The sequence below is a fragment of the Triturus cristatus genome, chromosome 1_1 (assembly GCF_964204655.1).
Source record: "Triturus cristatus chromosome 1_1, aTriCri1.1, whole genome shotgun sequence".
Taxonomy (NCBI): Eukaryota; Metazoa; Chordata; class Amphibia; order Caudata; family Salamandridae; genus Triturus; species Triturus cristatus.
The window spans coordinates 1245060453-1245203373 of NC_140579.1; positions in this window are offsets into that span (position 1 = coordinate 1245060453).

Consider the following 142921-nt stretch of genomic DNA (forward strand, 5'->3'; position numbering starts at 1 on the left):
TCAGACTGATTTGCATATGGCCATGTCTGAACTGGGATGGCTGAGTGGGCTAAAGAACGGTGATGGATTAAACCCAGATCAGTTGACTGGGGTTGAGATCTTGCAATGTTCAACACTCTGTCCATCATTTCCTTTGGTTTTTGCTTTGTTCGCCATAAGTTGGCAGGGTATGCTCAGACGTGAGTCCCTTGCTCACTTTGCCACTGGATTCAAGCAAGCCTGGCTGAAGACGGCTGAAATGCCAGAAACCGGTCCTAGGAAGCTTGTTTCCGGTCCGGGGAAGACATGGCTTGGCAGTAAGGGCTGGACTCTTCCCATGAGGCACAGGGTCAGACTGATTTGCATATGGCCATGTCTGAACTGGGGTGGCTGAGTGGGCTAAAGAACGGTGATGGATTAAACCCAGATCAGTTGACTGGGGGTCAGTGCTTGCAATGTTCAACACTCAGTCCATCATTTCCTTTGGTTGTTGCTTTGTTCGCCATAAGTTGGCAGGGTATGCTCAGACGTGAGTCCCTTGCTCACTTTGCCACTGGATTCAAGCAAGCCTGACTGAAGACGCCTGAAATGCCAGAAACCGGTCCTAGGAAGCTTGTTTCCGGTCCAGGGAAGAAATGGCTTGGCAGTTCGGGCTGGACTGTTCCCATGAGGCACAGGGTCAGACTGATTTGCATATGGCCATGTCTGAACTGGGGTGGCTGAGTGGGCTAAAGAACGGTGATGGATTAAACCCAGATCAGTTGACTGGGGGTGAGTGCTTGCAATGTTCAACACTCCGTCCATCATTTCCTTTGGTTTTTGCCTTGTTCGCCATAAGTTGGCAGGGTATGCTCAGACGTGAGTCCCTTGCTCACTTTGCCACTGGATTCAAGCAAGCCTGGCTGAAGACGGCTGAAATGCCAGAAACCGGTCCTAGGAAGCTTGTTTCCGGTCCAGGGAAGACATGGCTTGGCAGTTCGGGCTGGACTGTTCCCATGAGGCACAGGGTCAGACTGATTTGCATATGGCCATGTCTGAACTGGGGTGGCTGAGTGGGCTAAAGAACGGTGATGGATTAAACCCAGATCAGTTGACTGGGGGTGAGTGCTTGCAAAGTTCAACACTCCGTCCATCATTTCCTTTGGTTTTTGCTTTGTTCGCCATAAGTTGGCAGGGTATGCTCAGACGTGTGTCCCTTGCTCACTTTGCCACTGGATTCAAGCAAGCCTGGCTGAAGACAGCTGAAATGCCAGAAACCGGTCTTAGGAAGCTTGTTTCCGGTCCAGGGAAGACATGGCTTGGCAGTTCGGGCTGGACTGTTCCCATGAGGCACAGGGTCAGACTGATTTGCATATGGCCATGTCTGAACTGGGGTGGCTGAGTGGGCTAAAGAACGGTGATGGATTAAACCCAGATCAGTTGACTGGGGGTGAGTGCTTGCAATGTTCAACACTCCGTCCATCATTTCCTTTGGTTTTTGCTTTGTTCGCCATAAGTTGGCAGGGTATGCTCAGACGTGAGTCCCTTGCTCACTTTGCCACTGGATTCAAGCAAGCCTGGCTGAAGATGGCTGAAATGCCAGAAACCGGTCCTAGGAAGCTTATTTCCGGTCCAGTGAAGACATGGCTTGGCTGTTCGGGCTAGACTGTTCCCATGAGGCACAGGGTCAGACAGATTTGCATATGGCCATGTCTGAACTGGGGTGTCTGAGTGGGCTAAAGAACGGTGATGGATTAAACCCAGATCAGTTGACTGGGGGTGAGTGCTTGCAATGTTCAACACTCCGTCCATCATTTTCTTTGGTTTTTGCTTTGTTCGCCATGAGTTGGCAGGGTATGCTCAGACGTGAGTCCCTTGCTCACTTTGCCACTGGATTCAAGCAAGCCTGGCTGAAGACGGCTGAAATGCCAGAAACCGGTCCTAGGAAGCTTGTTTCCGGTCCAGGAAAGACATGGCTTGGCAGTTCAGGCTGGACTGTTCCCATGAGGCACAGGGTCAGACTGATTTGCATATGGCCATGTCTGAACTGGGGTGGCTGAGTGGGCTAAAGAACGGTGGTGGATTAAACCCAGATCAGTTGACTGGGGGTGAGTGCTTGCAATGTTCAACACTCCGTCCATCATTTCCTTTGGTTTTTACTTTGTTCGCCATAAGTTGGCAGGGTATGCTCAGACGTGAGTCCCTTGCTCACTTTGCCACTGGATTCAAGCAAGCCTGGCTGAAGACGGCTGAAATGCCAGAAACCGGTCCTAGGAAGCTTGTTTCCGGTCCAGGGAAGACATGGCTTGGCAGTTCGGGCTGGACTGGTCCCATGAGGCACAGGGTCAGTCTGATTTGCATATGGCCATGTCTGAACTGGGGTGGCTGAGTGGGCTAAAGAACGGTGATGGATTAAACCCAGATCAGTTGACTGGGGGTGAGTGCTTGCAATGTTCAACACTCCGTCCATCATTTCCTTTGGTTTTTGCTTTGTTCGCCATAAGTTGGCAGGGTATGCTCAGACGTGAGTCCCTTGCTCACTTTGCCACTGGATTCAAGCAAGCCTGGCTGAAGATTGCTGAAATGCCAGAAACCGGTCCTAGGAAGCTTGTTTCCGGTCCAGTGAAGACATGGCTTGGCTGTTCGGGCTGGACTGTCCCCATGAGGCACAGGGTCAGACAGATTTGCATATGGCCATGTCTGAACTGGGGTGGCTGAGTGGGCTAAAGAACGGTGATGGATTAAACCCAGATCAGTTGACTGGGGGTGAGTGCTTGCAATGTTCAAAACTCCGTCCATCATTTCCTTTGGTTTTTGCTTTGTTCGCCATAAGTTGGCAGGGTATGCTCAGACATGAGTCCCTTGCTCACTTTGCCGCTGGATTCAAGCAAGCCTGGCTGAAGACGGCTGAAATGCCAGAAACCGGTCCTAGGAAGCTTGTTTCCGGTCCAGGGAAGACATGGCTTCGCAGTTCGGGCTGGACTGATCCCATGAGGCACAGGGTCAGACTGATTTGCATATGGCCATGTCTGAACTGGGGTGGCTGAGTGGGCTAAAGAACAGTGATGGATTAAACCCAGATCAGTTGACTGGGGGTGAGTGCTTGCAATGTTCAATACTCCGTCCATCATTTCCTTTGGTTTTGCTTTGTTCGCCATAAATTGGCAGGGTATGCTCAGACGTGAGTCCCTTGCTCACTTTGCCACTGGATTCAAGCAAGCCGGGCTGAAGACAGCTGAAATGCCAGAAACTGGTCCTAGGAAGCTTGTTTCCGGTCCAGGGAAGACATGGATTGGCAGTTCGGGCTGGACTGTTCCCATGAGGCACAGGGTCAGACTGATTTGCATATGGCCATGTGTGAATTGGGGTGGCTGAGTGGGCTAAAGAACAGTGATGTATTAAACCCAGATCAGTTGACTGGGGGTGAGTGCTTGCAATGTTCAACATTCCGTCCATCATTTCCTTTGGTTTTTGCTTTGTTCGCCATAAGTTGGCAGGGTATGCTCAGACGTGAGTCCCTTGCTCACTTTGCCACTGGTTTCAAGCAAGCCTGGCTGAAGACGGCTGAAATGCCAGAAACCGGTCCTAGGAAGCTTGTTTCCGGTCCAGGAAAGACATGGCTTGGCAGTTCGGGCTGGACTGTTCCCATGAGGCACAGGGTCAGACTGATTTGCATATGGCCATGTCTGTACCGGGGTGGCTGAGTGGGCTAAAGAACGGTGATGGATTAAACCCAGATCAGTTGACTGGGGGTGAGCGCTTGCAATGTTCAACACTCCGTCCATCATTTCCTTTGGTTTTTGCTTTGTTCGCCATAAGTTGGCAGGGTATGCTCAGAAGTGAGTCCCTCGCTCACTTTGCCACTGGTTTCAAGCAAGCCTGGCTGAAATGCCAGAAACCGGTCCTAGGAAGCTTATTTCCGGTCCAGGGAAGACATGGCTTGGCAGTTTGGGCTGGACTGTTCCCATGAGGCACAGGGTCAGACTGATTTGCATATGGCCATGTCTGAACTGGGGTGGCTGAGTGGGCTAAAGAACGGTGATGGATTAAACCCTGATCAGTTGACTGGGGTTGAGATCTTGCAATGTTCAACACTCCGTCCATCATTTCCTTTGGTTTTTGCTTTGTTCGCCATAAGTTGGCAGGGTATGCTCAGACGTGAGTCCCCCTCACTTTGCCACTGGATTCAAGCAAGCCTGGCTGAAGACGGTTGAAATGCCAGAAACCGGTCCTAGGAAGCTTGTTTCCGGTCCAGGGAAGAAATGGCTTGGCAGTTCGGGCTGGACTGTTCCCATGAGGCACAGGGTCAGACTGATTTGCATATGGCCATGTCTGAACTGGGGTGGCTGAGTGGGCTAAAGAACGGTGATGGATTAAACCCAGATCAGTTGACTGGGGGTGAGTGCTTGCAATGTTCAACACTCCGTCCATCATTTCCTTTGGTTTTTGCTTTGTTCGCCATAAGTTGGCAGGGTATGCTCAGACGTGAGTCCCTTGCTCACTTTGCCACTGGATTCAAGCAAGCCTGGCTGAAGACGGCTGAAATGCCAGAAACCGGTCCTAGGAAGCTTGTTTCCGGTCCAGGGAAGACATGGCTTGGCAGTTCGGGCTGGACTGTTCCCATGAGGCACAGGGTCAGACTGATTTGCATATGGCCATGTCTGAACCGGGGTGGCTGAGTGGGCTAAAGAACGGTGATGGATTAAACCCAGATCAGTTGACTGGGGGTGAGCGCTTGCAATGTTCAACACTCCGTCCATCATTTCCTTTGGTTTTTGCTTTGTTCGCCATAAGTTGGCAGGGTATGCTCAGACGTGAGTCCCTCGCTCACTTTGCCACTGGTTTCAAGCAAGCCTGGCTGAAATGCCAGAAACCGGTCCTAGGAAGCTTATTTCCGGTCCAGGGAAGACATGGCTTGGTAGTTTGGGCTGGACTGTTCCCATGAGGCACAGGGTCAGACTGATTTTCATATGGCCATGTCTGAACTGGGGTGGCTGAGTGGGCTAAAGAACGGTGATGGATTAAACCCACATCAGTTGACTGGGGTTGAGATCTTGCAATGTTCAACACTCCGTCCATCATTTCCTTTGGTTTTTGCTTTGTTCGCCATAAGTTGGCAGGGTATGCTCAGACGTGAGTCCCCCTCACTTTGCCACTGGATTCAAGCAAGCCTGGCTGAAGACGGCTGAAATGCCAGAAACCGGTCCTAGGAAGCTTGTTTCCGGTCCAGGGAAGACATGGCTTGGCAGTAAGGGATGGACTCTTCCCATGAGGCACAGGGTCAGACTGATTTGCATATGGCCATGTCTGAACTGAGGTGGATGAGTGGGCTAAAGAACGGTGATGGATTAAACCCAGATCAGTTGACTGGGGGTGAGCGCTTGCAATGTTCAACACTCCGTCCATCATTTCCTTTGGTTTTTGCTTTGTTCGCCATAAGTTGGCAGGGTATGCTCTGACGTGAGTCTTTTGCTCACTTTGCCACTGGATTCAAGCAAGCCTGGCTGAAGACGGCTGAAATGCCAGAAACCGGTCCTAGGAAGCTTGTTTCCGGTCCAGGGAAGACATGGCTTGGCAGTAAGGGCTGGACTGTTCCCATGAGGCAGAGGGTCAGACTGATTTGCATATGGCCATGTCTGAACTGGGGTGGCTGAGTGTGCTAAAGAACGGTGATGGATTAAACCCAGATCAATTGACTGGGGGTGAGTGCGTGCAATGTTCAACACTCCGTCCATCATTTCCTTTGTTTTTTGCTTTGTTTGCCATAAGTTGGCAGGGTATGCTCAGACGTGAGTCCCTTGCTCACTTTGCCACTGGATTCAAGCAAGCCTGGCTGAAGACGGCTGAAATGCCAGAAACCGGTCCTAGGAAGCTTGTTTCCGGTCCAGGGAAGACATGGCTTGGCAGTTCGGGCTGGACTGTTCCCATGAGGCACAGGGTCAGACTGATTTGCATATGGCCATGTCTGAACTGGGGTGGCTGAGTGGGCTAAAGAATGGTGATGGATTAAACCCAGATCAGTTGCCTGGGGGTGAGTGCTTGCAATGTTCAACACTCCGTTCATCAATTCCTTTTGTTTTTGCTTTGTTCGCCATAAGTTGGCAGGGTATGCTCAGACGTGAGTCCCTTGCTCACTTTGCCACTGGATTCAAGCAAGCCTGGCTGAAGACGGCTGAAATGCCAGAAACCGGTCCTAGGAAGCTTGTTTCCGGTCCAGGGAAGACATGGCTTGGCAGTTCGGGCTGGACTGTTCCCATGAGGCACAGGGTCAGACTGATTTGCATATGGCCATGTCTGAACTGGGGTGGCTGAGTGGGCTAAAGAATGGTGATGGATTAAACCCAGATCAGTTGACTGGGGTGAGTGCTTGCAATGTTCAACACTCCGTCCATCATTTCCTTTGGTTTTTACTTTGTTCGCGATAAGTTGGCAGGGTATGCTCAGACGTGAGTCCCTTGCTCACTTTGCCACTGGATTCAAGCAAGCCTGGCTGAAGACGGCTGAAATGCCAGAAACCGGTCCTTGGAAGCTTGTTTCCGGTCCAGGGAAGACATGGCTTGGCAGTTAGGGCTGGACTGTTCCCATGAGGCACAGGGTCAGACTGATTTGCATATGGCCATGTCTGAACTGGGGTGGCTGAGTGGGCTAAAGTACGGTGATGGATTAAACCCAGATCAGTTGACTGGGGGTGAGTGCTGGCAATGTTCAACACTCCGTCCATCATTTCCTTTGGTTTTTGCTTTGTTCGCCATAAGTTGGCAGGGTATGCTCAGACGTGAGTCCCTTGCTCACTTTGCCACTGGATTCAAGCAAGCCTGGCTGAAGATGGCTGAAATGCCAGAAACCGGTCCTAGGAAGCTTATTTCTGGTCCAGTGAAGACATGGCTTGGCTATTCGGGCTGGACTGTTCTCATGAGGCACAGGGTCAGACAGATTTGCATATGGCCATGTCTGAACTGGGGTGGCTGAGTGGGCTAAAGAACGGTGATGGATTAAACCCAGATCAGTTGACTGGGGGTGAGTGCTTGCAATGTTCAACACTCCTTCCATCATTTTCTTTGGTTTTTGCTTTTTTCGCCATGAGTTGGCAGGATATGCTCAGACGTGAGTCCCTTGCTCACTTTGCCACTGGATTCAAGCAAGCCTGGCTGAAGACGGCTGAAATGCCAGAAACCGGTCCTAGGAAGCTTGTTTCCGGTCCAGGGAAGACATGGCTTGGCAGTTAGGGCTGGACTGTTCCCATGAGGCACAGGGTCAGACTGATTTGCATATGGCCATGTCTGAACTGGGGTGGCTGAGTGGGCTAAAGTACGGTGATGGATTAAACCCAGATCAGTTGACTGGGGGTGAGTGCTGGCAATATTCAACACTCCGTCCATCATTTCCTTTGGTTTTTGCTTTGTTCGCCATAAGTTGGCAGGGTATGCTCAGACGTGAGTCCCTTGCTCACTTTGCCACTGGATTCAAGCAAGCCTGGCTGAAGATGGCTGAAATGCCAGAAACCGGTCCTAGGAAGCTCATTTCTGGTCCAGTGAAGACATGGCTTGGCTGTTCGGGCTGGACTGTTCCCATGAGGCACAGGGTCAGACAGATTTGCATATGGCCATGTCTGAACTGGGGTGGCTGAGTGGGCTAAAGAACAGTGATGGATTAAACCCACATCAGTTGACTGGGGTTGAGATCTTGCAATGTTCAACACTCCGTCCATCATTTCCTTTGGTTTTTGCTTTGTTCGCCATAAGTTGGCAGGGTATGCTCAGACGTGAGTCCCCCTCACTTTGCCACTGGATTCAAGCAAGCCTGGCTGAAGACGGCTGAAATGCCAGAAACCGGTCCTAGGAAGCTTGTTTCCGGTCCAGGGAAGACATGGCTTGGCAGTAAGGGATGGACTCTTCCCATGAGGCACAGGGTCAGACAGATTTGCATATGGCCATGTCTGAACTGGGGTGGCTGAGTGGGCTAAAGAACGGTGATGGATTAAACCCAGATCAGTTGACTGGGGGTGGGTGCTTGCAATGTTCAACACTCCTTCCATCATTTTCTTTGGTTTTTGCTTTTTTCGCCATGAGTTGGCAGGATATGCTCAGACGTGAGTCCCTTGCTCACTTTGCCACTGGATTCAAGCAAGCCTGGCTGAAGACGGCTGAAATGCCAGAAACCGGTCCTAGGAAGCTTGTTTCCGGTCCAGGGAAGACATGGCTTGGCAGTTAGGGCTGGACTGTTCCCATGAGGCACAGGGTCAGACTGATTTGCATATGGCCATGTCTGAACTGGGGTGGCTGAGTGGGCTAAAGTACGGTGATGGATTAAACCCAGATCAGTTGACTGGGGGTGAGTGCTGGCAATATTCAACACTCCGTCCATCATTTCTTTTGGTTTTTGCTTTGTTCGCCATAAGTTGGCAGGGTATGCTCAGACGTGAGTCCCTTGCTCACTTTGCCACTGGATTCAAGCAAGCCTGGCTGAAGATGGCTGAAATGCCAGAAACCGGTCCTAGGAAGCTCATTTCTGGTCCAGTGAAGACATGGCTTGGCTTCGGGCTGGACTGTTCCCATGAGGCACAGGGTCAGACAGATTTGCATATGGCCATGTCTGAACTAGGGTGGCTGAGTGGGCTAAAGAACGGTGATGGATTAAACCCAGATCAGTTGACTGGGGGTGAGTGCTTGCAATGTTCAACACTCCTTCCATCATTTTCTGTGGTTTTTGCTTTTTTCGCCATGAGTTGGCAGGGTATGCTCAGACGTGAGTCCCTTGCTCACTTTGCCACTGGATTCAAGCAAGCCTGGCTGAAGACGGCTGAAATGCCAGAAACCGGTCCTAGGAAGCTTGTTTCCGGTCCAGGAAAGATATGGCTTGGCAGTTCAGGCTGGACTGTTCCCATGAGGCACAGGGTCAGACTGATTTGCATATGGCCATGTCTGAACTGGGGTGGCTGAGTGGGCTAAAGAACGGTGATGGATTATACCCCGATCAGTTGACTGGGGGTGAGTGCTTGCAATGTTCAACACTCCGTCCATCATTTCCTTTGGTTTTTGCTTTGTTCGCCATACGTTGGCAGGGTATGCTCAGACGTGAGTCCCTTGCTCACTTTGCCACTGGATTCAAGCAAGCCTGGCTGAAGACGGCTGAAATGCCAGAAACCGGTCCTAGGAAGCTTGTTTCCGGTCCAGGGAAGACATGGCTTGGCAGTTCAGGCTGGACTGGTCCCATGAGTCACAGGGTCAGACTGATTTGCATATGGCCATGTCTGAACTGGGGTGGCTGAGTGGGCTAAAGAATGGTGATGGATTAAACCCAGATCAGTTGACTGGGGGTGAGTGCTTGCAATGTTCAACACTCCGTCCATCATTTCCTTTTGTTTTTGCTTTGCTCGCCATAAGTTGGCAGGGTATGCTCAGACATGAGTCCCTTGCTCACTTTGCCACTGGATTCAAGCAAGCCTGGCTGAAGATGGCTGAAATGCCAGAAACCGGTCCTAGGAAGCTTGTTTCCGGTCCAGTGAAGACATGGCTTGGCTGTTCGGGCTGGACTGTTCCCATGAGGCACAGGGTCAGACAGATTTGCATATGGCCATGTCTGAACTGGGGTGGCTGAGTGGGCTAAAGAATGGTGATGGATTAAACCCAGATCAGTTGACTGGGGGTGAGCGCTTGCAATGTTCAACACTCCGTCCATCATTTCCTTTGGTTTTTGCTTTGTTCGCCATAAGTTGGCAGGGTATGCTCAGACGTGAGTCCCTCGCTCACTTTGCCACTGGTTTCAAGCAAGCCTGGCTGAAATGCCAGAAACCGGTCCTAGGAAGCTTGTTGCCGGTCCAGTGAAGACATGGCTTGGCAGTAAGGGCTGGACTCTTCCCATGAGGCACAGGGTCAGACTGATTTGCATATGGCCATGTCTGAACTGGGGTGGCTGAGTGGGCTAAAGAACGGTGATTGATTAAACCCAGATCAGTTGACTGGGGGTCAGTGCTTGCAATGTTCAACACTCCGTCCATCATTTCCTTTGGTTGTTGCTTTGTTCGCCATAAGTTGGCAGGGTATGCTCAGACGAGAGTCCCTTGCTCACTTTGCCACTGGATTCAAGCAAGCCTGACTGAAGACGGCTGAAATGCCAGAAACCGGTCCTAGGAAGCTTGTTTCCGGTCCAGGGAAGAAATGGCTTGGCAGTTCGGGCTGGACTGTTCCCATGAGGCACAGGGTCAGACTGATTTGCATATGGCCATGTTTGAACTGGGGTGGCTGAGTGGGCTAAAGAACGGTGATGGATTAAACCCAGATCAGTTGACTGGGGGTGAGTGCTTGCAATGTTCAACACTCCGTCCATTATTTCCTTTGGTTTTTGCTTTGTTCGCCATAAGTTGGCAGGGTATGCTCAGACGTGAGTCCCTTGCTCACTTTGCCACTGGATTCAAGCAAGCCTGGCTGAAGACGGCTGAAATGCCAGAAACCGGTCCTAGGAAGCTTGTTTCCGGTCCAGGGAAGACATGGCTTGGCAGTTCGGGCTGGACTGTTCCCATGAGGCACAGGGTCAGACTGATTTGCATATGGCCATGTCTGAACTGAGGTGGCTGAGTGGGCTAAAGAACGGTGATGGATTAAACCCAGATCAGTTGACTGGGGGTGAGCGCTTGCAATGTTCAACACTCCGTCCATCATTTCCTTTGGTTTTTGCTTTGTTTGCCATAAGTTGGCAGGGTATGCTCAGACATGAGTCACTTGCTCTCTTTGCCACTGGATTCAAGCAAGCCTGGTTGAAGACGGCTGAAATGCCAGAAACAGGTCCTAGGAAGCTTGTTTCCCGTCCAGGGAAGACATGGCTTGGCAATTCGGGCTGGACTGTTCCCATGAGGCACACAGTCAGACTGATTTGCATATGGCCATGTCTGAACTGGGGTGGCTGAGTGGGCTAAAGAACGGTGATGGATTAAACCCAGATCAGTTGACTGGGGGTGAGTGCTTGCAATGTTCAACACTCCTTCCATCATTTTCTTTGGTTTTTGCTTTGTTCGCCATGAGTTGGCAGGGTATGCTCAGACGTGAGTCCCTTGCTCACTTTGCCACTGGAATCAAGCAAGCCTGGCTGAAGACGGCTAAAATGCCAGAAACCGGTCCTAGGAAGCTTGTTTCCGGTCCAGGAAAGACATGGCTTGGCAGTTCAGGCTGGACTGTTCCCATGAGGCACAGGGTCAGACTGATTTGCATATGGCCATGTCTGAACTGGGGTGGCTGAGTGGGGTAAAGAACGGTGATGGATTAAACCCCGATCAGTTGACTGGGGGTGAGTGCTTGCAATGTTCAACACTCCGTCCATCATTTCCTTTGGTTTTTGCTTTGTTCGCCATAAGTTGGCAGGGTATGCTCAGACGTGAGTCCCTCGCTCACTTTGCCACTGGTTTCAAGCAAGCCTGGCTGAAATGCCAGAAACCGGTCCTAGGAAGCTTGTTTCCGGTCCAGGGAAGACATGGCTTGGCAGTAAGGGCTGGACTCTTCCCATGAGGCACAGGGTCAGACTGATTTGCATATGGCCATGTCTGAACTGGGGTGGCTGATTGGGCTAAAGAACGGTGATGGATTAAACCCAGATCAGTTGACTGGGGGTGAGTGCTTGCAATGTTCAACACTCCGTCCATCATTTCCTTTGGTTTTTGCTTTGTTCGCCATAAGTTGGCAGGGTATGCTCAGACGTGAGTCCCTTGCTCACTTTGCCACTGGATTCAAGCAAGCCTGGCTGAAGATTGCTGAAATGCCAGAAACCGGTCCTAGGAAGCTTGTTTCCGGTCCAGTGAAGACATGGCTTGGCTGTTCGGGCTGGACTGTCCCCATGAGGCACAGGGTCAGACAGATTTGCATATGGCCATGTCTGAACTGGGGTGGCTGAGTGGGCTAAAGAACGGTGATGGATTAAACCCAGATCAGTTGACTGGGGGTGAGTGCTTGCAATGTTCAACACTCCGTCCATCATTTCCTTTGGTTTTTACTTTGTTCGCCATAAGTTGGCAGGGTATGCTCAGACGTGAGTCCCTTGCTCACTTTGCCACTGGATTCAAGCAAGCCTGGCTGAAGACGGCTGAAATGCCAGAAACCGGTCCTAGGAAGCTTGTTTCCGGTCCAGGGAAGACATGGCTTGGCAGTTCGGGCTGGACTGGTCCCATGAGGCACAGGGTCAGTCTGATTTGCATATGGCCATGTCTGAACTGGGGTGGCTGAGTGGGCTAAAGAACGGTGATGGATTAAACCCAGATCAGTTGACTGGGGGTGAGTGCTTGCAATGTTCAACACTCCGTCCATCATTTCCTTTGGTTTTTGCTTTGTTCGCCATAAGTTGGCAGGGTATGCTTAGACGTGAGTCCCTTGCTCACTTTGCCACTGGATTCAAGCAAGCCTGGCTGAAGATTGCTGAAATGCCAGAAACCGGTCCTAGGAAGCTTGTTTCCGGTCCAGTGAAGACATGGCTTGGCTGTTCGGGCTGGACTGTCCCCATGAGGCACAGGGTCAGACAGATTTGCATATGGCCATGTCTGAACTGGGGTGGCTGAGTGGGCTAAAGAACGGTGATGGATTAAACCCAGATCAGTTGACTGGGGGTGAGTGCTTGCAATGTTCAACACTCCGTCCATCATTTCCTTTGGTTTTTGCTTTGTTCGCCATAAGTTGGCAGGGTATGCTCAGACATGAGTCCCTTGCTCACTTTGCCGCTGGATTCAAGCAAGCCTGGCTGAAGACGGCTGAAATGCCAGAAACCGGTCCTAGGAAGCTTGTTTCCGGTCCAGGGAAGACATGGCTTCGCAGTTCGGGCTGGACTGATCCCATGAGGCACAGGGTCAGACTGATTTGCATATGGCCATGTCTGAACTGGGGTGGCTGAGTGGGCTAAAGAACAGTGATGGATTAAACCCAGATCAGTTGACTGGGGGTGAGTGCTTGCAATGTTCAATACTCCGTCCATCATTTCCTTTGGTTTTGCTTTGTTCGCCATAAATTGGCAGGGTATGCTCAGACGTGAGTCCCTTGCTCACTTTGCCACTGGATTCAAGCAAGCCGGGCTGAAGACAGCTGAAATGCCAGAAACTGGTCCTAGGAAGCTTGTTTCCGGTCCAGGGAAGACATGGATTGGCAGTTCGGGCTGGACTGTTCCCATGAGGCACAGGGTCAGACTGATTTGCATATGGCCATGTGTGAATTGGGGTGGCTGAGTGGGCTAAAGAACAGTGATGTATTAAACCCAGATCAGTTGACTGGGGGTGAGTGCTTGCAATGTTCAACATTCCGTCCATCATTTCCTTTGGTTTTTGCTTTGTTCGCCATAAGTTGGCAGGGTATGCTCAGACGTGAGTCCCTTGCTCACTTTGCCACTGGTTTCAAGCAAGCCTGGCTGAAGACGGCTGAAATGCCAGAAACCGGTCCTAGGAAGCTTGTTTCCGGTCCAGGAAAGACATGGCTTGGCAGTTCGGGCTGGACTGTTCCCATGAGGCACAGGGTCAGACTGATTTGCATATGGCCATGTCTGTACCGGGGTGGCTGAGTGGGCTAAAGAACGGTGATGGATTAAACCCAGATCAGTTGACTGGGGGTGAGCGCTTGCAATGTTCAACACTCCGTCCATCATTTCCTTTGGTTTTTGCTTTGTTCGCCATAAGTTGGCAGGGTATGCTCAGAAGTGAGTCCCTCGCTCACTTTGCCACTGGTTTCAAGCAAGCCTGGCTGAAATGCCAGAAACCGGTCCTAGGAAGCTTATTTCCGGTCCAGGGAAGACATGGCTTGGCAGTTTGGGCTGGACTGTTCCCATGAGGCACAGGGTCAGACTGATTTGCATATGGCCATGTCTGAACTGGGGTGGCTGAGTGGGCTAAAGAACGGTGATGGATTAAACCCTGATCAGTTGACTGGGGTTGAGATCTTGCAATGTTCAACACTCCGTCCATCATTTCCTTTGGTTTTTGCTTTGTTCGCCATAAGTTGGCAGGGTATGCTCAGACGTGAGTCCCCCTCACTTTGCCACTGGATTCAAGCAAGCCTGGCTGAAGACGGTTGAAATGCCAGAAACCGGTCCTAGGAAGCTTGTTTCCGGTCCAGGGAAGAAATGGCTTGGCAGTTCGGGCTGGACTGTTCCCATGAGGCACAGGGTCAGACTGATTTGCATATGGCCATGTCTGAACTGGGGTGGCTGAGTGGGCTAAAGAACGGTGATGGATTAAACCCAGATCAGTTGACTGGGGGTGAGTGCTTGCAATGTTCAACACTCCGTCCATCATTTCCTTTGGTTTTTGCTTTGTTCGCCATAAGTTGGCAGGGTATGCTCAGACGTGAGTCCCTTGCTCACTTTGCCACTGGATTCAAGCAAGCCTGGCTGAAGACGGCTGAAATGCCAGAAACCGGTCCTAGGAAGCTTGTTTCCGGTCCAGGGAAGACATGGCTTGGCAGTTCGGGCTGGACTGTTCCCATGAGGCACAGGGTCAGACTGATTTGCATATGGCCATGTCTGAACCGGGGTGGCTGAGTGGGCTAAAGAACGGTGATGGATTAAACCCAGATCAGTTGACTGGGGGTGAGCGCTTGCAATGTTCAACACTCCGTCCATCATTTCCTTTGGTTTTTGCTTTGTTCGCCATAAGTTGGCAGGGTATGCTCAGACGTGAGTCCCTCGCTCACTTTGCCACTGGTTTCAAGCAAGCCTGGCTGAAATGCCAGAAACCGGTCCTAGGAAGCTTATTTCCGGTCCAGGGAAGACATGGCTTGGTAGTTTGGGCTGGACTGTTCCCATGAGGCACAGGGTCAGACTGATTTTCATATGGCCATGTCTGAACTGGGGTGGCTGAGTGGGCTAAAGAACGGTGATGGATTAAACCCACATCAGTTGACTGGGGTTGAGATCTTGCAATGTTCAACACTCCGTCCATCATTTCCTTTGGTTTTTGCTTTGTTCGCCATAAGTTGGCAGGGTATGCTCAGACGTGAGTCCCCCTCACTTTGCCACTGGATTCAAGCAAGCCTGGCTGAAGACGGCTGAAATGCCAGAAACCGGTCCTAGGAAGCTTGTTTCCGGTCCAGGGAAGACATGGCTTGGCAGTAAGGGATGGACTCTTCCCATGAGGCACAGGGTCAGACTGATTTGCATATGGCCATGTCTGAACTGAGGTGGATGAGTGGGCTAAAGAACGGTGATGGATTAAACCCAGATCAGTTGACTGGGGGTGAGCGCTTGCAATGTTCAACACTCCGTCCATCATTTCCTTTGGTTTTTGCTTTGTTCGCCATAAGTTGGCAGGGTATGCTCTGACGTGAGTCTTTTGCTCACTTTGCCACTGGATTCAAGCAAGCCTGGCTGAAGACGGCTGAAATGCCAGAAACCGGTCCTAGGAAGCTTGTTTCCGGTCCAGGGAAGACATGGCTTGGCAGTAAGGGCTGGACTGTTCCCATGAGGCAGAGGGTCAGACTGATTTGCATATGGCCATGTCTGAACTGGGGTGGCTGAGTGTGCTAAAGAACGGTGATGGATTAAACCCAGATCAATTGACTGGGGGTGAGTGCGTGCAATGTTCAACACTCCGTCCATCATTTCCTTTGTTTTTTGCTTTGTTTGCCATAAGTTGGCAGGGTATGCTCAGACGTGAGTCCCTTGCTCACTTTGCCACTGGATTCAAGCAAGCCTGGCTGAAGACGGCTGAAATGCCAGAAACCGGTCCTAGGAAGCTTGTTTCCGGTCCAGGGAAGACATGGCTTGGCAGTTCGGGCTGGACTGTTCCCATGAGGCACAGGGTCAGACTGATTTGCATATGGCCATGTCTGAACTGGGGTGGCTGAGTGGGCTAAAGAATGGTGATGGATTAAACCCAGATCAGTTGCCTGGGGGTGAGTGCTTGCAATGTTCAACACTCCGTTCATCAATTCCTTTTGTTTTTGCTTTGTTCGCCATAAGTTGGCAGGGTATGCTCAGACGTGAGTCCCTTGCTCACTTTGCCACTGGATTCAAGCAAGCCTGGCTGAAGACGGCTGAAATGCCAGAAACCGGTCCTAGGAAGCTTGTTTCCGGTCCAGGGAAGACATGGCTTGGCAGTTCGGGCTGGACTGTTCCCATGAGGCACAGGGTCAGACTGATTTGCATATGGCCATGTCTGAACTGGGGTGGCTGAGTGGGCTAAAGAATGGTGATGGATTAAACCCAGATCAGTTGACTGGGGTGAGTGCTTGCAATGTTCAACACTCCGTCCATCATTTCCTTTGGTTTTTACTTTGTTCGCGATAAGTTGGCAGGGTATGCTCAGACGTGAGTCCCTTGCTCACTTTGCCACTGGATTCAAGCAAGCCTGGCTGAAGACGGCTGAAATGCCAGAAACCGGTCCTTGGAAGCTTGTTTCCGGTCCAGGGAAGACATGGCTTGGCAGTTAGGGCTGGACTGTTCCCATGAGGCACAGGGTCAGACTGATTTGCATATGGCCATGTCTGAACTGGGGTGGCTGAGTGGGCTAAAGTACGGTGATGGATTAAACCCAGATCAGTTGACTGGGGGTGAGTGCTGGCAATGTTCAACACTCCGTCCATCATTTCCTTTGGTTTTTGCTTTGTTCGCCATAAGTTGGCAGGGTATGCTCAGACGTGAGTCCCTTGCTCACTTTGCCACTGGATTCAAGCAAGCCTGGCTGAAGATGGCTGAAATGCCAGAAACCGGTCCTAGGAAGCTTATTTCTGGTCCAGTGAAGACATGGCTTGGCTATTCGGGCTGGACTGTTCTCATGAGGCACAGGGTCAGACAGATTTGCATATGGCCATGTCTGAACTGGGGTGGCTGAGTGGGCTAAAGAACGGTGATGGATTAAACCCAGATCAGTTGACTGGGGGTGAGTGCTTGCAATGTTCAACACTCCTTCCATCATTTTCTTTGGTTTTTGCTTTTTTCGCCATGAGTTGGCAGGATATGCTCAGACGTGAGTCCCTTGCTCACTTTGCCACTGGATTCAAGCAAGCCTGGCTGAAGACGGCTGAAATGCCAGAAACCGGTCCTAGGAAGCTTGTTTCCGGTCCAGGGAAGACATGGCTTGGCAGTTAGGGCTGGACTGTTCCCATGAGGCACAGGGTCAGACTGATTTGCATATGGCCATGTCTGAACTGGGGTGGCTGAGTGGGCTAAAGTACGGTGATGGATTAAACCCAGATCAGTTGACTGGGGGTGAGTGCTGGCAATATTCAACACTCCGTCCATCATTTCCTTTGGTTTTTGCTTTGTTCGCCATAAGTTGGCAGGGTATGCTCAGACGTGAGTCCCTTGCTCACTTTGCCACTGGATTCAAGCAAGCCTGGCTGAAGATGGCTGAAATGCCAGAAACCGGTCCTAGGAAGCTCATTTCTGGTCCAGTGAAGACATGGCTTGGCTGTTCGGGCTGGACTGTTCCCATGAGGCACAGGGTCAGACAGATTTGCATATGGCCATGTCTGAACTGGGGTGGCTGAGTGGGCTAAAGAACAGTGATGGATTAAACCCACATCAGTTGACTGGGGTTGAGATCTTGCAATGTTCAACACTCCGTCCATCATTTCCTTTGGTTTTTGCTTTGTTCGCCATAAGTTGGCAGGGTATGCTCAGACGTGAGTCCCCCTCACTTTGCCACTGGATTCAAGCAAGCCTGGCTGAAGACGGCTGAAATGCCAGAAACCGGTCCTAGGAAGCTTGTTTCCGGTCCAGGGAAGACATGGCTTGGCAGTAAGGGATGGACTCTTCCCATGAGGCACAGGGTCAGACAGATTTGCATATGGCCATGTCTGAACTGGGGTGGCTGAGTGGGCTAGAGAACGGTGATGGATTAAACCCAGATCAGTTGACTGGGGGTGGGTGCTTGCAATGTTCAACACTCCTTCCATCATTTTCTTTGGTTTTTGCTTTTTTCGCCATGAGTTGGCAGGATATGCTCAGACGTGAGTCCCTTGCTCACTTTGCCACTGGATTCAAGCAAGCCTGGCTGAAGACGGCTGAAATGCCAGAAACCGGTCCTAGGAAGCTTGTTTCCGGTCCAGGGAAGACATGGCTTGGCAGTTAGGGCTGGACTGTTCCCATGAGGCACAGGGTCAGACTGATTTGCATATGGCCATGTCTGAACTGGGGTGGCTGAGTGGGCTAAAGTACGGTGATGGATTAAACCCAGATCAGTTGACTGGGGGTGAGTGCTGGCAATATTCAACACTCCGTCCATCATTTCTTTTGGTTTTTGCTTTGTTCGCCATAAGTTGGCAGGGTATGCTCAGACGTGAGTCCCTTGCTCACTTTGCCACTGGATTCAAGCAAGCCTGGCTGAAGATGGCTGAAATGCCAGAAACCGGTCCTAGGAAGCTCATTTCTGGTCCAGTGAAGACATGGCTTGGCTTCGGGCTGGACTGTTCCCATGAGGCACAGGGTCAGACAGATTTGCATATGGCCATGTCTGAACTAGGGTGGCTGAGTGGGCTAAAGAACGGTGATGGATTAAACCCAGATCAGTTGACTGGGGGTGAGTGCTTGCAATGTTCAACACTCCTTCCATCATTTTCTGTGGTTTTTGCTTTTTTCGCCATGAGTTGGCAGGGTATGCTCAGACGTGAGTCCCTTGCTCACTTTGCCACTGGATTCAAGCAAGCCTGGCTGAAGACGGCTGAAATGCCAGAAACCGGTCCTAGGAAGCTTGTTTCCGGTCCAGGAAAGACATGGCTTGGCAGTTCAGGCTGGACTGTTCCCATGAGGCACAGGGTCAGACTGATTTGCATATGGCCATGTCTGAACTGGGGTGGCTGAGTGGGCTAAAGAACGGTGATGGATTATACCCCGATCAGTTGACTGGGGGTGAGTGCTTGCAATGTTCAACACTCCGTCCATCATTTCCTTTGGTTTTTGCTTTGTTCGCCATACGTTGGCAGGGTATGCTCAGACGTGAGTCCCTTGCTCACTTTGCCACTGGATTCAAGCAAGCCTGGCTGAAGACGGCTGAAATGCCAGAAACCGGTCCTAGGAAGCTTGTTTCCGGTCCAGGGAAGACATGGCTTGGCAGTTCAGGCTGGACTGGTCCCATGAGTCACAGGGTCAGACTGATTTGCATATGGCCATGTCTGAACTGGGGTGGCTGAGTGGGCTAAAGAATGGTGATGGATTAAACCCAGATCAGTTGACTGGGGGTGAGTGCTTGCAATGTTCAACACTCCGTCCATCATTTCCTTTTGTTTTTGCTTTGCTCGCCATAAGTTGGCAGGGTATGCTCAGACATGAGTCCCTTGCTCACTTTGCCACTGGATTCAAGCAAGCCTGGCTGAAGATGGCTGAAATGCCAGAAACCGGTCCTAGGAAGCTTGTTTCCGGTCCAGTGAAGACATGGCTTGGCTGTTCGGGCTGGACTGTTCCCATGAGGCACAGGGTCAGACAGATTTGCATATGGCCATGTCTGAACTGGGGTGGCTGAGTGGGCTAAAGAATGGTGATGGATTAAACCCAGATCAGTTGACTGGGGGTGAGCGCTTGCAATGTTCAACACTCCGTCCATCATTTCCTTTGGTTTTTGCTTTGTTCGCCATAAGTTGGCAGGGTATGCTCAGACGTGAGTCCCTCGCTCACTTTGCCACTGGTTTCAAGCAAGCCTGGCTGAAATGCCAGAAACCGGTCCTAGGAAGCTTGTTGCCGGTCCAGTGAAGACATGGCTTGGCAGTAAGGGCTGGACTCTTCCCATGAGGCACAGGGTCAGACTGATTTGCATATGGCCATGTCTGAACTGGGGTGGCTGAGTGGGCTAAAGAACGGTGATTGATTAAACCCAGATCAGTTGACTGGGGGTCAGTGCTTGCAATGTTCAACACTCCGTCCATCATTTCCTTTGGTTGTTGCTTTGTTCGCCATAAGTTGGCAGGGTATGCTCAGACGAGAGTCCCTTGCTCACTTTGCCACTGGATTCAAGCAAGCCTGACTGAAGACGGCTGAAATGCCAGAAACCGGTCCTAGGAAGCTTGTTTCCGGTCCAGGGAAGAAATGGCTTGGCAGTTCGGGCTGGACTGTTCCCATGAGGCACAGGGTCAGACTGATTTGCATATGGCCATGTTTGAACTGGGGTGGCTGAGTGGGCTAAAGAACGGTGATGGATTAAACCCAGATCAGTTGACTGGGGGTGAGTGCTTGCAATGTTCAACACTCCGTCCATTATTTCCTTTGGTTTTTGCTTTGTTCGCCATAAGTTGGCAGGGTATGCTCAGACGTGAGTCCCTTGCTCACTTTGCCACTGGATTCAAGCAAGCCTGGCTGAAGACGGCTGAAATGCCAGAAACCGGTCCTAGGAAGCTTGTTTCCGGTCCAGGGAAGACATGGCTTGGCAGTTCGGGCTGGACTGTTCCCATGAGGCACAGGGTCAGACTGATTTGCATATGGCCATGTCTGAACTGAGGTGGCTGAGTGGGCTAAAGAACGGTGATGGATTAAACCCAGATCAGTTGACTGGGGGTGAGCGCTTGCAATGTTCAACACTCCGTCCATCATTTCCTTTGGTTTTTGCTTTGTTTGCCATAAGTTGGCAGGGTATGCTCAGACATGAGTCACTTGCTCTCTTTGCCACTGGATTCAAGCAAGCCTGGTTGAAGACGGCTGAAATGCCAGAAACAGGTCCTAGGAAGCTTGTTTCCCGTCCAGGGAAGACATGGCTTGGCAATTCGGGCTGGACTGTTCCCATGAGGCACACAGTCAGACTGATTTGCATATGGCCATGTCTGAACTGGGGTGGCTGAGTGGGCTAAAGAACGGTGATGGATTAAACCCAGATCAGTTGACTGGGGGTGAGTGCTTGCAATGTTCAACACTCCTTCCATCATTTTCTTTGGTTTTTGCTTTGTTCGCCATGAGTTGGCAGGGTATGCTCAGACGTGAGTCCCTTGCTCACTTTGCCACTGGAATCAAGCAAGCCTGGCTGAAGACGGCTAAAATGCCAGAAACCGGTCCTAGGAAGCTTGTTTCCGGTCCAGGAAAGACATGGCTTGGCAGTTCAGGCTGGACTGTTCCCATGAGGCACAGGGTCAGACTGATTTGCATATGGCCATGTCTGAACTGGGGTGGCTGAGTGGGGTAAAGAACGGTGATGGATTAAACCCCGATCAGTTGACTGGGGGTGAGTGCTTGCAATGTTCAACACTCCGTCCATCATTTCCTTTGGTTTTTGCTTTGTTCGCCATAAGTTGGCAGGGTATGCTCAGACGTGAGTCCCTCGCTCACTTTGCCACTGGTTTCAAGCAAGCCTGGCTGAAATGCCAGAAACCGGTCCTAGGAAGCTTGTTTCCGGTCCAGGGAAGACATGGCTTGGCAGTAAGGGCTGGACTCTTCCCATGAGGCACAGGGTCAGACTGATTTGCATATGGCCATGTCTGAACTGGGGTGGCTGATTGGGCTAAAGAACGGTGATGGATTAAACCCAGATCAGTTGACTGGGGGTCAGTGCTTGCAATGTTCAACACTCCGTCCATAATTTCCTTTGGTTTTTGCTTTGTTCGCCATAAGTTGGCAGGGTATGCTCAGACGTGAGTCCCTTGCTCACTTTGCCACTGGATTCAAGCAAGCCTGGCTGAAGACGGCTGAAATGCCAGAAACCGGTCCTAGGAAGCTTGTTTCCGGTCCAGGGAAGACATGGCTTGGCAGTTCGGGCTGGACTGTTCCCATGAGGCACAGGGTCAGACTGATTTGCATATGGCCATGTCTGAACCGGGGTGGCTGAGTGGGCTAAAGAACGGTGATGGATTAAACCCAGATCAGTTGACTGGGGGTGAGCGCTTGCAATGTTCAACACTCCGTCCATCATTTCCTTTGGTTTTTGCTTTGTTCGCCATAAGTTGGCAGGGTATGCTCAGACGTGAGTCCCTCGCTCACTTTGCCACTGGTTTCAAGCAAGCCTGGCTGAAATGCCAGAAACCGGTCCTAGGAAGCTTATTTCCGGTCCAGGGAAGACATGGCTTGGTAGTTTGGGCTGGACTGTTCCCATGAGGCACAGGGTCAGACTGATTTTCATATGGCCATGTCTGAACTGGGGTGGCTGAGTGGGCTAAAGAACGGTGATGGATTAAACCCACATCAGTTGACTGGGGTTGAGATCTTGCAATGTTCAACACTCCGTCCATCATTTCCTTTGGTTTTTGCTTTGTTCGCCATAAGTTGGCAGGGTATGCTCAGACGTGAGTCCCCCTCACTTTGCCACTGGATTCAAGCAAGCCTGGCTGAAGACGGCTGAAATGCCAGAAACCGGTCCTAGGAAGCTTGTTTCCGGTCCAGGGAAGACATGGCTTGGCAGTAAGGGATGGACTCTTCCCATGAGGCACAGGGTCAGACTGATTTGCATATGGCCATGTCTGAACTGAGGTGGCTGAGTGGGCTAAAGAACGGTGATGGATTAAACCCAGATCAGTTGACTGGGGGTGAGCGCTTGCAATGTTCAACACTCCGTCCATCATTTCCTTTGGTTTTTGCTTTGTTCGCCATAAGTTGGCAGGGTATGCTCTGACGTGAGTCTTTTGCTCACTTTGCCACTGGATTCAAGCAAGCCTGGCTGAAGACGGCTGAAATGCCAGAAACCGGTCCTAGGAAGCTTGTTTCCGGTCCAGGGAAGACATGGCTTGGCAGTAAGGGCTGGACTGTTCCCATGAGGCAGAGGGTCAGACTGATTTGCATATGGCCATGTCTGAACTGGGGTGGCTGAGTGTGCTAAAGAACGGTGATGGATTAAACCCAGATCAATTGACTGGGGGTGAGTGCGTGCAATGTTCAACACTCCGTCCATCATTTCCTTTGGTTTTTGCTTTGTTTGCCATAAGTTGGCAGGGTATGCTCAGACGTGAGTCCCTTGCTCACTTTGCCACTGGATTCAAGCAAGCCTGGCTGAAGACGGCTGAAATGCCAGAAACCGGTCCTAGGAAGCTTGTTTCCGGTCCAGGGAAGACATGGCTTGGCAGTTCGGGCTGGACTGTTCCCATGAGGCACAGGGTCAGACTGATTTGCATATGGCCATGTCTGAACTGGGGTGGCTGAGTGGGCTAAAGAATGGTGATGGATTAAACCTAGATCAGTTGACTGGGGTGAGTGCTTGCAATGTTCAACACTCCGTCCATCATTTCCTTTGGTTTTTGCTTTGTTCGCGATAACTTGGCAGGGTATGCTCAGACGTGAGTCCCTTGCTCACTTTGCCACTGGATTCAAGCAAGCCTGGCTGAAGACGGCTGAAATGCCAGAAACCGGTCCTAGGAAGCTTGTTTCCGGTCCAGGGAAGACATGGCTTGGCAGTTAGGGCTGGACTGTTCCCATGAGGCACAGGGTCAGACTGATTTGCATATGGCCATGTCTGAACTGGGGTGGCTGAGTGGGCTAAAGTACGGTGATGGATTAAACCCAGATCAGTTGACTGGGGGTGAGTGCTGGCAATGTTCAACACTCCGTGCATCATTTCCTTTGGTTTTTGCTTTGTTTGCCATAAGTTGGCAGGGTATGCTCAGACGTGAGTCCCTTGCTCACTTTGCCACTGGATTCAAGCAAGCCTGGCTGAAGATGGCTGAAATGCCAGAAACCGGTCCTAGGAAGCTTATTTCTGGTCCAGTGAAGACATGGCTTGGCTGTTCGGGCTGGACTGTTCCCATGAGGCACAGGGTCAGACAGATTTGCATATGGCCATGTCTGAACTGGGGTGGCTGAGTGGGCTAAAGAACGGTGATGGATTAAACCCAGATCAGTTGACTGGGGGTGAGTGCTTGCAATGTTCAACACTCCTTCCATCATTTTCTTTGGTTTTTGCTTTTTTCGCCATGAGTTGGCAGGATATGCTCAGACGTGAGTCCCTTGCTCACTTTGCCACTGGATTCAAGCAAGCCTGGCTGAAGACGGCTGAAATGCCAGAAACCGGTCCTAGGAAGCTTGTTTCCGGTCCAGGGAAGACATGGCTTGGCAGTTAGGGCTGGACTGTTCCCATGAGGCACAGGGTCAGACTGATTTGCATATGGCCATGTCTGAACTGGGGTGGCTGAGTGGGCTAAAGTACGGTGATGGATTAAACCCAGATCAGTTGACTGGGGGTGAGTGCTGGCAATATTCAACACTCCGTCCATCATTTCCTTTGGTTTTTGCTTTGTTCGCCATAAGTTGGCAGGGTATGCTCAGACGTGAGTCCCTTGCTCACTTTGCCACTGGATTCAAGCAAGCCTGGCTGAAGATGGCTGAAATGCCAGAAACCGGTCCTAGGAAGCTCATTTCTGGTCCAGTGAAGACATGGCTTGGCTGTTCGGGCTGGACTGTTCCCATGAGGCACAGGGTCAGACAGATTTGCATATGGCCATGTCTGAACTGGGGTGGCTGAGTGGGCTAAAGAACGGTGATGGATTAAACCCAGATCAGTTGACTGGGGGTGAGTGCTTGCAATGTTCAACACTCCTTCCATCATTTTCTGTGGTTTTTGCTTTTTTCGCCATGAGTTGGCAGGGTATGCTCAGACGTGAGTCCCTTGCTTACTTTGCCACTGGATTCAAGCAAGCCTGGCTGAAGACGGCTGAAATGCCAGAAACCGGTCCTAGGAAGCTTGTTTCCGGTCCAGGAAAGACATGGCTTGGCAGTTCAGGCTGGACTGTTCCCATGAGGCACAGGGTCAGACTGATTTGCATATGGCCATGTCTGAACTGGGGTGGCTGAGTGGGCTAAAGAACGGTGATGGATTACACCCCGATCAGTTGACTGGGGGTGAGTGCTTGCAATGTTCAACACTCCGTCCATCATTTCCTTTGGTTTTTGCTTTGTTCGCCATAAGTTGGCAGGGTATGCTCAGACGTGAGTCCCTTGCTCACTTTGCCACTGGATTCAAGCAAGCCTGGCTGAAGACGGCTGAAATGCCAGAAACCGGTCCTAGGAAGCTTGTTTCCGGTCCAGGGAAGACATGGCTTGGTTGTTCGGGCTGGACTGTTCCCATGAGGCACAGGGTCAGACAGATTTGCATATGGCCATGTCTGAACTGGGGTGGCTGAGTGGGCTAAAGAACGGTGATGGATTAAACCCAGATCAGTTGACTGGGGGTGAGCGCTTGCAATGTTCAACACTCCGTCCATCATTTCCTTTGGTTTTTGCTTTGTTCGCCATAAGTTGGCAGGGTATGCTCAGACGTGAGTCCCTCGCTCACTTTGCCACTGGTTTCAAGCAAGCCTGGCTGAAATGCCAGAAACCGGTCCTAGGAAGCTTGTTTCCGGTCCAGTGAAGACATGGCTTGGCAGTAAGGGCTGGACTCTTCCCATGAGGCACAAGGTCAGACTGATTTGCATATGGCCATGTCTGAACTGGGGTGGCTGAGTGGGCTAAAGAACGGTGATTGATTAAACCCAGATCAGTTGACTGGGGGTCAGTGCTTGCAATGTTCAACACTCCGTCCATCATTTCCTTTGGTTGTTGCTTTGTTCGCCATAAGTTGGCAGGGTATGCTCAGACGTGAGTCCCTTGCTCACTTTGCCACTGGATTCAAGCAAGCCTGACTGAAGACGGCTGAAATGCCAGAAACCGGTCCTAGGAAGCTTGTTTCCGGTCCAGGGAAGAAATGGCTTGGCAGTTCGGGCTGGACTGTTTCCATGAGGCACAGGGTCAGACTGATTTGCATATGGCCATGTTTGAACTGGGGTGGCTGAGTGGGCTAAAGAACGGTGATGGATTAAACCCAGATCAGTTGACTGGGAGTGAGTGCTTGCAATGTTCAACACTCCGTCCATTATTTCCTTTGGTTTTTGCTTTGTTCGCCATAAGTTGGCAGGGTATGCTCAGACGTGAGTCCCTTGCTCACTTTGCCACTGGATTCAAGCAAGCCTGGCTGAAGACGGCTGAAATGCCAGAAACCGGTCCTAGGAAGCTTGTTTCCGGTCCAGGGAAGACATGGCTTGGCAGTTCGGGCTGGACTGTTCCTATGAGGCACAGGGTCAGACTGATTTGCATATGGCCATGTCTGAACTGAGGTGGCTGAGTGGGCTAAAGAACGGTGATGGATTAAACCCAGATCAGTTGACTGGGGGTGAGCGCTTGCAATGTTCAACACTCCGTCCATCATTTCCTTTGGTTTTTGCTTTGTTTGCCATAAGTTGGCAGGGTATGCTCAGACATGAGTCACTTGCTCTCTTTGCCACTGGATTCAAGCAAGCCTGGTTGAAGACGGCTGAAATGCCAGAAACAGGTCCTAGGAAGCTTGTTTCCCGTCCAGGGAAGACATGGCTTGGCAATTCGGGCTGGACTGTTCCCATGAGGCACACGGTCAGACTGATTTGCATATGGCCATGTCTGAACTGGGGTGGCTGAGTGGGCTAAAGAACGGTGATGGATTAAACCCAGATCAGTTGACTGGGGGTGAGTGCTTGCAATGTTCAACACTCCTTCCATCATTTTCTTTGGTTTTTGCTTTGTTCGCCATGAGTTGGCAGGGTATGCTCAGATGTGAGTCCCTTGCTCACTTTGCCACTGGATTCAAGCAAGCCTGGCTGAAGACGGCTAAAATGCCAGAAACCGGTCCTAGGAAGCTTGTTTCCGGTCCAGGAAAGACATGGCTTGGCAGTTCAGGCTGGACTGTTCCCATGAGGCACAGGGTCAGACTGATTTGCATATGGCCATGTCTGAACTGGGGTGGCTGAGTGGGGTAAAGAACGGTGATGGATTAAACCCCGATCAGTTGACTGGGGGTGAGTGCTTGCAATGTTCAACACTCCGTCCATCATTTCCTTTGGTTTTTGCTTTGTTCGCCATAAGTTGGCAGGGTATGCTCAGACGTGAGTCCCTTGCTCACTTTGCCACTGGATTCAAGCAAGCCTGGCTGAAGACGGCTGAAATGCCAGAAACCGGTCCTAGGAAGCTTGTTTCCGGTCCAGGGAAGACATGGCTTGGCAGTTCGGCCTGGACTGGTCCCATGAGGCACAGGGTCAGACTGATTTGCATATGGCCATGTCTGAACTGGGGTGGCTGAGTGGGCTAAAGAATGGTGATGTATTAAACCCAGATCAGTTGACTGGGGGTGAGTGCTTGCAATGTTCAACACTCCGTCCATCATTTCCTTTGGTTTTTGCTTTGTTCGCCATAAGTTGGCAGGGTATGCTCAGACGTGAGTCCCTTGCTCACTTTGCCACTGGATTCAAGCAAGCCTGGCTGAAGATGGCTGAAATGCCAGAAACTGGTCCTAGGAAGCTTGTTTCCGGTCCAGTAAAGACATGGCTTGGCTGTTCGGGCTGGACTGTTCCCATGAGGCACAGGGTCAGACAGATTTGCATATGGCCATGTCTGAACTGGGGTGGCTGAGTGGGCTAAAGAACGGTGATGGATTAAACCCAGATCAGTTGACTGGGGGTGAGTGCTTACAATGTTCTACACTCCGTCCATCATTTCCTTTGGTTTTTGCTTTGTTCGCCATAAGTTGGCAGGGTATGCTCTGACGTGAGTCATTTGCTCACTTTGCCACTTGATTCAAGCAAGCCTGGCTGAAGACGGCTGAAATGCCAGAAACCGGTCCTAGGAAGCTTGTTTCCGGTCCAGGGAAGACATGGCTTGGCAGTTCGGGCTGGACTGTTCCCATGAGGCAGAGGGTCAGACTGATTTGCATATGGCCATGTCTGAACTGGGGTGGCTGAGTGTGCTAAAGAACGGTGATGGATTAAACCCAGATCAATTGACTGGGGGTGAGTGCGTGCAATGTTCAACACTCCGTCCATCATTTCCTTTGGTTTTTGCTTTGTTCGCCATAAGTTGGCAGGGTATGCTCAGACGTGAGTCCCTTGCTCACTTTGCCACTGGATTCAAGCAAGCCTGGCTGAAGATGGCTGAAATGCCAGAAACCGGTCCTAGGAAGCTTGTTTCCGGTCCAGGGAAGACATGGCTTGGCAGTTCAGGCTGGACTGTTCCCATGAGGCACAGGGTCAGACTGATTTGCATATGGCCATGTCTGAACTGGGGTGGCTGAGTGGGCTAAAGTACGGTGATGGATTAAACCCAGATCAGTTGACTGGGGGTGAGTGCTTGCAATGTTCAACACTCCGTCCATCATTTCCTTTGGTTTTTGCTTTGTTCGCCATAAGTTGGCAGGGTATGCTCAGACGTGAGTCCCTTGCTCACTTTGCCACTGGATTCAAGCAAGCCTGGCTGAAGATGGCTGAAATGCCAGAAACCGGTCCTAGGAAGCTTATTTCTGGTCCAGTGAAGACATGGCTTGGCTGTTCCGGCTGGACTGTTCCCATGAGGCACAGGGTCAGACAGATTTGCATATGGCCATGTCTGAACTGGGGTGGCTGAGTGGGCTAAAGAACGGTGATGGATTAAACCCAGATCAGTTGACTGGGGGTGAGTGCTTGCAATGTTCAACACTCCTTCCATCATTTTCTTTGGTTTTTGCTTTTTTCGCCATGAGTTGGCAGGGTATGCTCAGACGTGAGTCCCTTGCTCACTTTGCCACTGGATTCAAGCAAGCCTGGCTGAAGACGGCTGAAATGCCAGAAACCGGTCCTAGGAAGATTGTTTCCGGTCCAGGAAAGACATGGCTTGGCAGTTCAGGCTGGACTGTTCCCATGAGGCACAGGGTCAGACTGATTTGCATATGGCCATGTCTGAACTGGGTTGGCTGAGTGGGCTAAAGAACGGTGATGGATTAAACCCCGATCAGTTGACTGGGGGTGAGTGCTTGCAATGTTCAACACTCCGTCCATCATTTGCTTTGGTTTTTGCTTTGTTCACCATAAGTTGGCAGGGTATGCTCAGACGTGAGTCCCTTGCTCACTTTGCCACTGGATTCAAGCAAGCCTGGCTGAAGACGGCTGAAATGCCAGAAACCGGTCCTAGGAAGCTTGTTTCCGGTCCAGGGAACACATGGCTTGGCAGTTCGGGCTGGACTGGTCCCATGAGGCACAGGGGCAGACTGATTTGCATTTGGCCATGTCCGAACTGGGGTGGCTGGGTGGGCTAAAGAATGGTGATGGATTAAACCCAGATCAGTTGACTGGGGGTGAGTGCTTGCAATGTTCAACACTCCGTCCATCATTTCCTTTGGTTTTTGCTTTGTTCGCCATAAGTTGGCAGGGTATGCTCAGACGTGAGTCCCTTGCTCACTTTGCCACTGGATTCAAGCAAGCCTGGCTGAAGATGGCTGAAATGCCAGAAACCGGTCCTAGGAAGCTTGTTTCCGGTCCAGTGAAGACATGGCTTCGCTGTTTGGGCTGGACTGTTCCCATGAGGCACAGGGTCAGACAGATTTGCATATGGCCATGTCTGAACTGGGGTGGCTGAGTGGGCTAAAGAACGGTGATGGATTAAACCCAGATCAGTTGACTGGGGGTGAGCGCTTGCAATGTTCAACACTCCGTCCATCATTTGCTTTGGTTTTTGCTTTGTTCGCCATAAGTTGGCAGGGTATGCTCAGACGTGAGTCCCTCGCTCACTTTGCCACTGGTTTCAAGCAAGCCTGGCTGAAATGCCAGAAACCGGTCCTAGGAAGCTTGTTTCCGGTCCAGGGAAGACATGGCTTGGCAGTAAGGGCTGGACTCTTCCCATGAGGCACAGGGTCAGACTGATTTGCATATGGCCATGTCTGAACTGGGGTGGCTGAGTGGGCTAAAGAACGGTGATGGATTAAACACAGATCAGTTGACTGGGGGTCAGTGCTTGCAATGTTCAACACTCCGTCCATCATTTCCTTTGGTTGTTGCTTTGTTCGCCATAAGTTGGCAGGGTATGCTCAGACGTGAGTCCCTTGCTCACTTTGCCACTGGATTCAAGCAAGCCTGACTGAAGACGGCTGAAATGCCAGAAACCGGTCCTAGGAAGCTTGTTTACGGTCCAGGGAAGAAATGGCTTGGCAGTTCGGGCTGGACTGTTCCCATGAGGCACAGGGTCAGACTGATTTGCATATGGCCATGTCTGAACTGGGGTGGCTGATTGGGCTAAAGAACGGTGATGGATTAAACCCAGATCAGTTGACTGGGGGTGAGTGCTTGCAATGTTCAACACTCCGTCCATCATTTCCTTTGGTTTTTGCTTTGTTCGCCATAAGTTGGCAGGGTATGCTCAGACGTGAGTCCCTTGCTCACTTTGCCACTGGATTCAAGCAAGCCTGGCTGAAGACGGCTGAAATGCCAGAAACCGGTCCTAGGAAGCTTGTTTCCGGTCCAGGGAAGACATGGCTTGGCAGTTCGGGCTGGACTGTTCCCATGAGGCACAGGGTCAGACTGATTTGCATATGGCCATGTCTGAACTGAGGTGGCTGAGTGGGCTAAAGAACGGTGATTGATTAAACCCAGATCAGTTGACTGGGGGTCAGTGCTTGCAATGTTCAACACTCCGTCCATCATTTCCTTTGGTTGTTGCTTTGTTCGCCATAAGTTGGCAGGGTATGCTCAGACGTGAGTCCCTTGCTCACTTTGCCACTGGATTCAAGCAAGCCTGACTGAAGACGGCTGAAATGCCAGAAACCGGTCCTAGGAAGCTTGTTTCCGGTCCAGTGAAGAAATGGCTTGGCAGTTCGGGCTGGACTGTTCCCATGAGGCACAGGGTCAGACTGATTTGCATATGGCCATGTTTGAACTGGGGTGGCTGAGTGGGCTAAAGAACGGTGATGGATTAAACCCAGATCAGTTGACTGGGGGTGAGTGCTTGCAATGTTCAACACTCCGTCCATTATTTCCTTTGGTTTTTGCTTTGTTCGCCATAAGTTGGCAGGGTATGCTCAGACGTGAGTCCCTTGCTCACTTTGCCACTGGATTCAAGCAAGCCTGGCTGAAGACGGCTGAAATGCCAGAAACCGGTCCTAGGAAGCTTGTTTCCGGTCCAGGGAAGACATGGCTTGGCAGTTCGGGCTGGACTGTTCCCATGAGGCACAGGGTCAGACTGATTTGCATATGGCCATGTCTGAACTGAGGTGGCTGAGTGGGCTAAAGAACGGTGATGGATTAAACCCAGATCAGTTGACTGGGGGTGAGCGCTTGCAATGTTCAACACTCCGTCCATCATTTCCTTTGGTTTTTGCTTTGTTTGCCATAAGTTGGCAGGGTATGCTCAGACATGAGTCACTTGCTCTCTTTGCCACTGGATTCAAGCAAGCCTGGTTGAAGACGGCTGAAATGCCAGAAACAGGTCCTAGGAAGCTTGTTTCCCGTCCAGGGAAGACATGGCTTGGCAATTCGGGCTGGACTGTTCCCATGAGGCACACGGTCAGACTGATTTGCATATGGCCATGTCTGAACTGGGGTGGCTGAGTGGGCTAAAGAACGGTGATGGATTAAACCCAGATCAGTTGACTGGGGGTGAGTGCTTGCAATGTTCAACACTCCTTCCATCATTTTCTTTGGTTTTTGCTTTGTTCGCCATGAGTTGGCAGGGTATGCTCAGACGTGAGTCCCTTGCTCACTTTGCCACTGGATTCAAGCAAGCCTGGCTGAAGACGGCTAAAATGCCAGAAACCGGTCCTAGGAAGCTTGTTTCCGGTCCAGGAAAGACATGGCTTGGCAGTTCAGGCTGGACTGTTCCCATGAGGCACAGGGTCCGACTGATTTGCATATGGCCATGTCTGAACTGGGGTGGCTGAGTGGGGTAAAGAACGGTGATGGATTAAACCCCGATCAGTTGACTGGGGGTGAGTGCTTGCAATGTTCAACACTCCGTCCATCATTTCCTTTGGTTTTTGCTTTGTTCGCCATAAGTTGGCAGGGTATGCTCAGACGTGAGTCCCTTGCTCACTTTGCCACTGGATTCAAGCAAGCCTGGCTGAAGACGGCTGAAATGCCAGAAACCGGTCCTAGGAAGCTTGTTTCCGGTCCAGGGAAGACATGGCTTGGCAGTTCGGCCTGGACTGGTCCCATGAGGCACAGGGTCAGACTGATTTGCATATGGCCATGTCTGAACTGGGGTGGCTGAGTGGGCTAAAGAATGGTGATGTATTAAACCCAGATCAGTTGACTGGGGGTGAGTGCTTGCAATGTTCAACACTCCGTCCATCATTTCCTTTGGTTTTTGCTTTGTTCGCCATAAGTTGGCAGGGTATGCTCAGACGTGAGTCCCTTGCTCACTTTGCCACTGGATTCAAGCAAGCCTGGCTGAAGATGGCTGAAATGCCAGAAACTGGTCCTAGGAAGCTTGTTTCCGGTCCAGTAAAGACATGGCTTGGCTGTTCGGGCTGGACTGTTCCCATGAGGCACAGGGTCAGACAGATTTGCATATGGCCATGTCTGAACTGGGGTGGCTGAGTGGGTTAAAGAACGGTGATGGATTAAACCCAGATCAGTTGACTGGGGGTGAGTGCTTGCAATGTTCTACACTCCGTCCATCATTTCCTTTGGTTTTTGCTTTGTTCGCCATAAGTTGGCAGGGTATGCTCTGACGTGAGTCATTTGCTCACTTTGCCACTGGATTCAAGCAAGCCTGGCTGAAGACGGCTGAAATGCCAGAAACCGGTCCTAGGAAGCTTGTTTCCGGTCCAGGGAAGACATGGCTTGGCAGTTCGGGCTGGACTGTTCCCATGAGGCAGAGGGTCAGACTGATTTGCATATGGCCATGTCTGAACTGGGGTGGCTGAGTGTGCTAAAGAACGGTGATGGATTAAACCCAGATCAATTGACTGGGGGTGAGTGCGTGCAATGTTCAACACTCCGTCCATCATTTCCTTTGGTTTTTGCTTTGTTCGCCATAAGTTGGCAGGGTATGCTCAGACGTGAGTCCCTTGCTCACTTTGCCACTGGATTCAAGCAAGCCTGGCTGAAGATGGCTGAAATGCCAGAAACCGGTCCTAGGAAGCTTATTTCTGGTCCAGTGAAGACATGGCTTGGCTGTTCCGGCTGGACTGTTCCCATGAGGCACAGGGTCAGACAGATTTGCATATGGCCATGTCTGAACTGGGGTGGCTGAGTGGGCTAAAGAACGGTGATGGATTAAACCCAGATCAGTTGACTGGGGGTGAGTGCTTGCAATGTTCAACACTCCTTCCATCATTTTCTTTGGTTTTTGCTTTTTTCGCCATGAGTTGGCAGGGTATGCTCAGACGTGAGTCCCTTGCTCACTTTGCCACTGGATTCAAGCAAGCCTGGCTGAAGACGGCTGAAATGCCAGAAACCGGTCCTAGGAAGCTTGTTTCCGGTCCAGGAAAGACATGGCTTGGCAGTTCAGGCTGGACTGTTCCCATGAGGCACAGGGTCAGACTGATTTGCATATGGCCATGTCTGAACTGGGTTGGCTGAGTGGGCTAAAGAACGGTGATGGATTAAACCCCGATCAGTTGACTGGGGGTGAGTGCTTGCAATGTTCAACACTCCGTCCATCATTTGCTTTGGTTTTTGCTTTGTTCGCCATAAGTTGGCAGGGTATGCTCAGACGTGAGTCCCTTGCTCACTTTGCCACTGGATTCAAGCAAGCCTGGCTGAAGACGGCTGAAATGCCAGAAACCGGTCCTAGGAAGCTTGTTTCCGGTCCAGGGAAGACATGGCTTGGCAGTTCGGGCTGGACTGGTCCCATGAGGCACAGGGGCAGACTGATTTGCATTTGGCCATGTCTGAACTGGGGTGGCTGAGTGGGCTAAAGAATGGTGATGGATTAAACCCAGATCAGTTGACTGGGGGTGAGTGCTTGCAATGTTCAACACTCCGTCCATCATTTCCTTTGGTTTTTGCTTTGTTCGCCATAAGTTGGCAGGGTATGCTCAGACGTGAGTCCCTTGCTCACTTTGCCACTGGATTCAAGCAAGCCTGGCTGAAGATGGCTGAAATGCCAGAAACCGGTCCTAGGAAGCTTGTTTCCGGTCCAGTGAAGACATGGCTTGGCTGTTCGGGCTGGACTGTTCCCATGAGGCACAGGGTCAGACAGATTTGCATATGGCCATGTCTGAACTGGGGTGGCTGAGTGGGCTAAAGAACGGTGATGGATTAAACCCAGATCAGTTGACTGGGGGTGAGCGCTTGCAATGTTCAACACTCCGTCCATCATTTGCTTTGGTTTTTGCTTTGTTCGCCATAAGTTGGCAGGGTATGCTCAGACGTGAGTCCCTCGCTCACTTTGCCACTGGTTTCAAGCAAGCCTGGCTGAAATGCCAGAAACCGGTCCTAGGAAGCTTGTTTCCGGTCCAGGGAAGACATGGCTTGGCAGTAAGGGCTGGACTCTTCCCATGAGGCACAGGGTCAGACTGATTTGCATATGGCCATGTCTGAACTGGGGTGGCTGAGTGGGCTAAAGAACGGTGATGGATTAAACACAGATCAGTTGACTGGGGGTCAGTGCTTGCAATGTTCAACACTCCGTCCATCATTTCCTTTGGTTGTTGCTTTGTTCGCCATAAGTTGGCAGGGTATGCTCAGACGTGAGTCCCTTGCTCACTTTGCCACTGGATTCAAGCAAGCCTGACTGAAGACGGCTGAAATGCCAGAAACCGGTCCTAGGAAGCTTGTTTACGGTCCAGGGAAGAAATGGCTTGGCAGTTCGGGCTGGACTGTTCCCATGAGGCACAGGGTCAGACTGATTTGCATATGGCCATGTCTGAACTGGGGTGGCAGATTGGGCTAAAGAACGGTGATGGATTAAACCCAGATCAGTTGACTGGGGGTGAGTGCTTGCAATGTTCAACACTCCGTCCATCATTTCCTTTGGTTTTTGCTTTGTTCGCCATAAGTTGGCAGGGTATGCTCAGACGTGAGTCCCTTGCTCACTTTGCCACTGGATTCAAGCAAGCCTGGCTGAAGACGGCTGAAATGCCAGAAACCGGTCCTAGGAAGCTTGTTTCCGGTCCAGGGAAGACATGGCTTGGCAGTTCGGGCTGGACTGTTCCCATGAGGCACAGGGTCAGACTGATTTGCATATGGCCATGTCTGAACTGAGGTGGCTGAGTGGGCTAAAGAACGGTGATGGATTAAACCCAGATCAGTTGACTGGGGGTGAGCGCTTGCAATGTTCAACACTCCGTCCATCATTTCCTTTGGTTTTTGCTTTGTTCGCGATAAGTTGGCAGGGTATGCTCAGACATGAGTCACTTGCTCTCTTTGCCACTGGATTCAAGCAAGCCTGGTTGAAGACGGCTGAAATGCCAGAAACAGGTCCTAGGAAGCTTGTTTCCGGTCCAGGGAAGACATGGCTTGGCAATTCGGGCTGGACTGTTCCCATGAGGCACACGGTCAGACTGATTTGCATATGGCCATGTCTGAAATGGGGTGGCTGAGTGGGCTAAAGAACGGTGATGGATTAAACCCAGATCAGTTGACTGGGGGTGAGTGCTTGCAATGTTCAACACTCCGTCCATCATTTCCTTTGGTTTTTGCTTTGTTCGCCATAAGTTGGCAGGGTATGCTCTGACGTGAGTCTTTTGCTCACTTTGCCACTGGATTCAAGCAAGCCTGGCTGAAGATGGCTGAAATGCCAGAAACCGGTCCTAGGAAGCTTGTTTCCGGTCCAGGGAAGACATGGCTTGGCAGTTCAGGCTGGACTGTTCCCATGAGGCACAGGGTCAGACTGATTTGCATATGGCCATGTCTGAACAGGGGTGGCTGAGTGGGCTAAAGAACGGTGATGGATTAAACCCAGATCAGTTGCCTGGGGGTGAGTGCTTGCAATGTTCAACACTCCGTCCATCATTTCCTTTGGTTTTTGATTTGTTCGCCATAAGTTGGCAGGGTATGCTCAGACGTGAGTCCCTTGCTCACTTTGCCACTGGATTCAAGCAAGCCTGGCTGAAGATGGCTGAAATGCCAGAAACCGGTCCTAGGAAGCTTATTTCTGGTCTAGTGAAGACATGGCTTGGCTGTTCGGGCTGGACTGTTCCCATGAGGCACAGGGTCAGACAGATTTGCATATGGCCATGTCTGAACTGGGGTGGCTGAGTGGGCTAAAGAACGGTGATGGATTAAACCCAGATCAGTTGACTGGGGGTGAGTGCTTGCAATGTTGAACACTCCGTCCATCATTTCCTTTGGTTTTTGCTTTGTTCGCCATAAGTTGGCAGGGTATGCTCTGACGTGAGTCTTTTGCTCACTTTGCCACTGGATTCAAGCAAGCCTGGCTGAAGACGGCTGAAATGCCAGAAACCGGTCCTAGGAAGCTTGTTTCCGGTCCAGGGAAGACATGGCTTGGCAGTTCGGGCTGGACTGTTCCCATGAGGCAGAGGGTCAGACTGATTTGCATACGGCCATGTCTGAACTGGGGTGGCTGAGTGTGCTAAAGAACGGTGATGGATTAAACCCAGATCAATTGACTGGGGGTGAGTGCGTGCAATGTTCAACACTCCGTCCATCATTTCCTTTGGTTTTTGCTTTGTTCGCCATAAGTTGGCAGGGTATGCTCAGACGTGAGTCCCTTGCTCACTTTGCCACTGGATTCAAGCAAGCCTGGCTGAAGACGGCTGAAATGCCAGAAACCGGTCCTAGGAAGCTTGTTTCCGGTCCAGGGAAGACATGGCTTGGCAAATCAGGCTGGACTGTTCCCATGAGGCACAGGGTCAGACTGATTTGCATATGGCCATGTTTGAACTGGGGTGGCTGAGTGGGCTAAAGAACGGTGATGGATTAAACCCAGATCAGTTGCCTGGGGGTGAGTGCTTGCAATGTTCAACACTCCGTTCATCATTTCCTTTGGTTTTTGCTATGTTCGCCATAAGTTGGCAGGGTATGCTCAGACGTGAGTCCCTTGCTCACTTTGCCACTGGATTCAAGCAAGCCTGGCTGAAGACGGCTGAAATGCCAGAAACCGGTCCTAGGAAGCTTTTTTCCGGTCCAGGGAAGACATGGCTTGGCAGTTCGGGCTGGACTGTTCCCATAAGGCACAGGGTCAGACTGATTTGCATATGGCCATGTCTGAACTGGGGTGGCTGAGTGGGCTAAAGTACGGTGATGGATTAAACCCAGATCAGTTGACTGGGGGTGAGTGCTTGCAATGTTGAACACTCCGTCCATCATTTCCTTTGGTTTTTGCTTTGTTCGCCATAAGTTGGCAGGGTATGCTCAGACGTGAGTCCCTTGCTCACTTTGCCACTGGATTCAAGCAAGCCTGGCTGAAGATGGCTGAAATGCCAGAAACCGGTCCTAGGAAGCTTATTTCTGGTCCAGTGAAGACATGGTTTGGCTGTTCGGGCTGGACTGTTCCCATGAGGCACAGGGTCAGACAGATTTGCATATGGCCATGTCTGAACTGGGGTGGCTGAGTGGGCTAAAGAACGGTGATGGATTAAACCCAGATCAGTTGACTGGGGGTGAGTGCTTGCAATGTTCAACACTCCTTCCATCATTTTCTTTGGTTTTTGCTTTGTTTGCCATGAGTTGGCAGGGTATGCTCAGACGTGAGTCCCTTGCTCACTTTGCCACTGGATTCAAGGAAGCCTGGCTGAAGACGGCTGAAATGCCAGAAACCGGTCCTAGGAAGCTTGTTTCCGGTCCAGGAAAGACATGGCTTGGCAGTTCAGGCTGGACTGTTCCCATGAGGCACAGGGTCAGACTGATTTGCATACGGCCATGTCTGAACTGGGGTGGCTGAGTGGGCTAAAGAACGGTGATGGATTAAACCCAGATCAGTTGACTGGGGGTGAGTGCTTGCAATGTTCAACACTCCGTCCATCATTTCCTTTGGTTTTTGCTTTGTTCGCCATGAGTTGGCAGGGTATGCTCAGACGTGAGTCCCTTGCACACTTTGCCACTGGATTCAAGCAAGCCTGGCTGAAGACGGCTGAAATGCCAGAATCCAGTTCTAGGAAGCTTGTTTCCGGTCCAGGGAAGACATGGCTTGGCAGTTCGGGCTGGACTGTTCCCATGAGGCACAGGGTCAGACTGATTTGCATATGGCCATGTCTGAACTGGGGTGGCTGAGTGGGCTAAAGAACGGTGATGGATTAAACCCAGATCAGTTGACTGGGGGTCAGTGCTTGCAATGTTCAACACTCAGTCCATCATTTCCTTTGGTTTTTGCTTTGTTCGCCATAAGTTGGCAGGGTATGCTCAGACGTGAGTCCCTTGCTCACTTTGCCACTGGATTCAAGCAAGCCTGACTGAAGACGGCTGAAATGCCAGAAACCGGTCCTAGGAAGCTTGTTTCCGGTCCAGGGAAGAAATGGCTTGGCAGTTCGGGCTGGACTGTTCCCATGAGGCACAGGGTCAGACTGATTTGCATATGGCCATGTCTGAACTGGGGTGGCTGAGTGGGCTAAAGAACGGTGATGGATTAAACCCAGATCAGTTGACTGGGGGTGAGTGCTTGCAATGTTCAACACTCCGTCCATCATTTCCTTTGGTTTTTGCTTTGTTCGCCATAAGTTGGCAGGGTATGCTCAGACGTGAGTCCCTTGCTCACTTTGCCACTGGATTCAAGCAAGCCTGGCTGAAGACGGCTGAAATGCCAGAAACCGGTCCTAGGAAGCTTGTTTCCGGTCCAGGAAAGACATGGCTTGGCAGTTCGGGCTGGACTGTTCCCATGAGGCACAGGGTCAGACTGATTTGCATATGGCCATGTCTGAACTGGGGTGGCTGAGTGGGGTAAAGAACGGTGATGGATTAAACCCCGATCAGTTGACTGGGGGTGAGTGCTTGCAATGTTCAACACTCCGTCCATCATTTCCTTTGGTTTTTGCTTTGTTCGCCATAAGTTGGCAGGGTATGCTCAGACGTGAGTCCCTTGCTCACTTTGCCACTGGATTCAAGCAAGCCTGGCTGAAGACGGCTGAAATGCCAGAAACCGGTCCTAGGAAGCTTGTTTCCGGTCCAGGGAAGACATGGCTTGGCAGTTCGGCCTGGACTGGTCCCATGAGGCACAGGGTCAGACTGATTTGCATATGGCCATGTCTGAACTGGGGTGGCTGAGTGGGCTAAAGAATGGTGCTGTATTAAACCCAGATCAGTTGACTGGGGGTGAGTGCTTGCAATGTTCAACACTCCGTCCATCATTTCCTTTGGTTTTTGCTTTGTTCGCCATAAGTTGGCAGGGTATGCTCAGACGTGAGTCCCTTGCTCACTTTGCCACTGGATTCAAGCAAGCCTGGCTGAAGATGGCTGAAATGCCAGAAACTGGTCCTAGGAAGCTTGTTTCCGGTCCAGTAAAGACATGGCTTGGCTGTTCGGGCTGGACTGTTCCCATGAGGCACAGGGTCAGACAGATTTGCATATGGCCATGTCTGAACTGGGGTGGCTGAGTGGGCTAAAGAACGGTGATGGATTAAACCCAGATCAGTTGACTGGGGGTGAGTGCTTGTAATGTTCTACACTCCGTCCATCATTTCCTTTGGTTTTTGCTTTGTTCGCCATAAGTTGGCAGGGTATGCTCTGACGTGAGTCATTTGCTCACTTTGCCACTTGATTCAAGCAAGCCTGGCTGAAGACGGCTGAAATGCCAGAAACTGGTCCTAGGAAGCTTGTTTCCGGTCCAGGGAAGACATGGCTTGGCAGTTCGGGCTGGACTGTTCCCATGAGGCAGAGGGTCAGACTGATTTGCATATGGCCATGTCTGAACTGGGGTGGCTGAGTGTGCTAAAGAACAGTGATGGATTAAACCCAGATCAATTGACTGGGGGTGAGTGCGTGCAATGTTCAACACTCCGTCCATCATTTCCTTTGGTTTTTGCTTTGTTCGCCATAAGTTGGCAGGGTATGCTCAGACGTGAGTCCCTTGCTCACTTTGCCACTGGATTCAAGCAAGCCTGGCTGAAGATGGCTGAAATGCCAGAAACCGGTCCTAGGAAGCTTGTTTCCGGTCCAGGGAAGACATGGCTTGGCAGTTCAGGCTGGACTGTTCCCATGAGGCACAGGGTCAGACTGATTTGCATATGGCCATGTCTGAACTGGGGTGGCTGAGTGGGCTAAAGTACGGTGATGGATTAAACCCAGATCAGTTGACTGGGGGTGAGTGCTTGCAATGTTCAACACTCCGTCCATCATTTCCTTTGGTTTTTGCTTTGTTCGCCATAAGTTGGCAGGGTATGCTCAGACGTGAGTCCCTTGCTCACTTTGCCACTGGATTCAAGCAAGCCTGGCTGAAGATGGCTGAAATGCCAGAAACCGGTCCTAGGAAGCTTATTTCTGGTCCAGTGAAGACATGGCTTGGCTGTTCCGGCTGGACTGTTCCCATGAGGCACAGGGTCAGACAGATTTGCATATGGCCATGTCTGAACTGGGGTGGCTGAGTGGGCTAAAGAACGGTGATGGATTAAACCCAGATCAGTTGACTGGGGGTGAGTGCTTGCAATGTTCAACACTCCTTCCATCATTTTCTTTGGTTTTTGCTTTTTTCGCCATGAGTTGGCAGGGTATGCTCAGACGTGAGTCCCTTGCTCACTTTGCCACTGGATTCAAGCAAGCCTGGCTGAAGACGGCTGAAATGCCAGAAACCGGTCCTAGGAAGATTGTTTCCGGTCCAGGAAAGACATGGCTTGGCAGTTCAGGCTGGACTGTTCCCATGAGGCACAGGGTCAGACTGATTTGCATATGGCCATGTCTGAACTGGGTTGGCTGAGTGGGCTAAAGAACGGTGATGGATTAAACCCCGATCAGTTGACTGGGGGTGAGTGCTTGCAATGTTCAACACTCCGTCCATCATTTGCTTTGGTTTTTGCTTTGTTCACCATAAGTTGGCAGGGTATGCTCAGACGTGAGTCCCTTGCTCACTTTGCCACTGGATTCAAGCAAGCCTGGCTGAAGACGGCTGAAATGCCAGAAACCGGTCCTAGGAAGCTTGTTTCCGGTCCAGGGAAGACATGGCTTGGCAGTTCGGGCTGGACTGGTCCCATGAGGCACAGGGGCAGACTGATTTGCATTTGGCCATGTCCGAACTGGGGTGGCTGAGTGGGCTAAAGAATGGTGATGGATTAAACCCAGATCAGTTGACTGGGGGTGAGTGCTTGCAATGTTCAACACTCCGTCCATCATTTCCTTTGGTTTTTGCTTTGTTCGCCATAAGTTGGCAGGGTATGCTCAGACGTGAGTCCCTTGCTCACTTTGCCACTGGATTCAAGCAAGCCTGGCTGAAGATGGCTGAAATGCCAGAAACCGGTCCTAGGAAGCTTGTTTCCGGTCCAGTGAAGACATGGCTTCGCTGTTCGGGCTGGACTGTTCCCATGAGGCACAGGGTCAGACAGATTTGCATATGGCCATGTCTGAACTGGGGTGGCTGAGTGGGCTAAAGAACGGTGATGGATTAAACCCAGATCAGTTGACTGGGGGTGAGCGCTTGCAATGTTCAACACTCCGTCCATCATTTGCTTTGGTTTTTGCTTTGTTCGCCATAAGTTGGCAGGGTATGCTCAGACGTGAGTCCCTCGCTCACTTTGCCACTGGTTTCAAGCAAGCCTGGCTGAAATGCCAGAAACCGGTCCTAGGAAGCTTGTTTCCGGTCCAGGGAAGACATGGCTTGGCAGTAAGGGCTGGACTCTTCCCATGAGGCACAGGGTCAGACTGATTTGCATATGGCCATGTCTGAACTGGGGTGGCTGAGTGGGCTAAAGAACGGTGATGGATTAAACACAGATCAGTTGACTGGGGGTCAGTGCTTGCAATGTTCAACACTCCGTCCATCATTTCCTTTGGTTGTTGCTTTGTTCGCCATAAGTTGGCAGGGTATGCTCAGACGTGAGTCCCTTGCTCACTTTGCCACTGGATTCAAGCAAGCCTGACTGAAGACGGCTGAAATGCCAGAAACCGGTCCTAGGAAGCTTGTTTACGGTCCAGGGAAGAAATGGCTTGGCAGTTCGGGCTGGACTGTTCCCATGAGGCACACGGTCAGACTGATTTGCATATGGCCATGTCTGAACTGGGGTGGCTGATTGGGCTAAAGAACGGTGATGGATTAAACCCAGATCAGTTGACTGGGGGTGAGTGCTTGCAATGTTCAACACTCCGTCCATCATTTCCTTTGGTTTTTGCTTTGTTCGCCATAAGTTGGCAGGGTATGCTCAGACGTGAGTCCCTTGCTCACTTTGCCACTGGATTCAAGCAAGCCTGGCTGAAGACGGCTGAAATGCCAGAAACCGGTCCTAGGAAGCTTGTTTCCGGTCCAGGGAAGACATGGCTTGGCAGTTCGGGCTGGACTGTTCCCATGAGGCACAGGGTCAGACTGATTTGCATATGGCCATGTCTGAACTGAGGTGGCTGAGTGGGCTAAAGAACGGTGATTGATTAAACCCAGATCAGTTGACTGGGGGTCAGTGCTTGCAATGTTCAACACTCCGTCCATCATTTCCTTTGGTTGTTGCTTTGTTCGCCATAAGTTGGCAGGGTATGCTCAGACGTGAGTCCCTTGCTCACTTTGCCACTGGATTCAAGCAAGCCTGGCTGAAGATTGCTGAAATGCCAGAAACCGGTCCTAGGAAGCTTGTTTCCGGTCCAGTGAAGACATGGCTTGGCTGTTCGGGCTGGACTGTCCCCATGAGGCACAGGGTCAGACAGATTTGCATATGGCCATGTCTGAACTGGGGTGGCTGAGTGGGCTAAAGAACGGTGATGGATTAAACCCAGATCAGTTGACTGGGGGTGAGTGCTTGCAATGTTCAACACTCCGTCCATCATTTCCTTTGGTTTTTGCTTTGTTCGCCATAAGTTGGCAGGGTATGCTCAGACGTGAGTCCCTTGCTCACTTTGCCACTGGATTCAAGCAAGCCTGGCTGAAGACGGCTGAAATGCCAGAAACCGGTCCTAGGAAGCTTGTTTCCGGTCCAGGGAAGACATGGCTTGGCAGTTCGGGCTGGACTGTTCCCATGAGGCACAGGGTCAGACTGATTTGCATATGGCCATGTCTGAACTGAGGTGGCTGAGTGGGCTAAAGAACGGTGATTGATTAAACCCAGATCAGTTGACTGGGGGTCAGTGCTTGCAATGTTCAACACTCCGTCCATCATTTCGTTTGGTTGTTGCTTTGTTCGCCATAAGTTGGCAGGGTATGCTCAGACGTGAGTCCCTTGCTCACTTTGCCACTGGATTCAAGCAAGCCTGACTGAAGACGGCTGAAATGCCAGAAACCGGTCCTAGGAAGCTTGTTTCCGGTCCAGGGAAGAAATGGCTTGGCAGTTCGGGCTGGACTGTTCCCATGAGGCACAGGGTCAGACTGATTTGCATATGGCCATGTTTGAACTGGGGTGGCTGAGTGGGCTAAAGAACGGTGATGGATTAAACCCAGATCAGTTGACTGGGGGTGAGTGCTTGCAATGTTCAACACTCCGTCCATTATTTCCTTTGGTTTTTGCTTTGTTCGCCATAAGTTGGCAGGGTATGCTCAGACGTGAGTCCCTTGCTCACTTTGCCACTGGATTCAAGCAAGCCTGGCTGAAGACGGCTGAAATGCCAGAAACCGGTCCTAGGAAGCTTGTTTCCGGTCCAGGGAAGACATGGCTTGGCAGTTCGGGCTGGACTGTTCCCATGAGGCACAGGGTCAGACTGATTTGCATATGGCCATGTCTGAACTGAGGTGGCTGAGTGGGTAAAGAACGGTGATGGATTAAACCCAGATCAGTTGACTGGGGGTGAGCGCTTGCAATGTTCAACACTCCGTCCATCATTTCCTTTGGTTTTTGCTTTGTTTGCCATAAGTTGGCAGGGTATGCTCAGACATGAGTTACTTGCTCTCTTTGCCACTGGATTCAAGCAAGCCTGGTTGAAGACGGCTGAAATGCCAGAAACAGGTCCTAGGAAGCTTGTTTCCCGTCCAGGGAAGACATGGCTTGGCAATTCGGGCTGGACTGTTCCCATGAGGCACACGGTCAGACTGATTTGCATATGGCCATGTTTGAACTGGGGTGGCTGAGTGGGCTAAAGAACGGTGATGGATTAAACCCAGATCAGTTGACTGGGGGTGAGTGCTTGCAATGTTCAACACTCCTTCCATCATTTTCTTTGGTTTTTGCTTTGTTCGCCATGAGTTGGCAGGGTATGCTCAGACGTGAGTCCCTTGCTCACTTTGCCACTGGATTCAAGCAAGCCTGGCTGAAGACGGCTAAAATGCCAGAAACCGGTCCTAGGAAGCTTGTTTCCGGTCCAGGAAAGACATGGCTTGGCAGTTCAGGCTGGACTGTTCCCATGAGGCACAGGGTCCGACTGATTTGCATATGGCCATGTCTGAACTGGGGTGGCTGAGTGGGGTAAAGAACGGTGATGGATTAACCCCTTCAGTGCCCATGACGAGCTGGACTCGTCATGGGCCGCGGTGGCGCTGTGCCCATGACGAGTCCAGCTCGTCATAGACCCCGCCGCTAATGCAACGGCCGGCACTGGGCGGGGAAAGGGGCGGGCACTGAAGGGGTTAAACCCCGATCAGTTGACTGGGGGTGAGTGCTTGCAATGTTCAACACTCCGTCCATCATTTCCTTTGGTTTTTGCTTTGTTCGCCATAAGTTGGCAGGGTATGCTCAGACGTGAGTCCCTTGCTCACTTTGCCACTGGATTCAAGCAAGCCTGGCTGAAGACGGCTGAAATGCCAGAAACCGGTCCTAGGAAGCTTGTTTCCGGTCCAGGGAAGACATGGCTTGGCAGTTCGGCCTGGACTGGTCCCATGAGGCACAGGGTCAGAGTGATTTGCATATGGCCATGTCTGAACTGGGGTGGCTGAGTGGGCTAAAGAATGGTGATGTATTAAACCCAGATCAGTTGACTGGGGGTGAGTGCTTGCAATGTTCAACACTCCGTCCATCATTTCCTTTGGTTTTTGCTTTGTTCGCCATAAGTTGGCAGGGTATGCTCAGACGTGAGTCCCTTGCTCACTTTGCCACTGGATTCAAGCAAGCCTGGCTGAAGATGGCTGAAATGCCAGAAACTGGTCCTAGGAAGCTTGTTTCCGGTCCAGTAAAGACATGGCTTGGCTGTTCGGGCTGGACTGTTCCCATGAGGCACAGGGTCAGACAGATTTGCATATGGCCATGTCTGAACTGGGGTGGCTGAGTGGGCTAAAGAACGGTGATGGATTAAACCCAGATCAGTTGACTGGGGGTGAGTGCTTGCAATGTTCTACACTCCGTCCATCATTTCCTTTGGTTTTTGCTTTGTTCGCCATAAGTTGGCAGGGTATGCTCTGACGTGAGTCATTTGCTCACTTTGCCACTGGATTCAAGCAAGCCTGGCTGAAGACGGCTGAAATGCCAGAAACCGGTCCTAGGAAGCTTGTTTCCGGTCCAGGGAAGACATGGCTTGGCAGTTCGGGCTGGACTGTTCCCATGAGGCAGAGGGTCAGACTGATTTGCATATGGCCATGTCTGAACTGGGGTGGCTGAGTGTGCTAAAGAACGGTGATGGATTAAACCCAGATCAGTTGACTGGGGGTGAGTGCTTGCAATGTTCAACACTCCTTCCATCATTTTCTTTGGTTTTTGCTTTTTTCGCCATGAGTTGGCAGGGTATGCTCAGACGTGAGTCCCTTGCTCACTTTGCCACTGGATTCAAGCAAGCCTGGCTGAAGACGGCTGAAATGCCAGAAACCGGTCCTAGGAAGCTTGTTTCCGGTCCAGGAAAGACATGGCTTGGCAGTTCAGGCTGGACTGTTCCCATGAGGCACAGGGTCAGACTGATTTGCATATGGCCATGTCTGAACTGGGTTGGCTGAGTGGGCTAAAGAACGGTGATGGATTAAACCCCGATCAGTTGACTGGGGGTGAGTGCTTGCAATGTTCAACACTCCGTCCATCATTTGCTTTGGTTTTTGCTTTGTTCGCCATAAGTTGGCAGGGTATGCTCAGACGTGAGTCCCTTGCTCACTTTGCCACTGGATTCAAGCAAGCCTGGCTGAAGACGGCTGAAATGCCAGAAACCGGTCCTAGGAAGCTTGTTTCCGGTCCAGGGAAGACATGGCGTGGCAGTTCGGGCTGGACTGGTCCCATGAGGCACAGGGGCAGACTGATTTGCATTTGGCCATGTCTGAACTGGGGTGGCTGAGTGGGCTAAAGAATGGTGATGGATTAAACCCAGATCAGTTGACTGGGGGTGAGTGCTTGCAATGTTCAACACTCCGTCCATCATTTCCTTTGGTTTTTGCTTTGTTCGCCATAAGTTGGCAGGGTATGCTCAGACGTGAGTCCCTTGCTCACTTTGCCACTGGATTCAAGCAAGCCTGGCTGAAGATGGCTGAAATGCCAGTAACCGGTCCTAGGAAGCTTGTTTCCGGTCCAGTGAAGACATGGCTTGGCTGTTCGGGCTGGACTGTTCTCATGAGGCACAGGGTCAGACAGATTTGCATATGGCCATGTCTGAACTGGGGTGGCTGAGTGGGCTAAAGAACGGTGATGGATTAAACCCAGATCAGTTGACTGGGGGTGAGCGCTTGCAATGTTCAACACTCCGTCCATCATTTGCTTTGGTTTTTGCTTTGTTCGCCAAAAGTTGGCAGGGTATGCTCAGACGTGAGTCCCTCGCTCACTTTGCCACTGGTTTCAAGCAAGCCTGGCTGAAATGCCAGAAACCGGTCCTAGGAAGCTTGTTTCCGGTCCAGGGAAGACATGGCTTGGCAGTAAGGGCTGGACTCTTCCCATGAGGCACAGGGTCAGACTGATTTGCATATGGCCATGTCTGAACTGGGGTGGCTGAGTGGGCTAAAGAACGGTGATGGATTAAACACAGATCAGTTGACTGGGGGTCAGTGCTTGCAATGTTCAACACTCCGTCCATCATTTCCTTTGGTTGTTGCTTTGTTCGCCATAAGTTGGCAGGGTATGCTCAGACGTGAGTCCCTTGCTCACTTTGCCACTGGATTCAAGCAAGCCTGACTGAAGACGGCTGAAATGCCAGAAACCGGTCCTAGGAAGCTTGTTTACGGTCCAGGGAAGAAATGGCTTGGCAGTTCGGGCTGGACTGTTCCCATGAGGCACAGGGTCAGACTGATTTGCATATGGCCATGTCTGAACTGGGGTGGCAGATTGGGCTAAAGAACGGTGATGGATTAAACCCAGATCAGTTGACTGGGGGTGAGTGCTTGCAATGTTCAACACTCCGTCCATCATTTCCTTTGGTTTTTGCTTTGTTCGCCATAAGTTGGCAGGGTATGCTCAGACGTGAGTCCCTTGCTCACTTTGCCACTGGATTCAAGCAAGCCTGGCTGAAGACGGCTGAAATGCCAGAAACCGGTCCTAGGAAGCTTGTTTCCGGTCCAGGGAAGACATGGCTTGGCAGTTCGGGCTGGACTGTTCCCATGAGGCACAGGGTCAGACTGATTTGCATATGGCCATGTCTGAACTGAGGTGGCTGAGTGGGCTAAAGAACGGTGATGGATTAAACCCAGATCAGTTGACTGGGGGTGAGCGCTTGCAATGTTCAACACTCCGTCCATCATTTCCTTTGGTTTTTGCTTTGTTCGCGATAAGTTGGCAGGGTATGCTCAGACATGAGTCACTTGCTCTCTTTGCCACTGGATTCAAGCAAGCCTGGTTGAAGACGGCTGAAATGCCAGAAACAGGTCCTAGGAAGCTTGTTTCCGGTCCAGGGAAGACATGGCTTGGCAATTCGGGCTGGACTGTTCCCATGAGGCACACGGTCAGACTGATTTGCATATGGCCATGTCTGAACTGGGGTGGCTGAGTGGGCTAAAGAACGGTGATGGATTAAACCCAGATCAGTTGACTGGGGGTGAGTGCTTGCAATGTTCAACACTCCGTCCATCATTTCCTTTGGTTTTTGCTTTGTTCGCCATAAGTTGGCAGGGTATGCTCTGACGTGAGTCTTTTGCTCACTTTGCCACTGGATTCAAGCAAGCCTGGCTGAAGACGGCTGAAATGCCAGAAACCGGTCCTAGGAAGCTTGTTTCCGGTCCAGGGAAGACATGGCTTGGCAGTTCGGGCTGGACTGTTCCCATGAGGCAGAGGGTCAGACTGATTTGCATATGGCCATGTCTGAACTGGGGTGGCTGAGTGTGCTAAAGAACGGTGATGGATTAAACCCAGATCAATTGACTGGGGGTGAGTGCGTGCAATGTTCAACACTCCGTCCATCATTTCCTTTGGTTTTTGCTTTGTTCGCCATAAGTTGGCAGGGTATGCTCAGACGTGAGTCCCGTGCTCACTTTGCCACTGGATTCAAGCAAGCCTGGCTGAAGATGGCTGAAATGCCAGAAACCGGTCCTAGGAAGCTTGTTTCCGGTCCAGGGAAGACATGGCTTGGCAGTTCAGGCTGGACTGTTCCCATGAGGCACAGGGTCAGACTGATTTGCATATGGCCATGTCTGAACTGGGGTGGCTGAGTGGGCTAAAGAACGGTGATGGATTAAACCCAGATCAGTTGCCTGGGGGTGAGTGCTTGCAATGTTCAACACTCCGTCCATCATTTCCTTTGGTTTTTGATTTGTTCGCCATAAGTTGGCAGGGTATGCTCAGACGTGAGTCCCTTGCTCACTTTGCCACTGGATTCAAGCAAGCCTGGCTGAAGATGGCTGAAATGCCAGAAACCGGTCCTAGGAAGCTTATTTCTGGTCTAGTGAAGACATGGCTTGGCTGTTCGGGCTGGACTGTTCCCATGAGGCACAGGGTCAGACAGATTTGCATATGGCCATGTCTGAACTGGGGTGGCTGAGTGGGCTAAAGAACGGTGATGGATTAAACCCAGATCAGTTGACTGGGGGTGAGCGCTTGCAATGTTCAACACTCCGTCCATCATTTCCTTTGGTTTTTGCTTTGTTCGCGATAAGTTGGCAGGGTATGCTCAGACACGAGTCACTTGCTCTCTTTGCCACTGGATTCAAGCAAGCCTGGCTGAAGATGGCTGAAATGCCAGAAACCGGTCCTAGGAAGCTTGTTTCCGGTCCAGGGAAGACATGGCTTGGCAGTTCGGGCTGGACTGTTCCCATGAGGCAGAGGGTCAGACTGATTTGCATACGGCCATGTCTGAACTGGGGTGGCTGAGTGTGCTAAAGAACGGTGATGGATTAAACCCAGATCAGTTGACTGGGGGTGAGTGCTTGCAATGTTCAACACTCCGTCCATCATTTCCTTTGGTTTTTGCTTTGTTCGCCATGAGTTGGCAGGGTATGCTCAGACGTGAGTCCCTTGCTCACTTTGCCACTGGATTCAAGCAAGCCTGGCTGAAGACGGCTGAAATGCCAGAATCCAGTTCTAGGAAGCTTGTTTCCGGTCCAGGGAAGACATGGCTTGGCAGTTCGGGCTGGACTGTTCCCATGAGGCACAGGGTCAGACTGATTTGCATATGGCCATGTCTGAACTGGGGTGGCTGAGTGGGCTAAAGAACGGTGATGGATTAAACACAGATCAGTTGACTGGGGGTCAGTGCTTGCAATGTTCAACACTCCGTCCATCATTTCCTTTGGTTGTTGCTTTGTTCGCCATAAGTTGGCAGGGTATGCTCAGACGTGAGTCCCTTGCTCACTTTGCCACTGGATTCAAGCAAGCCTGACTGAAGACGGCTGAAATGCCAGAAACCGGTCCTAGGAAGCTTGTTTACGGTCCAGGGAAGAAATGGCTTGGCAGTTCGGGCTGGACTGTTCCCATGAGGCACAGGGTCAGACTGATTTGCATATGGCCATGTCTGAACTGGGGTGGCAGATTGGGCTAAAGAACGGTGATGGATTAAACCCAGATCAGTTGACTGGGGGTGAGTGCTTGCAATGTTCAACACTCCGTCCATCATTTCCTTTGGTTTTTGCTTTGTTCGCCATAAGTTGGCAGGGTATGCTCAGACGTGAGTCCCTTGCTCACTTTGCCACTGGATTCAAGCAAGCCTGGCTGAAGACGGCTGAAATGCCAGAAACCGGTCCTAGGAAGCTTGTTTCCGGTCCAGGGAAGACATGGCTTGGCAGTTCGGGCTGGACTGTTCCCATGAGGCACAGGGTCAGACTGATTTGCATATGGCCATGTCTGAACTGAGGTGGCTGAGTGGGCTAAAGAACGGTGATGGATTAAACCCAGATCAGTTGACTGGGGGTGAGCGCTTGCAATGTTCAACACTCCGTCCATCATTTCCTTTGGTTTTTGCTTTGTTCGCGATAAGTTGGCAGGGTATGCTCAGACATGAGTCACTTGCTCTCTTTGCCACTGGATTCAAGCAAGCCTGGTTGAAGACGGCTGAAATGCCAGAAACAGGTCCTAGGAAGCTTGTTTCCGGTCCAGGGAAGACATGGCTTGGCAATTCGGGCTGGACTGTTCCCATGAGGCACACGGTCAGACTGATTTGCATATGGCCATGTCTGAACTGGGGTGGCTGAGTGGGCTAAAGAACGGTGATGGATTAAACCCAGATCAGTTGACTGGGGGTGAGTGCTTGCAATGTTCAACACTCCGTCCATCATTTCCTTTGGTTTTTGCTTTGTTCGCCATAAGTTGGCAGGGTATGCTCTGACGTGAGTCTTTTGCTCACTTTGCCACTGGATTCAAGCAAGCCTGGCTGAAGACGGCTGAAATGCCAGAAACCGGTCCTAGGAAGCTTGTTTCCGGTCCAGGGAAGACATGGCTTGGCAGTTCGGGCTGGACTGTTCCCATGAGGCAGAGGGTCAGACTGATTTGCATATGGCCATGTCTGAACTGGGGTGGCTGAGTGTGCTAAAGAACGGTGATGGATTAAACCCAGATCAATTGACTGGGGGTGAGTGCGTGCAATGTTCAACACTCCGTCCATCATTTCCTTTGGTTTTTGCTTTGTTCGCCATAAGTTGGCAGGGTATGCTCAGACGTGAGTCCCGTGCTCACTTTGCCACTGGATTCAAGCAAGCCTGGCTGAAGATGGCTGAAATGCCAGAAACCGGTCCTAGGAAGCTTGTTTCCGGTCCAGGGAAGACATGGCTTGGCAGTTCAGGCTGGACTGTTCCCATGAGGCACAGGGTCAGACTGATTTGCATATGGCCATGTCTGAACTGGGGTGGCTGAGTGGGCTAAAGAACGGTGATGGATTAAACCCAGATCAGTTGCCTGGGGGTGAGTGCTTGCAATGTTCAACACTCCGTCCATCATTTCCTTTGGTTTTTGATTTGTTCGCCATAAGTTGGCAGGGTATGCTCAGACGTGAGTCCCTTGCTCACTTTGCCACTGGATTCAAGCAAGCCTGGCTGAAGATGGCTGAAATGCCAGAAACCGGTCCTAGGAAGCTTATTTCTGGTCTAGTGAAGACATGGCTTGGCTGTTCGGGCTGGACTGTTCCCATGAGGCACAGGGTCAGACAGATTTGCATATGGCCATGTCTGAACTGGGGTGGCTGAGTGGGCTAAAGAACGGTGATGGATTAAACCCAGATCAGTTGACTGGGGGTGAGCGCTTGCAATGTTCAACACTCCGTCCATCATTTCCTTTGGTTTTTGCTTTGTTCGCGATAAGTTGGCAGGGTATGCTCAGACACGAGTCACTTGCTCTCTTTGCCACTGGATTCAAGCAAGCCTGGCTGAAGATGGCTGAAATGCCAGAAACCGGTCCTAGGAAGCTTGTTTCCGGTCCAGGGAAGACATGGCTTGGCAGTTCGGGCTGGACTGTTCCCATGAGGCAGAGGGTCAGACTGATTTGCATACGGCCATGTCTGAACTGGGGTGGCTGAGTGTGCTAAAGAACGGTGATGGATTAAACCCAGATCAATTGACTGGGGGTGAGTGCGTGCAATGTTCAACACTCCGTCCATCATTTCCTTTGGTTTTTGCTTTGTTCGCCATAAGTTGGCAGGGTATGCTCAGACGTGAGTCCCTTGCTCACTTTGCCACTGGATTCAAGCAAGCCTGGCTGAAGACGGCTGAAATGCCAGAAACCGGTCCTAGGAAGCTTGTTTCCGGTCCAGGGAAGACATGGCTTGGCAAATCAGGCTGGACTGTTCCCATGAGGCACAGGGTCAGACTGATTTGCATATGGCCATGTTTGAACTGGGGTGGCTGAGTGGGCTAAAGAACGGTGATGGATTAAACCCAGATCAGTTGCCTGGGGGTGAGTGCTTGCAATGTTCAACACTCCGTTCATCATTTCCTTTGGTTTTTGCTATGTTCGCCATAAGTTGGCAGGGTATGCTCAGACGTGAGTCCCTTGCTCACTTTGCCACTGGATTCAAGCAAGCCTGGCTGAAGACGGCTGAAATGCCAGAAACCGGTCCTAGGAAGCTTGTTTCCGGTCCAGGGAAGACATGGCTTGGCAGTTCGGGCTGGACTGTTCCCATGAGGCACAGGGTCAGATTGATTTGCATATGGCCATGTCTGAACTGGGGTGGCTGAGTGGGCTAAAGAATGGTGATGGATTAAACCCAGATCAGTTGACAGGGGTGAGTGCTTGCAATGTTCAACACTCCGTCCATCATTTCCTTTGGTTTTTGCTTTGTTCGCGATAAGTTGGCAGGGTATACTCAGACGTGAGTCCCTTGCTCACTTTGCCACTGGATTCAAGCAAGCCTGGCTGAAGACGGCTGAAATGCCAGAAACCGGTCCTAGGAAGCTTTTTTCCGGTCCAGGGAAGACATGGCTTGGCAGTTCGGGCTGGACTGTTCCCATGAGGCACAGGGTCAGACTGATTTGCATATGGCCATGTCTGAACTGGGGTGGCTGAGTGGGCTAAAGTACGGTGATGGATTAAACCCAGATCAGTTGACTGGGGGTGAGTGCTTGCAATGTTGAACACTCCGTCCATCATTTCCTTTGGTTTTTGCTTTGTTCGCCATAAGTTGGCAGGGTATGCTCAGACGTGAGTCCCTTGCTCACTTTGCCACTGGATTCAAGCAAGCCTGGCTGAAGATGGCTGAAATGCCAGAAACCGGTCCTAAGAAGCTTATTTCTGGTCCAGTGAAGACATGGTTTGGCTGTTCGGGCTGGACTGTTCCCATGAGGCACAGGGTCAGACAGATTTGCATATGGCCATGTCTGAACTGGGGTGGCTGAGTGGGCTAAAGAACGGTGATGGATTAAACCCAGATCAGTTGACTGGGGGTGAGTGCTTGCAATGTTCAACACCCCTTCCATCATTTTCTTTGGTTTTTGCTTTGTTTGCCATGAGTTGGCAGGGTATGCTCAGACGTGAGTCCCTTGCTCACTTTGCCACTGGATTCAAGGAAGCCTGGCTGAAGACGGCTGAAATGCCAGAAACCGGTCCTAGGAAGCTTGTTTCCGGTCCAGGAAAGACATGGCTTGGCAGTTCAGGCTGGACTGTTCCCATGAGGCACAGGGTCAGACTGATTTGCATACGGCCATGTCTGAACTGGGGTGGCTGAGTGGGCTAAAGAACGGTGATGGATTAAACCCAGATCAGTTGACTGGGGGTGAGTGCTTGCAATGTTCAACACTCCGTCCATCATTTCCTTTGGTTTTTGCTTTGTTCGCCATGAGTTGGCAGGGTATGCTCAGACGTGAGTCCCTTGCTCACTTTGCCACTGGATTCAAGCAAGCCTGGCTGAAGACGGCTGAAATGCCAGAATCCAGTTCTAGGAAGCTTGTTTCCGGTCCAGGGAAGACATGGCTTGGCAGTTCGGGCTGGACTGTTCCCATGAGGCACAGGGTCAGACTGATTTGCATATGGCCATGTCTGAACTGGGGTGGCTGAGTGGGCTAAAGAACGGTGATGGATTAAACCCAGATCAGTTGACTGGGGGTCAGTGCTTGCAATGTTCAACACTCAGTCCATCATTTCCTTTGGTTTTTGCTTTGTTCGCCATAAGTTGGCAGGGTATGCTCAGACGTGAGTCCCTTGCTCACTTTGCCACTGGATTCAAGCAAGCCTGACTGAAGACGGCTGAAATGCCAGAAACCGGTCCTAGGAAGCTTGTTTCCGGTCCAGGGAAGAAATGGCTTGGCAGTTCGGGCTGGACTGTTCCCATGAGGCACAGGGTCAGACTGATTTGCATATGGCCATGTCTGAACTGGGGTGGCTGAGTGGGCTAAAGAACGGTGATGGATTAAACCCAGATCAGTTGACTGGGGGTGAGTGCTTGCAATGTTCAACACTCCGTCCATCATTTCCTTTGGTTTTTGCTTTGTTCGCCATAAGTTGGCAGGGTATGCTCAGACGTGAGTCCCTTGCTCACTTTGCCACTGGATTCAAGCAAGCCTGGCTGAAGACGACTGAAATGCCAGAAACCGGTCCTAGGAAGCTTGTTTCCGGTCCAGGAAAGACATGGCTTGGCAGTTCGGGCTGGACTGTTCCCATGAGGCACAGGGTCAGACTGATTTGCATATGGCCATGTCTGAACTGGGGTGGCTGAGTGGGCTAAAGAACGGTGATGGATTACACCCCGATCAGTTGACTGGGGGTGAGTGCTTGCAATGTTCAACACTCCGTCCATCATTTCCTTTGGTTTTTGCTTTGTTCGCCATAAGTTGGCAGGGTATGCTCAGACGTGAGTCCCTTGCTCACTTTGCCACTGGATTCAAGCAAGCCTGGCTGAAGACGGCTGAAATGCCAGAAACCGGTCCTAGGAAGCTTGTTTCCGGTCCAGGGAAGACATGGCTTGGCAGTTCAGGCTGGACTGGTCCCATGAGTCACAGGGTCAGACTGATTTGCATATGGCCATGTCTGAACTGGGGTGGCTGAGTGGGCTAAAGAATGGTGATGGATTAAACCCAGATCAGTTGACTGGGGGTGAGTGCTTGCAATGTTCAACACTCCGTCCATCATTTCCTTTTGTTTTTGCTTTGCTCGCCATAAGTTGGCAGGGTATGCTCAGACATGAGTCCCTTGCTCACTTTGCCACTGGATTCAAGCAAGCCTGGCTGAAGATGGCTGAAATGCCAGAAACCGGTCCTAGGAAGCTTGTTTCCGGTCCAGTGAAGACATGGCTTGGCTGTTCGGGCTGGACTGTTCCCATGAGGCACAGGGTCAGACAGATTTGCATATGGCCATGTCTGAACTGGGGTGGCTGAGTGGGCTAAAGAACGGTGATGGATTAAACCCAGATCAGTTGACTGGGGGTGAGCGCTTGCAATGTTCAACACTCCGTCCATCATTTCCTTTGGTTTTTGCTTTGTTCACCATAAGTTGGCAGGGTATGCTCAGACGTGATTCCCTCGCTCACTTTGCCACTGGCTTCAAGCAAGCCCCGCTGAAATGCCAGAAACCGGTCCTAGGAAGCTTGTTTCCGGTCCAGTGAAGACATGGCTTGGCAGTAAGGGCTGGACTCTTCCCATGAGGCACAGGGTCAGACTGATTTGCATATGGCCATGTCTGAACTGGGGTGGCTGAGTGGGCTAAAGAACGGTGATTGATTAAACCCAGATCAGTTGACTGGGGGTCAGTGCTTGCAATGTTCAACACTCCGTCCATCATTTCCTTTGGTTGTTGCTTTGTTCGCCATAAGTTGGCAGGGTATGCTCAGACGTGAGTCCCTTGCTCACTTTGCCACTGGATTCAAGCAAGCCTGACTGAAGACGGCTGAAATGCCAGAAACCGGTCCTAGGAAGCTTGTTTCCGGTCCAGGGAAGAAATGGCTTGGCAGTTCGGGCTGGACTGTTCCCATGAGGCACAGGGTCAGACTGATTTGCATATGGCCATGTTTGAACTGGGGTGGCTGAGTGGGCTAAAGAACGGTGATGGATTAAACCCAGATCAGTTGACTGGGGGTGAGTGCTTGCAATGTTCAACACTCCGTCCATTATTTCCTTTGGTTTTTGCTTTGTTCGCCATAAGTTGGCAGGGTATGCTCAGACGTGAGTCCCTTGCTCACTTTGCCACTGGATTCAAGCAAGCCTGGCTGAAGACGGCTGAAATGCCAGAAACCGGTCCTAGGAAGCTTGTTTCCGGTCCAGGGAAGACATGGCTTGGCAGTTCAGGCTGGACTGTTCCCATGAGGCACAGGGTCAGACTGATTTGCATATGGCCATGTCTGAACTGAGGTGGCTGAGTGGGCTAAAGAACGGTGATGGATTAAACCCAGATCAGTTGACTGGGGGTGAGCGCTTGCAATGTTCAACACTCCGTCCATCATTTCCTTTGGTTTTTGCTTTGTTTGCCATAAGTTGGCAGGGTATGCTCAGACATGAGTCACTTGCTCTCTTTGCCACTGGATTCAAGCAAGCCTGGTTGAAGACGGCTGAAATGCCAGAAACAGGTCCTAGGAAGCTTGTTTCCCGTCCAGGGAAGACATGGCTTGGCAATTCGGGCTGGACTGTTCCCATGAGGCACACGGTCAGACTGATTTGCATATGGCCATGTCTGAACTGGGGTGGCTGAGTGGGCTAAAGAACGGTGATGGATTAAACCCAGATCAGTTGACTGGGGGTGAGTGCTTGCAATGTTCAACACTCCTTCCATCATTTTCTTTGGTTTTTGCTTTGTTCGCCATGAGTTGGCAGGGTATGCTCAGACGTGAGTCCCTTGCTCACTTTGCCACTGGATTCAAGCAAGTCTGGCTGAAGACGGCTAAAATGCCAGAAACCGGTCCTAGGAAGCTTGTTTCCGGTCCAGGAAAGACATGGCTTGGCAGTTCAGGCTGGACTGTTCCCATGAGGCACAGGGTCAGACTGATTTGCATATGGCCATGTCTGAACTGGGGTGGCTGAGTGGGGTAAAGAACGGTGATGGATTAAACCCCGATCAGTTGACTGGGGGTGAGTGCTTGCAATGTTCAACACTCCGTCCATCATTTCCTTTGGTTTTTGCTTTGTTCGCCATAAGTTGGCAGGGTATGCTCAGACGTGAGTCCCTTGCTCACTTTGCCACTGGATTCAAGCAAGCCTGGCTGAAGACGGCTGAAATGCCAGAAACCGGTCCTAGGAAGCTTGTTTCCGGTCCAGGGAAGACATGGCTTGGCAGTTCGGCCTCGACTGGTCCCATGAGGCACAGGGTCAGACTGATTTGCATATGGCCATGTCTGAACTGGGGTGGCTGAGTGGGCTAAAGAATGGTGATGTATTAAACCCAGATCAGTTGACTGGGGGTGAGTGCTTGCAATGTTCAACACTCCGTCCATCATTTCCTTTGGTTTTTGCTTTGTTCGCCATAAGTTGGCAGGGTATGCTCAGACGTGAGTCCCTTGCTCACTTTGCCACTGGATTCAAGCAAGCCTGGCTGAAGATGGCTGAAATGCCAGAAACTGGTCCTAGGAAGCTTGTTTCCGGTCCAGTAAAGACATGGCTTGGCTGTTCGGGCTGGACTGTTCCCATGAGGCACAGGGTCAGACAGATTTGCATATGGCCATGTCTAAACTGGGGTGGCTGAGTGGGCTAAAGAACGGTGATGGATTAAACCCAGATCAGTTGACTGGGGGTGAGTGCTTGCAATGTTCTACACTCCGTCCATCATTTCCTTTGGTTTTTGCTTTGTTCGCCATAAGTTGGCAGGGTATGCTCTGACGTGAGTCATTTGCTCACTTTGCCACTGGATTCAAGCAAGCCTGGCTGAAGACGGCTGAAATGCCAGAAACCGGTCCTAGGAAGCTTGTTTCCGGTCCAGGGAAGACATGGCTTGGCAGTTCGGGCTGGACTGTTCCCATGAGGCAGAGGGTCAGACTGATTTGCATATGGCCATGTCTGAACTGGGGTGGCTGAGTGTGCTAAAGAACGGTGATGGATTAAACCCAGATCAATTGACTGGGGGTGAGTGCGTGCAATGTTCAACACTCCGTCCATCATTTCCTTTGGTTTTTGCTTTGTTCGCCATAAGTTGGCAGGGTATGCTCAGACGTGAGTCCCTTGCTCACTTTGCCACTGGATTCAAGCAAGCCTGGCTGAAGATGGCTGAAATGCCAGAAACCGGTCCTAGGAAGCTTGTTTCCGGTCCAGGGAAGACATGGCTTGGCAGTTCAGGCTGGACTGTTCCCATGAGGCACAGGGTCAGACTGATTTGCATATGGCCATGTCTGAACTGGGGTGGCTGAGTGGGCTAAAGTACGGTGATGGATTAAACCCAGATCAGTTGACTGGGGGTGAGTGCTTGCAATGTTCAACACTCCGTCCATCATTTCCTTTGGTTTTTGCTTTGTTCGCCATAAGTTGGCAGGGTATGCTCAGACGTGAGTCCCTTGCTCACTTTGCCACTGGATTCAAGCAAGCCTGGCTGAAGATGGCTGAAATGCCAGAAACCGGTCCTAGGAAGCTTATTTCTGGTCCAGTGAAGACATGGCTTGGCTGTTCCGGCTGGACTGTTCCCATGAGGCACAGGGTCAGACAGATTTGCATATGGCCATGTCTGAACTGGGGTGGCTGAGTGGGCTAAAGAACGGTGATGGATTAAACCCAGATCAGTTGACTGGGGGTGAGTGCTTGCAATGTTCAACACTCCTTCCATCATTTTCTTTGGTTTTTGCTTTTTTCGCCATGAGTTGGCAGGGTATGCTCAGACGTGAGTCCCTTGCTCACTTTGCCACTGGATTCAAGCAAGCCTGGCTGAAGACGGCTGAAATGCCAGAAACCGGTCCTAGGAAGCTTGTTTCCGGTCCAGGAAAGACATGGCTTGGCAGTTCAGGCTGGACTGTTCCCATGAGGCACAGGGTCAGACTGATTTGCATATGGCCATGTCTGAACTGGGTTGGCTGAGTGGGCTAAAGAACGGTGATGGATTAAACCCCGATCAGTTGACTGGGGGTGAGTGCTTGCAATGTTCAACACTCCGTCCATCATTTGCTTTGGTTTTTGCTTTGTTCGCCATAAGTTGGCAGGGTATGCTCAGACGTGAGTCCCTTGCTCACTTTGCCACTGGATTCAAGCAAGCCTGGCTGAAGACGGCTGAAATGCCAGAAACCGGTCCTAGGAAGCTTGTTTCCGGTCCAGGGAAGACATGGCTTGGCAGTTCGGGCTGGACTGGTCCCATGAGGCACAGGGGCAGACTGATTTGCATTTGGCCATGTCTGAAGTGGGGTGGCTGAGTGGGCTAAAGAATGGTGATGGATTAAACCCAGATCAGTTGACTGGGGGTGAGTGCTTGCAATGTTCAACACTCCGTCCATCATTTCCTTTGGTTTTTGCTTTGTTCGCCATAAGTTGGCAGGGTATGCTCAGACGTGAGTCCCTTGCTCACTTTGCCACTGGATTCAAGCAAGCCTGGCTGAAGATGGCTGAAATGCCAGAAACCGGTCCTAGGAAGCTTGTTTCCGGTCCAGTGAAGACATGGCTTGGCTGTTCGGGCTGGACTGTTCCCATGAGGCACAGGGTCAGACAGATTTGCATATGGCCATGTCTGAACTGGGGTGGCTGAGTGGGCTAAAGAACGGTGATGGATTAAACCCAGATCAGTTGACTGGGGGTGAGCGCTTGCAATGTTCAACGCTCCGTCCATCATTTGCTTTGGTTTTTGCTTTGTTTGCCATAAGTTGGCAGGGTATGCTCAGACGTGAGTCCCTCGCTCACTTTGCCACTGGTTTCAAGCAAGCCTGGCTGAAATGCCAGAAACCGGTCCTAGGAAGCTTGTTTCCGGTCCAGGGAAGACATGGCTTGGCAGTAAGGGCTGGACTCTTCCCATGAGGCACAGGGTCAGACTGATTTGCATATGGCCATGTCTGAACTGGGGTGGCTGAGTGGGCTAAAGAACGGTGATGGATTAAACACAGATCAGTTGACTGGGGGTCAGTGCTTGCAATGTTCAACACTCCGTCCATCATTTCCTTTGGTTGTTGCTTTGTTCGCCATAAGTTGGCAGGGTATGCTCAGACGTGAGTCCCTTGCTCACTTTGCCACTGGATTCCAGCAAGCCTGACTGAAGACGGCTGAAATGCCAGAAACCGGTCCTAGGAAGCTTGTTTACGGTCCAGGGAAGAAATGGCTTGGCAGTTCGGGCTGGACTGTTCCCATGAGGCACAGGGTCAGACTGATTTGCATATGGCCATGTCTGAACTGGGGTGGCTGATTGGGCTAAAGAACGGTGATGGATTAAACCCAGATCAGTTGACTGGGGGTGAGTGCTTGCAATGTTCAACACTCCGTCCATCATTTCCTTTGGTTTTTGCTTTGTTCGCCATAAGTTGGCAGGGTATGCTCAGACGTGAGTCCCTTGCTCACTTTGCCACTGGATTCAAGCAAGCCTGGCTGAAGACGTCTGAAATGCCAGAAACCGGTCCTAGGAAGCTTGTTTCCGGTCCAGGGAAGACATGGCTTGGCAGTTCGGGCTGGACTGTTCCCATGAGGCACAGGGTCAGACTGATTTGCATATGGCCATGTCTGAACTGAGGTGGCTGAGTGGGCTAAAGAACGGTGATGGATTAAACCCAGATCAGTTGACTGGGGGTGAGCGCTTGCAATGTTCAACACTCCGTCCATCATTTCCTTTGGTTTTTGCTTTGTTTGCCATAAGTTGGCAGGGTATGCTCAGACATGAGTTACTTGCTCTCTTTGCCACTGGATTCAAGCAAGCCTGGTTGAAGACGGCTGAAATGCCAGAAACAGGTCCTAGGAAGCTTGTTTCCCGTCCAGGGAAGACATGGCTTGGCAATTCGGGCTGGACTGTTCCCATGAGGCACACGGTCAGACTGATTTGCATATGGCCATGTCTGAACTGGGGTGGCTGAGTGGGCTAAAGAACGGTGATGGATTAAACCCAGATCAGTTGACTGGGGGTGAGTGCTTGCAATGTTCAACACTCCTTCCATCATTTTCTTTGGTTTTTGCTTTGTTCGCCATGAGTTGGCAGGGTATGCTCAGACGTGAGTCCCTTGCTCACTTTGCCACTGGATTCAAGCAAGCCTGGCTGAAGACGGCTAAAATGCCAGAAACCGGTCCTAGGAAGCTTGTTTCCGGTCCAGGAAAGACATGGCTTGGCAGTTCAGGCTGGACTGTTCCCATGAGGCACAGGGTCCGACTGATTTGCATATGGCCATGTCTGAACTGGGGTGGCTGAGTGGGGTAAAGAACGGTGATGGATTAACCCCTTCAGTGCCCATGACGAGCTGGACTCGTCATGGGCCGCGGTGGCGCTGTGCCCATGACGAGTCCAGCTCGTCATAGACCCCGCCCGCTAATGCAACGGCCGGCACTGGGCGGGGAAAGGGGCGGGCACTGAAGGGGTTAAACCCCGATCAGTTGACTGGGGGTGAGTGCTTGCAATGTTCAACACTCCGTCCATCATTTCCTTTGGTTTTTGCTTTGTTCGCCATAAGTTGGCAGGGTATGCTCAGACGTGAGTCCCTTGCTCACTTTGCCACTGGATTCAAGCAAGCCTGGCTGAAGACGGCTGAAATGCCAGAAACCGGTCCTAGGAAGCTTGTTTCCGGTCCAGGGAAGACATGGCTTGGCAGTTCGGCCTGGACTGGTCCCATGAGGCACAGGGTCAGACTGATTTGCATATGGCCATGTCTGAACTGGGGTGGCTGAGTGGGCTAAAGAATGGTGATGTATTAAACCCAGATCAGTTGACTGGGGGTGAGTGCTTGCAATGTTCAACACTCCGTCCATCATTTCCTTTGGTTTTTGCTTTGTTCGCCATAAGTTGGCAGGGTATGCTCAGACGTGAGTCCCTTGCTCACTTTGCCACTGGATTCAAGCAAGCCTGGCTGAAGATGGCTGAAATGCCAGAAACTGGTCCTAGGAAGCTTGTTTCCGGTCCAGTAAAGACATGGCTTGGCTGTTCGGGCTGGACTGTTCCCATGAGGCACAGGGTCAGACAGATTTGCATATGGCCATGTCTGAACTGGGGTGGCTGAGTGGGCTAAAGAACGGTGATGGATTAAACCCAGATCAGTTGACTGGGGGTGAGTGCTTGCAATGTTCTACACTCCGTCCATCATTTCCTTTGGTTTTTGCTTTGTTCGCCATAAGTTGGCAGGGTATGCTCTGACGTGAGTCATTTGCTCACTTTGCCACTGGATTCAAGCAAGCCTGGCTGAAGACGGCTGAAATGCCAGAAACCGGTCCTAGGAAGCTTGTTTCCGGTCCAGGGAAGACATGGCTTGGCAGTTCGGGCTGGACTGTTCCCATGAGGCAGAGGGTCAGACTGATTTGCATATGGCCATGTCTGAACTGGGGTGGCTGAGTGTGCTAAAGAACGGTGATGGATTAAACCCAGATCAATTGACTGGGGGTGAGTGCGTGCAATGTTCAACACTCCGTCCATCATTTCCTTTGGTTTTTGCTTTGTTCGCCATAAGTTGGCAGGGTATGCTCAGACGTGAGTCCCTTGCTCACTTTGCCACTGGATTCAAGCAAGCCTGGCTGAAGATGGCTGAAATGCCAGAAACCGGTCCTAGGAAGCTTATTTCTGGTCCAGTGAAGACATGGCTTGGCTGTTCCGGCTGGACTGTTCCCATGAGGCACAGGGTCAGACAGATTTGCATATGGCCATGTCTGAACTGGGGTGGCTGAGTGGGCTAAAGAACGGTGAAGGATTAAACCCAGATCAGTTGACTGGGGGTGAGTGCTTGCAATGTTCAACACTCCTTCCATCATTTTCTTTGGTTTTTGCTTTTTTCGCCATGAGTTGGCAGGGTATGCTCAGACGTGAGTCCCTTGCTCACTTTGCCACTGGATTCAAGCAAGCCTGGCTGAAGACGGCTGAAATGCCAGAAACCGGTCCTAGGAAGCTTGTTTCCGGTCCAGGAAAGACATGGCTTGGCAGTTCAGGCTGGACTGTTCCCATGAGGCACAGGGTCAGACTGATTTGCATATGGCCATGTCTGAACTGGGTTGGCTGAGTGGGCTAAAGAACGGTGATGGATTAAACCCCGATCAGTTGACTGGGGGTGAGTGCTTGCAATGTTCAACACTCCGTCCATCATTTGCTTTGGTTTTTGCTTTGTTCGCCATAAGTTGGCAGGGTATGCTCAGACGTGAGTCCCTTGCTCACTTTGCCACTGGATTCAAGCAAGCCTGGCTGAAGACGGCTGAAATGCCAGAAACCGGTCCTAGGAAGCTTGTTTCCGGTCCAGGGAAGACATGGCTTGGCAGTTCGGGCTGGACTGGTCCCATGAGGCACAGGGGCAGACTGATTTGCATTTGGCCATGTCTGAACTGGGGTGGCTGAGTGGGCTAAAGAATGGTGATGGATTAAACCCAGATCAGTTGACTGGGGGTGAGTGCTTGCAATGTTCAACACTCCGTCCATCATTTCCTTTGGTTTTTGCTTTGTTCGCCATAAGTTGGCAGGGTATGCTCAGACGTGAGTCCCTTGCTCACTTTGCCACTGGATTCAAGCAAGCCTGGCTGAAGATGGCTGAAATGCCAGAAACCGGTCCTAGGAAGCTTGTTTCCGGTCCAGTGAAGACATGGCTTGGCTGTTCGGGCTGGACTGTTCCCATGAGGCACAGGGTCAGACAGATTTGCATATGGCCATGTCTGAACTGGGGTGGCTGAGTGGGCTAAAGAACGGTGATGGATTAAACCCAGATCAGTTGACTGGGGGTGAGCGCTTGCAATGTTCAACACTCCGTCCATCATTTGCTTTGGTTTTTGCTTTGTTCGCCAAAAGTTGGCAGGGTATGCTCAGACGTGAGTCCCTCGCTCACTTTGCCACTGGTTTCAAGCAAGCCTGGCTGAAATGCCAGAAACCAGTCCTAGGAAGCTTGTTTCCGGTCCAGGGAAGACATGGCTTGGCAGTAAGGGCTGGACTCTTCCCATGAGGCACAGGGTCAGACTGATTTGCATATGGCCATGTCTGAACTGGGGTGGCTGAGTGGGCTAAAGAACGGTGATGGATTAAACACAGATCAGTTGACTGGGGGTCAGTGCTTGCAATGTTCAACACTCCGTCCATCATTTCCTTTGGTTGTTGCTTTGTTCGCCATAAGTTGGCAGGGTATGCTCAGACGTGAGTCCCTTGCTCACTTTGCCACTGGATTCAAGCAAGCCTGACTGAAGACGGCTGAAATGCCAGAAACCGGTCCTAGGAAGCTTGTTTACGGTCCAGGGAAGAAATGGCTTGGCAGTTCGGGCTGGACTGTTCCCATGAGGCACAGGGTCAGACTGATTTGCATATGGCCATGTCTGAACTGGGGTGGCAGATTGGGCTAAAGAACGGTGATGGATTAAACCCAGATCAGTTGACTGGGGGTGAGTGCTTGCAATGTTCAACACTCCGTCCATCATTTCCTTTGGTTTTTGCTTTGTTCGCCATAAGTTGGCAGGGTATGCTCAGACGTGAGTCCCTTGCTCACTTTGCCACTGGATTCAAGCAAGCCTGGCTGAAGACGGCTGAAATGCCAGAAACCGGTCCTAGGAAGCTTGTTTCCGGTCCAGGGAAGACATGGCTTGGCAGTTCGGGCTGGACTGTTCCCATGAGGCACAGGGTCAGACTGATTTGCATATGGCCATGTCTGAACTGAGGTGGCTGAGTGGGCTAAAGAACGGTGATGGATTAAACCCAGATCAGTTGACTGGGGGTGAGCGCTTGCAATGTTCAACACTCCGTCCATCATTTCCTTTGGTTTTTGCTTTGTTCGCGATAAGTTGGCAGGGTATGCTCAGACATGAGTCACTTGCTCTCTTTGCCACTGGATTCAAGCAAGCCTGGTTGAAGACGGCTGAAATGCCAGAAACAGGTCCTAGGAAGCTTGTTTCCGGTCCAGGGAAGACATGGCTTGGCAATTCGGGCTGGACTGTTCCCATGAGGCACACAGTCAGACTGATTTGCATATGGCCATGTCTGAACTGGGGTGGCTGAGTGGGCTAAAGAACGGTGATGGATTAAACCCAGATCAGTTGACTGGGGGTGAGTGCTTGCAATGTTCAACACTCCGTCCATCATTTCCTTTGGTTTTTGCTTTGTTCGCCATAAGTTGGCAGGGTATGCTCTGACGTGAGTCTTTTGCTCACTTTGCCACTGGATTCAAGCAAGCCTGGCTGAAGACGGCTGAAATGCCAGAAACCGGTCCTAGGAAGCTTGTTTCCGGTCCAGGGAAGACATGGCTTGGCAGTTCGGGCTGGACTGTTCCCATGAGGCAGAGGGTCAGACTGATTTGCATATGGCCATGTCTGAACTGGGGTGGCTGAGTGTGCTAAAGAACGGTGATGGATTAAACCCAGATCAATTGACTGGGGGTGAGTGCGTGCAATGTTCAACACTCCGTCCATCATTTCCTTTGGTTTTTGCTTTGTTCGCCATAAGTTGGCAGGGTATGCTCAGACGTGAGTCCCGTGCTCACTTTGCCACTGGATTCAAGCAAGCCTGGCTGAAGATGGCTGAAATGCCAGAAACCGGTCCTAGGAAGCTTGTTTCCGGTCCAGGGAAGACATGGCTTGGCAGTTCAGGCTGGACTGTTCCCATGAGGCACAGGGTCAGACTGATTTGCATATGGCCATGTCTGAACTGGGGTGGCTGAGTGGGCTAAAGAACGGTGATGGATTAAACCCAGATCAGTTGCCTGGGGGTGAGTGCTTGCAATGTTCAACACTCCGTCCATCATTTCCTTTGGTTTTTGATTTGTTCGCCATAAGTTGGCAGGGTATGCTCAGACGTGAGTCCCTTGCTCACTTTGCCACTGGATTCAAGCAAGCCTGGCTGAAGATGGCTGAAATGCCAGAAACCGGTCCTAGGAAGCTTATTTCTGGTCTAGTGAAGACATGGCTTGGCTGTTCGGGCTGGACTGTTCCCATGAGGCACAGGGTCAGACAGATTTGCATATGGCCATGTCTGAACTGGGGTGGCTGAGTGGGCTAAAGAACGGTGATGGATTAAACCCAGATCAGTTGACTGGGGGTGAGCGCTTGCAATGTTCAACACTCCGTCCATCATTTCCTTTGGTTTTTGCTTTGTTCGCGATAAGTTGGCAGGGTATGCTCAGACATGAGTCACTTGCTCTCTTTGCCACTGGATTCAAGCAAGCCTGGCTGAAGATGGCTGAAATGCCAGAAACCGGTCCTAGGAAGCTTGTTTCCGGTCCAGGGAAGACATGGCTTGGCAGTTCGGGCTGGACTGTTCCCATGAGGCAGAGGGTCAGACTGATTTGCATACGGCCATGTCTGAACTGGGGTGGCTGAGTGTGCTAAAGAACGGTGATGGATTAAACCCAGATCAATTGACTGGGGGTGAGTGCGTGCAATGTTCAACACTCCGTCCATCATTTCCTTTGGTTTTTGCTTTGTTCGCCATAAGTTGGCAGGGTATGCTCAGACGTGAGTCCCTTGCTCACTTTGCCACTGGATTCAAGCAAGCCTGGCTGAAGACGGCTGAAATGCCAGAAACCGGTCCTAGGAAGCTTGTTTCCGGTCCAGGGAAGACATGGCTTGGCAAATCAGGCTGGACTGTTCCCATGAGGCACAGGGTCAGACTGATTTGCATATGGCCATGTTTGAACTGGGGTGGCTGAGTGGGCTAAAGAACGGTGATGGATTAAACCCAGATCAGTTGCCTGGGGGTGAGTGCTTGCAATGTTCAACACTCCGTTCATCATTTCCTTTGGTTTTTGCTATGTTCGCCATAAGTTGGCAGGGTATGCTCAGACGTGAGTCCCTTGCTCACTTTGCCACTGGATTCAAGCAAGCCTGGCTGAAGACGGCTGAAATGCCAGAAACCGGTCCTAGGAAGCTTGTTTCCGGTCCAGGGAAGACATGGCTTGGCAGTTCGGGCTGGACTGTTCCCATGAGGCACAGGGTCAGATTGATTTGCATATGGCCATGTCTGAACTGGGGTGGCTGAGTGGGCTAAAGAATGGTGATGGATTAAACCCAGATCAGTTGACAGGGGTGAGTGCTTGCAATGTTCAACACTCCATCCATCATTTCCTTTGGTTTTTGCTTTGTTCGCGATAAGTTGGCAGGGTATACTCAGACGTGAGTCCCTTGCTCACTTTGCCACTGGATTCAAGCAAGCCTGGCTGAAGACGGCTGAAATGCCAGAAACCGGTCCTAGGAAGCTTTTTTCCGGTCCAGGGAAGACATGGCTTGGCAGTTCGGGCTGGACTGTTCCCATGAGGCACAGGGTCAGACTGATTTGCATATGGCCATGTCTGAACTGGGGTGGCTGAGTGGGCTAAAGTACGGTGATGGATTAAACCCAGATCAGTTGACTGGGGGTGAGTGCTTGCAATGTTGAACACTCCGTCCATCATTTCCTTTGGTTTTTGCTTTGTTCGCCATAAGTTGGCAGGGTATGCTCAGACGTGAGTCCCTTGCTCACTTTGCCACTGGATTCAAGCAAGCCTGGCTGAAGATGGCTGAAATGCCAGAAACCAGTCCTAGGAAGCTTATTTCTGGTCCAGTGAAGACATGGTTTGGCTGTTCGGGCTGGACTGTTCCCATGAGGCACAGGGTCAGACAGATTTGCATATGGCCATGTCTGAACTGGGGTGGCTGAGTGGGCTAAAGAACGGTGATGGATTAAACCCAGATCAGTTGACTGGGGGTGAGTGCTTGCAATGTTCAACACTCCTTCCATCATTTTCTTTGGTTTTTGCTTTGTTTGCCATGAGTTGGCAGGGTATGCTCAGACGTGAGTCCCTTGCTCACTTTGCCACTGGATTCAAGGAAGCCTGGCTGAAGACGGCTGAAATGCCAGAAACTGGTCCTAGGAAGCTTGTTTCCGGTCCAGGAAAGACATGGCTTGGCAGTTCAGGCTGGACTGTTCCCATGAGGCACAGGGTCAGACTGATTTGCATACGGCCATGTCTGAACTGGGGTGGCTGAGTGGGCTAAAGAACGGTGATGGATTAAACCCAGATCAGTTGACTGGGGGTGAGTGCTTGCAATGTTCAACACTCCGTCCATCATTTCCTTTGGTTTTTGCTTTGTTCGCCATGAGTTGGCAGGGTATGCTCAGACGTGAGTCCCTTGCTCACTTTGCCACTGGATTCAAGCAAGCCTGGCTGAAGACGGCTGAAATGCCAGAATCCAGTTCTAGGAAGCTTGTTTCCGGTCCAGGGAAGACATGGCTTGGCAGTTCGGGCTGGACTGTTCCCATGAGGCACAGGGTCAGACTGATTTGCATATGGCCATGTCTGAACTGGGGTGGCTGAGTGGGCTAAAGAACGGTGATGGATTAAACCCAGATCAGTTGACTGGGGGTCAGTGCTTGCAATGTTCAACACTCAGTCCATCATTTCCTTTGGTTTTTGCTTTGTTCGCCATAAGTTGGCAGGGTATGCTCAGACGTGAGTCCCTTGCTCACTTTGCCACTGGATTCAAGCAAGCCTGACTGAAGACGGCTGAAATGCCAGAAACCGGTCCTAGGAAGCTTGTTTCCGGTCCAGGGAAGAAATGGCTTGGCAGTTCGGGCTGGACTGTTCCCATGAGGCACAGGGTCAGACTGATTTGCATATGGCCATGTCTGAACTGGGGTGGCTGAGTGGGCTAAAGAACGGTGATGGATTAAACCCAGATCAGTTGACTGGGGGTGAGTGCTTGCAATGTTCAACACTCCGTCCATCATTTCCTTTGGTTTTTGCTTTGTTCGCCATAAGTTGGCAGGGTATGCTCAGACGTGAGTCCCTTGCTCACTTTGCCACTGGATTCAAGCAAGCCTGGCTGAAGACGGCTGAAATGCCAGAAACCGGTCCTAGGAAGCTTGTTTCCGGTCCAGGAAAGACATGGCTTGGCAGTTCGGGCTGGACTGTTCCCATGAGGCACAGGGTCAGACTGATTTGCATATGGCCATGTCTGAACTGGGGTGGCTGAGTGGGCTAAAGAACGGTGATGGATTACACCCCGATCAGTTGACTGGGGGTGAGTGCTTGCAATGTTCAACACTCCGTCCATCATTTCCTTTGGTTTTTGCTTTGTTCGCCATAAGTTGGCAGGGTATGCTCAGACGTGAGTCCCTTGCTCACTTTGCCACTGGATTCAAGCAAGCCTGGCTGAAGACGGCTGAAATGCCAGAAACCGGTCCTAGGAAGCTTGTTTCCGGTCCAGGGAAGACATGGCTTGGCAGTTCAGGCTGGACTGGTCCCATGAGTCACAGGGTCAGACTGATTTGCATATGGCCATGTCTGAACTGGGGTGGCTGAGTGGGCTAAAGAATGGTGATGGATTAAACCCAGATCAGTTGACTGGGGGTGAGTGCTTGCAATGTTCAACACTCCGTCCATCATTTCCTTTTGTTTTTGCTTTGCTCGCCATAAGTTGGCAGGGTATGCTCAGACATGAGTCCCTTGCTCACTTTGCCACTGGATTCAAGCAAGCCTGGCTGAAGATGGCTGAAATGCCAGAAACCGGTCCTAGGAAGCTTGTTTCCGGTCCAGTGAAGACATGGCTTGGCTGTTCGTTCTGGACTGTTCCCATGAGGCACAGGGTCAGACAGATTTGCATATGGCCATGTCTGAACTGGGGTGGCTGAGTGGGCTAAAGAACGGTGATGGATTAAACCCAGATCAGTTGACTGGGGGTGAGCGCTTGCAATGTTCAACACTCCGTCCATCATTTCCTTTGGTTTTTGCTTTGTTCACCATAAGTTGGCAGGGTATGCTCAGACGTGATTCCCTCGCTCACTTTGCCACTGGCTTCAAGCAAGCCCCGCTGAAATGCCAGAAACCGGTCCTAGGAAGCTTGTTTCCGGTCCAGTGAAGACATGGCTTGGCAGTAAGGGCTGGACTCTTCCCATGAGGCACAGGGTCAGACTGATTTGCATATGGCCATGTCTGAACTGGGGTGGCTGAGTGGGCTAAAGAACGGTGATTGATTAAACCCAGATCAGTTGACTGGGGGTCAGTGCTTGCAATGTTCAACACTCCGTCCATCATTTCCTTTGGTTGTTGCTTTGTTCGCCATAAGTTGGCAGGGTATGCTCAGACGTGAGTCCCTTGCTCACTTTGCCACTGGATTCAAGCAAGCCTGACTGAAGACGGCTGAAATGCCAGAAACCGGTCCTAGGAAGCTTGTTTCCGGTCCAGGGAAGAAATGGCTTGGCAGTTCGGGCTGGACTGTTCCCATGAGGCACAGGGTCAGACTGATTTGCATATGGCCATGTTTGAACTGGGGTGGCTGAGTGGGCTAAAGAACGGTGATGGATTAAACCCAGATCAGTTGACTGGGGGTGAGTGCTTGCAATGTTCAACACTCCGTCCATTATTTCCTTTGGTTTTTGCTTTGTTCGCCATAAGTTGGCAGGGTATGCTCAGACGTGAGTCCCTTGCTCACTTTGCCACTGGATTCAAGCAAGCCTGGCTGAAGACGGCTGAAATGCCAGAAACCGGTCCTAGGAAGCTTGTTTCCGGTCCAGGGAAGACATGGCTTGGCAGTTCAGGCTGGACTGTTCCCATGAGGCACAGGGTCAGACTGATTTGCATATGGCCATGTCTGAACTGAGGTGGCTGAGTGGGCTAAAGAACGGTGATGGATTAAACCCAGATCAGTTGACTGGGGGTGAGCGCTTGCAATGTTCAACACTCCGTCCATCATTTCCTTTGGTTTTTGCTTTGTTTGCCATAAGTTGGCAGGGTATGCTCAGACATGAGTCACTTGCTCTCTTTGCCACTGGATTCAAGCAAGCCTGGTTGAAGACGGCTGAAATGCCAGAAACAGGTCCTAGGAAGCTTGTTTCCCGTCCAGGGAAGACATGGCTTGGCAATTCGGGCTGGACTGTTCCCATGAGGCACACGGTCAGACTGATTTGCATATGGCCATGTCTGAACTGGGGTGGCTGAGTGGGCTAAAGAACGGTGATGGATTAAACCCAGATCAGTTGACTGGGGGTGAGTGCTTGCAATGTTCAACACTCCTTCCATCATTTTCTTTGGTTTTTGCTTTGTTCGCCATGAGTTGGCAGGGTATGCTCAGACGTGAGTCCCTTGCTCACTTTGCCACTGGATTCAAGCAAGCCTGGCTGAAGACGGCTAAAATGCCAGAAACCGGTCCTAGGAAGCTTGTTTCCGGTCCAGGAAAGACATGGCTTGGCAGTTCAGGCTGGACTGTTCCCATGAGGCACAGGGTCAGACTGATTTGCATATGGCCATGTCTGAACTGGGGTGGCTGAGTGGGGTAAAGAACGGTGATGGATTAAACCCCGATCAGTTGACTGGGGGTGAGTGCTTGCAATGTTCAACACTCCGTCCATCATTTCCTTTGGTTTTTGCTTTGTTCGCCATAAGTTGGCAGGGTATGCTCAGACGTGAGTCCCTTGCTCACTTTGCCACTGGATTCAAGCAAGCCTGGCTGAAGACGGCTGAAATGCCAGAAACCGGTCCTAGGAAGCTTGTTTCCGGTCCAGGGAAGACATGGCTTGGCAGTTCGGCCTCGACTGGTCCCATGAGGCACAGGGTCAGACTGATTTGCATATGGCCATGTCTGAACTGGGGTGGCTGAGTGGGCTAAAGAATGGTGATGTATTAAACCCAGATCAGTTGACTGGGGGTGAGTGCTTGCAATGTTCAACACTCCGTCCATCATTTCCTTTGGTTTTTGCTTTGTTCGCCATAAGTTGGCAGGGTATGCTCAGACGTGAGTCCCTTGCTCACTTTGCCACTGGATTCAAGCAAGCCTGGCTGAAGATGGCTGAAATGCCAGAAACTGGTCCTAGGAAGCTTGTTTCCGGTCCAGTAAAGACATGGCTTGGCTGTTCGGGCTGGACTGTTCCCATGAGGCACAGGGTCAGACAGATTTGCATATGGCCATGTCTAAACTGGGGTGGCTGAGTGGGCTAAAGAACGGTGATGGATTAAACCCAGATCAGTTGACTGGGGGTGAGTGCTTGCAATGTTCTACACTCCGTCCATCATTTCCTTTGGTTTTTGCTTTGTTCGCCATAAGTTGGCAGGGTATGCTCTGACGTGAGTCATTTGCTCACTTTGCCACTGGATTCAAGCAAGCCTGGCTGAAGACGGCTGAAATGCCAGAAACCGGTCCTAGGAAGCTTGTTTCCGGTCCAGGGAAGACATGGCTTGGCAGTTCGGGCTGGACTGTTCCCATGAGGCAGAGGGTCAGACTGATTTGCATATGGCCATGTCTGAACTGGGGTGGCTGAGTGTGCTAAAGAACGGTGATGGATTAAACCCAGATCAATTGACTGGGGGTGAGTGCGTGCAATGTTCAACACTCCGTCCATCATTTCCTTTGGTTTTTGCTTTGTTCGCCATAAGTTGGCAGGGTATGCTCAGACGTGAGTCCCTTGCTCACTTTGCCACTGGATTCAAGCAAGCCTGGCTGAAGATGGCTGAAATGCCAGAAACCGGTCCTAGGAAGCTTGTTTCCGGTCCAGGGAAGACATGGCTTGGCAGTTCAGGCTGGACTGTTCCCATGAGGCACAGGGTCAGACTGATTTGCATATGGCCATGTCTGAACTGGGGTGGCTGAGTGGGCTAAAGTACGGTGATGGATTAAACCCAGATCAGTTGACTGGGGGTGAGTGCTTGCAATGTTCAACACTCCGTCCATCATTTCCTTTGGTTTTTGCTTTGTTCGCCATAAGTTGGCAGGGTATGCTCAGACGTGAGTCCCTTGCTCACTTTGCCACTGGATTCAAGCAAGCCTGGCTGAAGATGGCTGAAATGCCAGAAACCGGTCCTAGGAAGCTTATTTCTGGTCCAGTGAAGACATGGCTTGGCTGTTCCGGCTGGACTGTTCCCATGAGGCACAGGGTCAGACAGATTTGCATATGGCCATGTCTGAACTGGGGTGGCTGAGTGGGCTAAAGAACGGTGATGGATTAAACCCAGATCAGTTGACTGGGGGTGAGTGCTTGCAATGTTCAACACTCCTTCCATCATTTTCTTTGGTTTTTGCTTTTTTCGCCATGAGTTGGCAGGGTATGCTCAGACGTGAGTCCCTTGCTCACTTTGCCACTGGATTCAAGCAAGCCTGGCTGAAGACGGCTGAAATGCCAGAAACCGGTCCTAGGAAGCTTGTTTCCGGTCCAGGAAAGACATGGCTTGGCAGTTCAGGCTGGACTGTTCCCATGAGGCACAGGGTCAGACTGATTTGCATATGGCCATGTCTGAACTGGGTTGGCTGAGTGGGCTAAAGAACGGTGATGGATTAAACCCCGATCAGTTGACTGGGGGTGAGTGCTTGCAATGTTCAACACTCCGTCCATCATTTGCTTTGGTTTTTGCTTTGTTCGCCATAAGTTGGCAGGGTATGCTCAGACGTGAGTCCCTTGCTCACTTTGCCACTGGATTCAAGCAAGCCTGGCTGAAGACGGCTGAAATGCCAGAAACCGGTCCTAGGAAGCTTGTTTCCGGTCCAGGGAAGACATGGCTTGGCAGTTCGGGCTGGACTGGTCCCATGAGGCACAGGGGCAGACTGATTTGCATTTGGCCATGTCTGAAGTGGGGTGGCTGAGTGGGCTAAAGAATGGTGATGGATTAAACCCAGATCAGTTGACTGGGGGTGAGTGCTTGCAATGTTCAACACTCCGTCCATCATTTCCTTTGGTTTTTGCTTTGTTCGCCATAAGTTGGCAGGGTATGCTCAGACGTGAGTCCCTTGCTCACTTTGCCACTGGATTCAAGCAAGCCTGGCTGAAGATGGCTGAAATGCCAGAAACCGGTCCTAGGAAGCTTGTTTCCGGTCCAGTGAAGACATGGCTTGGCTGTTCGGGCTGGACTGTTCCCATGAGGCACAGGGTCAGACAGATTTGCATATGGCCATGTCTGAACTGGGGTGGCTGAGTGGGCTAAAGAACGGTGATGGATTAAACCCAGATCAGTTGACTGGGGGTGAGCGCTTGCAATGTTCAACGCTCCGTCCATCATTTGCTTTGGTTTTTGCTTTGTTTGCCATAAGTTGGCAGGGTATGCTCAGACGTGAGTCCCTCGCTCACTTTGCCACTGGTTTCAAGCAAGCCTGGCTGAAATGCCAGAAACCGGTCCTAGGAAGCTTGTTTCCGGTCCAGGGAAGACATGGCTTGGCAGTAAGGGCTGGACTCTTCCCATGAGGCACAGGGTCAGACTGATTTGCATATGGCCATGTCTGAACTGGGGTGGCTGAGTGGGCTAAAGAACGGTGATGGATTAAACACAGATCAGTTGACTGGGGGTCAGTGCTTGCAATGTTCAACACTCCGTCCATCATTTCCTTTGGTTGTTGCTTTGTTCGCCATAAGTTGGCAGGGTATGCTCAGACGTGAGTCCCTTGCTCACTTTGCCACTGGATTCCAGCAAGCCTGACTGAAGACGGCTGAAATGCCAGAAACCGGTCCTAGGAAGCTTGTTTACGGTCCAGGGAAGAAATGGCTTGGCAGTTCGGGCTGGACTGTTCCCATGAGGCACAGGGTCAGACTGATTTGCATATGGCCATGTCTGAACTGGGGTGGCTGATTGGGCTAAAGAACGGTGATGGATTAAACCCAGATCAGTTGACTGGGGGTGAGTGCTTGCAATGTTCAACACTCCGTCCATCATTTCCTTTGGTTTTTGCTTTGTTCGCCATAAGTTGGCAGGGTATGCTCAGACGTGAGTCCCTTGCTCACTTTGCCACTGGATTCAAGCAAGCCTGGCTGAAGACGGCTGAAATGCCAGAAACCGGTCCTAGGAAGCTTGTTTCCGGTCCAGGGAAGACATGGCTTGGCAGTTCGGGCTGGACTGTTCCCATGAGGCACAGGGTCAGACTGATTTGCATATGGCCATGTCTGAACTGAGGTGGCTGAGTGGGCTAAAGAACGGTGATGGATTAAACCCAGATCAGTTGACTGGGGGTGAGCGCTTGCAATGTTCAACACTCCGTCCATCATTTCCTTTGGTTTTTGCTTTGTTCGCGATAAGTTGGCAGGGTATGCTCAGACATGAGTCACTTGCTCTCTTTGCCACTGGATTCAAGCAAGCCTGGTTGAAGACGGCTGAAATGCCAGAAACAGGTCCTAGGAAGCTTGTTTCCGGTCCAGGGAAGACATGGCTTGGCAATTCGGGCTGGACTGTTCCCATGAGGCACACGGTCAGACTGATTTGCATATGGTCATGTCTGAACTGGGGTGGCTGAGTGGGCTAAAGAACGGTGATGGATTAAACCCAGATCAGTTGACTTGGGGTGAGTGCTTGCAATGTTCAACACTCCGTCCATCATTTCCTTTGGTTTTTGCTTTGTTCGCCATAAGTTGGCAGGGTATGCTCTGACGTGAGTCTTTTGCTCACTTTGCCACTGGATTCAAGCAAGCCTGGCTGAAGACGGCTGAAATGCCAGAAACCGGTCCTAGGAAGCTTGTTTCCGGTCCAGGGAAGACATGGCTTGGCAGTTCGGGCTGGACTGTTCCCATGAGGCAGAGGGTCAGACTGATTTGCATATGGCCATGTCTGAACTGGGGTGGCTGAGTGTGCTAAAGAACGGTGATGGATTAAACCCAGATCAATTGACTGGGGGTGAGTGCGTGCAATGTTCAACACTCCGTCCATCATTTCCTTTGGTTTTTGCTTTGTTCGCCATAAGTTGGCAGGGTATGCTCAGACGTGAGTCCCGTGCTCACTTTGCCACTGGATTCAAGCAAGCCTGGCTGAAGATGGCTGAAATGCCAGAAACCGGTCCTAGGAAGCTTGTTTCCGGTCCAGGGAAGACATGGCTTGGCAGTTCAGGCTGGACTGTTCCCATGAGGCACAGGGTCAGACTGATTTGCATATGGCCATGTCTGAACTGGGGTGGCTGAGTCGGCTAAAGAACGGTGATGGATTAAACCCAGATCAGTTGCCTGGGGGTGAGTGCTTGCAATGTTCAACACTCCGTCCATCATTTCCTTTGGTTTTTGATTTGTTCGCCATAAGTTGGCAGGGTATGCTCAGACGTGAGTCCCTTGCTCACTTTGCCACTGGATTCAAGCAAGCCTGGCTGAAGATGGCTGAAATGCCAGAAACCGGTCCTAGGAAGCTTATTTCTGGTCCAGTGAAGACATGGCTTGGCTGTTCGGGCTGGACTGTTCCCATGAGGCACAGGGTCAGACAGATTTGCATATGGCCATGTCTGAACTGGGGTGGCTGAGTGGGCTAAAGAACGGTGATGGATTAAACCCAGATCAGTTGCCTGGGGGTGAGTGCTTGCAATGTTCAACACTCCGTCCATCATTTCCTTTGGTTTTTGATTTGTTCGCCATAAGTTGGCAGGGTATGCTCAGACGTGAGTCCCTTGCTCACTTTGCCACTGGATTCAAGCAAGCCTGGCTGAAGATGGCTGAAATGCCAGAAACCGGTCCTAGGAAGCTTATTTCTGGTCTAGTGAAGACATGGCTTGGCTGTTCGGGCTGGACTGTTCCCATGAGGCACAGGGTCAGACAGATTTGCATATGGCCATGTCTGAACTGGGGTGGCTGAGTGGGCTAAAGAACGGTGATGGATTAAACCCAGATCAGTTGACTGGGGGTGAGCGCTTGCAATGTTCAACACTCCGTCCATCATTTCCTTTGGTTTTTGCTTTGTTCGCGATAAGTTGGCAGGGTATGCTCAGACATGAGTCACTTGCTCTCTTTGCCACTGGATTCAAGCAAGCCTGGCTGAAGATGGCTGAAATGCCAGAAACCGGTCCTAGGAAGCTTGTTTCCGGTCCAGGGAAGACATGGCTTGGCAGTTCGGGCTGGACTGTTCCCATGAGGCAGAGGGTCAGACTGATTTGCATACGGCCATGTCTGAACTGGGGTGGCTGAGTGTGCTAAAGAACGGTGATGGATTAAACCCAGATCAATTGACTGGGGGTGAGTGCGTGCAATGTTCAACACTCCGTCCATCATTTCCTTTGGTTTTTGCTTTGTTCGCCATAAGTTGGCAGGGTATGCTCAGACGTGAGTCCCTTGCTCACTTTGCCACTGGATTCAAGCAAGCCTGGCTGAAGACGGCTGAAATGCCAGAAACCGGTCCTAGGAAGCTTGTTTCCGGTCCAGGGAAGACATGGCTTGGCAAATCAGGCTGGACTGTTCCCATGAGGCACAGGGTCAGACTGATTTGCATATGGCCATGTTTGAACTGGGGTGGCTGAGTGGGCTAAAGAACGGTGATGGATTAAACCCAGATCAGTTGCCTGGGGGTGAGTGCTTGCAATGTTCAACACTCCGTTCATCATTTCCTTTGGTTTTTGCTATGTTCGCCATAAGTTGGCAGGGTATGCTCAGACGTGAGTCCCTTGCTCACTTTGCCACTGGATTCAAGCAAGCCTGTCTGAAGACGGCTGAAATGCCAGAAACCGGTCCTAGGAAGCTTGTTTCCGGTCCAGGGAAGACATGGCTTGGCAGTTCGGGCTGGACTGTTCCCATGAGGCACAGGGTCAGATTGATTTGCATATGGCCATGTCTGAACTGGGGTGGCTGAGTGGGCTAAAGAATGGTGATGGATTAAACCCAGATCAGTTGACAGGGGTGAGTGCTTGCAATGTTCAACACTCCGTCCATCATTTCCTTTGGTTTTTGCTTTGTTCGCGATAAGTTGGCAGGGTATACTCAGACGTGAGTCCCTTGCTCACTTTGCCACTGGATTCAAGCAAGCCTGGCTGAAGACGGCTGAAATGCCAGAAACCGGTCCTAGGAAGCTTTTTTCCGGTCCAGGGAAGACATGGCTTGGCAGTTCGGGCTGGACTGTTCCCATGAGGCACAGGGTCAGACTGATTTGCATATGGCCATGTCTGAACTGGGGTGGCTGAGTGGGCTAAAGTACGGTGATGGATTAAACCCAGATCAGTTGACTGGGGGTGAGTGCTTGCAATGTTGAACACTCCGTCCATCATTTCCTTTGGTTTTTGCTTTGTTCGCCATAAGTTGGCAGGGTATGCTCAGACGTGAGTCCCTTGCTCACTTTGCCACTGGATTCAAGCAAGCCTGGCTGAAGATGGCTGAAATGCCAGAAACCGGTCCTAGGAAGCTTATTTCTGGTCCAGTGAAGACATGGTTTGGCTGTTCGGGCTGGACTGTTCCCATGAGGCACAGGGTCAGACAGATTTGCATATGGCCATGTCTGAACTGGGGTGGCTGAGTGGGCTAAAGAACGGTGATGGATTAAACCCAGATCAGTTGACTGGGGGTGAGTGCTTGCAATGTTCAACACTCCTTCCATCATTTTCTTTGGTTTTTGCTTTGTTTGCCATGAGTTGGCAGGGTATGCTCAGACGTGAGTCCCTTGCTCACTTTGCCACTGGATTCAAGGAAGCCTGGCTGAAGACGGCTGAAATGCCAGAAACCGGTCCTAGGAAGCTTGTTTCCGGTCCAGGAAAGACATGGCTTGGCAGTTCAGACTGGACTGTTCCCATGAGGCACAGGGTCAGACTGATTTGCATACGGCCATGTCTGAACTGGGGTGGCTGAGTGGGCTAAAGAACGGTGATGGATTAAACCCAGATCAGTTGACTGGGGGTGAGTGCTTGCAATGTTCAACACTCCGTCCATCATTTCCTTTGGTTTTTGCTTTGTTCGCCATGAGTTGGCAGGGTATGCTCAGACGTGAGTCCCTTGCTCACTTTGCCACTGGATTCAAGCAAGCCTGGCTGAAGACGGCTGAAATGCCAGAATCCAGTTCTAGGAAGCTTGTTTCCGGTCCAGGGAAGACATGGCTTGGCAGTTCGGACTGGACTGTTCCCATGAGGCACAGGGTCAGACTGATTTGCATATGGCCATGTCTGAACTGGGGTGGCTGAGTGGGCTAAAGAACGGTGATGGATTAAACCCAGATCAGTTGACTGGGGGTCAGTGCTTGCAATGTTCAACACTCAGTCCATCATTTCCTTTGGTTTTTGCTTTGTTCGCCATAAGTTGGCAGGGTATGCTCAGACGTGAGTCCCTTGCTCACTTTGCCACTGGATTCAAGCAAGCCTGACTGAAGACGGCTGAAATGCCAGAAACCGGTCCTAGGAAGCTTGTTTCCGGTCCAGGGAAGAAATGGCTTGGCAGTTCGGGCTGGACTGTTCCCATGAGGCACAGGGTCAGACTGATTTGCATATGGCCATGTCTGAACTGGGGTGGCTGAGTGGGCTAAAGAACGGTGATGGATTAAACCCAGATCAGTTGACTGGGGGTGAGTGCTTGCAATGTTCAACACTCCGTCCATCATTTCCTTTGGTTTTTGCTTTGTTCGCCATAAGTTGGCAGGGTATGCTCAGACGTGAGTCCCTTGCTCACTTTGCCACTGGATTCAAGCAAGCCTGGCTGAAGACGGCTGAAATGCCAGAAACCGGTCCTAGGAAGCTTGTTTCCGGTCCAGGAAAGACATGGCTTGGCAGTTCGGGCTGGACTGTTCCCATGAGGCACAGGGTCAGACTGATTTGCATATGGCCATGTCTGAACTGGGGTGGCTGAGTGGGCTAAAGAACGGTGATGGATTACACCCCGATCAGTTGACTGGGGGTGAGTGCTTGCAATGTTCAACACTCCGTCCATCATTTCCTTTGGTTTTTGCTTTGTTCGCCATAAGTTGGCAGGGTATGCTCAGACGTGAGTCCCTTGCTCACTTTGCCACTGGATTCAAGCAAGCCTGGCTGAAGACGGCTGAAATGCCAGAAACCGGTCCTAGGAAGCTTGTTTCCGGTCCAGGGAAGACATGGCTTGGCAGTTCAGGCTGGACTGGTCCCATGAGTCACAGGGTCAGACTGATTTGCATATGGCCATGTCTGAACTGGGGTGGCTGAGTGGGCTAAAGAATGGTGATGGATTAAACCCAGATCAGTTGACTGGGGGTGAGTGCTTGCAATGTTCAACACTCCGTCCATCATTTCCTTTTGTTTTTGCTTTGCTCGCCATAAGTTGGCAGGGTATGCTCAGACATGAGTCCCTTGCTCACTTTGCCACTGGATTCAAGCAAGCCTGGCTGAAGATGGCTGAAATGCCAGAAACCGGTCCTAGGAAGCTTGTTTCCGGTCCAGTGAAGACATGGCTTGGCTGTTCGGGCTGGACTGTTCCCATGAGGCACAGGGTCAGACAGATTTGCATATGGCCATGTCTGAACTGGGGTGGCTGAGTGGGCTAAAGAACGGTGATGGATTAAACCCAGATCAGTTGACTGGGGGTGAGCGCTTGCAATGTTCAACACTCCGTCCATCATTTCCTTTGGTTTTTGCTTTGTTCACCATAAGTTGGCAGGGTATGCTCAGACGTGATTCCCTCGCTCACTTTGCCACTGGCTTCAAGCAAGCCCCGCTGAAATGCCAGAAACCGGTCCTAGGAAGCTTGTTTCCGGTCCAGTGAAGACATGGCTTGGCAGTAAGGGCTGGACTCTTCCCATGAGGCACAGGGTCAGACTGATTTGCATATGGCCATGTCTGAACTGGGGTGGCTGAGTGGGCTAAAGAACGGTGATTGATTAAACCCAGATCAGTTGACTGGGGGTCAGTGCTTGCAATGTTCAACACTCCGTCCATCATTTCCTTTGGTTGTTGCTTTGTTCGCCATAAGTTGGCAGGGTATGCTCAGACGTGAGTCCCTTGCTCACTTTGCCACTGGATTCAAGCAAGCCTGACTGAAGACGGCTGAAATGCCAGAAACCGGTCCTAGGAAGCTTGTTTCCGGTCCAGGGAAGAAATGGCTTGGCAGTTCGGGCTGGACTGTTCCCATGAGGCACAGGGTCAGACTGATTTGCATATGGCCATGTTTGAACTGGGGTGGCTGAGTGGGCTAAAGAACGGTGATGGATTAAACCCAGATCAGTTGACTGGGGGTGAGTGCTTGCAATGTTCAACACTCCGTCCATTATTTCCTTTGGTTTTTGCTTTGTTCGCCATAAGTTGGCAGGGTATGCTCAGACGTGAGTCCCTTGCTCACTTTGCCACTGGATTCAAGCAAGCCTGGCTGAAGACGGCTGAAATGCCAGAAACCGGTCCTAGGAAGCTTGTTTCCGGTCCAGGGAAGACATGGCTTGGCAGTTCAGGCTGGACTGTTCCCATGAGGCACAGGGTCAGACTGATTTGCATATGGCCATGTCTGAACTGAGGTGGCTGAGTGGGCTAAAGAACGGTGATGGATTAAACCCAGATCAGTTGACTGGGGGTGAGCGCTTGCAATGTTCAACACTCCGTCCATCATTTCCTTTGGTTTTTGCTTTGTTTGCCATAAGTTGGCAGGGTATGCTCAGACATGAGTCACTTGCTCTCTTTGCCACTGGATTCAAGCAAGCCTGGTTGAAGACGGCTGAAATGCCAGAAACAGGTCCTAGGAAGCTTGTTTCCCGTCCAGGGAAGACATGGCTTGGCAATTCGGGCTGGACTGTTCCCATGAGGCACACGGTCAGACTGATTTGCATATGGCCATGTCTGAACTGGGGTGGCTGAGTGGGCTAAAGAACGGTGATGGATTAAACCCAGATCAGTTGACTGGGGGTGAGTGCTTGCAATGTTCAACACTCCTTCCATCATTTTCTTTGGTTTTTGCTTTGTTCGCCATGAGTTGGCAGGGTATGCTCAGACGTGAGTCCCTTGCTCACTTTGCCACTGGATTCAAGCAAGCCTGGCTGAAGACGGCTAAAATGCCAGAAACCGGTCCTAGGAAGCTTGTTTCCGGTCCAGGAAAGACATGGCTTGGCAGTTCAGGCTGGACTGTTCCCATGAGGCACAGGGTCAGACTGATTTGCATATGGCCATGTCTGAACTGGGGTGGCTGAGTGGGGTAAAGAACGGTGATGGATTAAACCCCGATCAGTTGACTGGGGGTGAGTGCTTGCAATGTTCAACACTCCGTCCATCATTTCCTTTGGTTTTTGCTTTGTTCGCCATAAGTTGGCAGGGTATGCTCAGACGTGAGTCCCTTGCTCACTTTGCCACTGGATTCAAGCAAGCCTGGCTGAAGACGGCTGAAATGCCAGAAACCGGTCCTAGGAAGCTTGTTTCCGGTCCAGGGAAGACATGGCTTGGCAGTTCGGCCTCGACTGGTCCCATGAGGCACAGGGTCAGACTGATTTGCATATGGCCATGTCTGAACTGGGGTGGCTGAGTGGGCTAAAGAATGGTGATGTATTAAACCCAGATCAGTTGACTGGGGGTGAGTGCTTGCAATGTTCAACACTCCGTCCATCATTTCCTTTGGTTTTTGCTTTGTTCGCCATAAGTTGGCAGGGTATGCTCAGACGTGAGTCCCTTGCTCACTTTGCCACTGGATTCAAGCAAGCCTGGCTGAAGATGGCTGAAATGCCAGAAACTGGTCCTAGGAAGCTTGTTTCCGGTCCAGTAAAGACATGGCTTGGCTGTTCGGGCTGGACTGTTCCCATGAGGCACAGGGTCAGACAGATTTGCATATGGCCATGTCTAAACTGGGGTGGCTGAGTGGGCTAAAGAACGGTGATGGATTAAACCCAGATCAGTTGACTGGGGGTGAGTGCTTGCAATGTTCTACACTCCGTCCATCATTTCCTTTGGTTTTTGCTTTGTTCGCCATAAGTTGGCAGGGTATGCTCTGACGTGAGTCATTTGCTCACTTTGCCACTGGATTCAAGCAAGCCTGGCTGAAGACGGCTGAAATGCCAGAAACCGGTCCTAGGAAGCTTGTTTCCGGTCCAGGGAAGACATGGCTTGGCAGTTCGGGCTGGACTGTTCCCATGAGGCAGAGGGTCAGACTGATTTGCATATGGCCATGTCTGAACTGGGGTGGCTGAGTGTGCTAAAGAACGGTGATGGATTAAACCCAGATCAATTGACTGGGGGTGAGTGCGTGCAATGTTCAACACTCCGTCCATCATTTCCTTTGGTTTTTGCTTTGTTCGCCATAAGTTGGCAGGGTATGCTCAGACGTGAGTCCCTTGCTCACTTTGCCACTGGATTCAAGCAAGCCTGGCTGAAGATGGCTGAAATGCCAGAAACCGGTCCTAGGAAGCTTATTTCTGGTCCAGTGAAGACATGGCTTGGCTGTTCCGGCTGGACTGTTCCCATGAGGCACAGGGTCAGACAGATTTGCATATGGCCATGTCTGAACTGGGGTGGCTGAGTGGGCTAAAGAACGGTGATGGATTAAACCCAGATCAGTTGACTGGGGGTGAGTGCTTGCAATGTTCAACACTCCTTCCATCATTTTCTTTGGTTTTTGCTTTTTTCGCCATGAGTTGGCAGGGTATGCTCAGACGTGAGTCCCTTGCTCACTTTGCCACTGGATTCAAGCAAGCCTGGCTGAAGACGGCTGAAATGCCAGAAACCGGTCCTAGGAAGCTTGTTTCCGGTCCAGGAAAGACATGGCTTGGCAGTTCAGGCTGGACTGTTCCCATGAGGCACAGGGTCAGACTGATTTGCATATGGCCATGTCTGAACTGGGTTGGCTGAGTGGGCTAAAGAACGGTGATGGATTAAACCCCGATCAGTTGACTGGGGGTGAGTGCTTGCAATGTTCAACACTCCGTCCATCATTTGCTTTGGTTTTTGCTTTGTTCGCCATAAGTTGGCAGGGTATGCTCAGACGTGAGTCCCTTGCTCACTTTGCCACTGGATTCAAGCAAGCCTGGCTGAAGACGGCTGAAATGCCAGAAACCGGTCCTAGGAAGCTTGTTTCCGGTCCAGGGAAGACATGGCTTGGCAGTTCGGGCTGGACTGGTCCCATGAGGCACAGGGGCAGACTGATTTGCATTTGGCCATGTCTGAAGTGGGGTGGCTGAGTGGGCTAAAGAATGGTGATGGATTAAACCCAGATCAGTTGACTGGGGGTGAGTGCTTGCAATGTTCAACACTCCGTCCATCATTTCCTTTGGTTTTTGCTTTGTTCGCCATAAGTTGGCAGGGTATGCTCAGACGTGAGTCCCTTGCTCACTTTGCCACTGGATTCAAGCAAGCCTGGCTGAAGATGGCTGAAATGCCAGAAACCGGTCCTAGGAAGCTTGTTTCCGGTCCAGTGAAGACATGGCTTGGCTGTTCGGGCTGGACTGTTCCCATGAGGCACAGGGTCAGACAGATTTGCATATGGCCATGTCTGAACTGGGGTGGCTGAGTGGGCTAAAGAACGGTGATGGATTAAACCCAGATCAGTTGACTGGGGGTGAGCGCTTGCAATGTTCAACGCTCCGTCCATCATTTGCTTTGGTTTTTGCTTTGTTTGCCATAAGTTGGCAGGGTATGCTCAGACGTGAGTCCCTCGCTCACTTTGCCACTGGTTTCAAGCAAGCCTGGCTGAAATGCCAGAAACCGGTCCTAGGAAGCTTGTTTCCGGTCCAGGGAAGACATGGCTTGGCAGTAAGGGCTGGACTCTTCCCATGAGGCACAGGGTCAGACTGATTTGCATATGGCCATGTCTGAACTGGGGTGGCTGAGTGGGCTAAAGAACGGTGATGGATTAAACACAGATCAGTTGACTGGGGGTCAGTGCTTGCAATGTTCAACACTCCGTCCATCATTTCCTTTGGTTGTTGCTTTGTTCGCCATAAGTTGGCAGGGTATGCTCAGACGTGAGTCCCTTGCTCACTTTGCCACTGGATTCCAGCAAGCCTGACTGAAGACGGCTGAAATGCCAGAAACCGGTCCTAGGAAGCTTGTTTACGGTCCAGGGAAGAAATGGCTTGGCAGTTCGGGCTGGACTGTTCCCATGAGGCACAGGGTCAGACTGATTTGCATATGGCCATGTCTGAACTGGGGTGGCTGATTGGGCTAAAGAACGGTGATGGATTAAACCCAGATCAGTTGACTGGGGGTGAGTGCTTGCAATGTTCAACACTCCGTCCATCATTTCCTTTGGTTTTTGCTTTGTTCGCCATAAGTTGGCAGGGTATGCTCAGACGTGAGTCCCTTGCTCACTTTGCCACTGGATTCAAGCAAGCCTGGCTGAAGACGGCTGAAATGCCAGAAACCGGTCCTAGGAAGCTTGTTTCCGGTCCAGGGAAGACATGGCTTGGCAGTTCGGGCTGGACTGTTCCCATGAGGCACAGGGTCAGACTGATTTGCATATGGCCATGTCTGAACTGAGGTGGCTGAGTGGGCTAAAGAACGGTGATGGATTAAACCCAGATCAGTTGACTGGGGGTGAGCGCTTGCAATGTTCAACACTCCGTCCATCATTTCCTTTGGTTTTTGCTTTGTTCGCGATAAGTTGGCAGGGTATGCTCAGACATGAGTCACTTGCTCTCTTTGCCACTGGATTCAAGCAAGCCTGGTTGAAGACGGCTGAAATGCCAGAAACAGGTCCTAGGAAGCTTGTTTCCGGTCCAGGGAAGACATGGCTTGGCAATTCGGGCTGGACTGTTCCCATGAGGCACACGGTCAGACTGATTTGCATATGGTCATGTCTGAACTGGGGTGGCTGAGTGGGCTAAAGAACGGTGATGGATTAAACCCAGATCAGTTGACTTGGGGTGAGTGCTTGCAATGTTCAACACTCCGTCCATCATTTCCTTTGGTTTTTGCTTTGTTCGCCATAAGTTGGCAGGGTATGCTCTGACGTGAGTCTTTTGCTCACTTTGCCACTGGATTCAAGCAAGCCTGGCTGAAGACGGCTGAAATGCCAGAAACCGGTCCTAGGAAGCTTGTTTCCGGTCCAGGGAAGACATGGCTTGGCAGTTCGGGCTGGACTGTTCCCATGAGGCAGAGGGTCAGACTGATTTGCATATGGCCATGTCTGAACTGGGGTGGCTGAGTGTGCTAAAGAACGGTGATGGATTAAACCCAGATCAATTGACTGGGGGTGAGTGCGTGCAATGTTCAACACTCCGTCCATCATTTCCTTTGGTTTTTGCTTTGTTCGCCATAAGTTGGCAGGGTATGCTCAGACGTGAGTCCCGTGCTCACTTTGCCACTGGATTCAAGCAAGCCTGGCTGAAGATGGCTGAAATGCCAGAAACCGGTCCTAGGAAGCTTGTTTCCGGTCCAGGGAAGACATGGCTTGGCAGTTCAGGCTGGACTGTTCCCATGAGGCACAGGGTCAGACTGATTTGCATATGGCCATGTCTGAACTGGGGTGGCTGAGTCGGCTAAAGAACGGTGATGGATTAAACCCAGATCAGTTGCCTGGGGGTGAGTGCTTGCAATGTTCAACACTCCGTCCATCATTTCCTTTGGTTTTTGATTTGTTCGCCATAAGTTGGCAGGGTATGCTCAGACGTGAGTCCCTTGCTCACTTTGCCACTGGATTCAAGCAAGCCTGGCTGAAGATGGCTGAAATGCCAGAAACCGGTCCTAGGAAGCTTGTTTCCGGTCCAGGGAAGACATGGCTTGGCAGTTCAGGCTGGACTGTTCCCATGAGGCACAGGGTCAGACTGATTTGCATATGGCCATGTCTGAACTGGGGTGGCTGAGTGGGCTAAAGTACGGTGATGGATTAAACCCAGATCAGTTGACTGGGGGTGAGTGCTTGCAATGTTCAACACTCCGTCCATCATTTCCTTTGGTTTTTGCTTTGTTCGCCATAAGTTGGCAGGGTATGCTCAGACGTGAGTCCCTTGCTCACTTTGCCACTGGATTCAAGCAAGCCTGGCTGAAGATGGCTGAAATGCCAGAAACCGGTCCTAGGAAGCTTATTTCTGGTCCAGTGAAGACATGGCTTGGCTGTTCCGGCTGGACTGTTCCCATGAGGCACAGGGTCAGACAGATTTGCATATGGCCATGTCTGAACTGGGGTGGCTGAGTGGGCTAAAGAACGGTGATGGATTAAACCCAGATCAGTTGACTGGGGGTGAGTGCTTGCAATGTTCAACACTCCTTCCATCATTTTCTTTGGTTTTTGCTTTTTTCGCCATGAGTTGGCAGGGTATGCTCAGACGTGAGTCCCTTGCTCACTTTGCCACTGGATTCAAGCAAGCCTGGCTGAAGACGGCTGAAATGCCAGAAACCGGTCCTAGGAAGCTTGTTTCCGGTCCAGGAAAGACATGGCTTGGCAGTTCAGGCTGGACTGTTCCCATGAGGCACAGGGTCAGACTGATTTGCATATGGCCATGTCTGAACTGGGTTGGCTGAGTGGGCTAAAGAACGGTGATGGATTAAACCCCGATCAGTTGACTGGGGGTGAGTGCTTGCAATGTTCAACACTCCGTCCATCATTTGCTTTGGTTTTTGCTTTGTTCGCCATAAGTTGGCAGGGTATGCTCAGACGTGAGTCCCTTGCTCACTTTGCCACTGGATTCAAGCAAGCCTGGCTGAAGACGGCTGAAATGCCAGAAACCGGTCCTAGGAAGCTTGTTTCCGGTCCAGGGAAGACATGGCTTGGCAGTTCGGGCTGGACTGGTCCCATGAGGCACAGGGGCAGACTGATTTGCATTTGGCCATGTCTGAAGTGGGGTGGCTGAGTGGGCTAAAGAATGGTGATGGATTAAACCCAGATCAGTTGACTGGGGGTGAGTGCTTGCAATGTTCAACACTCCGTCCATCATTTCCTTTGGTTTTTGCTTTGTTCGCCATAAGTTGGCAGGGTATGCTCAGACGTGAGTCCCTTGCTCACTTTGCCACTGGATTCAAGCAAGCCTGGCTGAAGATGGCTGAAATGCCAGAAACCGGTCCTAGGAAGCTTGTTTCCGGTCCAGTGAAGACATGGCTTGGCTGTTCGGGCTGGACTGTTCCCATGAGGCACAGGGTCAGACAGATTTGCATATGGCCATGTCTGAACTGGGGTGGCTGAGTGGGCTAAAGAACGGTGATGGATTAAACCCAGATCAGTTGACTGGGGGTGAGCGCTTGCAATGTTCAACGCTCCGTCCATCATTTGCTTTGGTTTTTGCTTTGTTTGCCATAAGTTGGCAGGGTATGCTCAGACGTGAGTCCCTCGCTCACTTTGCCACTGGTTTCAAGCAAGCCTGGCTGAAATGCCAGAAACCGGTCCTAGGAAGCTTGTTTCCGGTCCAGGGAAGACATGGCTTGGCAGTAAGGGCTGGACTCTTCCCATGAGGCACAGGGTCAGACTGATTTGCATATGGCCATGTCTGAACTGGGGTGGCTGAGTGGGCTAAAGAACGGTGATGGATTAAACACAGATCAGTTGACTGGGGGTCAGTGCTTGCAATGTTCAACACTCCGTCCATCATTTCCTTTGGTTGTTGCTTTGTTCGCCATAAGTTGGCAGGGTATGCTCAGACGTGAGTCCCTTGCTCACTTTGCCACTGGATTCCAGCAAGCCTGACTGAAGACGGCTGAAATGCCAGAAACCGGTCCTAGGAAGCTTGTTTACGGTCCAGGGAAGAAATGGCTTGGCAGTTCGGGCTGGACTGTTCCCATGAGGCACAGGGTCAGACTGATTTGCATATGGCCATGTCTGAACTGGGGTGGCTGATTGGGCTAAAGAACGGTGATGGATTAAACCCAGATCAGTTGACTGGGGGTGAGTGCTTGCAATGTTCAACACTCCGTCCATCATTTCCTTTGGTTTTTGCTTTGTTCGCCATAAGTTGGCAGGGTATGCTCAGACGTGAGTCCCTTGCTCACTTTGCCACTGGATTCAAGCAAGCCTGGCTGAAGACGGCTGAAATGCCAGAAACCGGTCCTAGGAAGCTTGTTTCCGGTCCAGGGAAGACATGGCTTGGCAGTTCGGGCTGGACTGTTCCCATGAGGCACAGGGTCAGACTGATTTGCATATGGCCATGTCTGAACTGAGGTGGCTGAGTGGGCTAAAGAACGGTGATGGATTAAACCCAGATCAGTTGACTGGGGGTGAGCGCTTGCAATGTTCAACACTCCGTCCATCATTTCCTTTGGTTTTTGCTTTGTTCGCGATAAGTTGGCAGGGTATGCTCAGACATGAGTCACTTGCTCTCTTTGCCACTGGATTCAAGCAAGCCTGGTTGAAGACGGCTGAAATGCCAGAAACAGGTCCTAGGAAGCTTGTTTCCGGTCCAGGGAAGACATGGCTTGGCAATTCGGGCTGGACTGTTCCCATGAGGCACACGGTCAGACTGATTTGCATATGGTCATGTCTGAACTGGGGTGGCTGAGTGGGCTAAAGAACGGTGATGGATTAAACCCAGATCAGTTGACTTGGGGTGAGTGCTTGCAATGTTCAACACTCCGTCCATCATTTCCTTTGGTTTTTGCTTTGTTCGCCATAAGTTGGCAGGGTATGCTCTGACGTGAGTCTTTTGCTCACTTTGCCACTGGATTCAAGCAAGCCTGGCTGAAGACGGCTGAAATGCCAGAAACCGGTCCTAGGAAGCTTGTTTCCGGTCCAGGGAAGACATGGCTTGGCAGTTCGGGCTGGACTGTTCCCATGAGGCAGAGGGTCAGACTGATTTGCATATGGCCATGTCTGAACTGGGGTGGCTGAGTGTGCTAAAGAACGGTGATGGATTAAACCCAGATCAATTGACTGGGGGTGAGTGCGTGCAATGTTCAACACTCCGTCCATCATTTCCTTTGGTTTTTGCTTTGTTCGCCATAAGTTGGCAGGGTATGCTCAGACGTGAGTCCCGTGCTCACTTTGCCACTGGATTCAAGCAAGCCTGGCTGAAGATGGCTGAAATGCCAGAAACCGGTCCTAGGAAGCTTGTTTCCGGTCCAGGGAAGACATGGCTTGGCAGTTCAGGCTGGACTGTTCCCATGAGGCACAGGGTCAGACTGATTTGCATATGGCCATGTCTGAACTGGGGTGGCTGAGTCGGCTAAAGAACGGTGATGGATTAAACCCAGATCAGTTGCCTGGGGGTGAGTGCTTGCAATGTTCAACACTCCGTCCATCATTTCCTTTGGTTTTTGATTTGTTCGCCATAAGTTGGCAGGGTATGCTCAGACGTGAGTCCCTTGCTCACTTTGCCACTGGATTCAAGCAAGCCTGGCTGAAGATGGCTGAAATGCCAGAAACCGGTCCTAGGAAGCTTATTTCTGGTCCAGTGAAGACATGGCTTGGCTGTTCGGGCTGGACTGTTCCCATGAGGCACAGGGTCAGACAGATTTGCATATGGCCATGTCTGAACTGGGGTGGCTGAGTGGGCTAAAGAACGGTGATGGATTAAACCCAGATCAGTTGCCTGGGGGTGAGTGCTTGCAATGTTCAACACTCCGTCCATCATTTCCTTTGGTTTTTGATTTGTTCGCCATAAGTTGGCAGGGTATGCTCAGACGTGAGTCCCTTGCTCACTTTGCCACTGGATTCAAGCAAGCCTGGCTGAAGATGGCTGAAATGCCAGAAACCGGTCCTAGGAAGCTTATTTCTGGTCTAGTGAAGACATGGCTTGGCTGTTCGGGCTGGACTGTTCCCATGAGGCACAGGGTCAGACAGATTTGCATATGGCCATGTCTGAACTGGGGTGGCTGAGTGGGCTAAAGAACGGTGATGGATTAAACCCAGATCAGTTGACTGGGGGTGAGCGCTTGCAATGTTCAACACTCCGTCCATCATTTCCTTTGGTTTTTGCTTTGTTCGCCATAAGTTGGCAGGGTATGCTCTGACGTGAGTCTTTTGCTCACTTTGCCACTGGATTCAAGCAAGCCTGGCTGAAGACGGCTGAAATGCCAGAAACCGGTCCTAGGAAGCTTGTTTCCGGTCCAGGGAAGACATGGCTTGGCAGTTCGGGCTGGACTGTTCCCATGAGGCAGAGGGTCAGACTGATTTGCATATGGCCATGTCTGAACTGGGGTGGCTGAGTGTGCTAAAGAACGGTGATGGATTAAACCCAGATCAATTGACTGGGGGTGAGTGCGTGCAATGTTCAACACTCCGTCCATCATTTCCTTTGGTTTTTGCTTTGTTCGCCATAAGTTGGCAGGGTATGCTCAGACGTGAGTCCCTTGCTCACTTTGCCACTGGATTCAAGCAAGCCTGGCTGAAGACGGCTGAAATGCCAGAAACCGGTCCTAGGAAGCTTGTTTCCGGTCCAGGGAAGACATGGCTTGGCAGTTCAGGCTGGACTGGTCCCATGAGTCACAGGGTCAGACTGATTTGCATATGGCCATGTCTGAACTGGGGTGGCTGAGTGGGCTAAAGAATGGTGATGGATTAAACCCAGATCAGTTGACTGGGGGTGAGTGCTTGCAATGTTCAACACTCCGTCCATCATTTCCTTTTGTTTTTGCTTTGCTCGCCATAAGTTGGCAGGGTATGCTCAGACATGAGTCCCTTGCTCACTTTGCCACTGGATTCAAGCAAGCCTGGCTGAAGATGGCTGAAATGCCAGAAACCGGTCCTAGGAAGCTTGTTTCCGGTCCAGTGAAGACATGGCTTGGCTGTTCGGGCTGGACTGTTCCCATGAGGCACAGGGTCAGACAGATTTGCATATGGCCATGTCTGAACTGGGGTGGCTGAGTGGGCTAAAGAACGGTGATGGATTAAACCCAGATCAGTTGACTGGGGGTGAGCGCTTGCAATGTTCAACACTCCGTCCATCATTTCCTTTGGTTTTTGCTTTGTTCACCATAAGTTGGCAGGGTATGCTCAGACGTGATTCCCTCGCTCACTTTGCCACTGGCTTCAAGCAAGCCCCGCTGAAATGCCAGAAACCGGTCCTAGGAAGCTTGTTTCCGGTCCAGTGAAGACATGGCTTGGCAGTAAGGGCTGGACTCTTCCCATGAGGCACAGGGTCAGACTGATTTGCATATGGCCATGTCTGAACTGGGGTGGCTGAGTGGGCTAAAGAACGGTGATTGATTAAACCCAGATCAGTTGACTGGGGGTCAGTGCTTGCAATGTTCAACACTCCGTCCATCATTTCCTTTGGTTGTTGCTTTGTTCGCCATAAGTTGGCAGGGTATGCTCAGACGTGAGTCCCTTGCTCACTTTGCCACTGGATTCAAGCAAGCCTGACTGAAGACGGCTGAAATGCCAGAAACCGGTCCTAGGAAGCTTGTTTCCGGTCCAGGGAAGAAATGGCTTGGCAGTTCGGGCTGGACTGTTCCCATGAGGCACAGGGTCAGACTGATTTGCATATGGCCATGTTTGAACTGGGGTGGCTGAGTGGGCTAAAGAACGGTGATGGATTAAACCCAGATCAGTTGACTGGGGGTGAGTGCTTGCAATGTTCAACACTCCGTCCATTATTTCCTTTGGTTTTTGCTTTGTTCGCCATAAGTTGGCAGGGTATGCTCAGACGTGAGTCCCTTGCTCACTTTGCCACTGGATTCAAGCAAGCCTGGCTGAAGACGGCTGAAATGCCAGAAACCGGTCCTAGGAAGCTTGTTTCCGGTCCAGGGAAGACATGGCTTGGCAGTTCAGGCTGGACTGTTCCCATGAGGCACAGGGTCAGACTGATTTGCATATGGCCATGTCTGAACTGAGGTGGCTGAGTGGGCTAAAGAACGGTGATGGATTAAACCCAGATCAGTTGACTGGGGGTGAGCGCTTGCAATGTTCAACACTCCGTCCATCATTTCCTTTGGTTTTTGCTTTGTTTGCCATAAGTTGGCAGGGTATGCTCAGACATGAGTCACTTGCTCTCTTTGCCACTGGATTCAAGCAAGCCTGGTTGAAGACGGCTGAAATGCCAGAAACAGGTCCTAGGAAGCTTGTTTCCCGTCCAGGGAAGACATGGCTTGGCAATTCGGGCTGGACTGTTCCCATGAGGCACACGGTCAGACTGATTTGCATATGGCCATGTCTGAACTGGGGTGGCTGAGTGGGCTAAAGAACGGTGATGGATTAAACCCAGATCAGTTGACTGGGGGTGAGTGCTTGCAATGTTCAACACTCCTTCCATCATTTTCTTTGGTTTTTGCTTTGTTCGCCATGAGTTGGCAGGGTATGCTCAGACGTGAGTCCCTTGCTCACTTTGCCACTGGATTCAAGCAAGCCTGGCTGAAGACGGCTAAAATGCCAGAAACCGGTCCTAGGAAGCTTGTTTCCGGTCCAGGAAAGACATGGCTTGGCAGTTCAGGCTGGACTGTTCCCATGAGGCACAGGGTCAGACTGATTTGCATATGGCCATGTCTGAACTGGGGTGGCTGAGTGGGGTAAAGAACGGTGATGGATTAAACCCCGATCAGTTGACTGGGGGTGAGTGCTTGCAATGTTCAACACTCCGTCCATCATTTCCTTTGGTTTTTGCTTTGTTCGCCATAAGTTGGCAGGGTATGCTCAGACGTGAGTCCCTTGCTCACTTTGCCACTGGATTCAAGCAAGCCTGGCTGAAGACGGCTGAAATGCCAGAAACCGGTCCTAGGAAGCTTGTTTCCGGTCCAGGGAAGACATGGCTTGGCAGTTCGGCCTCGACTGGTCCCATGAGGCACAGGGTCAGACTGATTTGCATATGGCCATGTCTGAACTGGGGTGGCTGAGTGGGCTAAAGAATGGTGATGTATTAAACCCAGATCAGTTGACTGGGGGTGAGTGCTTGCAATGTTCAACACTCCGTCCATCATTTCCTTTGGTTTTTGCTTTGTTCGCCATAAGTTGGCAGGGTATGCTCAGACGTGAGTCCCTTGCTCACTTTGCCACTGGATTCAAGCAAGCCTGGCTGAAGATGGCTGAAATGCCAGAAACTGGTCCTAGGAAGCTTGTTTCCGGTCCAGTAAAGACATGGCTTGGCTGTTCGGGCTGGACTGTTCCCATGAGGCACAGGGTCAGACAGATTTGCATATGGCCATGTCTAAACTGGGGTGGCTGAGTGGGCTAAAGAACGGTGATGGATTAAACCCAGATCAGTTGACTGGGGGTGAGTGCTTGCAATGTTCTACACTCCGTCCATCATTTCCTTTGGTTTTTGCTTTGTTCGCCATAAGTTGGCAGGGTATGCTCTGACGTGAGTCATTTGCTCACTTTGCCACTGGATTCAAGCAAGCCTGGCTGAAGACGGCTGAAATGCCAGAAACCGGTCCTAGGAAGCTTGTTTCCGGTCCAGGGAAGACATGGCTTGGCAGTTCGGGCTGGACTGTTCCCATGAGGCAGAGGGTCAGACTGATTTGCATATGGCCATGTCTGAACTGGGGTGGCTGAGTGTGCTAAAGAACGGTGATGGATTAAACCCAGATCAATTGACTGGGGGTGAGTGCGTGCAATGTTCAACACTCCGTCCATCATTTCCTTTGGTTTTTGCTTTGTTCGCCATAAGTTGGCAGGGTATGCTCAGACGTGAGTCCCTTGCTCACTTTGCCACTGGATTCAAGCAAGCCTGGCTGAAGATGGCTGAAATGCCAGAAACCGGTCCTAGGAAGCTTATTTCTGGTCCAGTGAAGACATGGCTTGGCTGTTCCGGCTGGACTGTTCCCATGAGGCACAGGGTCAGACAGATTTGCATATGGCCATGTCTGAACTGGGGTGGCTGAGTGGGCTAAAGAACGGTGATGGATTAAACCCAGATCAGTTGACTGGGGGTGAGTGCTTGCAATGTTCAACACTCCTTCCATCATTTTCTTTGGTTTTTGCTTTTTTCGCCATGAGTTGGCAGGGTATGCTCAGACGTGAGTCCCTTGCTCACTTTGCCACTGGATTCAAGCAAGCCTGGCTGAAGACGGCTGAAATGCCAGAAACCGGTCCTAGGAAGCTTGTTTCCGGTCCAGGAAAGACATGGCTTGGCAGTTCAGGCTGGACTGTTCCCATGAGGCACAGGGTCAGACTGATTTGCATATGGCCATGTCTGAACTGGGTTGGCTGAGTGGGCTAAAGAACGGTGATGGATTAAACCCCGATCAGTTGACTGGGGGTGAGTGCTTGCAATGTTCAACACTCCGTCCATCATTTGCTTTGGTTTTTGCTTTGTTCGCCATAAGTTGGCAGGGTATGCTCAGACGTGAGTCCCTTGCTCACTTTGCCACTGGATTCAAGCAAGCCTGGCTGAAGACGGCTGAAATGCCAGAAACCGGTCCTAGGAAGCTTGTTTCCGGTCCAGGGAAGACATGGCTTGGCAGTTCGGGCTGGACTGGTCCCATGAGGCACAGGGGCAGACTGATTTGCATTTGGCCATGTCTGAAGTGGGGTGGCTGAGTGGGCTAAAGAATGGTGATGGATTAAACCCAGATCAGTTGACTGGGGGTGAGTGCTTGCAATGTTCAACACTCCGTCCATCATTTCCTTTGGTTTTTGCTTTGTTCGCCATAAGTTGGCAGGGTATGCTCAGACGTGAGTCCCTTGCTCACTTTGCCACTGGATTCAAGCAAGCCTGGCTGAAGATGGCTGAAATGCCAGAAACCGGTCCTAGGAAGCTTGTTTCCGGTCCAGTGAAGACATGGCTTGGCTGTTCGGGCTGGACTGTTCCCATGAGGCACAGGGTCAGACAGATTTGCATATGGCCATGTCTGAACTGGGGTGGCTGAGTGGGCTAAAGAACGGTGATGGATTAAACCCAGATCAGTTGACTGGGGGTGAGCGCTTGCAATGTTCAACGCTCCGTCCATCATTTGCTTTGGTTTTTGCTTTGTTTGCCATAAGTTGGCAGGGTATGCTCAGACGTGAGTCCCTCGCTCACTTTGCCACTGGTTTCAAGCAAGCCTGGCTGAAATGCCAGAAACCGGTCCTAGGAAGCTTGTTTCCGGTCCAGGGAAGACATGGCTTGGCAGTAAGGGCTGGACTCTTCCCATGAGGCACAGGGTCAGACTGATTTGCATATGGCCATGTCTGAACTGGGGTGGCTGAGTGGGCTAAAGAACGGTGATGGATTAAACACAGATCAGTTGACTGGGGGTCAGTGCTTGCAATGTTCAACACTCCGTCCATCATTTCCTTTGGTTGTTGCTTTGTTCGCCATAAGTTGGCAGGGTATGCTCAGACGTGAGTCCCTTGCTCACTTTGCCACTGGATTCCAGCAAGCCTGACTGAAGACGGCTGAAATGCCTGAAACCGGTCCTAGGAAGCTTGTTTACGGTCCAGGGAAGAAATGGCTTGGCAGTTCGGGCTGGACTGTTCCCATGAGGCACAGGGTCAGACTGATTTGCATATGGCCATGTCTGAACTGGGGTGGCTGATTGGGCTAAAGAACGGTGATGGATTAAACCCAGATCAGTTGACTGGGGGTGAGTGCTTGCAATGTTCAACACTCCGTCCATCATTTCCTTTGGTTTTTGCTTTGTTCGCCATAAGTTGGCAGGGTATGCTCAGACGTGAGTCCCTTGCTCACTTTGCCACTGGATTCAAGCAAGCCTGGCTGAAGACGGCTGAAATGCCAGAAACCGGTCCTAGGAAGCTTGTTTCCGGTCCAGGGAAGACATGGCTTGGCAGTTCGGGCTGGACTGTTCCCATGAGGCACAGGGTCAGACTGATTTGCATATGGCCATGTCTGAACTGAGGTGGCTGAGTGGGCTAAAGAACGGTGATGGATTAAACCCAGATCAGTTGACTGGGGGTGAGCGCTTGCAATGTTCAACACTCCGTCCATCATTTCCTTTGGTTTTTGCTTTGTTCGCGATAAGTTGGCAGGGTATGCTCAGACATGAGTCACTTGCTCTCTTTGCCACTGGATTCAAGCAAGCCTGGTTGAAGACGGCTGAAATGCCAGAAACAGGTCCTAGGAAGCTTGTTTCCGGTCCAGGGAAGACATGGCTTGGCAATTCGGGCTGGACTGTTCCCATGAGGCACACGGTCAGACTGATTTGCATATGGTCATGTCTGAACTGGGGTGGCTGAGTGGGCTAAAGAACGGTGATGGATTAAACCCAGATCAGTTGACTTGGGGTGAGTGCTTGCAATGTTCAACACTCCGTCCATCATTTCCTTTGGTTTTTGCTTTGTTCGCCATAAGTTGGCAGGGTATGCTCTGACGTGAGTCTTTTGCTCACTTTGCCACTGGATTCAAGCAAGCCTGGCTGAAGACGGCTGAAATGCCAGAAACCGGTCCTAGGAAGCTTGTTTCCGGTCCAGGGAAGACATGGCTTGGCAGTTCGGGCTGGACTGTTCCCATGAGGCAGAGGGTCAGACTGATTTGCATATGGCCATGTCTGAACTGGGGTGGCTGAGTGTGCTAAAGAACGGTGATGGATTAAACCCAGATCAATTGACTGGGGGTGAGTGCGTGCAATGTTCAACACTCCGTCCATCATTTCCTTTGGTTTTTGCTTTGTTCGCCATAAGTTGGCAGGGTATGCTCAGACGTGAGTCCCGTGCTCACTTTGCCACTGGATTCAAGCAAGCCTGGCTGAAGATGGCTGAAATGCCAGAAACCGGTCCTAGGAAGCTTGTTTCCGGTCCAGGGAAGACATGGCTTGGCAGTTCAGGCTGGACTGTTCCCATGAGGCACAGGGTCAGACTGATTTGCATATGGCCATGTCTGAACTGGGGTGGCTGAGTCGGCTAAAGAACGGTGATGGATTAAACCCAGATCAGTTGCCTGGGGGTGAGTGCTTGCAATGTTCAACACTCCGTCCATCATTTCCTTTGGTTTTTGATTTGTTCGCCATAAGTTGGCAGGGTATGCTCAGACGTGAGTCCCTTGCTCACTTTGCCACTGGATTCAAGCAAGCCTGGCTGAAGATGGCTGAAATGCCAGAAACCGGTCCTAGGAAGCTTGTTTCCGGTCCAGGGAAGACATGGCTTGGCAGTTCAGGCTGGACTGTTCCCATGAGGCACAGGGTCAGACTGATTTGCATATGGCCATGTCTGAACTGGGGTGGCTGAGTGGGCTAAAGTACGGTGATGGATTAAACCCAGATCAGTTGACTGGGGGTGAGTGCTTGCAATGTTCAACACTCCGTCCATCATTTCCTTTGGTTTTTGCTTTGTTCGCCATAAGTTGGCAGGGTATGCTCAGACGTGAGTCCCTTGCTCACTTTGCCACTGGATTCAAGCAAGCCTGGCTGAAGATGGCTGAAATGCCAGAAACCGGTCCTAGGAAGCTTATTTCTGGTCCAGTGAAGACATGGCTTGGCTGTTCCGGCTGGACTGTTCCCATGAGGCACAGGGTCAGACAGATTTGCATATGGCCATGTCTGAACTGGGGTGGCTGAGTGGGCTAAAGAACGGTGATGGATTAAACCCAGATCAGTTGACTGGGGGTGAGTGCTTGCAATGTTCAACACTCCTTCCATCATTTTCTTTGGTTTTTGCTTTTTTCGCCATGAGTTGGCAGGGTATGCTCAGACGTGAGTCCCTTGCTCACTTTGCCACTGGATTCAAGCAAGCCTGGCTGAAGACGGCTGAAATGCCAGAAACCGGTCCTAGGAAGCTTGTTTCCGGTCCAGGAAAGACATGGCTTGGCAGTTCAGGCTGGACTGTTCCCATGAGGCACAGGGTCAGACTGATTTGCATATGGCCATGTCTGAACTGGGTTGGCTGAGTGGGCTAAAGAACGGTGATGGATTAAACCCCGATCAGTTGACTGGGGGTGAGTGCTTGCAATGTTCAACACTCCGTCCATCATTTGCTTTGGTTTTTGCTTTGTTCGCCATAAGTTGGCAGGGTATGCTCAGACGTGAGTCCCTTGCTCACTTTGCCACTGGATTCAAGCAAGCCTGGCTGAAGACGGCTGAAATGCCAGAAACCGGTCCTAGGAAGCTTGTTTCCGGTCCAGGGAAGACATGGCTTGGCAGTTCGGGCTGGACTGGTCCCATGAGGCACAGGGGCAGACTGATTTGCATTTGGCCATGTCTGAAGTGGGGTGGCTGAGTGGGCTAAAGAATGGTGATGGATTAAACCCAGATCAGTTGACTGGGGGTGAGTGCTTGCAATGTTCAACACTCCGTCCATCATTTCCTTTGGTTTTTGCTTTGTTCGCCATAAGTTGGCAGGGTATGCTCAGACGTGAGTCCCTTGCTCACTTTGCCACTGGATTCAAGCAAGCCTGGCTGAAGATGGCTGAAATGCCAGAAACCGGTCCTAGGAAGCTTGTTTCCGGTCCAGTGAAGACATGGCTTGGCTGTTCGGGCTGGACTGTTCCCATGAGGCACAGGGTCAGACAGATTTGCATATGGCCATGTCTGAACTGGGGTGGCTGAGTGGGCTAAAGAACGGTGATGGATTAAACCCAGATCAGTTGACTGGGGGTGAGCGCTTGCAATGTTCAACGCTCCGTCCATCATTTGCTTTGGTTTTTGCTTTGTTTGCCATAAGTTGGCAGGGTATGCTCAGACGTGAGTCCCTCGCTCACTTTGCCACTGGTTTCAAGCAAGCCTGGCTGAAATGCCAGAAACCGGTCCTAGGAAGCTTGTTTCCGGTCCAGGGAAGACATGGCTTGGCAGTAAGGGCTGGACTCTTCCCATGAGGCACAGGGTCAGACTGATTTGCATATGGCCATGTCTGAACTGGGGTGGCTGAGTGGGCTAAAGAACGGTGATGGATTAAACACAGATCAGTTGACTGGGGGTCAGTGCTTGCAATGTTCAACACTCCGTCCATCATTTCCTTTGGTTGTTGCTTTGTTCGCCATAAGTTGGCAGGGTATGCTCAGACGTGAGTCCCTTGCTCACTTTGCCACTGGATTCCAGCAAGCCTGACTGAAGACGGCTGAAATGCCAGAAACCGGTCCTAGGAAGCTTGTTTACGGTCCAGGGAAGAAATGGCTTGGCAGTTCGGGCTGGACTGTTCCCATGAGGCACAGGGTCAGACTGATTTGCATATGGCCATGTCTGAACTGGGGTGGCTGATTGGGCTAAAGAACGGTGATGGATTAAACCCAGATCAGTTGACTGGGGGTGAGTGCTTGCAATGTTCAACACTCCGTCCATCATTTCCTTTGGTTTTTGCTTTGTTCGCCATAAGTTGGCAGGGTATGCTCAGACGTGAGTCCCTTGCTCACTTTGCCACTGGATTCAAGCAAGCCTGGCTGAAGACGGCTGAAATGCCAGAAACCGGTCCTAGGAAGCTTGTTTCCGGTCCAGGGAAGACATGGCTTGGCAGTTCGGGCTGGACTGTTCCCATGAGGCACAGGGTCAGACTGATTTGCATATGGCCATGTCTGAACTGAGGTGGCTGAGTGGGCTAAAGAACGGTGATGGATTAAACCCAGATCAGTTGACTGGGGGTGAGCGCTTGCAATGTTCAACACTCCGTCCATCATTTCCTTTGGTTTTTGCTTTGTTCGCGATAAGTTGGCAGGGTATGCTCAGACATGAGTCACTTGCTCTCTTTGCCACTGGATTCAAGCAAGCCTGGTTGAAGACGGCTGAAATGCCAGAAACAGGTCCTAGGAAGCTTGTTTCCGGTCCAGGGAAGACATGGCTTGGCAATTCGGGCTGGACTGTTCCCATGAGGCACACGGTCAGACTGATTTGCATATGGTCATGTCTGAACTGGGGTGGCTGAGTGGGCTAAAGAACGGTGATGGATTAAACCCAGATCAGTTGACTTGGGGTGAGTGCTTGCAATGTTCAACACTCCGTCCATCATTTCCTTTGGTTTTTGCTTTGTTCGCCATAAGTTGGCAGGGTATGCTCTGACGTGAGTCTTTTGCTCACTTTGCCACTGGATTCAAGCAAGCCTGGCTGAAGACGGCTGAAATGCCAGAAACCGGTCCTAGGAAGCTTGTTTCCGGTCCAGGGAAGACATGGCTTGGCAGTTCGGGCTGGACTGTTCCCATGAGGCAGAGGGTCAGACTGATTTGCATATGGCCATGTCTGAACTGGGGTGGCTGAGTGTGCTAAAGAACGGTGATGGATTAAACCCAGATCAATTGACTGGGGGTGAGTGCGTGCAATGTTCAACACTCCGTCCATCATTTCCTTTGGTTTTTGCTTTGTTCGCCATAAGTTGGCAGGGTATGCTCAGACGTGAGTCCCGTGCTCACTTTGCCACTGGATTCAAGCAAGCCTGGCTGAAGATGGCTGAAATGCCAGAAACCGGTCCTAGGAAGCTTGTTTCCGGTCCAGGGAAGACATGGCTTGGCAGTTCAGGCTGGACTGTTCCCATGAGGCACAGGGTCAGACTGATTTGCATATGGCCATGTCTGAACTGGGGTGGCTGAGTCGGCTAAAGAACGGTGATGGATTAAACCCAGATCAGTTGCCTGGGGGTGAGTGCTTGCAATGTTCAACACTCCGTCCATCATTTCCTTTGGTTTTTGATTTGTTCGCCATAAGTTGGCAGGGTATGCTCAGACGTGAGTCCCTTGCTCACTTTGCCACTGGATTCAAGCAAGCCTGGCTGAAGATGGCTGAAATGCCAGAAACCGGTCCTAGGAAGCTTATTTCTGGTCCAGTGAAGACATGGCTTGGCTGTTCGGGCTGGACTGTTCCCATGAGGCACAGGGTCAGACAGATTTGCATATGGCCATGTCTGAACTGGGGTGGCTGAGTGGGCTAAAGAACGGTGATGGATTAAACCCAGATCAGTTGCCTGGGGGTGAGTGCTTGCAATGTTCAACACTCCGTCCATCATTTCCTTTGGTTTTTGATTTGTTCGCCATAAGTTGGCAGGGTATGCTCAGACGTGAGTCCCTTGCTCACTTTGCCACTGGATTCAAGCAAGCCTGGCTGAAGATGGCTGAAATGCCAGAAACCGGTCCTAGGAAGCTTATTTCTGGTCTAGTGAAGACATGGCTTGGCTGTTCGGGCTGGACTGTTCCCATGAGGCACAGGGTCAGACAGATTTGCATATGGCCATGTCTGAACTGGGGTGGCTGAGTGGGCTAAAGAACGGTGATGGATTAAACCCAGATCAGTTGACTGGGGGTGAGCGCTTGCAATGTTCAACACTCCGTCCATCATTTCCTTTGGTTTTTGCTTTGTTCGCGATAAGTTGGCAGGGTATGCTCAGACATGAGTCACTTGCTCTCTTTGCCACTGGATTCAAGCAAGCCTGGCTGAAGATGGCTGAAATGCCAGAAACCGGTCCTAGGAAGCTTGTTTCCGGTCCAGGGAAGACATGGCTTGGCAGTTCGGGCTGGACTGTTCCCATGAGGCAGAGGGTCAGACTGATTTGCATACGGCCATGTCTGAACTGGGGTGGCTGAGTGTGCTAAAGAACGGTGATGGATTAAACCCAGATCAATTGACTGGGGGTGAGTCCGTGCAATGTTCAACACTCCGTCCATCATTTCCTTTGGTTTTTGCTTTGTTCGCCATAAGTTGGCAGGGTATGCTCAGACGTGAGTCTCTTGCTCACTTTGCCACTGGATTCAAGCAAGCCTGGCTGAAGACGGCTGAAATGCCAGAAACCGGTCCTAGGAAGCTTGTTTCCGGTCCAGGGAAGACATGGCTTGGCAAATCAGGCTGGACTGTTCCCATGAGGCACAGGGTCAGACTGATTTGCATATGGCCATGTTTGAACTGGGGTGGCTGAGTGGGCTAAAGAACGGTGATGGATTAAACCCAGATCAGTTGCCTGGGGGTGAGTGCTTGCAATGTTCAACACTCCGTTCATCATTTCCTTTGGTTTTTGCTATGTTCGCCATAAGTTGGCAGGGTATGCTCAGACGTGAGTCCCTTGCTCACTTTGCCACTGGATTCAAGCAAGCCTGGCTGAAGACGGCTGAAATGCCAGAAACCGGTCCTAGGAAGCTTGTTTCCGGTCCAGGGAAGACATGGCTTGGCAGTTCGGGCTGGACTGTTCCCATGAGGCACAGGGTCAGATTGATTTGCATATGGCCATGTCTGAACTGGGGTGGCTGAGTGGGCTAAAGAATGGTGATGGATTAAACCCAGATCAGTTGACAGGGGTGAGTGCTTGCAATGTTCAACACTCCGTCCATCATTTCCTTTGGTTTTTGCTTTGTTCGCGATAAGTTGGCAGGGTATACTCAGACGTGAGTCCCTTGCTCACTTTGCCACTGGATTCAAGCAAGCCTGGCTGAAGACGGCTGAAATGCCAGAAACCGGTCCTAGGAAGCTTTTTTCCGGTCCAGGGAAGACATGGCTTGGCAGTTCGGGCTGGACTGTTCCCATGAGGCACAGGGTCAGACTGATTTGCATATGGCCATGTCTGAACTGGGGTGGCTGAGTGGGCTAAAGTACGGTGATGGATTAAACCCAGATCAGTTGACTGGGGGTGAGTGCTTGCAATGTTGAACACTCCGTCCATCATTTCCTTTGGTTTTTGCTTTGTTCGCCATAAGTTGGCAGGGTATGCTCAGACGTGAGTCCCTTGCTCACTTTGCCACTGGATTCAAGCAAGCCTGGCTGAAGATGGCTGAAATGCCAGAAACCGGTCCTAGGAAGCTTATTTCTGGTCCAGTGAAGACATGGTTTGGCTGTTCGGGCTGGACTGTTCCCATGAGGCACAGGGTCAGACAGATTTGCATATGGCCATGTCTGAACTGGGGTGGCTGAGTGGGCTAAAGAACGGTGATGGATTAAACCCAGATCAGTTGACTGGGGGTGAGTGCTTGCAATGTTCAACACTCCTTCCATCATTTTCTTTGGTTTTTGCTTTGTTTGCCATGAGTTGGCAGGGTATGCTCAGACGTGAGTCCCTTGCTCACTTTGCCACTGGATTCAAGGAAGCCTGGCTGAAGACGGCTGAAATGCCAGAAACCGGTCCTAGGAAGCTTGTTTCCGGTCCAGGAAAGACATGGCTTGGCAGTTCAGGCTGGACTGTTCCCATGAGGCACAGGGTCAGACTGATTTGCATACTGCCATGTCTGAACTGGGGTGGCTGAGTGGGCTAAAGAACGGTGATGGATTAAACCCAGATCAGTTGACTGGGGGTGAGTGCTTGCAATGTTCAACACTCCGTCCATCATTTCCTTTGGTTTTTGCTTTGTTCGCCATGAGTTGGCAGGGTATGCTCAGACGTGAGTCCCTTGCTCACTTTGCCACTGGATTCAAGCAAGCCTGGCTGAAGACGGCTGAAATGCCAGAATCCAGTTCTAGGAAGCTTGTTTCCGGTCCAGGGAAGACATGGCTTGGCAGTTCGGGCTGGACTGTTCCCATGAGGCACAGGGTCAGACTGATTTGCATATGGCCATGTCTGAACTGGGGTGGCTGAGTGGGCTAAAGAACGGTGATGGATTAAACCCAGATCAGTTGACTGGGGGTCAGTGCTTGCAATGTTCAACACTCAGTCCATCATTTCCTTTGGTTTTTGCTTTGTTCGCCATAAGTTGGCAGGGTATGCTCAGACGTGAGTCCCTTGCTCACTTTGCCACTGGATTCAAGCAAGCCTGACTGAAGACGGCTGAAATGCCAGAAACCGGTCCTAGGAAGCTTGTTTCCGGTCCAGGGAAGAAATGGCTTGGCAGTTCGGGCTGGACTGTTCCCATGAGGCACAGGGTCAGACTGATTTGCATATGGCCATGTCTGAACTGGGGTGGCTGAGTGGGCTAAAGAACGGTGATGGATTAAACCCAGATCAGTTGACTGGGGGTGAGTGCTTGCAATGTTCAACACTCCGTCCATCATTTCCTTTGGTTTTTGCTTTGTTCGCCATAAGTTGGCAGGGTATGCTCAGACGTGAGTCCCTTGCTCACTTTGCCACTGGATTCAAGCAAGCCTGGCTGAAGACGGCTGAAATGCCAGAAACCGGTCCTAGGAAGCTTGTTTCCGGTCCAGGAAAGACATGGCTTGGCAGTTCGGGCTGGACTGTTCCCATGAGGCACAGGGTCAGACTGATTTGCATATGGCCATGTCTGAACTGGGGTGGCTGAGTGGGCTAAAGAACGGTGATGGATTACACCCCGATCAGTTGACTGGGGGTGAGTGCTTGCAATGTTCAACACTCCGTCCATCATTTCCTTTGGTTTTTGCTTTGTTCGCCATAAGTTGGCAGGGTATGCTCAGACGTGAGTCCCTTGCTCACTTTGCCACTGGATTCAAGCAAGCCTGGCTGAAGACGGCTGAAATGCCAGAAACCGGTCCTAGGAAGCTTGTTTCCGGTCCAGGGAAGACATGGCTTGGCAGTTCAGGCTGGACTGGTCCCATGAGTCACAGGGTCAGACTGATTTGCATATGGCCATGTCTGAACTGGGGTGGCTGAGTGGGCTAAAGAATGGTGATGGATTAAACCCAGATCAGTTGACTGGGGGTGAGTGCTTGCAATGTTCAACACTCCGTCCATCATTTCCTTTTGTTTTTGCTTTGCTCGCCATAAGTTGGCAGGGTATGCTCAGACATGAGTCCCTTGCTCACTTTGCCACTGGATTCAAGCAAGCCTGGCTGAAGATGGCTGAAATGCCAGAAACCGGTCCTAGGAAGCTTGTTTCCGGTCCAGTGAAGACATGGCTTGGCTGTTCGGGCTGGACTGTTCCCATGAGGCACAGGGTCAGACAGATTTGCATATGGCCATGTCTGAACTGGGGTGGCTGAGTGGGCTAAAGAACGGTGATGGATTAAACCCAGATCAGTTGACTGGGGGTGAGCGCTTGCAATGTTCAACACTCCGTCCATCATTTCCTTTGGTTTTTGCTTTGTTCGCCATAAGTTGGCAGGGTATGCTCAGACGTGATTCCCTCGCTCACTTTGCCACTGGCTTCAAGCAAGCCCCGCTGAAATGCCAGAAACCGGTCCTAGGAAGCTTGTTTCCGGTCCAGTGAAGACATGGCTTGGCAGTAAGGGCTGGACTCTTCCCATGAGGCACAGGGTCAGACTGATTTGCATATGGCCATGTCTGAACTGGGGTGGCTGAGTGGGCTAAAGAACGGTGATTGATTAAACCCAGATCAGTTGACTGGGGGTCAGTGCTTGCAATGTTCAACACTCCGTCCATCATTTCCTTTGGTTGTTGCTTTGTTCGCCATAAGTTGGCAGGGTATGCTCAGACGTGAGTCCCTTGCTCACTTTGCCACTGGATTCAAGCAAGCCTGACTGAAGACGGCTGAAATGCCAGAAACCGGTCCTAGGAAGCTTGTTTCCGGTCCAGGGAAGAAATGGCTTGGCAGTTCGGGCTGGACTGTTCCCATGAGGCACAGGGTCAGACTGATTTGCATATGGCCATGTTTGAACTGGGGTGGCTGAGTGGGCTAAAGAACGGTGATGGATTAAACCCAGATCAGTTGACTGGGGGTGAGTGCTTGCAATGTTCAACACTCCGTCCATTATTTCCTTTGGTTTTTGCTTTGTTCGCCATAAGTTGGCAGGGTATGCTCAGACGTGAGTCCCTTGCTCACTTTGCCACTGGATTCAAGCAAGCCTGGCTGAAGACGGCTGAAATGCCAGAAACCGGTCCTAGGAAGCTTGTTTCCGGTCCAGGGAAGACATGGCTTGGCAGTTCAGGCTGGACTGTTCCCATGAGGCACAGGGTCAGACTGATTTGCATATGGCCATGTCTGAACTGAGGTGGCTGAGTGGGCTAAAGAACGGTGATGGATTAAACCCAGATCAGTTGACTGGGGGTGAGCGCTTGCAATGTTCAACACTCCGTCCATCATTTCCTTTGGTTTTTGCTTTGTTTGCCATAAGTTGGCAGGGTATGCTCAGACATGAGTCACTTGCTCTCTTTGCCACTGGATTCAAGCAAGCCTGGTTGAAGACGGCTGAAATGCCAGAAACAGGTCCTAGGAAGCTTGTTTCCCGTCCAGGGAAGACATGGCTTGGCAATTCGGGCTGGACTGTTCCCATGAGGCACACGGTCAGACTGATTTGCATATGGCCATGTCTGAACTGGGGTGGCTGAGTGGGCTAAAGAACGGTGATGGATTAAACCCAGATCAGTTGACTGGGGGTGAGTGCTTGCAATGTTCAACACTCCTTCCATCATTTTCTTTGGTTTTTGCTTTGTTCGCCATGAGTTGGCAGGGTATGCTCAGACGTGAGTCCCTTGCTCACTTTGCCACTGGATTCAAGCAAGCCTGGCTGAAGACGGCTAAAATGCCAGAAACCGGTCCTAGGAAGCTTGTTTCCGGTCCAGGAAAGACATGGCTTGGCAGTTCAGGCTGGACTGTTCCCATGAGGCACAGGGTCAGACTGATTTGCATATGGCCATGTCTGAACTGGGGTGGCTGAGTGGGGTAAAGAACGGTGATGGATTAAACCCCGATCAGTTGACTGGGGGTGAGTGCTTGCAATGTTCAACACTCCGTCCATCATTTCCTTTGGTTTTTGCTTTGTTCGCCATAAGTTGGCAGGGTATGCTCAGACGTGAGTCCCTTGCTCACTTTGCCACTGGATTCAAGCAAGCCTGGCTGAAGACGGCTGAAATGCCAGAAACCGGTCCTAGGAAGCTTGTTTCCGGTCCAGGGAAGACATGGCTTGGCAGTTCGGCCTCGACTGGTCCCATGAGGCACAGGGTCAGACTGATTTGCATATGGCCATGTCTGAACTGGGGTGGCTGAGTGGGCTAAAGAATGGTGATGTATTAAACCCAGATCAGTTGACTGGGGGTGAGTGCTTGCAATGTTCAACACTCCGTCCATCATTTCCTTTGGTTTTTGCTTTGTTCGCCATAAGTTGGCAGGGTATGCTCAGACGTGAGTCCCTTGCTCACTGCCACTGGATTCAAGCAAGCCTGGCTGAAGATGGCTGAAATGCCAGAAACTGGTCCTAGGAAGCTTGTTTCCGGTCCAGTAAAGACATGGCTTGGCTGTTCGGGCTGGACTGTTCCCATGAGCCACAGGGTCAGACAGATTTGCATATGGCCATGTCTAAACTGGGGTGGCTGAGTGGGCTAAAGAACGGTGATGGATTAAACCCAGATCAGTTGACTGGGGGTGAGTGCTTGCAATGTTCTACACTCCGTCCATCATTTCCTTTGGTTTTTGCTTTGTTCGCCATAAGTTGGCAGGGTATGCTCTGACGTGAGTCATTTGCTCACTTTGCCACTGGATTCAAGCAAGCCTGGCTGAAGACGGCTGAAATGCCAGAAACCGGTCCTAGGAAGCTTGTTTCCAGTCCAGGGAAGACATGGCTTGGCAGTTCGGGCTGGACTGTTCCCATCAGGCAGAGGGTCAGACTGATTTGCATATGGCCATGTCTGAACTGGGGTGGCTGAGTGTGCTAAAGAACGGTGATGGATTAAACCCAGATCAATTGACTGGGGGTGAGTGCGTGCAATGTTCAACACTCCGTCCATCATTTCCTTTGGTTTTTGCTTTGTTCGCCATAAGTTGGCAGGGTATGCTCAGACGTGAGTCCCTTGCTCACTTTGCCACTGGATTCAAGCAAGCCTGGCTGAAGATGGCTGAAATGCCAGAAACCGGTCCTAGGAAGCTTGTTTCCGGTCCAGGGAAGACATGGCTTGGCAGTTCAGGCTGGACTGTTCCCATGAGGCACAGGGTCAGACTGATTTGCATATGGCCATGTCTGAACTGGGGTGGCTGAGTGGGCTAAAGTACGGTGATGGATTAAACCCAGATCAGTTGACTGGGGGTGAGTGCTTGCAATGTTCAGCACTCCGTCCATCATTTCCTTTGGTTTTTGCTTTGTTCGCCATAAGTTGGCAGGGTATGCTCAGACGTGAGTCCCTTGCTCACTTTGCCACTGGATTCAAGCAAGCCTGGCTGAAGACGGCTGAAATGCCAGAAACCGGTCCTAGGAAGCTTGTTTCCGGTCCAGGGAAGACATGGCTTCGCAGTTCGGGCTGGACTGGTCCCATGAGGCACAGGGTCAGACTGATTTGCATATGGCCATGTCTGAACTGGGGTGGCTGAGTGGGCTAAAGAACGGTGATGGATTAAACCCAGATCAGTTGACTTGGGGTGAGTGCTTGCAATGTTCAACACTCCGTCCATCATTTCCTTTGGTTTTTGCTTTGTTCGCCATAAGTTGGCAGGGTATGCTCTGACGTGAGTCTTTTGCTCACTTTGCCACTGGATTCAAGCAAGCCTGGCTGAAGACGGCTGAAATGCCAGAAACCGGTCCTAGGAAGCTTGTTTCCGGTCCAGGGAAGACATGGCTTGGCAGTTCGGGCTGGACTGTTCCCATGAGGCAGAGGGTCAGACTGATTTGCATATGGCCATGTCTGAACTGGGGTGGCTGAGTGTGCTAAAGAACGGTGATGGATTAAACCCAGATCAATTGACTGGGGGTGAGTGCGTGCAATGTTCAACACTCCGTCCATCATTTCCTTTGGTTTTTGCTTTGTTCGCCATAAGTTGGCAGGGTATGCTCAGACGTGAGTCCCGTGCTCACTTTGCCACTGGATTCAAGCAAGCCTGGCTGAAGATGGCTGAAATGCCAGAAACCGGTCCTAGGAAGCTTGTTTCCGGTCCAGGGAAGACATGGCTTGGCAGTTCAGGCTGGACTGTTCCCATGAGGCACAGGGTCAGACTGATTTGCATATGGCCATGTCTGAACTGGGGTGGCTGAGTCGGCTAAAGAACGGTGATGGATTAAACCCAGATCAGTTGCCTGGGGGTGAGTGCTTGCAATGTTCAACACTCCGTCCATCATTTCCTTTGGTTTTTGATTTGTTCGCCATAAGTTGGCAGGGTATGCTCAGACGTGAGTCCCTTGCTCACTTTGCCACTGGATTCAAGCAAGCCTGGCTGAAGATGGCTGAAATGCCAGAAACCGGTCCTAGGAAGCTTGTTTCCGGTCCAGGGAAGACATGGCTTGGCAGTTCAGGCTGGACTGTTCCCATGAGGCACAGGGTCAGACTGATTTGCATATGGCCATGTCTGAACTGGGGTGGCTGAGTGGGCTAAAGTACGGTGATGGATTAAACCCAGATCAGTTGACTGGGGGTGAGTGCTTGCAATGTTCAACACTCCGTCCATCATTTCCTTTGGTTTTTGCTTTGTTCGCCATAAGTTGGCAGGGTATGCTCAGACGTGAGTCCCTTGCTCACTTTGCCACTGGATTCAAGCAAGCCTGGCTGAAGATGGCTGAAATGCCAGAAACCGGTCCTAGGAAGCTTATTTCTGGTCCAGTGAAGACATGGCTTGGCTGTTCCGGCTGGACTGTTCCCATGAGGCACAGGGTCAGACAGATTTGCATATGGCCATGTCTGAACTGGGGTGGCTGAGTGGGCTAAAGAACGGTGATGGATTAAACCCAGATCAGTTGACTGGGGGTGAGTGCTTGCAATGTTCAACACTCCTTCCATCATTTTCTTTGGTTTTTGCTTTTTTCGCCATGAGTTGGCAGGGTATGCTCAGACGTGAGTCCCTTGCTCACTTTGCCACTGGATTCAAGCAAGCCTGGCTGAAGACGGCTGAAATGCCAGAAACCGGTCCTAGGAAGCTTGTTTCCGGTCCAGGAAAGACATGGCTTGGCAGTTCAGGCTGGACTGTTCCCATGAGGCACAGGGTCAGACTGATTTGCATATGGCCATGTCTGAACTGGGTTGGCTGAGTGGGCTAAAGAACGGTGATGGATTAAACCCCGATCAGTTGACTGGGGGTGAGTGCTTGCAATGTTCAACACTCCGTCCATCATTTGCTTTGGTTTTTGCTTTGTTCGCCATAAGTTGGCAGGGTATGCTCAGACGTGAGTCCCTTGCTCACTTTGCCACTGGATTCAAGCAAGCCTGGCTGAAGACGGCTGAAATGCCAGAAACCGGTCCTAGGAAGCTTGTTTCCGGTCCAGGGAAGACATGGCTTGGCAGTTCGGGCTGGACTGGTCCCATGAGGCACAGGGGCAGACTGATTTGCATTTGGCCATGTCTGAAGTGGGGTGGCTGAGTGGGCTAAAGAATGGTGATGGATTAAACCCAGATCAGTTGACTGGGGGTGAGTGCTTGCAATGTTCAACACTCCGTCCATCATTTCCTTTGGTTTTTGCTTTGTTCGCCATAAGTTGGCAGGGTATGCTCAGACGTGAGTCCCTTGCTCACTTTGCCACTGGATTCAAGCAAGCCTGGCTGAAGATGGCTGAAATGCCAGAAACCGGTCCTAGGAAGCTTGTTTCCGGTCCAGTGAAGACATGGCTTGGCTGTTCGGGCTGGACTGTTCCCATGAGGCACAGGGTCAGACAGATTTGCATATGGCCATGTCTGAACTGGGGTGGCTGAGTGGGCTAAAGAACGGTGATGGATTAAACCCAGATCAGTTGACTGGGGGTGAGCGCTTGCAATGTTCAACGCTCCGTCCATCATTTGCTTTGGTTTTTGCTTTGTTTGCCATAAGTTGGCAGGGTATGCTCAGACGTGAGTCCCTCGCTCACTTTGCCACTGGTTTCAAGCAAGCCTGGCTGAAATGCCAGAAACCGGTCCTAGGAAGCTTGTTTCCGGTCCAGGGAAGACATGGCTTGGCAGTAAGGGCTGGACTCTTCCCATGAGGCACAGGGTCAGACTGATTTGCATATGGCCATGTCTGAACTGGGGTGGCTGAGTGGGCTAAAGAACGGTGATGGATTAAACACAGATCAGTTGACTGGGGGTCAGTGCTTGCAATGTTCAACACTCCGTCCATCATTTCCTTTGGTTGTTGCTTTGTTCGCCATAAGTTGGCAGGGTATGCTCAGACGTGAGTCCCTTGCTCACTTTGCCACTGGATTCCAGCAAGCCTGACTGAAGACGGCTGAAATGCCAGAAACCGGTCCTAGGAAGCTTGTTTACGGTCCAGGGAAGAAATGGCTTGGCAGTTCGGGCTGGACTGTTCCCATGAGGCACAGGGTCAGACTGATTTGCATATGGCCATGTCTGAACTGGGGTGGCTGATTGGGCTAAAGAACGGTGATGGATTAAACCCAGATCAGTTGACTGGGGGTGAGTGCTTGCAATGTTCAACACTCCGTCCATCATTTCCTTTGGTTTTTGCTTTGTTCGCCATAAGTTGGCAGGGTATGCTCAGACGTGAGTCCCTTGCTCACTTTGCCACTGGATTCAAGCAAGCCTGGCTGAAGACGGCTGAAATGCCAGAAACCGGTCCTAGGAAGCTTGTTTCCGGTCCAGGGAAGACATGGCTTGGCAGTTCGGGCTGGACTGTTCCCATGAGGCACAGGGTCAGACTGATTTGCATATGGCCATGTCTGAACTGAGGTGGCTGAGTGGGCTAAAGAACGGTGATGGATTAAACCCAGATCAGTTGACTGGGGGTGAGCGCTTGCAATGTTCAACACTCCGTCCATCATTTCCTTTGGTTTTTGCTTTGTTCGCGATAAGTTGGCAGGGTATGCTCAGACATGAGTCACTTGCTCTCTTTGCCACTGGATTCAAGCAAGCCTGGTTGAAGACGGCTGAAATGCCAGAAACAGGTCCTAGGAAGCTTGTTTCCGGTCCAGGGAAGACATGGCTTGGCAATTCGGGCTGGACTGTTCCCATGAGGCACACGGTCAGACTGATTTGCATATGGTCATGTCTGAACTGGGGTGGCTGAGTGGGCTAAAGAACGGTGATGGATTAAACCCAGATCAGTTGACTTGGGGTGAGTGCTTGCAATGTTCAACACTCCGTCCATCATTTCCTTTGGTTTTTGCTTTGTTCGCCATAAGTTGGCAGGGTATGCTCTGACGTGAGTCTTTTGCTCACTTTGCCACTGGATTCAAGCAAGCCTGGCTGAAGACGGCTGAAATGCCAGAAACCGGTCCTAGGAAGCTTGTTTCCGGTCCAGGGAAGACATGGCTTGGCAGTTCGGGCTGGACTGTTCCCATGAGGCAGAGGGTCAGACTGATTTGCATATGGCCATGTCTGAACTGGGGTGGCTGAGTGTGCTAAAGAACGGTGATGGATTAAACCCAGATCAATTGACTGGGGGTGAGTGCGTGCAATGTTCAACACTCCGTCCATCATTTCCTTTGGTTTTTGCTTTGTTCGCCATAAGTTGGCAGGGTATGCTCAGACGTGAGTCCCGTGCTCACTTTGCCACTGGATTCAAGCAAGCCTGGCTGAAGATGGCTGAAATGCCAGAAACCGGTCCTAGGAAGCTTGTTTCCGGTCCAGGGAAGACATGGCTTGGCAGTTCAGGCTGGACTGTTCCCATGAGGCACAGGGTCAGACTGATTTGCATATGGCCATGTCTGAACTGGGGTGGCTGAGTCGGCTAAAGAACGGTGATGGATTAAACCCAGATCAGTTGCCTGGGGGTGAGTGCTTGCAATGTTCAACACTCCGTCCATCATTTCCTTTGGTTTTTGATTTGTTCGCCATAAGTTGGCAGGGTATGCTCAGACGTGAGTCCCTTGCTCACTTTGCCACTGGATTCAAGCAAGCCTGGCTGAAGATGGCTGAAATGCCAGAAACCGGTCCTAGGAAGCTTATTTCTGGTCCAGTGAAGACATGGCTTGGCTGTTCGGGCTGGACTGTTCCCATGAGGCACAGGGTCAGACAGATTTGCATATGGCCATGTCTGAACTGGGGTGGCTGAGTGGGCTAAAGAACGGTGATGGATTAAACCCAGATCAGTTGCCTGGGGGTGAGTGCTTGCAATGTTCAACACTCCGTCCATCATTTCCTTTGGTTTTTGATTTGTTCGCCATAAGTTGGCAGGGTATGCTCAGACGTGAGTCCCTTGCTCACTTTGCCACTGGATTCAAGCAAGCCTGGCTGAAGATGGCTGAAATGCCAGAAACCGGTCCTAGGAAGCTTATTTCTGGTCTAGTGAAGACATGGCTTGGCTGTTCGGGCTGGACTGTTCCCATGAGGCACAGGGTCAGACAGATTTGCATATGGCCATGTCTGAACTGGGGTGGCTGAGTGGGCTAAAGAACGGTGATGGATTAAACCCAGATCAGTTGACTGGGGGTGAGCGCTTGCAATGTTCAACACTCCGTCCATCATTTCCTTTGGTTTTTGCTTTGTTCGCGATAAGTTGGCAGGGTATGCTCAGACATGAGTCACTTGCTCTCTTTGCCACTGGATTCAAGCAAGCCTGGCTGAAGATGGCTGAAATGCCAGAAACCGGTCCTAGGAAGCTTGTTTCCGGTCCAGGGAAGACATGGCTTGGCAGTTCGGGCTGGACTGTTCCCATGAGGCAGAGGGTCAGACTGATTTGCATACGGCCATGTCTGAACTGGGGTGGCTGAGTGTGCTAAAGAACGGTGATGGATTAAACCCAGATCAATTGACTGGGGGTGAGTCCGTGCAATGTTCAACACTCCGTCCATCATTTCCTTTGGTTTTTGCTTTGTTCGCCATAAGTTGGCAGGGTATGCTCAGACGTGAGTCTCTTGCTCACTTTGCCACTGGATTCAAGCAAGCCTGGCTGAAGACGGCTGAAATGCCAGAAACCGGTCCTAGGAAGCTTGTTTCCGGTCCAGGGAAGACATGGCTTGGCAAATCAGGCTGGACTGTTCCCATGAGGCACAGGGTCAGACTGATTTGCATATGGCCATGTTTGAACTGGGGTGGCTGAGTGGGCTAAAGAACGGTGATGGATTAAACCCAGATCAGTTGCCTGGGGGTGAGTGCTTGCAATGTTCAACACTCCGTTCATCATTTCCTTTGGTTTTTGCTATGTTCGCCATAAGTTGGCAGGGTATGCTCAGACGTGAGTCCCTTGCTCACTTTGCCACTGGATTCAAGCAAGCCTGGCTGAAGACGGCTGAAATGCCAGAAACCGGTCCTAGGAAGCTTGTTTCCGGTCCAGGGAAGACATGGCTTGGCAGTTCGGGCTGGACTGTTCCCATGAGGCACAGGGTCAGATTGATTTGCATATGGCCATGTCTGAACTGGGGTGGCTGAGTGGGCTAAAGAATGGTGATGGATTAAACCCAGATCAGTTGACAGGGGTGAGTGCTTGCAATGTTCAACACTCCGTCCATCATTTCCTTTGGTTTTTGCTTTGTTCGCGATAAGTTGGCAGGGTATACTCAGACGTGAGTCCCTTGCTCACTTTGCCACTGGATTCAAGCAAGCCTGGCTGAAGACGGCTGAAATGCCAGAAACCGGTCCTAGGAAGCTTTTTTCCGGTCCAGGGAAGACATGGCTTGGCAGTTCGGGCTGGACTGTTCCCATGAGGCACAGGGTCAGACTGATTTGCATATGGCCATGTCTGAACTGGGGTGGCTGAGTGGGCTAAAGTACGGTGATGGATTAAACCCAGATCAGTTGACTGGGGGTGAGTGCTTGCAATGTTGAACACTCCGTCCATCATTTCCTTTGGTTTTTGCTTTGTTCGCCATAAGTTGGCAGGGTATGCTCAGACGTGAGTCCCTTGCTCACTTTGCCACTGGATTCAAGCAAGCCTGGCTGAAGATGGCTGAAATGCCAGAAACCGGTCCTAGGAAGCTTATTTCTGGTCCAGTGAAGACATGGTTTGGGTGTTCGGGCTGGACTGTTCCCATGAGGCACAGGGTCAGACAGATTTGCATATGGCCATGTCTGAACTGGGGTGGCTGAGTGGGCTAAAGAACGGTGATGGATTAAACCCAGATCAGTTGACTGGGGGTGAGTGCTTGCAATGTTCAACACTCCTTCCATCATTTTCTTTGGTTTTTGCTTTGTTTGCCATGAGTTGGCAGGGTATGCTCAGACGTGAGTCCCTTGCTCACTTTGCCACTGGATTCAAGGAAGCCTGGCTGAAGACGGCTGAAATGCCAGAAACCGGTCCTAGGAAGCTTGTTTCCGGTCCAGGAAAGACATGGCTTGGCAGTTCAGGCTGGACTGTTCCCATGAGGCACAGGGTCAGACTGATTTGCATACGGCCATGTCTGAACTGGGGTGGCTGAGTGGGCTAAAGAACGGTGATGGATTAAACCCAGATCAGTTGACTGGGGGTGAGTGCTTGCAATGTTCAACACTCCGTCCATCATTTCCTTTGGTTTTTGCTTTGTTCGCCATGAGTTGGCAGGGTATGCTCAGACGTGAGTCCCTTGCTCACTTTGCCACTGGATTCAAGCAAGCCTGGCTGAAGACGGCTGAAATGCCAGAATCCAGTTCTAGGAAGCTTGTTTCCGGTCCAGGGAAGACATGGCTTGGCAGTTCGGGCTGGACTGTTCCCATGAGGCACAGGGTCAGACTGATTTGCATATGGCCATGTCTGAACTGGGGTGGCTGAGTGGGCTAAAGAACGGTGATGGATTAAACCCAGATCAGTTGACTGGGGGTCAGTGCTTGCAATGTTCAACACTCAGTCCATCATTTCCTTTGGTTTTTGCTTTGTTCGCCATAAGTTGGCAGGGTATGCTCAGACGTGAGTCCCTTGCTCACTTTGCCACTGGATTCAAGCAAGCCTGACTGAAGACGGCTGAAATGCCAGAAACCGGTCCTAGGAAGCTTGTTTCCGGTCCAGGGAAGAAATGGCTTGGCAGTTCGGGCTGGACTGTTCCCATGAGGCACAGGGTCAGACTGATTTGCATATGGCCATGTCTGAACTGGGGTGGCTGAGTGGGCTAAAGAACGGTGATGGATTAAACCCAGATCAGTTGACTGGGGGTGAGTGCTTGCAATGTTCAACACTCCGTCCATCATTTCCTTTGGTTTTTGCTTTGTTCGCCATAAGTTGGCAGGGTATGCTCAGACGTGAGTCCCTTGCTCACTTTGCCACTGGATTCAAGCAAGCCTGGCTGAAGACGGCTGAAATGCCAGAAACCGGTCCTAGGAAGCTTGTTTCCGGTCCAGGAAAGACATGGCTTGGCAGTTCGGGCTGGACTGTTCCCATGAGGCACAGGGTCAGACTGATTTGCATATGGCCATGTCTGAACTGGGGTGGCTGAGTGGGCTAAAGAACGGTGATGGATTACACCCCGATCAGTTGACTGGGGGTGAGTGCTTGCAATGTTCAACACTCCGTCCATCATTTCCTTTGGTTTTTGCTTTGTTCGCCATAAGTTGGCAGGGTATGCTCAGACGTGAGTCCCTTGCTCACTTTGCCACTGGATTCAAGCAAGCCTGGCTGAAGACGGCTGAAATGCCAGAAACCGGTCCTAGGAAGCTTGTTTCCGGTCCAGGGAAGACATGGCTTGGCAGTTCAGGCTGGACTGGTCCCATGAGTCACAGGGTCAGACTGATTTGCATATGGCCATGTCTGAACTGGGGTGGCTGAGTGGGCTAAAGAATGGTGATGGATTAAACCCAGATCAGTTGACTGGGGGTGAGTGCTTGCAATGTTCAACACTCCGTCCATCATTTCCTTTTGTTTTTGCTTTGCTCGCCATAAGTTGGCAGGGTATGCTCAGACATGAGTCCCTTGCTCACTTTGCCACTGGATTCAAGCAAGCCTGGCTGAAGATGGCTGAAATGCCAGAAACCGGTCCTAGGAAGCTTGTTTCCGGTCCAGTGAAGACATGGCTTGGCTGTTCGGGCTGGACTGTTCCCATGAGGCACAGGGTCAGACAGATTTGCATATGGCCATGTCTGAACTGGGGTGGCTGAGTGGGCTAAAGAACGGTGATGGATTAAACCCAGATCAGTTGACTGGGGGTGAGCGCTTGCAATGTTCAACACTCCGTCCATCATTTCCTTTGGTTTTTGCTTTGTTCGCCATAAGTTGGCAGGGTATGCTCAGACGTGATTCCCTCGCTCACTTTGCCACTGGCTTCAAGCAAGCCCCGCTGAAATGCCAGAAACCGGTCCTAGGAAGCTTGTTTCCGGTCCAGTGAAGACATGGCTTGGCAGTAAGGGCTGGACTCTTCCCATGAGGCACAGGGTCAGACTGATTTGCATATGGCCATGTCTGAACTGGGGTGGCTGAGTGGGCTAAAGAACGGTGATTGATTAAACCCAGATCAGTTGACTGGGGGTCAGTGCTTGCAATGTTCAACACTCCGTCCATCATTTCCTTTGGTTGTTGCTTTGTTCGCCATAAGTTGGCAGGGTATGCTCAGACGTGAGTCCCTTGCTCACTTTGCCACTGGATTCAAGCAAGCCTGACTGAAGACGGCTGAAATGCCAGAAACCGGTCCTAGGAAGCTTGTTTCCGGTCCAGGGAAGAAATGGCTTGGCAGTTCGGGCTGGACTGTTCCCATGAGGCACAGGGTCAGACTGATTTGCATATGGCCATGTTTGAACTGGGGTGGCTGAGTGGGCTAAAGAACGGTGATGGATTAAACCCAGATCAGTTGACTGGGGGTGAGTGCTTGCAATGTTCAACACTCCGTCCATTATTTCCTTTGGTTTTTGCTTTGTTCGCCATAAGTTGGCAGGGTATGCTCAGACGTGAGTCCCTTGCTCACTTTGCCACTGGATTCAAGCAAGCCTGGCTGAAGACGGCTGAAATGCCAGAAACCGGTCCTAGGAAGCTTGTTTCCGGTCCAGGGAAGACATGGCTTGGCAGTTCAGGCTGGACTGTTCCCATGAGGCACAGGGTCAGACTGATTTGCATATGGCCATGTCTGAACTGAGGTGGCTGAGTGGGCTAAAGAACGGTGATGGATTAAACCCAGATCAGTTGACTGGGGGTGAGCGCTTGCAATGTTCAACACTCCGTCCATCATTTCCTTTGGTTTTTGCTTTGTTTGCCATAAGTTGGCAGGGTATGCTCAGACATGAGTCACTTGCTCTCTTTGCCACTGGATTCAAGCAAGCCTGGTTGAAGACGGCTGAAATGCCAGAAACAGGTCCTAGGAAGCTTGTTTCCCGTCCAGGGAAGACATGGCTTGGCAATTCGGGCTGGACTGTTCCCATGAGGCACACGGTCAGACTGATTTGCATATGGCCATGTCTGAACTGGGGTGGCTGAGTGGGCTAAAGAACGGTGATGGATTAAACCCAGATCAGTTGACTGGGGGTGAGTGCTTGCAATGTTCAACACTCCTTCCATCATTTTCTTTGGTTTTTGCTTTGTTCGCCATGAGTTGGCAGGGTATGCTCAGACGTGAGTCCCTTGCTCACTTTGCCACTGGATTCAAGCAAGCCTGGCTGAAGACGGCTAAAATGCCAGAAACCGGTCCTAGGAAGCTTGTTTCCGGTCCAGGAAAGACATGGCTTGGCAGTTCAGGCTGGACTGTTCCCATGAGGCACAGGGTCAGACTGATTTGCATATGGCCATGTCTGAACTGGGGTGGCTGAGTGGGGTAAAGAACGGTGATGGATTAAACCCCGATCAGTTGACTGGGGGTGAGTGCTTGCAATGTTCAACACTCCGTCCATCATTTCCTTTGGTTTTTGCTTTGTTCGCCATAAGTTGGCAGGGTATGCTCAGACGTGAGTCCCTTGCTCACTTTGCCACTGGATTCAAGCAAGCCTGGCTGAAGACGGCTGAAATGCCAGAAACCGGTCCTAGGAAGCTTGTTTCCGGTCCAGGGAAGACATGGCTTGGCAGTTCGGCCTCGACTGGTCCCATGAGGCACAGGGTCAGACTGATTTGCATATGGCCATGTCTGAACTGGGGTGGCTGAGTGGGCTAAAGAATGGTGATGTATTAAACCCAGATCAGTTGACTGGGGGTGAGTGCTTGCAATGTTCAACACTCCGTCCATCATTTCCTTTGGTTTTTGCTTTGTTCGCCATAAGTTGGCAGGGTATGCTCAGACGTGAGTCCCTTGCTCACTGCCACTGGATTCAAGCAAGCCTGGCTGAAGATGGCTGAAATGCCAGAAACTGGTCCTAGGAAGCTTGTTTCCGGTCCAGTAAAGACATGGCTTGGCTGTTCGGGCTGGACTGTTCCCATGAGCCACAGGGTCAGACAGATTTGCATATGGCCATGTCTAAACTGGGGTGGCTGAGTGGGCTAAAGAACGGTGATGGATTAAACCCAGATCAGTTGACTGGGGGTGAGTGCTTGCAATGTTCTACACTCCGTCCATCATTTCCTTTGGTTTTTGCTTTGTTCGCCATAAGTTGGCAGGGTATGCTCTGACGTGAGTCATTTGCTCACTTTGCCACTGGATTCAAGCAAGCCTGGCTGAAGACGGCTGAAATGCCAGAAACCGGTCCTAGGAAGCTTGTTTCCAGTCCAGGGAAGACATGGCTTGGCAGTTCGGGCTGGACTGTTCCCATGAGGCAGAGGGTCAGACTGATTTGCATATGGCCATGTCTGAACTGGGGTGGCTGAGTGTGCTAAAGAACGGTGATGGATTAAACCCAGATCAATTGACTGGGGGTGAGTGCGTGCAATGTTCAACACTCCGTCCATCATTTCCTTTGGTTTTTGCTTTGTTCGCCATAAGTTGGCAGGGTATGCTCAGACGTGAGTCCCTTGCTCACTTTGCCACTGGATTCAAGCAAGCCTGGCTGAAGATGGCTGAAATGCCAGAAACCGGTCCTAGGAAGCTTGTTTCCGGTCCAGGGAAGACATGGCTTGGCAGTTCAGGCTGGACTGTTCCCATGAGGCACAGGGTCAGACTGATTTGCATATGGCCATGTCTGAACTGGGGTGGCTGAGTGGGCTAAAGTACGGTGATGGATTAAACCCAGATCAGTTGACTGGGGGTGAGTGCTTGCAATGTTCAACACTCCGTCCATCATTTCCTTTGGTTTTTGCTTTGTTCGCCATAAGTTGGCAGGGTATGCTCAGACGTGAGTCCCTTGCTCACTTTGCCACTGGATTCAAGCAAGCCTGGCTGAAGATGGCTGAAATGCCAGAAACCGGTCCTAGGAAGCTTATTTCTGGTCCAGTGAAGACATGGCTTGGCTGTTCCGGCTGGACTGTTCCCATGAGGCACAGGGTCAGACAGATTTGCATATGGCCATGTCTGAACTGGGGTGGCTGAGTGGGCTAAAGAACAGTGATGGATTAAACCCAGATCAGTTGACTGGGGGTGAGTGCTTGCAATGTTCAACACTCCTTCCATCATTTTCTTTGGTTTTTGCTTTTTTCGCCATGAGTTGGCAGGGTATGCTCAGACGTGAGTCCCTTGCTCACTTTGCCACTGGATTCAAGCAAGCCTGGCTGAAGACGGCTGAAATGCCAGAAACCGGTCCTAGGAAGCTTGTTTCCGGTCCAGGAAAGACATGGCTTGGCAGTTCAGGCTGGACTGTTCCCATGAGGCACAGGGTCAGACTGATTTGCATATGGCCATGTCTGAACTGGGTTGGCTGAGTGGGCTAAAGAACGGTGATGGATTAAACCCCGATCAGTTGACTGGGGGTGAGTGCTTGCAATGTTCAACACTCCGTCCATCATTTGCTTTGGTTTTTGCTTTGTTCGCCATAAGTTGGCAGGGTATGCTCAGATGTGAGTCCCTTGCTCACTTTGCCACTGGATTCAAGCAAGCCTGGCTGAAGACGGCTGAAATGCCAGAAACCGGTCCTAGGAAGCTTGTTTCCGGTCCAGGGAAGACATGGCTTGGCAGTTCGGGCTGGACTGGTCCCATGAGGCACAGGGGCAGACTGATTTGCATTTGGCCATGTCTGAAGTGGGGTGGCTGAGTGGGCTAAAGAATGGTGATGGATTAAACCCAGATCAGTTGACTGGGGGTGAGTGCTTGCAATGTTCAACACTCCGTCCATCATTTCCTTTGGTTTTTGCTTTGTTCGCCATAAGTTGGCAGGGTATGCTCAGACGTGAGTCCCTTGCTCACTTTGCCACTGGATTCAAGCAAGCCTGGCTGAAGATGGCTGAAATGCCAGAAACCGGTCCTAGGAAGCTTGTTTCCGGTCCAGTGAAGACATGGCTTGGCTGTTCGGGCTGGACTGTTCCCATGAGGCACAGGGTCAGACAGATTTGCATATGGCCATGTCTGAACTGGGGTGGCTGAGTGGGCTAAAGAACGGTGATGGATTAAACCCAGATCAGTTGACTGGGGGTGAGCGCTTGCAATGTTCAACGCTCCGTCCATCATTTGCTTTGGTTTTTGCTTTGTTTGCCATAAGTTGGCAGGGTATGCTCAGACGTGAGTCCCTCGCTCACTTTGCCACTGGTTTCAAGCAAGCCTGGCTGAAATGCCAGAAACCGGTCCTAGGAAGCTTGTTTCCGGTCCAGGGAAGACATGGCTTGGCAGTAAGGGCTGGACTCTTCCCATGAGGCACAGGGTCAGACTGATTTGCATATGGCCATGTCTGAACTGGGGTGGCTGAGTGGGCTAAAGAACGGTGATGGATTAAACACAGATCAGTTGACTGGGGGTCAGTGCTTGCAATGTTCAACACTCCGTCCATCATTTCCTTTGGTTGTTGCTTTGTTCGCCATAAGTTGGCAGGGTATGGTCAGACGTGAGTCCCTTGCTCACTTTGCCACTGGATTCCAGCAAGCCTGACTGAAGACGGCTGAAATGCCAGAAACCGGTCCTAGGAAGCTTGTTTACGGTCCAGGGAAGAAATGGCTTGGCAGTTCGGGCTGGACTGTTCCCATGAGGCACAGGGTCAGACTGATTTGCATATGGCCATGTCTGAACTGGGGTGGCTGATTGGGCTAAAGAACGGTGATGGATTAAACCCAGATCAGTTGACTGGGGGTGAGTGCTTGCAATGTTCAACACTCCGTCCATCATTTCCTTTGGTTTTTGCTTTGTTCGCCATAAGTTGGCAGGGTATGCTCAGACGTGAGTCCCTTGCTCACTTTGCCACTGGATTCAAGCAAGCCTGGCTGAAGACGGCTGAAATGCCAGAAACCGGTCCTAGGAAGCTTGTTTCCGGTCCAGGGAAGACATGGCTTGGCAGTTCGGGCTGGACTGTTCCCATGAGGCACAGGGTCAGACTGATTTGCATATGGCCATGTCTGAACTGAGGTGGCTGAGTGGGCTAAAGAACGGTAATGGATTAAACCCAGATCAGTTGACTGGGGGTGAGCGCTTGCAATGTTCAACACTCCGTCCATCATTTCCTTTGGTTTTTGCTTTGTTCGCGATAAGTTGGCAGGGTATGCTCAGACATGAGTCACTTGCTCTCTTTGCCACTGGATTCAAGCAAGCCTGGTTGAAGACGGCTGAAATGCCAGAAACAGGTCCTAGGAAGCTTGTTTCCGGTCCAGGGAAGACATGGCTTGGCAATTCGGGCTGGACTGTTCCCATGAGGCACACGGTCAGACTGATTTGCATATGGTCATGTCTGAACTGGGGTGGCTGAGTGGGCTAAAGAACGGTGATGGATTAAACCCAGATCAGTTGACTGGGGGTGAGTGCTTGCAATGTTCAACACTCCGTCCATCATTTCCTTTGGTTTTTGCTTTGTTCGCCATAAGTTGGCAGGGTATGCTCTGACGTGAGTCTTTTGCTCACTTTGCCACTGGATTCAAGCAAGCCTGGCTGAAGACGGCTGAAATGCCAGAAACCGGTCCTAGGAAGCTTGTTTCCGGTCCAGGGAAGACATGGCTTGGCAGTTCGGGCTGGACTGTTCCCATGAGGCAGAGGGTCAGACTGATTTGCATATGGCCATGTCTGAACTGGGGTGGCTGAGTGTGCTAAAGAACGGTGATGGATTAAACCCAGATCAATTGACTGGGGGTGAGTGCGTGCAATGTTTAACACTCCGTCCATCATTTCCTTTGGTTTTTGCTTTGTTCGCCATAAGTTGGCAGGGTATGCTCAGACGTGAGTCCCGTGCTCACTTTGCCACTGGATTCAAGCAAGCCTGGCTGAAGATGGCTGAAATGCCAGAAACCGGTCCTAGGAAGCTTGTTTCCGGTCCAGGGAAGACATGGCTTGGCAGTTCAGGCTGGACTGTTCCCATGAGGCACAGGGTCAGACTGATTTGCATATGGCCATGTCTGAACTGGGGTGGCTGAGTCGGCTAAAGAACGGTGATGGATTAAACCCAGATCAGTTGCCTGGGGGTGAGTGCTTGCAATGTTCAACACTCCGTCCATCATTTCCTTTGGTTTTTGATTTGTTCGCCATAAGTTGGCAGGGTATGCTCAGACGTGAGTCCCTTGCTCACTTTGCCACTGGATTCAAGCAAGCCTGGCTGAAGATGGCTGAAATGCCAGAAACCGGTCCTAGGAAGCTTATTTCTGGTCCAGTGAAGACATGGCTTGGCTGTTCGGGCTGGACTGTTCCCATGAGGCACAGGGTCAGACAGATTTGCATATGGCCATGTCTGAACTGGGGTGGCTGAGTGGGCTAAAGAACGGTGATGGATTAAACCCAGATCAGTTGACTGGGGGTGAGTGCTTGCAATGTTGAACACTCCGTCCATCATTTCCTTTGGTTTTTGCTTTGTTCGCCATAAGTTGGCAGGGTATGCTCTGACGTGAGTCTTTTGCTCACTTTGCCACTGGATTCAAGCAAGCCTGGCTGAAGACGGCTGAAATGCCAGAAACCGGTCCTAGGAAGCTTGTTTCCGGTCCAGGGAAGACATGGCTTGGCAGTTCGGGCTGGACTGTTCCCATGAGGCAGAGGGTCAGACTGATTTGCATATGGCCATGTCTGAACTGGGGTGGCTGAGTGTGCTAAAGAACGGTGATGGATTAAACCCAGATCAATTGACTGGGGGTGAGTGCGTGCAATGTTCAACACTCCGTCCATCATTTCCTTTGGTTTTTGCTTTGTTCGCCATAAGTTGGCAGGGTATGCTCAGACGTGAGTCCCTTGCTCACTTTGCCACTGGATTCAAGCAAGCCTGGCTGAAGACGGCTGAAATGCCAGAAACCGGTCCTAGGAAGCTTGTTTCCGGTCCAGGGAAGACATGGCTTGGCAAATCAGGCTGGACTGTTCCCATGAGGCACAGGGTCAGACTGATTTGCATATGGCCATGTTTGAACTGGGGTGGCTGAGTGGGCTAAAGAACGGTGATGGATTAAACCCAGATCAGTTGCCTGGGGGTGAGTGCTTGCAATGTTCAACACTCCGTTCATCATTTCCTTTGGTTTTTGCTATGTTCGCCATAAGTTGGCAGGGTATGCTCAGACGTGAGTCCCTTGCTCACTTTGCCACTGGATTCAAGCAAGCCTGGCTGAAGACGGCTGAAATGCCAGAAACCGGTCCTAGGAAGCTTGTTTCCGGTCCAGGGAAGACATGGCTTGGCAGTTCGGGCTGGACTGTTCCCATGAGGCACAGGGTGAGATTGATTTGCATATGGCCATGTCTGAACTGGGGTGGCTGAGTGGGCTAAAGAATGGTGATGGATTAAACCCAGATCAGTTGACTGGGGTGAGTGCTTGCAATGTTCAACACTCCGTCCATCATTTCCTTTGGTTTTTGCTTTGTTCGCGATAAGTTGGCAGGGTATACTCAGACGTGAGTCCCTTGCTCACTTTGCCACTGGATTCAAGCAAGCCTGGCTGAAGACGGCTGAAATGCCAGAAACTGGTCCTAGGAAGCTTGTTTCCGGTCCAGGGAAGACATGGCTTGGCAGTTCGGGCTGGACTGTTCCCATGAGGCACAGGGTCAGACTGATTTGCATATGGCCATGTCTGAACTGGGGTGGCTGAGTGGTCTAAAGTACAGTGATGGATTAAACCCAGATCAGTTGACTGGGGGTGAGTGCTTGCAATGTTGAACACTCCGTCCATCATTTCCTTTGGTTTTTGCTTTGTTCGCCATAAGTTGGCAGGGTATGCTCAGACGTGAGTCCCTTGCTCACTTTGCCACTGGATTCAAGCAAGCCTGGCTGAAGATGGCTGAAATGCCAGAAACCGGTCCTAGGAAGCTTATTTCTGGTCCAGTGAAGACATGGTTTGGCTGTTCGGGCTGGACTGTTCCCATGAGGCACAGGGTCAGACAGATTTGCATATGGCCATGTCTGAACTGGGGTGGCTGAGTGGGCTAAAGAACGGTGATGGATTAAACCCAGATCAGTTGACTGGGGGTGAGTGCTTGCAATGTTCAACACTCCTTCCATCATTTTCTTTGGTTTTTGCTTTGTTTGCCATGAGTTGGCAGGGTATGCTCAGACGTGAGTCCCTTGCTCACTTTGCCACTGGATTCAAGGAAGCCTGGCTGAAGACGGCTGAAATGCCAGAAACCGGTCCTAGGAAGCTTGTTTCCGGTCCAGGAAAGACATGGCTTGGCAGTTCAGGCTGGACTGTTCCCATGAGGCACAGGGTCAGACTGATTTGCATACGGCCATGTCTGAACTGGGGTGGCTGAGTGGGCTAAAGAACGGTGATGGATTAAACCCAGATCAGTTGACTGGGGGTGAGTGCTTGCAATGTTCAACACTCCGTCCATCATTTCCTTTGGTTTTTGCTTTGTTCGCCATGAGTTGGCAGGGTATGCTCAGACGTGAGTCCCTTGCTCACTTTGCCACTGGATTCAAGCAAGCCTGGCTGAAGACGGCTGAAATGCCAGAATCCAGTTCTAGGAAGCTTGTTTCCGGTCCAGGGAAGACATGGCTTGGCAGTTCGGGCTGGACTGTTCCCATGAGGCACAGGGTCAGACTGATTTGCATATGGCCATGTCTGAACTGGGGTGGCTGAGTGGGCTAAAGAACGGTGATGGATTAAACCCAGATCAGTTGACTGGGGGTCAGTGCTTGCAATGTTCAACACTCAGTCCATCATTTCCTTTGGTTTTTGCTTTGTTCGCCATAAGTTGGCAGGGTATGCTCAGACGTGAGTCCCTTGCTCACTTTGCCACTGGATTCAAGCAAGCCTGACTGAAGACGGCTGAAATGCCAGAAACCGGTCCTAGGAAGCTTGTTTCCGGTCCAGGGAAGAAAAGGCTTGGCAGTTCGGGCTGGACTGTTCCCATGAGGCACAGGGTCAGACTGATTTGCATATGGCCATGTCTGAACTGGGGTGGCTGAGTGGGCTAAAGAACGGTGATGGATTAAACCCAGATCAGTTGACTGGGGGTGAGTGCTTGCAATGTTCAACACTCCGTCCATCATTTCCTTTGGTTTTTGCTTTGTTCGCCATAAGTTGGCAGGGTATGCTCAGACGTGAGTCCCTTGCTCACTTTGCCACTGGATTCAAGCAAGCCTGGCTGAAGACGGCTGAAATGCCAGAAACCGGTCCTAGGAAGCTTGTTTCCGGTCCAGGAAAGACATGGCTTGGCAGTTCGGGCTGGACTGTTCCCATGAGGCACAGGGTCAGACTGATTTGCATATGGCCATGTCTGAACTGGGGTGGCTGAGTGGGCTAAAGAACGGTGATGGATTAAACCCAGATCAGTTGACTGGGGGTGAGCGCTTGCAATGTTCAACACTCCGTCCATCATTTCCTTTGGTTTTTGCTTTGTTCGCCATAAGTTGGCAGGGTATGCTCAGATATGAGTCACTTGCTCTCTTTGCCACTGGATTCAAGCAAGCCTGGTTGAAGACGGCTGAAATGCCAGAAACAGGTCCTAGGAAGCTTGTTTCCGGTCCAGGGAAGACATGGCTTGGCAATTCGGGCTGGACTGTTCCCATGAGGCACAGGGTCAGACTGATTTGCATATGGCCATGTCTGAACTGGGGTGGCTGAGTGGGCTAAAGAACGGTGATGGATTAAACCCAGATCAGTTGACTGGGGGTGAGTGCTTGCAATGTTCAACACTCCGTCCATCATTTCCTTTTGGTTTTTGCTTTGTTCGCCATAAGTTGGCAGGGTATGCTCAGATATGAGTCACTTGCTCTCTTTGCCACTGGATTCAAGCACGCCTGGTGGAAGACGGCTGAAATGCCAGAAACCGGTCCTAGGAAGCTTGTTTCTGGTCCAGGGAAGACATGGCTTGGCAGTTCGGGCTGGACTGTTCCCATGAGGCACAGGGTCAGACTGATTTGCATATGGCCATGTCTGAACTGGGGTGGCTGAGTGGGCTAAAGTACGGTGATGGATTAAACCCAGATCAGTTGACTGGGGATGAGTGCTTGCAATGTTCAACACTCCGTCCATCATTTCCTTTGGTTTTTGCTTTGTTTGCCATAAGTTGGCAGGGTATGCTCAGACGTGAGTCCCTTGCTCACTTTGCCACTGGATTCAAGCAAGCCTGGCTGAAGACGGCTGAAATGCCAGAAACCGGTCCTAGGAAGCTTGTTTCCGGTCCAGGGAAGACATGGCTTGGCAGTTCGGGCTGGACTGTTCCCATGAGGCACAGGGTCAGACTGATTTGCATATGGCCATGTCTGAACTGGGGTGGATGAGTGGGCTAAAGAACGGTGATGGATTAAACCCAGATCAGTTGACTGGGGGGGAGTGCTTGCAATGTTCAACACTCCGTCCATCATTTCCTTTGGTTTTTGCTTTGTTCGCCATAAGTTGGCAGGGTATGCTCAGACGTGAGTCCCTTGCTCACTTTGCCACTGGATTCAAGCAAGCCTGGCTGAAGACGGCTGAAATGCCAGAAACCGGTCCTAGGAAGCTTGTTTCCGGTCCAGGGAAGACATGGCTTGGCAGTTCGGGCTGGACTATTCCCATGAGGCACAGGGTCAGACTGATTTGCATATGGCCATGTCTGAACTGGGGTGGCTGTGTTGGCTAAAGAACGGTGATGGATTAAACCCAGATCAGTTGACTGGGGGTGAGTGCTTGCAATGTTCAACACTCCGTCCATCATTTCCTTTGGTTTTTGCTTTGTTCGCCATAAGTTGGCAGGGTATGCTCAGACGTGAGTCCCTTGCTCAGTTTGCCACTGGATTCAAGCAAGCCTGGCTGAAGACGGCTGAAATGCCAGAAACCGGTCCTAGGAAGCTTGTTTCCGGTCCAGGGAAGACATGGCTTGGCAGTTCGGGCTGGACTGTTCCCATGAGACACAGGGTCAGACTGATTTGCATATGGCCATGTCTGAACTGGGGTGGCTGAGTGGGCTAAAGAACGGTGATGGATTAAACCCAGATCAGTTGACTGGGGTGAGTGCTTGCATTGTTCAACACTCCGTCCATCATTTCCTTTGGTTTTTGCTTTGTTCGCCATAAGTTGGCAGGGTATGCTCAGACGTGAGTCCCTTGCTCACTTTGCCACTGGATTCGAGCAAGCCTGGCTGAAGACGGCTGAAATGCCAGAAACCGGTCCTAGGAAGCTTGTTTCCGGTCCAGGGAAGACATGGCTTGGCAGTTCAGGCTGGACTGTTCCCATGAGGCACAGGGTCAGACTGATTTGCATATGGCCATGTCTGAACTGGAGTGGCTGAGTGGGCTAAAGAACGGTGATGGATTAAACCCAGATTAATTGACTGGGGGTGAGTGCGTGCAATGTTCAACACTCCGTCCATCATTTCCTTTGGTTTTTGCTTTGTTCGCCATAAGTTGGCAGGGTATGCTCAGACGTGAGTCCCTTGCTCACTTTGCCACTGGATTCAAGCAAGCCTGGCTGAAGACGGCTGAAATGCCAGAAACTGGTCCTAGGAAGGTTGTTTCCGGTCCAGGGAAGACATGGCTTGGCAGTTCAGGCTGGACTGTTCCCATGAGGCACAGGGTCAGACTGATTTGCATATGGCCATGTCTGAACTGGGGTGGCTGAGTGGGCTAAAGAACGGTGATGGATTAAACCCAGATCAGTTGACTGGGGGTGAGTGCTTGCAATGTTCAACACTCCGTCCATCATTTCCTTTGGTTTTTGCTTTGTTCGCCATAAGTTGGCAGGGTATGCTCAGACGTGAGTCCCTTGCTCACTTTGCCACTGGATTCAAGCAAGCCTGGCTGAAGACGGCTGAAATGCCAGAAACCGGTCCTAGGAAGCTTGTTTCCGGTCCAGGGAAGACATGGCTTGGCAGTTCGGGCTGGACTGGTCCCATGAGGCACAGGGTCAGACTGATTTGCATATGGCCATGTCTGAACTGGGGTGGCCGAGTGGGCTAAAGAATGGTGATGGATTAAACCCAGATCAGTTGACTGGGGGTGAGTGCTTGCAATGTTCAACACTCCGTCCATCATTTCCTTTGGTTTTTGCTTTGTTCGCCATAAGTTGGCAGGGTATGCTCAGACGTGAGTCCCTTGCTCACTTTGCCACTGGATTCAAGCAAGCCTGGCTGAAGACGGCTGAAATGCCAGAAACCGGTCCTAGGAAGCTTGTTTCCGGTCCAGGGAAGACATGGCTTAGCAGTTCGGGCTGGACTGGTCCCATGAGGCACAGGGTCAGACTGATTTGCATATGGCCATGTCTGAACTGGGGTGGCTGAGTGGGCTAAAGAATGGTGATGGATTAAACCCAGATCAGTTGACTGGGGGTGAGTGCTTGCAATGTTCAACACTCCGTCCATCATTTCCTTTGGTTTTTGCTTTGTTCGCCATGAGTTGGCAGGGTATGCTCAGACGTGAGTCCGTTACTCACTTTGCCACTGGATTCAAGCAAGCCTGGCTGAAGACGGCTGAAATGCCAGAATCCAGTTCTAGGAAGCTTGTTTCCGGTCCAGGGAAGACATGGCTTGGCAGTTCGGGCTGGACTGTTCCCATGAGGCACAGGGTCAGACTGATTTGCATATGGCCATGTCTGAACTGGGGTGGCTGAGTGGGCTAAAGAACGGTGATGGATTAAACCCAGATCAGTTGACTGGGGGTCAGTGCTTGCAATGTTCAACACTCAGTCCATCATTTCCTTTGGTTTTTGCTTTGTTCGCCATAAGTTGGCAGGGTATGCTCAGACGTGAGTCCCTTGCTCACTTTGCCACTGGATTCAAGCAAGCCTGACTGAAGACGGCTGAAATGCCAGAAACCGGTCCTAGGAAGCTTGTTTCCGGTCCAGGGAAGAAATGGCTTGGCAGTTCGGGCTGGACTGTTCCCATGAGGCACAGGGTCAGACTGATTTGCATATGGCCATGTCTGAACTGGGGTGGCTGAGTGGGCTAAAGAACGGTGATGGATTAAACCCAGATCAGTTGACTGGGGGTGAGCGCTTGCAATGTTCAACACTCCGTCCATCATTTCCTTTGGTTTTTGCTTTGTTCGCCATAAGTTGGCAGGGTATGCTCAGACGTGAGTCCCTTGCTCACTTTGCCACTGGATTCAAGCAAGCCTGGCTGAAGACTGCTGAAATGCTAGAAACCGGTCCTAGGAAGCTTGTTTCCGGTCCAGGGAAGACATGGCTTAGCAGGTCAGGCTGGACTGTTCCCATGAGGCACAGGGTCAGACTGATTTGCATATGGCCATGTCTGAACTGGGGTGGATGAGTGGGCTAAAGAACGGTGATGGATTAAACCCAGATCAGTTGACTGGGGGGGAGTGCTTGCAATGTTCAACACTCCGTCCTTCATTTCCTTTGGTTTTTGCTTTGTTCACCATAAGTTGGCAGGGTATGCTCAGACGTGAGTCCCTTGCTCACTTTGCCACTGGATTCAAGCAAGCCTGGCTGAAGACGGCTGAAATGCCAGAAACCGGTCCTAGGAAGCTTGTTTCCGGTCCAGGGAAGACATGGCTTGGCAGTTCGGGCTGGACTATTCCCATGAGGCACAGGGTCAGACTGATTTGCATATGGCCATGTCTGAACTGGGGTGGCTGTGTTGGCTAAAGAACGGTGATGGATTAAACCCAGATCAGTTGACTGGGGGTGAGTGCTTGCAATGTTCAACACTCCGTCCATCATTTCCTTTGGTTTTTGCTTTGTTCGCCATAAGTTGGCAGGGTATGCTCAGACGTGAGTCCCTTGCTCAGTTTGCCACTGGATTCAAGCAAGCCTGGCTGAAGACGGCTGAAATGCCAGAAACCGGTCCTAGGAAGCTTGTTTCCGGTCCAGGGAAGACATGGCTTGGCAGTTCGGGCTGGACTGTTTCCATGAGACACAGGGTCAGACTGATTTGCATATGGCCATGTCTGAACTGGGGTGGCTGAGTGGGCTAAAGAACGGTGATGGATTAAACCCAGATCAGTTGACTGGGGTGAGTGCTTGCATTGTTCAACACTCCGTCCATCATTTCCTTTGGTTTTTGCTTTGTTCGCCATAAGTTGGCAGGGTATGCTCAGACGTGAGTCCCTTGCTCACTTTGCCACTGGATTCGAGCAAGCCTGGCTGAAGATGGCTGAAATGCCAGAAACCGGTCCTAGGAAGCTTGTTTCCGGTCCAGGGAAGACATGGCTTGGCAGTTCGGGCTGGACTGTTCCCATGAGGCACAGGGTCAGACTGATTTGCATATGGCCATGTCTGAACTGGAGTGGCTGAGTGGGCTAAAGAACGGTGATGGATTAAACCCAGATTAATTGACTGGGGGTGAGTGCGTGCAATGTTCAACACTCCGTCCATCATTTCCTTTGGTTTTTGCTTTGTTTGCCATAAGTTGGCAGGGTATGCTCAGACGTGAGTCCCTTGCTCACTTTGCCACTGGATTCAAGCAAGCCTGGCTGAAGACGGCTGAAATGCCAGAAACTGGTCCTAGGAAGGTTGTTTCCGGTCCAGGGAAGACATGGCTTGGCAGTTCAGGCTGGACTGTTCCCACGAGGCACAGGGTCAGACTGATTTGCATATGGCCATGTCTGAACTGGGGTGGCTGAGTGGGCTAAAGAACGGTGATGGATTAAACCCAGATCAGTTGACTGGGGGTGAGTGCTTGCAATGTTCAACACTCCGTCCATCATTTCCTTTGGTTTTTGCTTTGTTCGCCATAAGTTGGCAGGGTATGCTCAGACGTGAGTCCCTTGCTCACTTTGCCACTGGATTCAAGCAAGCCTGGCTGAAGACGGCTGAAATGCCAGAAACCGGTCCTAGAAAGCTTGTTTCCGGTCCAGGGAAGACATGGCTTGGCAGTTCGGGCTGGACTGGTCCCATGAGGCACAGGGTCAGACTGATTTGCATATGGCCATGTCTGAACTGGGGTGGCTGAGTGGGCTAAAGAATGGTGATGGATTAAACCCAGATCAGTTGACTGGGGGTGAGTGCTTGCAATGTTCAACACTCCGTCCATCATTTCCTTTGGTTTTTGCTTTGTTCGCCATAAGTTGGCAGGGTATGCTCAGACGTGAGTCCCTTGCTCACTTTGCCACTGGATTCAAGCAAGCCTGGCTGAAGACGGCTGAAATGCCAGAAACCGGTCCTAGGAAGCTTGTTTCCGGTCCAGGGAAGACATGGCTTGGCAGTTCGGGCTGGACTGGTCCCATGAGGCACAGGGTCAGACTGATTTGCATATGGCCATGTCTGAACTGGGGTGGCTGAGTGGGCTAAAGAATGGTGATGGATTAAACCCAGATCAGTTGACTGGGGGTGAGTGCTTGCAATGTTCAACACTCCGTCCATCATTTCCTTTGGTTTTTGCTTTGTTCGCCATGAGTTGGCAGGGTATGCTCAGACGTGAGTCCGTTGCTCACTTTGCCACTGGATTCAAGCAAGCCTGGCTGAAGATGGCTGAAATGCCAGAATCCAGTTCTAGGAAGCTTGTTTCCGGTCCAGGGAAGACATGGCTTGGCAGTTCGGGCTGGACTGTTCCCATGAGGCACAGGGTCAGACTGATTTGCATATGGCCATGTCTGAACTGGGGTGGCTGAGTGGGCTAAAGAACGGTGATGGATTAAACCCAGATCAGTTGACTGGGGGTCAGTGCTTGCAATGTTCAACACTCAGTCCATCATTTCCTTTGGTTTTTGCTTTGTTCGCCATAAGTTGGCAGGGTATGCTCAGACGTGAGTCCCTTGCTCACTTTGCCACTGGATTCAAGCAAGCCTGACTGAAGACGGCTGAAATGCCAGAAACCAGTCCTAGGAAGCTTGTTTCCGGTCCAGAGAAGAAATGGCTTGGCAGTTCGGGCTGGACTGTTCCCATGAGGCACAGGGTCAGACTGATTTGCATATGGCCATGTCTGAACTGGGGTGGCTGAGTGGGCTAAAGAACGGTGATGGATTAAACCCAGATCAGTTGACTGGGGGTGAGTGCTTGCAATGTTCAACACTCCGTCCATCATTTCCTTTGGTTTTTGCTTTGTTCGCCATAAGTTGGCAGGGTATGCTCAGACGTGAGTCCCTTGCTCACTTTGCCACTGGATTCAAGCAAGCCTGGCTGAAGACGGCTGAAATGCCAGAAACCGGTCCTAGGAAGCTTGTTTCCGGTCCAGGGAAGACATGGCTTGGTAGTTCGGGCTGGACTGTTCCCATGAGGCACAGGGTCAGACTGATTTGCATATGGCCATGTCTGAACTGGGGTGGCTGAGTGGGCTAAAGAACGGTGATGGATTAAACCCAGATCAGTTGACTGGGGGTGAGCGCTTGCAATGTTCAACACTCCGTCCATCATTTCCTTTGGTTTTTGCTTTGTTCGCCATAAGTTGGCAGGGTATGCTCAGATATGAGTCACTTGCTCTCTTTGCCACTGGATTCAAGCAAGCCTGGTTGAAGACGGCTGAAATGCCAGAAACAGGTCCTAGGAAGCTTGTTTCCGGTCCAGGGAAGACATGGCTTGGCAATTCGGGCTGGACTGTTCCCATGAGGCACAGGGTCAGACTGATTTGCATATGGCCATGTCTGAACTGGGGTGGCTGAGTGGGCTAAAGAATGGTGATGGATTAAACCCAGATCAGTTGACTGGGGGTGAGCACTTGCAATGTTCAACACTCCGTCCATCATTTCCTTTGGTTTTTGCTTTGTTCGCCATAAGTTGGCAGGGTATGCTCAGACGTGAGTCCCTTGCTCACTTTGCCACTGGATTCAAGCAAGCCTGGCTGAAGACTGCTGAAATGCTAGAAACCGGTCCTAGGAAGCTTGTTTCCGGTCCAGGGAAGACATGGCTTAGCAGGTCAGGCTGGACTGTTCCCATGAGGCACAGGGTCAGACTGATTTGCATATGGCCATGTCTGAACTGGGGTGGCTGAGTGGGCTAAAGAACGGTGATGGATTAAACCCAGATCAGTTGACTGGGGGGGAGTGCTTGCAATGTTCAACACTCCGTCCATCATTTCCTTTGGTTTTTGCTTTGTTCGCCATAAGTTGGCAGGGTATGCTCAGACGTGAGTGCCTTGCTCACTTTGCCACTGGATTCAAGCAAGCCTGGCTGAAGATGGCTGAAATGCCAGAAACCGGTCCTAGGAAGCTTGTTTCCGGTCCAGGGAAGACATGGCTTGGCAGTTCGGGCTGGACTATTCCCATGAGGCACAGGGTCAGACTGATTTGCATATGGCCATGTCTGAACTGGGGTGGCTGTGTTGGCGAAAGAACGGTGATGGATTAAACCCAGATCAGTTGACTGGGGGTGAGTGCTTGGAATGTTCAACACTCCGTCCATCATTTCCTTTGGTTTTTGCTTTGTTCGCCATAAGTTGGCAGGGTATGCTCAGACGTGAGTCCCTTGCTCAGTTTGCCACTGGATTCAAGCAAGCCTGGCTGAAGACGGCTGAAATGCCAGAAACCGGTCCTAGGAAGCTTGTTTCCGGTCCAGGGAAGACATGGCTTGGCAGTTCGGGCTGGACTGTTCCCATGAGATACAGGGTCAGACTGATTTGCATATGGCCATGTCTGAACTGGGGTGGCTGAGTGGGCTAAAGAACGGTGATGGATTAAACCCAGATCAGTTGACTGGGGTGAGTGCTTGCATTGTTCAACACTCCGTCCATCATTTCCTTTGGTTTTTGCTTTGTTCGCCATAAGTTGGCAGGGTATGCTCAGACGTGAGTCCCTTGCTCACTTTGCCACTGGATTCGAGCAAGCCTGGCTGAAGACGGCTGAAATGCCAGAAACCGGTCCTAGGAAGCTTGTTTCCGGTCCAGGGAAGACATGGCTTGGCAGTTCGGGCTGGACTGTTCCCATGAGGCACAGGGTCAGACTGATTTGCATATGGCCATGTCTGAACTGGAGTGGCTGAGTGGGCTAAAGAACGGTGATGGATTAAACCCAGATTAATTGACTGGGGGTGAGTGCGTGCAATGTTCAACACTCCGTCCATCATTTCCTTTGGTTTTTGCTTTGTTCGCCATAAGTTGGCAGGGTATGCTCAGACGTGAGTCCCTTGCTCACTTTGCCACTGGATTCAAGCAAGCCTGGCTGAAGACGGCTGAAATGCCAGAAACCGGTCCTAGGAAGCTTGTTTCCGGTCCAGGGAAGAAATGGCTTGGCAGTTCGGGCTGGACTGTTCCCATGAGGCACAGGGTCAGACTGATTTGCATATGGCCATGTCTGAACTGGGGTGGCTGAGTGGGCTAAAGAACGGTGATGGATTAAACCCAGATCAGTTGACTGGGGGTGAGTGCTTGAAATGTTCAACACTCCGTCCATCATTTCCTTTGGTTTTTGCTTTGTTCGCCATAGGTTGGCAGGGTATGCTCAGACGTGAGTCCCTTGCTCAATTTGCCACTGGATTCAAGCAAGCCTGGCTGAAGATGGCTGAAATGCCAGAAACCGGTCCTAGGAAGCTTGTTTCCGGTCCAGTGAAGACATGGCTTGGCTGTTCGGGCTGGACTGTTCCCATGAGGCACAGGGTCAGACAGATTTGCATATGGCCATGTCTGAACTGGGGTGGCTGAGTGGGCTAAAAAACGGTGATGGATTAAACCCAGATCAGTTGACTGGGGGTGAGTGCTTGCAATGTTCAACACTCCGTCCATCATTTCCTTTGGTTTTTGCTTTGTTCGCCATGAGTTGGCAGGGTATGCTCAGACGTGAGTCCCTTGCTCACTTTGCCACTGGATTCAAGCAAGCCTGGCTGAAGACTGCTGAAATGCCAGAAACCGGTCCTAGGAAGCTTGTTTCCGGTCCAGGCAAGACATGGCTTGGCAGTTCGGGCTGGACTGTTCCCATGAGGCACAGTGTCAGACTGATTTGCATATGGCCATGTGTGAACTGGGGTGGCTGAGTGGGCTAAAGAACAGTGATGGATTAAACCCAGATCAGTTGACTGGGGGTGAGTGCTTGCAATGTTCAATACTCCGTCCATCATTTCCTTTGGTTTTGCTTTGTTCGCCATAAGTTGGCAGGGTATGCTCAGACGTGAGTCCCTTGCTCACTTTGCCACTGGATTCAAGCAAGCCTGGCTGAAGACGGCTGAAATGCCAGAAACCGGTCCTAGGAAGCTTGTTTCCGGTCCAGGGAAGACATGGCTTGGCAGTTCGGGCCGGACTGTTCTTATGAGGCACAGGGTCAGACTGATTTGCATATGGCCATGTCTGAACTGGGGTTGCTGAGTGGGCTAAAGAACGGTGATGGATTAAACCCAGATCAGTTGACTGGGGGTGAGTGCTTGCAATGTTCAACACTCCGTCCATCATTTCCTTTGGTTTTTGCTTTGTTCGCCATAAGTTGGCAGGGTATGCTCAGACGTGAGTCCCTTGCTCACTTTGCCACTGGATTCAAGCAAGCCTGGCTGAAGACGGCTGAAATGCCAGAAACCGGTCCTAGGAAGCTTGTTTCCGGTCCAGGGAAGACATGGCTTGGCAGTTCGGGCTGGACTATTCCCATGAGGCACAGGGTCAGACTGATTTGCATATAGCCATGTCTGAACTGGGGTGGCTGTGTTGGCTAAAGAACGGTGATGGATTAAACCCAGATCAGTTGACTGGGGGTGAGTGCTTGCAATGTTCAACACTCCGTCCATCATTTCCTTTGGTTTTTGCTTTGTTCGCCATAAGTTGGCAGGGTATGCTCAGACGTGAGTCCCTTGCTCAGTTTGCCACTGGATTCAAGCAAGCCTGGCTGAAGACGGCTGAAATGCCAGAAACCGGTCCTAGGAAGCTTGTTTCCGGTCCAGGGAAGACATGGTTTGGCAGTTCGGGCTGGACTGTTCCCATGAGACACAGGGTCAGACTGATTTGCATATGGCCATGTCTGAACTGGGGTGGCTGAGTGGGCTAAAGAACGGTGATGGATTAAACCCAGATCAGTTGACTGGGGTGAGTGCTTGCATTGTTCAACACTCCGTCCATCATTTCCTTTGGTTTTTGCTTTGTTCGCCATAAGTTGGCAGGGTATGCTCAGACGTGAGTCCCTTGCTCACTTTGCCACTGGATTCGAGCAAGCCTGGCTGGAGACGGCTGAAATGCCAGAAAGCGGTCCTAGGAAGCTTGTTTCCGGTCCAGGGAAGACATGGCTTGGCAGTTCGGGCTGGACTGTTCCCATGAGGCACAGGGTCAGACAGATTTGCATATGGCCATGTCTGAACTGGAGTGGCTGAGTGGGCTAAAGAACGGTGATGGATTAAACCCAGATTAATTGACTGGGGGTGAGTGCGTGCAATGTTCAACACTCCGTCCATCATTTCCTTTGGTTGTTGCTTTGTTCGCCATAAGTTGGCAGGGTATGCTTAGACGTGAGTCCCTTGCTCACTTTGCCACTGGATTCAAGCAAGCCTGACTGAAGACGGCTGAAATGCCAGAAACCGGTCCCAGGAAGCTTGTTTCCGGTCCAGGGAAGAAATGGCTTGGCAGTTCAGGCTGGGCTGTTCCCATGAGGCACAGGGTCAGACTGATTTGCATATGGCCATGTCTGAACTGGGGTGGCTGAGTGGGCTAAAGAACGGTGATGGATTAAACCCAGATCAGTTGACTGGGGGTGAGTGCTTGCAATGTTCAACACTCCGTCCATCATTTCCTTTGGTTTTTGCTTTGTTCGCCATAAGTTGGCAGGGTATGCTCAGACGTGAGTCCCTTGCTCACTTTGCCACTGGATTCAAGCAAGCCTGGCTGAAGACGGCTGAAATGCCAGAAACCGGTACTAGGAAGCTTGTTTCCGGTCCAGGGAAGACATGGCTTGGCAGTTCGGGCTGGACTGTTCCCATGAGGCACAGGGTCAGACAGATTTGCATATGGCCATGTCTGAACTGAGGTGGCTGAGTGGGCTAAAGATCGGTGATGGATTAAACCCAGATCAGTTGACTGGGGGTGAGCGCTTGCAATGTTCAACACTCCGTCCATCATTTCCTTTGGTTTTTGCTTTGTTCGCCATAAGTTGGCAGGGTATGCTCAGACATGAGTCACTTGCTCTCTTTGCCACTGGGTTCAAGCAAGCCTGGTTGAAGACGGCTGAAATGCCAGAAACAGGTCTTAGGAAGCTTGTTTCCGGTCCAGGGAAGACATGGCTTGGCAATTCGGGCTGGACTGTTCCCATGAGGCACAGGGTCAGACTGATTTGCATATGGCCATGTCTGAACTGGGGTGGCTGAGTGGGCTAAAGAACGGTGATGGATTAAACCCAGATCAGTTGACTGGGGGTGAGTGCTTGCAATGTTCAACACTCCGTCCATCATTTCCTTTGGTTTTTGCTTTGTTCGCCATAAGCTGGCAGGGTATGCTCTGACGTGAGTCTTTTGCTCACTTTGCCACTGGATTCAAGCAAGCCTGGCTGAAGACGGCTGAAATGCCAGAAACCGGTCCTAGGAAGCTTGTTTCCGGTCCAGGAAAGACATGGCTTGGCAGTTCGGGCTGGACTGTTCCCATGAGGCAGAGGGTCAGACTGATTTGCATATGGCCATGTCTGAACTGGGGTGGCTGAGTGTGCTAAAGAACGGTGATGGATTAAACCCAGATCAATTGACTGGGGGTGAGTGCGTGCAATGTTCAACACTCCGTCCATCATTTCCTTTGGTTTTTGCTTTGTTCGCCATAAGTTGGCAGGGTATGCTCAGACGTGAGTCCCTTGCTCACTTTGCCACTGGATTCAAGCAAGCCTGGCTGAAGACGGCTGAAATGCCAGAAACCGGTCCTAGGAAGCTTGTTTCCGGTCCAGGGAAGACATGGCTTGGCAGTTCAGGCTGGACTGTTCCCATGAGGCACAGGGTCAGACTGATTTGCATATGGCCATGTCTGAACTGGGGTGGCTGAGTGGGCTAAAGAATGGTGATGGATTAAACCCAGATCAGTTGCCTGGGGGTGAGTGCTTGCAATGTTCAACACTCCGTTCATCATTTCCTTTGGTTTTTGCTTTGTTCGCCATAAGTTGGCAGGGTATGCTCAGACGTGAGTCCCTTGCTCACTTTGCCACTGGATTCAAGCAAGCCTGGCTGAAGACGGCTGAAATGCCAGAAACCGGTACTAGGAAGCTTGTTTCCGGTCCAGGGAAGACATGGCTTGGCAGTTCGGGCTGGACTGTTCCCATGAGGCACAGGGTCAGACTGATTTGCATATGGCCATGTCTGAACTGGGGTGGCTGAGTGGGCTAAAGAACGGTGATGGATTAAACCCAGATCAGTTGACTGGGGGTGAGTGCTTGCAATGTTCAACACTCCGTCCATCATTTCCTTTGGTTTTTGCTTTGTTCGCCATAAGTTGGCAGGGTATGCTCAGACGTGAGTCCCTTGCTCACTTTGCCACTGGATTCAAGCAAGCCTGGCTGAAGACGGCTGAAATGCCAGAAACCGGTCCTAGGAAGCTTGTTTCCGGTCCAGGAAAGACATGGCTTGGCAGTTCGGGCTGGACTGTTCCCATGAGGCACAGGGTCAGACTGATTTGCATATGGCCATGTCTGAACTGGGGTGGCTGAGTGGGCTAAAGAACGGTGATGGATTAAACCCAGATCAGTTGACTGGGGGTGAGCGCTTGCAATGTTCAACACTCCGTCCATCATTTCCTTTGGTTTTTGCTTTGTTCGCCATAAGTTGGCAGGGTATGCTCAGATATGAGTCACTTGCTCTCTTTGCCACTGGATTCAAGCAAGCCTGGTTGAAGACGGCTGAAATGCCAGAAACAGGTCCTAGGAAGCTTGTTTCCGGTCCAGGGAAGACATGGCTTGGCAATTCGGGCTGGACTGTTCCCATGAGGCACAGGGTCAGACTGATTTGCATATGGCCATGTCTGAACTGGGGTGGCTGAGTGGGCTAAAGAACGGTGATGGATTAAACCCAGATCAGTTGACTGGGGGTGAGTGCTTGCAATGTTCAACACTCCGTCCATCATTTCCTTTTGGTTTTTGCTTTGTTCGCCATAAGTTGGCAGGGTATGCTCAGATATGAGTCACTTGCTCTCTTTGCCACTGGATTCAAGCACGCCTGGTGGAAGACGGCTGAAATGCCAGAAACCGGTCCTACGAAGCTTGTTTCTGGTCCAGGGAAGACATGGCTTGGCAGTTCGGGCTGGACTGTTCCCATGAGGCACAGGGTCAGACTGATTTGCATATGGCCATGTCTGAACTGGGGTGGATGAGTGGGCTAAAGAACGGTGATGGATTAAACCCAGATCAGTTGACTTGGGGGGAGTGCTTGCAATGTTCAACACTCCGTCCATCATTTCCTTTGGTTTTTGCTTTGTTCGCCATAAGTTGGCAGGGTATGCTCAGACGTGAGTCCCTTGCTCACTTTGCCACTGGATTCAAGCAAGCCTGGCTGAAGACGGCTGAAATGCCAGAAACCGGTCCTAGGAAGCTTGTTTCCGGTCCAGGGAAGACATGGCTTGGCAGTTCGGGCTGGACTATTCCCATGAGGCACAGGGTCAGACTGATTTGCATATGGCCATGTCTGAACTGGGGTGGCTGTGTTGGCTAAAGAACGGTGATGGATTAAACCCAGATCAGTTGACTGGGGGTGAGTGCTTGCAATGTTCAACACTCCGTCCATCATTTCCTTTGGTTTTTGCTTTGTTCGCCATAAGTTGGCAGGGTATGCTCAGACGTGAGTCCCTTGCTCAGTTTGCCACTGGATTCAAGCAAGCCTGGCTGAAGACGGCTGAAATGCCAGAAACCGGTCCTAGGAAGCTTGTTTCCGGTCCAGGGAAGACATGGCTTGGCAGTTCGGGCTGGACTGTTCCCATGAGACACAGGGTCAGACTGATTTGCATATGGCCATGTCTGAACTGGGGTGGCTGAGTGGGCTAAAGAACGGTGATGGATTAAACCCAGATCAGTTGACTGGGGTGAGTGCTTGCATTGTTCAACACTCCGTCCATCATTTCCTTTGGTTTTTGCTTTGTTCGCCATAAGTTGGCAGGGTATGCTCAGACGTGAGTCCCTTGCTCACTTTGCCACTGGATTCGAGCAAGCCTGGCTGAAGACGGCTGAAATGCCAGAAACCGGTCCTAGGAAGCTTGTTTCCGGTCCAGGGAAGACATGGCTTGGCAGTTCGGGCTGGACTGTTCCCATGAGGCACAGGGTCAGACTGATTTGCATATGGCCATGTCTGAACTGGAGTGGCTGAGTGGGCTAAAGAACGGTGATGGATTAAACCCAGATTAATTGACTGGGGGTGAGTGAGTGCGTGCAATGTTCAACACTCCGTCCATCATTTCCTTTGGTTTTTGCTTTGTTCGCCATAAGTTGGCAGGGTATGCTCAGACGTGAGTCCCTTGCTCACTTTGCCACTGGATTCAAGCAAGCCTGGCTGAAGACGGCTGAAATGCCAGAAACTGGTCCTAGGAAGGTTGTTTCCGGTCCAGGGAAGACATGGCTTGGCAGTTCAGGCTGGACTGTTCCCATGAGGCACAGGGTCAGACTGATTTGCATATGGCCATGTCTGAACTGGGGTGGCTGAGTGGGCTAAAGAACGGTGATGGATTAAACCCAGATCAGTTGACTGGGGGTGAGTGCTTGCAATGTTCAACACTCCGTCCATCATTTCCTTTGGTTTTTGCTTTGTTCGCCATAAGTTGGCAGGGTATGCTCAGACGTGAGTCCCTTGCTCACTTTGCCACTGGATTCAAGCAAGCCTGGCTGAAGACGGCTGAAATGCCAGAAACCGGTCCTAGGAAGCTTGTTTCCGGTCCAGGGAAGACATGGCTTGGCAGTTCGGGCTGGACTGTTCCCATGAGACACAGGGTCAGACTGATTTGCATATGGCCATGTCTGAACTGGGGTGGCTGAGTGGGCTAAAGAACGGTGATGGATTAAACCCAGATCAGTTGACTGGGGTGAGTGCTTGCATTGTTCAACACTCCGTCCATCATTTCCTTTGGTTTTTGCTTTGTTCGCCATAAGTTGGCAGGGTATGCTCAGACGTGAGTCCCTTGCTCACTTTGCCACTGGATTCGAGCAAGCCTGGCTGAAGACGGCTGAAATGCCAGAAACCGGTCCTAGGAAGCTTGTTTCCGGTCCAGGGAAGACATGGCTTGGCAGTTCGGGCTGGACTGTTCCCATGAGGCACAGGGTCAGACTGATTTGCATATGGCCATGTCTGAACTGGAGTGGCTGAGTGGGCTAAAGAACGGTGATGGATTAAACCCAGATTAATTGACTGGGGGTGAGTGAGTGCGTGCAATGTTCAACACTCCGTCCATCATTTCCTTTGGTTTTTGCTTTGTTCGCCATAAGTTGGCAGGGTATGCTCAGACGTGAGTCCCTTGCTCACTTTGCCACTGGATTCAAGCAAGCCTGGCTGAAGACGGCTGAAATGCCAGAAACTGGTCCTAGGAAGGTTGTTTCCGGTCCAGGGAAGACATGGCTTGGCAGTTCAGGCTGGACTGTTCCCATGAGGCACAGGGTCAGACTGATTTGCATATGGCCATGTCTGAACTGGGGTGGCTGAGTGGGCTAAAGAACGGTGATGGATTAAACCCAGATCAGTTGACTGGGGGTGAGTGCTTGCAATGTTCAACACTCCGTCCATCATTTCCTTTGGTTTTTGCTTTGTTCGCCATAAGTTGGCAGGGTATGCTCAGACGTGAGTCCCTTGCTCACTTTGCCACTGGATTCAAGCAAGCCTGGCTGAAGACGGCTGAAATGCCAGAAACCGGTCCTAGGAAGCTTGTTTCCGGTCCAGGGAAGACATGGCTTGGCAGTTCGGGCTGGACTGGTCCCATGAGGCACAGGGTCAGACTGATTTGCATATGGTCATGTCTGAACTGGGGTGGCTGAGTGGGCTAAAGAATGGTGATGGATTAAACCCAGATCAGTTGACTGGGGGTGAGTGCTTGCAATGTTCAACACTCCGTCCATCATTTCCTTTGGTTTTTGCTTTGTTCGCCATAAGTTGGCAGGGTATGCTCAGACGTGAGTCCCTTGCTCACTTTGCCACTGGATTCAAGCAAGCCTGGCTGAAGACGGCTGAAATGCCAGAAACCGGTCCTAGGAAGCTTGTTTCCGGTCCAGGGAAGACATGGCTTGGCAGTTCGGGCTGGACTGGTCCCATGAGGCACAGGGTCAGACTGATTTGCATATGGCCATGTCTGAACTGGGGTGGCTGAGTGGGCTAAAGAATGGTGATGGATTAAACCCAGATCAGTTGACTGGGGGTGAGTGCTTGCAATGTTCAACACTCCGTCCATCATTTCCTTTGGTTTTTGCTTTGTTCGCCATGAGTTGGCAGGGTATGCTCAGACGTGAGTCCGTTACTCACTTTGCCACTGGATTCAAGCAAGCCTGGCTGAAGACGGCTGAAATGCCAGAATCCAGTTCTAGGAAGCTTGTTTCCGGTCCAGGGAAGACATGGCTTGGCAGTTCGGGCTGGACTGTTCCCATGAGGCACAGGGTCAGACTGATTTGCATATGGCCATGTCTGAACTGGGGTGGCTGAGTGGGCTAAAGAACGGTGATGGATTAAACCCAGATCAGTTGACTGGGGGTCAGTGCTTGCAATGTTCAACACTCAGTCTATCATTTCCTTTGGTTTTTGCTTTGTTCGCCATAAGTTGGCAGGGT